We start from the raw sequence: 144179 nt of genomic DNA, 5'->3' as shown, positions 1-144179 counted from the left end.
ATAAAATTGTGGCTTTGTCTCAACTTGCTGAAACTTAGGGCTTGTTTACACTGGCACTTTACAGCGTTGCAACTTTCTCGCTCAGGGGGTGAGCACAGCAAGTTTCAGCTCTGTAAAGCGCCAGTGTAGACAGTGCACCAGTGCTGGTAGAATGACATCCAAGCTATTTGCCTCCACTGTCCACAACTTTGGCATCATCCTTGTCCCTCTCTTTCCTTCTTCTCCCACATCTCCAAATCTTAGAATCACAAAAATATGGGACTGGAAGGCCCACAAGAGGTCTAGTCCAGCCCCCTGCACTGATCCACATGTAACCCACAAACCTCCTGGGTGTGGTGTTCTGTCCCATCTAGTGGCACCGAGACCACTTAGAGAGAGATTAATGAGTCTGCTACAGCCTTAGCTAAGGGCCATGTGGCTTTTAGCTCATGCAGTAGAGGTTCATGCATTAAGCTCCAGAGGTCCCAGGTTCAATCCCACCTGACAACAATCAGGGTCTGTCTGTGTTACACACTCATCACTACCTCTGCACCAATGCCCATGTATGCCACTACTGAAACAAAACCTCAGCTGAAATCCTCAGCCATGCCTTCCTGTCCTCTCAACTTGACCTATTCTCTATGCCCTCAGAGACCCAGCTTTGTAGGTTCCAGCAAGTGCAGAATGCTTTCGTCCTGCCCTCTCACATATACAGAGAAACATCACACCCTATCCCTGTTAACAAACAACTCCACTGGTTTCTCATTTGTTTCCTGTCCATTTCAATGTTGCTCTCCCTCCAACGCCCATGGACTTGCTTCACCATCTCGACCTCCCTAGCAGCCACCTTTTCTTCTGTCTTTTCAGCAGTTTCATTGCTGCTGACAAAAACCTCAACCTCTGGAGTTCCCATCATCATACTGGCGTCACAAGTGTTATGAATTATACCTGATAGGTCACGCACAGTTCGAGTCTAAGCTGAGGCACACAAACAAAGTCCACAACTGCAGAGTTCCCAAAGATATTAAGTTTATTATGCTCGAGCGTGGTGCCCCTCTGATAGTCAGAGGGGGACCCCGAATGCAGGTTATACAAAGATTATATACCTTTTAGCAAAGCATGTTGCCCTCATGCATCGGAAACCTTAGCCAATAGACAAACCTTTTTCCTATCTATCACCTATTCCTGTTAAGTGCATCCCCAGTGCTAAACTATTACTTCAGCTGCACACCATGGCCCTGAAGCAATGTATCAGTAACTTTTTTTATCAGGATGGGAGGCCCACATCATAAAGCCAGGAGGCAGGGAGTGAGGCAAAGAACAGAAACTGGGAGTCAAGAAAGGCTGGAGCGGGAGGGGGAGTGTCACAGGAATGCAGTATCTAAGGGCATGATGTGCTTGCTTTTAAACAATGGTGGGCCCCAAACCAAAAGGGAGTCACATATGCTAACTTTTCCTTAACACAAGTATTGTCAAATCTCACCTGAACACATTTATCTGTACTAAATTTCTCCGCAACTACCATCTTTGAGTTCTAACTCTATTCTTTAGCTCTGCAAACTCTTTGTATGAAAGAGCCCTGCACAAGAAAGCCCTGATCCTGCAATCAGAATCAGCACTGACCTGTGCATTCAGATGGAGCCCCACTGAAGTCAATAATATGGGTGCAAATCTAGCTGTAGCACTGAGGCCTTAATTTGTGTATATGTTATCTAGTGCTCTGTAACGCATCCTACTCAGTGGGTTACATACCTCGTCTGGACAAAGGCAGCTTTTCCTGCATCTGAGGCTCCTAACAAATCCTGGACAAGCCCCTGCCTCCCCCAGGTTTCTGTAGCATCCACCATCTTGACCAACATGCATAGGATTGAACAGGAGACCTCCAGAGCTAAAAGCATATGCTGCTTGAACTGAAGAGCCAAGGTTTCCCCAATGGGGACTGCAACAACTCATGTCCTTTGTGGCTTGGACACAAAGGGGGACATGTAACACACACTCACCTGTGGCTTAACACAGACAGATCTCCTGAAATCATTAGTCTGGGAACTAAGCTGGAATATTAAACTGTATTAAAGTTCTAGGATTTCTCTTCTGCCCTTTCTCCTTGCTAAGGAACGTAAGTCATTCATCAGAGGAGTCAGAAGTTTGACACACAAGAATAAGAGCACACCACTCCTGTCATTTTTTGCTCACGTTACCTGGGGGCTGTAAAGCATCTGCATGCTGAGAAGTCATTTAGCTTCCAAGTATATTACACCTAGTGGAGAAGATTAAATGTCATCTTTTAGACTACGTTTGACATTAAACACAATCACATGTGCCATTGCAGGTAAAAATGTACCTTCGATAAAATACTGTCCCCTAGTTCATCTACTCAGGCAGCAAGACTGGAGAATGCAGGGGAAAGCAACAACTGAGCTTCCTTTACAGAAATCTTCCCTACCCTGCTAACAAAGGCTCATGCGCTCAGGCCCATTGCCACTTTGGCACCATGGCAAAAAGAGGCTTTGTCACGCAGCTAGTTTGCAAACACTGTTCTTTGTGTTAAAATGCTACTGCTTTGTTTCACAGCATGCGTAGCATTAGATAATCTGTCACTCTTCGTGGGACCGGCATTTCCAAGTGAGGCCAGGATGGTCAGCAGCATCAGAGGGCGAAGAGTTAGAGAAATAACTCCCCAGCAATGCTTGGCTTTTGGCTTCTTAAAAATAGGGTCATCTTCCATAAAGAGACTGCCAAACAGTTCAGGCTGAGGTTTATCAAAGCTGCAGAAGGGATTTGGATGCCTAATTCCAGTAAAAAGAAATCTCAGCCTAACTGTGTATATTAGACATTACTCTTTATCTAACGCCCAACACTGATGAACTAAGATAATAACTGCAGATGGGCCTGAACCTACACCCACATCTGGACAAGGTGGTGCTCTGGGGAAATTCAGATCCAGGCTTTGCAGCTGGGCTTGCTATGGAGCTGCTGAACCAAAGATCTAGATCCACAAATTCACAAGCTCTGTGGCTTAGCCCCATCCATGAAAATAATAATAATAAAATCATTTAACCCAATGCCCAGGAAAAACGCACAGGGACTTTTGAAGTCCCTTGTGTGCAGTGGAGTTGTGGTGGGGAAAGGGGCCAGGGAAAGAAAATAGATTGTTCATCTGTGGTTTATGTTTAATTGTACTTATCACCTGACAAGTTTCAGAAGAGGGAGAAAGTCCTAGTACAATGCTGGGGCGAGGGAAGGAAAGACAAATTTCCCTGGCTTATGGAGGGGGATTTGGCCATGGCAGTAGGTGAAATCTCTGCCCCACTCCACTTACTGCAGGGGAGAGCGGAGCTGAAGGAAATCTCCAATCCCACCCCATCCCTTGTACCTGTGGCACTCAGTTGTGACGACATGACATCACAGCTGACTGGCCTAGACACGGTCCAAAGCAATACCTGTGAAGGACCTCGTGCAGAAACTCCTGCAGGCTTCCTTCCAAAACACGTGGGCTCTTGCCAGGGTGCTGAGCTTTCCACTACTGTGTGCTGCCCCCCAGCAGCCTCTTCTCTTATGGCTGCTCTGGAAGAAAGAACAAGAAGGCTCCCCCGCGGCTAAGTACAATGATAGCAGCCAGCCAGGCCCGAGTGCTTTCATCCATAGTGCCACATATCAGGGGCTGCACAGATTGCAGCCTCCAAGAAGTGGTAGCAAGAGTCGTGGCTCTACCATTCTCTGCACCGAGAAGAGGGCTGTGAAGGACCAACAGCACAGGAAGTCCTCCTTCACAGACACTCCCCCGCTGCGCTTCCCATACTCTCAGGGGTGCCAGAACTGGGGGGTCCAGGGAGCCATGGCTCCATCACTTTTTATCAGCCGTGAGGGAGAGCAACGGGTGGGAAGGGGACAGAGAGGAGTTTGCGGGGGACAAGGTCTTGGGTTGGAGGCTCGAGGAGAAGGGGTGGCATGATGGCGGGATCTCAGGAGGAAGGGGCAGTGGAGGGTGGGACCTGGGGGGGCATCACGGGGCAGGGTCACAGTTCAGGCACCAGTCCCCGTTCTCCCCGCCCCACACACACACACACACACACACACACACACACTTTTAGGGAGTTTCTGCCACTCCTGAGTATGGCTCTCAGTCACTGTTGCCCAGGGCAGGAACTTTCATCCACTCTGAAACAGGAGGCATCTTCGACTAAGCTCCCTGCTTTTATATAATAAGGCAATTATCACACTAGGGACACACGTGGCTGGTCAGTTAATGGTGCCTATGCCATCTTTGAGAACTTTAGTGACTTTGGCCACATCCCTGGAAGTCAGTGGCTCTGTTTACATGCTTAAAGTGCTTTACTGGACAGGGGCCTAAAATAAGAGCTCCTGCTTCTCCTACCAATATTTCTGAGGCACATTGAGCCCAACTCATTCCCCAGTATAACGCCACTGAAGCCAGCAGCCACCAGTGACGACACAGGCTCCCGCCCAGCAGAGTACTTAGGCAGAGGCCTAATGTTAAACAAGCCAGCCATCCCACTGAGTTCAGTGAGTATTCACCTGCTTAAAATTAGGCAGGTGCTTTAAGTGCTTTTCTGAATCCGGGCCTGGGTAAAGCTAAATTGGAGTTTAGTCTGTTCTTTTTAAACGTTGTAACAGGCATCCATGTAGCCTTGTGACATAAGAAGGTTGTGAGATATTGGTAGCCTAGTCATGTACGAAGGCTTTGTCTACACTATGTAACCCACACACCTCCTGGGTGTGGGGTTCTGTCTCAACTAGTGGCACCGAGACCACTTAGAGAGAGATTAATGAGTCTGCTTTACAGCCTTAGCTAACAGACAGTTGGTTTTTAGCTCATGCGATAGAGACTCAATGTCAGACTGTGGAACAGTGTCCCAAGGGAAAGGATTGGAGCTCCAGCACTTGGGGTATCTGAAACATGGCTTGACCAGTCACTAGGTAGGTGATGCACTATAGTGAACCTGCACTGGCAGGGGTCTGGACTGGATGGCCTAACAGGACTTTTCCATCCTCCATTTCAATGTGGCTCAGAGAGGAATGAGCATGTTTCTATTCCTGGTGAAGCAGGGCTGATGTACATGCCATGAAGGGCAAGCTGTCTGTGGAGCAGGCTCCTCCCATGCTGTATAGCAGTCACCATCCTTCTGCAGCAATCAGATACATAATAAATATAGGCACTGGGGAGAGTTGTGGGCAGCTAAGCAGACAAATCTAGAGAGCAGCTTCACTGTGTATCTGACGTTACCATTGCCAGATCTGCCTGTAGCAATGTAGTTTTGGGTGTCTGGGGCTGGTCAGGCAGCTGCAAATGCCAAAGGAGTTTGTGTCACCATGAGGCTTTCACACTTTTTCCCACTGTGGGGTCCAATATGGCTGTTTGAGGGCACACGTGACTGCTCAGGAGGAAGCATTTGGCAGGGTGGCAGCTGGAGCAGGTGAACCTGCCAGATCTTTTCTCCTTTTATGTCTTGATGAGCCTATGAAATGCTAACAAAATGCTGCACCTGCTGTTGAAGCTATTCAGTGTACTTTGGGAAAAGTGTTGAGCGCTTGTTTTGGGAGAGAGAGCCACACTGCCGAGATGGGGCTGCCCTTCCCTTCTGAGCGGGCAGACGGAGACGAGGGTGAGGAGGAAACCACGGCCGCCATCAGATCCTTCCTCTCAGGAGCTGTGCTGAGATCCTAAGTTGTCAGGCTAGATTCTCCATTACAGTGTGGCCACTTTACACCAGGGTCCTGACCTACCATGGCCACAGCTCCTTTCCCACCAGCCTCAGGTGTTACTGGAGTCACTGTATGTGGCTAAGATGGCCTTCGGGCTGCTTTGTGCAATAGCTGCTTTGTCACACATGGACAAGGAAGAGCCCCAATGGCCCGTGCCTTTGCCAAAAGGGTGTCATTGCCCACAATGGACCTCCCGTGATATAGCAGGAAACACCCTCCAGACTCCCTGTTAAACCCCATGTTTTGACCCGTCAATTAAAGTAACAGATCCTATTTCTGCGGGAAGAAAAGGAGTACTTGTGGCACCTTAGAAACTAACAAATTTATTTGAGCATAAGCTTTCGTGAGCTACAGCTCACTTCATCAGATGTATTCAGTGGAAAATACAATGGGGAGATTTTCTGCGGGACATGCAGAAACCACGTGAACGGCCTCAGCTGGGCTCTGCACAATAGCTATGCACAATATGCACAAAAGCTATGCACAATAGCTGCCAGCCCCCATCAGTGCTACTGGTACACAAATAAGAGAACACACAGATCCACCATGGGAATTTCAGCTTCGCTCGAACAGAAAGGACAGAAAGGAGGCCCTTGCCCTTAGCCAGGTGCAGGCCACAAGAGTAAGGAGATTATTCACTGCATTCCCTGGCTGCACCTCCGTCTGTATGATTAAAGGAATCTGCAGGAAAGACAGAGCTTTGCTTTTTAAGAGCTCATCTGCTCCCATTGCTTAGTCCCCCATTCATAGTCTTTCTGTCGGTATCATTTCAATAACAACAGTCCATAACCCTCCACCGTGGCAATTAGTACGGGGGTATCATTATTACTCAACATTTAAGAGGCAGTTACAAAATGAGTGATGAGCCCTCTATACCCCAAACCAGCCTAGTGCGAGAACTGCCTCAATGCACCCACTCATGCTGGCCCTGCTCCTTCTCCCACTTAATGGTGGGAGGTTTGCCATTGAATTCAGCAAGCTCAGGATTGAACTGAGACATATTAGCAGTCAGCGGTTTGAGCCATCTTGGGGGCTGGAATGGGAGCGAGTAACCTCACTGAAGTCACTGAACGCAAAAGACTTGAAAGATGCAGTCCTTTCCCTCTGTCTTGGCCAAGCCTTTCTCCCAGGCTTCCCTCTCCCCACTACACTCTAGTAAAGCAAATGACCGAGTCGGTTCATGAGAGGTAAAAGAGAGTTGTGGGTGCTAAGTATTGCTCAGGACAATGCTGAAAGGGAATGGGATTGAAGGACATCATCTTGCTGGACTACACATTGCCCTGGTTTCTGGCATATGAGTGTGACTTAGGGAACGGTTCACATAGCCCCTCCATTGTACCTCTACCGGGAGAGTAAAGGACTCAGTGACCTTTGGTCCCATGCTGGCTCAATACGCCTCCCTGGAGCGTTGCTATAGGCTCCAGGGGAAGGTGCCGAAGCAGCTGGGCTCATGATGCATCCGATGAAGTGAACTGTAGCTCACAAAAGCTTATGCTCAAATAAATGTGTTAGTCTCTAAGGTGCCACAAGTACTCCTTTTCTTTTAGTCTGTGAAAGAAGCTGATTGGAACATCTCCGAGCGTGATATTTACTTGTACTCAGTATCCTAATGTATTAGGCTTAGACTTGTGTGTTTTGTTTTATTTTGCTTGGTAACTTACTTTGTTCTGTCTGTTATTACTTGAACCACTTAAGCCTTACTTTTTATACTTAATAAAATCACTCTTGTTTATTAATTAATTTGTTTATTAATCAGAGTAAGTGATTAATACCTGGGGGAGCAAACAGCTGAGCATCTCTCTCTCTATCAGTGTTATAGAGGGTGGACAATTTATTATTTTACCTTGCATAAGCTTTATACAGAGTAAATCGGATTTATTGTGGATTTGGATCTCATTGGGAACTGGGTGTCTGGGTGCTGGAGATGGGTGACCTGCTGAGCAGGTTTTGGTTAAATTCTGCAGTTTTGGAAGCATGGACCATACCTCGGTTTGAGTTTGCAGCTGGCTAGCGTGTCTGGTTCAACAAGGCAGGGTTCTGGAGTCCCAAGCTGGCAGGGAAAACGGGCTCAGAGGAAAATTCAGCACATCAGGTGACAGTCCCAAGGGGGTCTCTGTGACCGAACCCGTCACAACAGACACATTCAGAAGCTGGAAGCATCAATCATTCAGCTCTGGATTTTAGCACAAAATTTGGCCCATGTGCTATTCCACCCAGCAAAACCCATCTCAGTCTGAAGCAGAGCAGTTCTGTTTGCCAATGGATCCCTTTACTTTCTCTGCATTTAGATTCAGGAGCAACAGACCAGTTGTGCTCACTGCAGATGGATAGCAGAGATGCCAGAGTTATGAATCAATCCGTATGAAGCAGCAGGTGGTAAAATAGGTTCCTATTCATGTACAGAGAAGAGGAAAGTCCTGCCAAGCTCGGATTCAGTTTGACAACAGGACAAGTTTTTTGGTTTTTTGTTTTACTTACATACCCCGATGACGGGGTCCTGGAGCCTGTTCTCTCTTCAAAGCAGCAAAGCTTCATTCTCATCAGGTCAAAAAAAAACAAACATACTCCAAAATATATTTCTCATCTCTTGGCTGTTTTAGTATGAGGAAAAAAAATGAACCTTCTGGCAGACTGACTTGGCAGGGAAATGCTTCACCCTGGGGAGTCAAAATTGAATGCGGAAGGCACTATTCAGACTCGCTGAGATTTTCTGCAACAGACTTTTTGTGCCATTGCAGGGAGTTGGACACCGACAGGTTTATATTATGGGTAAAAATTGTTACCGATTGCCACAAATGAATTTTTGGCATTGTAGCGGGGCGGTCACCCTGCTCCGATTAGGAAGGGGTTAAAAGCAGCCAAGGGAGGCTGGTTGGGTTGTCAGCCACAGGTGTGGTTGCACCAACTTAGGGCACAGCTGGCCCCGTTAAAAGGGCAGGCTGAGAGAGTGGGAGAAGAGATTCTTGCTCCAGCTGGGGAGCAGAGAGGACCAGGCTGCCTGGGAGAGCAAGCAGGGTACCTGAGACAGAGCTGAGGAGCTCTGGCTTGGTGAGTCCCCAGGCTGAGGCCTTGCTAAAGGCCAGGGATGGCACTAGGGCTGCAAGGAGGCAGCTGGGGCTAGAAAGGCAACAGATCCAACCCACTTGCCATGAGTGGCCATTTCAGACTGCAGTTTGCCCCTGAGAGAAGGGGATAGATGATGACTGGCAGTAGCCCCTGAGGCAAGGTGGGTATAGGGGATTGAGGTTCCCCTCGGAGGGGAGACCCAGAGTGTGGGGGCACTGCTGTGGGGCAGCATCCCAAGGTAAGGGGTACCGGGGTCCGGGAGGGACATGGGGCCAGAGGTGGTGGAGACAACAGGGCAGGTAACAGAGGGCAGGACACTGGCCCATAGAGGGCACTCCAGGGCTGAGAGAGCTAATTCCTGGATGGCCCAGCAGGAGGCACCGTTCCGGTGAGTGCCCCGCTTTGCTACATATGGTGGAGAATGTGGGCATAGATGGTCATCCCTGATACAAGGGGCAGGGACAAGACTGGGACTATTGCCAGAAAACTGAGGTACAGAGGAAGGGACGATGGATCCCGGTTACACTGGAGGTTTCTTTGCGGAGGCCCCTGGTGCTATCCCTGGTTGGGGCCGGGTGTCAGCACCCTGGCGGAAGGGGGCTGACGAACCGCAGGGGCAAAGGAGATCCCTGCTGCAAGGGATCTGGGAGACTCGAGAGGGGCTCTGGGAGGTGCAGTGGGCCCTCCAGGAACAGTTGGGGCAGCAGGCCCTGCCAAGACTGCTGAGGCGAGAGTTCAAGAAGTGCCGCTGGAGCCTGAAGAGGAGCCTGGTGCCAGGGCCAGGAGGCCAGCAACAGAGGGAAGGGTTTGTTACACCTGCGGAAGGCAAGGGCACGTATGGAGGACTTGTCTCTATTGGGATGGGAACTGAGGGAGGGGCAAGACTCTCGGAGAGCCCGCTGGGTGAGGAAACCCCGGGGGCAACGGACACGTTGGTCCTGTGGGCAACAAGGACACCCGCAGTGGGAGTGCCTAGGTGCGAGGCGAAGCCCTAAGGTAGTGAAGAGGTGGGGAGCCTGCTTTGGCTGCCATGAACAGCGCCATATTAAGAGGCACTGCCCCCTCAAGGGATGAGGGGTGAAGGAAGAGGTGCCTAAGGACCCGGGGGGGCCAAAGGCCATCAGTGTTGACGCCGCGGTGATGGTGGTAGACCTGCTGGGAAACCATGCCCCACGGGAGGTCACAGACAAAGGAACTGAGACAGAGAGGACCCAGCAAGAGGTTGGGACCCAGGCTGTGAGGGAGCAGGCTACAACGTGGACCCAGACCCTCAGATTAGAGGGTCTGGGAGATGCAACAGTTTTCAAGAAAACATTTCTAAGGTCTTTTGTTTAAATATGCAAGCTGAGGGCAGATCTACACTGCTGCTTGTCAATCTAACTTGCATTGCTCAGGGGTGTGAAAAAGACACTCCCTGAGCGACACAAGTTAGTGACCTAAGCACTGTCCATACCAGCGCTATGTCAGTGGGAGGCACTCTCCCTCCAGCATAGCTTCCCCCTCTCACAGAGTTGGAGTAAGTATGCTGACGGGGGAGCACTCTCCCGTCGGCACAGAGCGTCTTCACCAGACGCGCCACAGCTGCGCTTCTAATGCGGACCTGCCCGGAGACTCTGAACACTACTGGTTAGAGTGGGAGTCAACTTCTTTCCAGTCTCTCGCAGAGACTACACCCAGCTAGCGATTACTTTTCCTGACATCTCTCCCTGCATGAGCTGTCTGTTGCTAGCTGGACCCATAGTGGACTCTCCGGAGCAGCGATTTTCAACTCTGACTTAGAATACCAATACTTTTCACTTCTGCAGCACCTTTAGGGGGAGGCTCTCCAAGCATTTTGTGAGGATAGATTAAGCCCCTCAGCAGGCCTGTGAGGTAAGTGAAGATCTATTTGCTGCTGGATAAATGAAGAAACTAGGGCTTAAGTGACTTCCCTCTGACCATGCAGCGAGTCCCACCTTGACTTTATTCCTCCATAAGGCAGGAAAGAGAAGACAGGGGTCCTGGGTCTGAGCGCTTTGCTCTAATCACTAGACCATACTCCTTCCATCTCCAGACTCTAATGCTATAGAAATCACCCCATTTTGGTTTCCCTGTGTAACTGTAGGAAGGGGGCCGGTGCCCCAAGAAGGCAGCTGCCTAGACTGCATGGAGTTCACTCGGAGCAAGCACTGGGGCACAGAAACACAGGCAAGCCTGTTTAAAGAAAGCAGGAAGAAGCACAAGAGAGCTCAGTGCTCAGTGACAGGCTCAGGCAAGTCATCCTGCTCCGTGCCAGTGGAATGGCTCTGGGACATGACCCCTGCTCTTACCAGGTTAGCCCCACTGCCCCAATGCACCCTGGGAGAATTAGGGACATTTTCGTCTTTAAACACATCCCTGCAGCAAAAGTTTTCATACTTGTTTCAGCAACAGTGTTAGTCTTACAGTAGCAGGGAGAGGCCATATGCTGTATACACATCATGAGAGAGGAGCCCTGGCCCAAGAAGGTTATCATCTAAATTGCACAAGATGGGGGTGGGGGGTGAGGAAAATGAAGCACAGAGAGGTGAAGGGACAACCAAACTCACTCAGTAGCTTAGTAGCAGAGCCAGGAATAGAACCCAGCTCTTTTGAGTCCCAGTGCAGCATCCTACCCACTAGATCACATTGCCAGCCCTGGGGCAGGGTGTTACCCTCTGGCCTGCTCTAAACACAGAGTTGGACCAGGTCAAAGTAAAGACACCATTTTAAACTGCTTCAGTTAAATCAGTGCTGCTTTGAAAAGGGTCCACATACAATTACTTATAACCTGGTTTATAGGTGGTTAGCTTCCCTTGGGAAATTTACAGGGCCAAGCTAACCCAGTATCATCAGTCTAAACCCAAAGAGTGTGCGCCATCCAGGCATTTAACTCTGCTTCTAGCAGGGGTGTAATTTCCAACTTGAGGAGACATCCCCATGCCAGCTCTGAGCAAGCTAGCACAATAAAAATAGAGCATAGCCACAGCAACAAGAATCACAGATGGGGCTAGCCACCCTATCTATGTACCTATGGTCTCCATCTGGTAGGTACACGGGGCAACTACCTCTTCCCGTCATTCAAGATGACAACGCTACACTGTTTTTAATGCGCTAGCTCACTCAGAACTGGCATAGGAGCGTCTCCTCAAGCTGGGAACTACCTCTATCCCCCAGCTTGAAGTGCAACCAGACCCTTGCTGGTTAAATTAAGCCATCTGTGTAGATGGAGAAGGCCTGTTCCTCCTAGGGCTCTCTGAAGGAGTGCTACTGCTGGTAGCACACTTCCAAGCAGACAGCTGCCTCTGAAGAGAAAAGGGCTTTGACCAGGTGCCACTCAGTGGACCATTTCCAATTCTCCTTACACCAGACATACCCATACTGTCAAAACCTGAGAGCAGGGATGTGTCAGTCCTGACCTGACACCACTCTCCAGAGGAGAGTTGTTACATACCAGAACTCTCAAATCCTCACCAAAGGGGGCAGTTTCTCTCCACCTCTCCGAAATGTTTTAGTAGCAGATATAGCACTGAGACCCACTAGTATTAATGATGCATTATTTTTGCCAAATAGACAGCTGATCCGTTCCTAGCGCAGCATTAAGAACACCACATTGATTAAACGAATGAATAAATAAGGCACCAAATCACGCATCTCTCAGGCTAGTTTAGTCTACGTCTTCACTCACTGATTTGCAAAATGCAATATATGCCGGTGGGTTCCCAGTCATATATGTCCAAATTAGTGAGGTTCTACCATGCTACTCGAGAGGCTACCTACAGAACCCTTAGACCATATGCACTCTGTGATGGGTTGGATCACAGAAACCTCCTTGGGAACTGCCAACTGATGTGCCAAGACTACTTCTGCCCCTGCTTTCTCTGCCCTCCCAGCTTGGGACTTCAGTACTTTGCCTGGTTTGAGCCAGACCCGATAGTCTGCTGCAAACCCAGACCCAGGTCTGAACCATATCCCCTAACAGCTGTAGGCTTAAACTGAAAGCAGCTTAAGAAATGTTCCTTTCCTTGACACTCAGATTCCCAACTCCCAATGGGGTCCAAACCCAAAAAACTCATAAATTGTTCACCCTCTATAAGACTGATAGAGAGATATGCACAACTGCCCCCCCAGGTATTAATACATACTCTGGATTAATAAGTAAAAAGTGATTTTATTAAATACAGAAAGTAGGATTTAAGTGGTTCCAAGTAGTAACAGACAGAACAAAGTGAATTACCATGCAAAATAAAATAGAACATTCAAGTCTATGTCTAAGAAAACTGACTACAGATAAAACCTCACCCTCAGAGGAATTCCAGTAAGCTTCCTTTTACAGACTAGTCTCCTTCTAGTCTGGGTCCAGCAATCACTCACACCCCCTGTAGTTACTATCCTTTGTTCCAGTTTCTTTCAGGTATCCTTAGGGGTGGAGAGGCTCTCTCTTTAGCCAGCTGAAGACCAAAATGGAGGGGTCTCCCATGGGCTTAAATAGACTCTCTCTTGTGGGTGGAGACCCCCTCCTCTCTCCTATGAAAAGTCCAGCTCCAAGATGGACTTTTGGAGTCACATGGGCAAGTCACATGTCCATGCAAGACTCAGTTTTTACAGGCAGCAGCCATTGGTTACATGCTACCTTGAATGTCCTCAGGTAGACTTCTTATGTGGATTGGAGCCTTCCAAGATTCATTGTCCTTTAACGGTTTCTTGACTGGGCACTTAATTTGCACATTCCTTTCTCAATAAGCCGACCAAATGCTTTACTAACGCTACTTAGAAAACAAACAAGTACACAGCCAATATTCATAACTTCAAATATAACAATGATATATGTATACAAATAGGATGAATAGATTCAGTAAATCATAACCTTTACATAGATGTGTTACATGGCATATGTAGCATAAAACATATTCCAGTTATGTCATATATACATTCATAAGCATATTTCTATAAAGCCTTATGGTGTGCCCTATCACAAAAAGAAAAGAAGTACTTGTGGCACCTTAGAGACTAACAAATTTGATTTTGTGATTATGCAAGGCACTGAATTTAGCCGTATAGAGTGGATATTATTTTTTTTAAATTTGTTAGTCTCTAAGGTGCCACAAGTACTCCTTTTCTTTTTGCGAATACAGACTAACATGGCTGCTACTCTGAAACCTGCCCTATCACAGACTCCCAGTTTGTATATCCAGCATCTGGTCTGATCCCTCCACCTCTCCCATGTGTGCTTGTGAGCAACAACAAATGAGGGTCATGCGGGAACACTTGGCCTTGTATAACTATACAATGTAAGATGCCGTGAGTTATTCTTAACCATCAATCAGCCAAGGATCACACACATCATTTGCTAAAAGACTTAATTTAATTGCTAGGCTTCTACTACTCTCGGGATTAAGAGACAAAGCTCTGGCTTTAGCACCCTTATGTGTGCTGGCAATGCCAGGACAGGGGGACGTTGCAGATAGAGATTTCAGATAGAACTCTGGCTAGCATTTGTCCTTCGGGGACTTCCAGGGAGCGCACACCAGAGCCATGATGCCACAGTCCTTGCAGAGGTGTGTGGATACGTGTACTGTTTCTTTAAATCCTCCCTCACAAGGTAATTGGTGTTGGCCAGCTGAAAACCTTGGCCTTTTCTTTCACAGCAGAAGTCACTTTTTCTCAAAGCGACTGGCACTGCTAGCGTCCATCATTCTATGGGAAGATACTGGGGGTGTCCTTTCCACCTGCTCTCCAGAGAAATGATGTGATATTTAGAGGAATCTGACTCCAAGGAACATTAGAGAGACTAGGCCAAACTCAGCTCTGTTATAGCCTGGAACACCAGTGCTTCTTCCTGCTAGCTGCTACACTCTCCCACTAGCATGTTAGTTATACCAACTTATACTACCATGCACATCAGCTTTGCCTGGGGATATTTGCCACTCAGACATCAGCAGAGCTGAAACTAAAAAGGCAGCAGGCAGGTGCATGCGCAGAGAGAAAGGGAGAGGGGTGGGCTCTCACTCATTTGGCCTGGTTGCTCTCGTGCCCACCCAAAGGACCCATAGGCAGTTCTACTCACCACCACTGCAGCACCCCCTGGCATCACAACACAGCATTGCAAGGACTCCTCCACTCTAGCAGCCCCTATCGTTGGCCAATCTGGTTCTTCCACCATCCTCTTCCGGGTGTTTCTGGCCAAGTCACACTTAGAGTTCAGTCCCCTTCCACGATAACAAAGTCCAATTTGAACAACAAAACCAAACCTCCTGCTAGCTAAGTTTCTACCCCTCATGAGGCTGACAGGTTTCCCACAGCCTCCCCTCCCTGGGGCTCAGAGGTTTTCTCTTAGGAACCCCGCTGTTTCTTATAGGCCTTCCCACAGGAGCCTATGCTGTGGCTCCTATCCCAGTTTCCTCTTGACTGTGCTCTCTTAAGTGTTTAATGAAGCCCAGGTGTTCACCATACCAACACCTGACCCCTACATTCTGCCCTTTCTGGCTGGGCTGCAGCTAATTACAGCACAGATGGGGCTGATTGAACAGGGCTGAGATAGTCACAGGTGAGGCCACCCTGTTACACAACACTGCTACTGAACATCAGTGGGAGAGCAGGCCAGCTTTTTTTTTTTAAAGATACATTCAGCGGTTACTATTTGCGGGGTGCTTTCTCCCAGCTGAGAGTGGTCAGTTTACTCAGGTGAACAGATGCCTTTTAACATTGCTGTTCTGCTTTCGTAAAATAAATGCTAACAGAAAGGAATTCCTTCGGACAAGGATTTATTACTGTTCAGCAGTCCTCGCTGGGAAGGGGGAGCAAACATGTTGCATCTGGGGTCTGCTATACATTGTGTTCTCTCATTTCTCGAGTCCCTTGCTACAGCACACTATATATACAGTCTAGAAAACAACAAATTCATAGATTCCAAGGCCAGAGGGGGCCATTGTGATCATCTAGTCAGACCTCCAGTCTAACACAGGCCATAGAACTTCCCCAAACTAATTCCTAGAGCAGATTTTTTAGGGAAACATCCAATCTTGATTTAAAAATTGTCAGTTTGGAGAATCCATCACAACCCCCAGTAAATTGTTCCAATGATTAATTCCCCTCACTGTTGAAAATATACACCTTATTTCCAGTCTGAATTTGTCCAGCTTCAATGTCCAACCATTGGGTCATGTTAGACCTTTCTCTGCTAGACTGAAGAGCCCATGATTACATATTTGTTCTCCATCTTAACAGGAATATGAACAGGAGTGTCCTATGTAAGATCATCGTCATCATGTTCCTCTTATGCTTCTGGCATTTAGGGCAGTGATGAAGGTAATTGTTTTGCTCTAATGAGGCCTCACCTGGAGTAGTGTGTCCAAATCTGGGCACCACTCTCTAGGAAAGATATGGACAAATTGGAGAGAGTCCTGAGGAAAGCAACAAAAGTGGTAAAAGGTTTAGAAAACCTGACTTATAAGGAAAAGTTGAAAAAGCTGAGCAAGGGACCTGATCATCTTCAAATATGTGAAGAGGTGTTATGAAGAGGGCTGTGAGCCGTGTCCACTGAAGGTAGGACAAGTAGTAACAGGCTTAATCTTCAGCAAGGGAGATTTAGATTAGATACGAAGAAAAACAATAAGGATAGTTAAGTATTGGGAAAGGTTACCCAGGGAGGTTGTGGAATTACTGTCTCAGTAGGTTTTTAAGAACAGGTTGGACAAACACCTGTTTGGTTTTGGTGGTCTAGGTTTACTTGGCCTTCCAGATTAAGGCAGGACTGGATGACCTCCTGATGTCCCTTCCAGCTCTACATTTCTGACTCTATGATTTAAGGAGCAGATCCTGATCCCACCAAAGTTCTACTGATTTCAGAACAAAATCAGGCTGGGTGTAATTAGAATTTCACACAACTGTGCTTGCATAGGCATTCATAGAGCACTTGTATTGTGTACCCAGGGCCAGATTTTCAAAAAAGCTCAGCGGTCAGATCTAGGCACCTAAATAAGGGCCAGATATTCAAAAACTGCTCAGCACCTAGTGGCTCCCACATGACACTTTGAGCCAGAGTTGCAAAAGAACTTAGCACCCCACCCCCTTGCACCTAATGTGAGGAGCTGCTTTGAAAATCTGGTCCATATTGCTATAGTGCAAATGCTACCGAAAATTAGCTAAACTACATACTGAATCTGGTTAATTGATTTCATGATATAGATTTTGCATGTATAATAGTGGTTGTGTTAGCTCTCTCTTGATTTAGTTCAGAATATTTATTTATATGAATAAAGTCACATTTTTGCAACTGCTTTTTTTAAAACACATTACCAATTTATTCTCTACATAAAAGCCTCCTTAAAATTAAAGTGTAGTGGAGCTTGGTTAATATGTTAGGCTCCTTTTTCATATCCCAATTTAACTTTCCATGCTCCTACATTCAAGTGAAAAATATTTGAATAGTTAATGTCCTCAGAGATTGTAGTTTATCCTTTGAGTCCTTTTGACTGCAATATCTGGTCGGGTTCATTTTGCTGGAAAGAGTCCCAGGCTGGCCAGGAACGCTCCCTTGATCTTTGCAGCTCAGCCTCTCTTTCTAATTGTATAATGTGGATGTCAGATTATTGAAACCATTTTAGAATTACTTCACAAACTTTGTAAAAAGAAAAGGAGGACTTCTGTCACCTTAGAGACTGACAAATTTATTTGAGCATAAGCTTTCGTGAGCTACAGCTCACTTCATCGGATGCATTCCGTGGAACATACAGTGGGGAGATTTATATACATAGAGAACATGAAACAATGGGTGTTACCTTACACACTATAAGGAGAGTGATCACTTAAGGTGAGCTATTACTAGCAGGAGAGTGGAGGGGGGGAATAAACATGGGGAAATAGTTTTACTTTGTGTAATAACCCATCCACTCCCAGTCTCTATTCAAGCCTAAGTTAATTGTATCCAGTTTGCAAATTAATTCCAATTCAGCAGTCTCTCATTGGAGTCTTTTTTTGAAGTTTTTTTGTTGAAGAATTGCAACTTTTAGGTCTGTAATCGAGTGACCAGAGATATTGAAGTGTTCTCAGACTGGTTTTTGAATGTTATAATTCTTGACGTCTGATTTGTGTCCATTCATTCTTTTATGTAGAAACTGTCCAGCTTGGCCAATGTACATGGCAGAGGGGCATTGCTGGCACATGATGGCATATATCACATTGGTAGATGGGCAGGTGAATGAGCCTCTGATAGTGTGGCTGATGTGATTAGGCCCTATGATGGTGTCCCCTGAATAGATATGTGGACACAGTTGGCAACGGGCTTTGTTGCAAGGATAGGTTCCTGGGTTAGTGGTTCTGTTGTGTGGTTGCTGGTGAGTATTTGCTTCAGATTGGGGGGCTGTCTGTAAGCAAGGACTGGCCTATCTCCCAAGATCTGTGAGAGTGGTGGGTCGTCCTTCAGGATAGGTTGTAGATCCTTGATGATGCATTGGAGAGGTTTTATTTGGGGGCTGAAGGTGATGGCTAGTGGCGTTCTGTTATTTTCTTTATTGGGCCTGTCCTGTAGTAGGTGACTTCTGGGTACTCTTCTGGCTCTGTCAATCTGTGTGGATGTAGAAGCCCTCTACACCAACATTCCACACAAAGATAGACTACAAGCCATTAGGAAAGTATCATTTGGACCCATGGAAAAGAAGCCGTTGAGGAATTCCACCATGATTTCAACAATTTCCATCCCACCATCAACCTCAGCTTGGACCAGTCCACACAAGAGATCCACTTCCTGGACACTACAGTCACATAAATACCACACTATACCGGAAACCTACTGACTGCTGTTCCTACCTACATGCCTCCAGCTTTCATCCAGACCACACCACACGATCCATTGTCTACAGCCAAGTTCTACGATACAACCACATTTGCTTCAACCCCTCAGACAGAGACAAACACCTACAAGATCTCTATCAAGCGTTCTTACAACTACAATACCCACCTGCTGAAGTGAAAGAACAGATTGATAGAGCCAGAAGAGTACCCAGAAGTCACTTACTACAGGACAGGCCCAACAAAGAAAATAACAGAACGCCACTAGTCATCACCTTCAGTCCCCAACTAAAACCTCTCCAACGCATCAAGGATCTACAACCTATCCTGAAGGACGACCCATCACTCTCACAGATCTTGGGAGACAGGCTCACCTTGATTATCACTACAGAAGGTCCCCCCACGCCCCTCCCCAGCTTTCCTGCTGGTAATAGCTCACCTTAAGTGATCACTCTCATTACAGTTTGTATGGTAACACCATTGTTTCATGTTCTCTATGTATATAAATCTCCCCACTGTATTTTCAACTGAATGCATTCGATGAAGTGAGCTGTAGCTCACGAAAGCTTATGCTCAAATAAATTTGTCAGTCTCTAAGGTGCCACAAGTACTCCTTTTCTTTTTGCAAATACAGACTAGCACAGCTGCTACTTCACAAACTTTGTTTGCAAAACAAACAGCAATTCATTCACAGTAACACCTCCAGCAGAAACTGCATACTCTCGGGTGCATGCATGCAGCTTTCAAGTAAGACAATCAGAGCAACAAGTGCACACCTAGGGTAAGTTTACATGGCAGTTGGAAGGTGTGACTTCCAGCTCAAGTAGAGACACGTGCTAGCTCTGCTCAAGTTAGCACCTACAAATAAGGGTGCGGGCGTGGTGGCATGGGTGGCACTGGTTAATGGCTCAAGTACATACCCAGAGTATCAAGTGGGACTGTACACGAGCTGCTAACTTGAGCCATCTCAGCCACAATACTATTTTTAGGTACTAGCAAGAGCAGAGCTAGCACAGATATGTCTAGCCAAGCTAGAAATCGCATCTCCCAGCTACTGTGTTGACCTGCCCTTGAGGTACATCGGGAGTGTGATTAAAAACCTGCAGCACCAAGCCTCAGAGCCCAGGTAAGCCAACTCAAGTTTGTGGGGCTCAGGCTGCAGAACTAGTGTAGACATTCGAGCTCAGGCTGGACCCCAAACTGAGACTCTCCTCCCATGCAGGGTCTCAGAACCCAGGCTCCAGGCTGAACCCAAACATTTACACTGCAATTTTCTAGCCCTGCAGCCCCAGTCCGAGTCAGCTGAACCAGGCCAGCCACGGGTACTTTATCGCAGTATAGATGTACCCCTAGTGTCATAACTTGGCCACAAATACTAAGAGCTGGATTCCCTGGTCTGCTAAGGCCCTCATTACACAGCACAATGAGGCTTTAAGCCAGCCCAGAGCTTCCCAGAGGAGAATTCCATCTGTTGTGTCATGACCAAGTTCTGCCACACCCAATACTTCCCTGGTATAGGAGTCATTATGCCAGGAACACAATTCAGATTAAATCTAATTTAGACTGGGGTCATGTGGCCTTGGATCAGGGAGCCACAATCAGCTCCCTGAGGACACCACTGCTGACCACATCCAAGTGCAAGTCTGGCATAGTGGAAAATTGGGGCCTTAATTAGGATGCAAGCCTGCCATTGGCTCCATGTGAGCAAAGCCTGCATGGGTGGAGACTTCACCAATGTAGAGCCAGCTACAGGATCATGGCCTTAGACAGTAAATCTTTGAAAATTGTGCTGTATTTTAGCTATTTACCATTTCATATTCTGTGTCCTGCCCTGTTAGATTTCTAGAAGTCTGCTGTCTGTCAGAGAGGGGTCCCATTGTGTGTTTGGTCCAGTTGCAGCCGGTTGCCAAGTGGACAGCCACACTGTGCTCTCTCCTTTTTATCCCCATTTTTTCTAGTACAAAAATTCATTCATATGGAAAGATAATAGGAAGAATCCATGTCAAATGTTCAGCAATCTCTTTCCCCCTTACATCTTCATTATTTGTAAAACGTGCAAAAGCGGGGAGAGTACTTCGTGGAATAGAAAGCTGAAGTCACTGTCCTGAAGAGTTTGCAATCTAATGATAAATGTAACATTAGGGAGAGCCTGGGGTGAGGAGTTGCAACACTACAATCTTGTCATAAAGCAATACAATGAGACTGGCCAGCATTGAAGGAAAACTGACGCACATTGCCCGGCAATATGCTTAGACAGCAAGTGAGAGCCCACTTGTACCTAGTGAATCATTTAACTTCTGTAATATCATTATTATTTCTGGTTGGGCAGCTCCAGAGGGTACGTCTACACTGCGGCTGGGAGCAAGCCTCCCAAGATCTAGGGGGTCAGGTGGGTGAGAGAGCAAGAGCTACCTCCCAAACCGCAATGTCCACACCACTAGTTTTATCACGCTAGCTCGAGCCTCGCTAGCGTGAGTCTGTCTACCAATCTGGGAAGTTCGCTCCAGCTGCAGTGTAGATATACCCATGGAGGCCCCAATCAGGGTCCCATTGTGCTCGCCAGGGTACATGCACATGGTAAAAAGACAGGCCTTGCCCCAAAGAACTCACACCTAAGTATACAACAGGAGACAGCAGGTGAGTACAACAAAGAGACAGCAGAGAGAACAAAATAGCAGTGAGGTAATGATGGGAGGCATAATGAGCCATGGTAACCACTCACCAAGCTAGGAACTCCTCAAATTAGTCTGTACACTCCATTTGCCAGGCTGCTAGACTCTGTTCTAAGTAGGCCCTTGAATTGCATGATCAAGGTGGCCGGATCTAGAAAGCCCCCAATGATTTAGTACCCGGCCTACTTAAGAAACTGCCTCTGTCCCCAAGAGATACCACAGAAGAGGTCAGTGAGACATTTGTTCTACAGGCCCCTGGTTCAAAAGAGATCCTGGATCCCAGCAGAGTGTTCTCCATGAAGGGCCCTTGATACCTTTGGTCATAAATAGCCTGAACCTACTGAGCTTCCTGGCAACCTGCAAAGCTTATCTGTCTTCCTGGGCTGGAGAATGGATGGAGGAGCACCAATGGGCAGGTATGTGGGGATAAGATGCGGGGGCTGCAAGCTCTTGATTTTCACTTGTGGTTGGTTTCTTGCTGGGTATGAATGAGTGAGGAGAAGCTAGTTTTATTCATTTTTGGGTGATTTTGTTTTTAATATATGTAAAAAGCTCACAGGTCTTCCCACCACTTTCCTTTGTACCTACATAATAAAGTAAATAAATTGCCAGGGAATTATGAGGCTCTTGATCCCCCTGGTGGACCACAAACTGCACAGGTATGGAAACTGGTTGTTATTTATATCAGATTAAGCACAGGGATGCACATGTACTTGTTCATTTCAACAGGGGAAAAAATAAAAACATCATAAGGCACCCTTCAAATTACTGTAAAACAGTGAGAAATGGTCAGTTCTTTACATTTTAAGATGACCCTAATGCCACTTATTTTTAAAAGTTTGTGATAAAGGGTTCTGTCATTCCAAAAAGATCTTGCTGATGCAATTTTTTTGTTTTAATGTTGCTGTTTTAAACAGTTTGGGAAAAGATCAAAATCACATTCATTCCCACAACACTTTACAAACACAATGATCATTTCATACACCCCGGAGATGAACCATGGCAGCTGTTTAATGGGGCACAGCAGCACTGCATAACCATTTAAAAGTCAGGACAGGAAGATGAATACTGTATCCATTTGGAAACCGCAGAGGAAATATATGTAAGCGGAAAGCAATTAGCTGATATAGAAGCTGGCCAGGGCACTGGGGTTAAAATCCCTATTCGTGCTGAAAGTGCCATGGAACTTTGAAGGCAATGTTTTTAGAAAGAGAAGCCAAGGTTGGTGTACAAACACATATGTGCAATTGGACTTCTACATTTGTATATATATAGTACTGCCATTTCCCACACAAAACAGGTGACTGTGCATGCAGATAGCTGGTTAGGTGTCTCTAAGCTATTTGTTCCTGTAATCACTTGATTTGACAATGTAGCCGGAAAAATTGAACATACAAATATAGGTATGGACTTGCCTGTGAATGTTCACATATGGATCTTGGGCCACTATATAAAATAAAATTGGGCCTAGTGACCAGGTATTTAACTTTATGTCTCATCGGAAAGATAACACTGTGCTGGGGCATCAATTCAATACTGCCTCCAAAGGAAGGGTGTGATCTACTGAGTCCCCACTGTTTCTTGCTCTGTATTTAGAGCACTGTAGGGAGATTCAGAGTTGGGTGGGGGGAGAGCTCCCTCTGAAGTTTAGCAAAAAAGGAAAAAGGAAAAAAAAATTCTCTGTACAATTTCAGGTTTTCATCAAAACAAAAACAATGAAAACAGAAAATGTTTCTGTTTTCTACAACTGAAACCAAAAAAATATTGGCGGGTTGGGGAAATTTTTTGTTGAAATGGACAACCCCAGGAAAATGTCCGGTTTGGTGGTGGTGGGGCGGGGACGGATATTTTATGTAAAACAAAATATTTAGGATGAAAAACTTCAACCAGATGTAATTGTTAGTGAAACATTGCAGAGGGCGAATGTAGGTGCCATATGGTGAATTTTAGCCATTATGATTTAAGATCCTAAGCAGCCTTGTCCATTTTTGCATGTTCTCAAGATGCATGTGCAACACATGGGATGTACCCACACACTAGGGTAGTGTACATGCAAAGGTGTACATATACTCCAGCCTTTGACCTATGCATGCAATGGGCAGATTGCATACACAATAGTGTACACTTGTTTGAAAAATATGGTCGACATTTTTCACTTTCAAATTGTTTCCATTCCTCTGTATCATTTGCACAAAATAAATGCTTCCTCTAATCAGTATCTGTGCACCAGTGCATTACTTGATAACAGGTCTATTTTCTTTATAAAATATTCGTAGAACCTATTTCTGGATCTCCTGGATTGTTTGCATTTAACTCCTGGAAAACTGCAGAAATATCACGCTTCAGTCCCAGACAGAATCTTGCACAGGCCCCTAAAACATGCAAACAAATCAGAAAAGAAAAGAAAAGCTTGGGTCTTAAAAATATGATTCAAATATTAATAAAAAAGCCAAAGTGACAACCATAAATCAAGGATGCGAGTCAATTAAAGGTAGATATGATGGACAGCTTTTATTTTCTGATATTTTAATTTAACAAAGTGCTACATTCCATTGGTACAATATGAGCAGTAGTTCTTGTTTGGAATAGAAAACCACAGGAAAGCACAAGGGTCTATTGTTAGCGCTTTATGGAAGCCATGCAGTCCAAAAAAAAAAAAAATGTAATAGAAGGTGAACATCCAGCATGATAGATGTTTTAAAATCAGCAGCTGTACAGTAAAGGTACTTCTGTCATGACAAGAACTGCACATCAAGCAGGCCTGTTCCTCCCATTTGAACCAAAACTTTAAACAGTGAAACTCTTTTGTGATGCCTATAATAAATTGTGGCTTGTGCTAGCATGAAATTCCTAACCAGGCTTCCGCTGAGTAACAGAAGCAAGCTACCTGCCTTGTGCCAAGCAAAGGGATCATTGCACTGTGGTTACGACTGGGCCGACAGTTTCATGATACACCCCTATTTTCAGAGGCTGATAGTCCACTGTTGCAATGTAGGGCCAGAAACAAGTACGGTTTTAAAAAGCAGTTTAAAAAAAAAAGAAGTGGTTTATTTTAAGACATAAGTACAAATAAAATCAAGAAAGCCTTAAGAGACGGGAGGTTTCAGCTCTTATATTAGGGTGACCATATGTCCTGATATTCAGGGCTTTGTCTTATAGAGGTGCCTAGTACCCTATACCCCCATGTCCTGATTTTTCACACTTGCTGTCTGGGCACCCTATTCCCACAGGACACGACTCCCACCCTGTCTGCATCCCGATTATTTCAAATGGATTTGTCCAGCTACTGGTAAAACCCAGGTTGCTGTCTGGGAAGCAATTTTAAAGTCCTCTGAAGTCTTTCCGCTGTCTGCCTTTGGAACAGATCCTGGATGGACATGCAGTTAAACGGTGCGTGCATACCGAAGGCCAGCTCCAACTCTGATTGACTTCAACGGGCATTGGATCAGGCCCAGCCTCCTTTCCAAAGACATTCCAAAATGATTTTTCACTGGCAGCCTAATAATGGGCCTGGCCGTAGTCTCTACTTGTCTGTGCAGAGGGGGAGCTGGATCGGAAGATCCAGGTCGCAGCTCAATTTTGTGGCATGCTCCTCATCAGAGGAGAGACTCTCCAAGCAGCTGTCTATACCAGTGCTGCTAGAATCTGCATTATGTTGCGCCACATGCCTGCAGCCCTCCCGAGGGAATGGTTTTGCCCAGACAGTGCATGCCTGGCTAATGACAGCCCCATTCCTGAGGGAGTCATGATGTCAAGGGGCCCAGAACAAAAGCATAGAGGGACCAGCCCTTTCTGTGGATGTCCCTGTATCTGCTGGACCAGGGCTTTCCCTTCAAACGCTATGGAAGGCTATGCCACTTGCCTCCTCTCCAGCACCCTGCGGGGGAGGAGGAGATTAGCTGGAAACTCTGAGCCTCATTCAAAGCCCACTGATGTCAATGGGTGTCTTTCCATCGACTTCATCGGTCTTTGGATCAGGGCCTCTTGAGCGTCACCTGACAGTTTCATAGGCCCTCTGCTGCTTCCCATAGGCGGATGCACCCTGGCCCCCAGAGGGACCACAATGGCTGACATTTAACATGACCAGGAAGTGTAGCGCATCTCAGCGAGCTTGGCATTTCCTGCTACGGCAGCTCACATCTCACTATAACAGGGCCACTGGAACAATTTGTATAGTGGGGGCACCGAGAGCCATGGAACCAAACTGCAAACCCTGCATATAATGGAAACCACTTCAAGCCAGGGGGTGCTGCAGCACCTCCCGCACCCCTACTTCCTGCACCTAAGTGCTATTTAACCATTGGGAAGTTTGCATTTACCTGTCAGACCCTACTTCAGACACAGCTGTTACAGCCCTGTGGTTAGCACACGTGCCTGGTACAGGCAGAGTGAATAAAATCCCTGATATTACTGAGCTGTTCTTGGCTGTCAAACACACCAGGACAGACAAGAAGAGAGAAATGCAGCTGTTTCCTTTAAATGCAGCTTCATCATTTCCACAGGCAGCCTTCCTTTTAATTTCTTATGAACTTAATGACAGTGGGGAAAAAGGAGAAATGGTTGAGCGTACAAAGTTAGCATTTCCCAAACTACGGCTTTATTAGCCCAACGAAAGGCCGGAATGGCTGGCTAGCAACTTTTCCAATCCAGCAAGCTGACATCCCCATCTGAGGGGCCCTGGTCTCCTTTCAGTGCTGCCACAGCAGCGTTATTTACATTCCTAGCACTGGGTTCCCCCTCAACCCCATGCTTCCTCTTTTCCTGCTCAGTCAACACACGCTACAAATCTACTGCACAGAGCCCCACACTGCTGTTACCCCTTGTGAACAGTCACTAGCCGGAGCACAATGCAGAGGCTGTCCTTGCAGAAAGCCCTGCTGATTCCCAGCCGTTTGGGTCTCACTGAGCCATCCCGAGTCCTTTGACTCTCATCTCCCCCAGCAGCTCACCTTCCCGCTACCAGCTCAGATCTGTCTTCCGGGGCATCGCCGCTGGCAAAGAGCCCAGTGAGACCAGTTACTAACCTTGCTGCTCCAAAGTCAGTTACACCCACTCCTACAGAACGGTTCATGCCCTTAGCCCATATCTTCTTCTTTTGCCTCTCTCTTTAAGATGGAAGAACAATTTCCACAAATATCCAACAGTTGCCTGTATAGTCTCTTGCTCCCAGCCTGCTAAAAGCTGATTCTGGCTGAGACAACGTTAATTAAGCTGAGCCGGGATGCAAGTCACTCTGCTGAAGGCTTCGCTTCCACCATCAGACCTGGCCACAAGCCCGGCCAGGTCCTCAAAGAGTTCAAAGCAAAAGATCTCCCCATTACCAGAGGCCTCAGCTGGAGCAGGTAGTTAGCCAGCAAAGCTCCTCATTTTGTAAACTGGCAACATCCCAAAACCATCTCTCCTCCTCCAAGCAACTTGAGAGAGAGAGAAGGATAGAGCGGGCATTCATTCCAAGAGGAAATGCTTCTCCTAGCTAGGACTGAGCCCTAGCTCTGAGGGAAAGAGGCTTTAACCAACTGTTATAAGAACAAACAACCCTGCCACTGGATTTAAGCTGCATTTAAATAATTGCTATATGTTTCCCGGGTGGATTTAGGGAGGATCCTTGAGATCCAGACCTCATGGACAGAGACACCTCAGAGCACCAGTGAGAGGCAGAGTAGCAAGTGGCAACAGAACAAACATCCCTAGCCTGATTCTTGCTTGCATATTTATACCTGCCTCTGGAAACTTCCACTACATGCATCTGATGAAGTGGGTATTCACCCACGGAAGCCTATGCTCCAATACATCTGTTAGTCTATAAGGTGCCACAGGACTCTTTGCCACTTTTACAGAACGAACAGGTGATTGCTGCCAAGGGATCTGGGACTGCCTAGCAAGGCAGGAAGACCAAAGATCCGGGGGTGGAAGACAAAAGTCTATCTGGAGGTATTGGGAGGGAAAGTCTGTCCCAGAGAGGTGCTTGAAGGAAGACACTCTCCAGGCGGACCCCAACATTTTGTTGGAACTGGCTCTGCTTAGCCTTAGTCCACCTCCATTTTCCACGTGTTCGTTGAGAAATCCCTGACTCACCATGCAGAGTTGTCAGATTGGAAGACTCATCAGTAGGTGCATTTCAAATCCTGCTGGTCCTTTCTTTCATTCTCAAGGGAAACCACCGTAACATGGGAAAGAGATACTGCAAAGAACCTCGGTTTCGGTGAGCAAACTTGTTATTACACATCACATTTGTGCAGGACACTCTGCAGACCACTGGCCCTTCATTTCCAGAGGAAGAGCTATTACTATCCCAGAGAAGTAATCCAGTTTTTCTGGTTCGCACTGTATCCATGGTTGATGTGTGAGCTGTTTTCTGCAGTCAGCAGCCAGTCAGATTTTCAAAGCATAAGCCTCAGCTTTGCACGCACAATCATGTGCCCGTGCAGTGTTTGATCACTATCACCTGTGCATGCCAATGATAGAATTTACACACTCAAATGATACTGGCCCCCACAGGGTGGAGGGTATGGGCAGGGTGATAGGGCAGAAGTGGGGCCTCCCTGTATCTCTGGCTTCTGTACCATCCTCGCAAGCCATTGGTGTAACTTACAGGGCTTTGCTATGTCGCATCTTGGCAATTAGCCAGTCCTTTTCACCTTTACAAAGAATTCAATCATACCCTGTCTATTCTTCAAATGCATCTCTCGTACTTCTTTCAAAGGTTTAGAGGGATCGATCTAGATAAACGAGCAGCCTCCTGACCTTACTTGACTCATCTTGTCTCCTCGACTCATAGCAGCTTTAATCAAGGTTCCCTGGAATAGGGGCAATTTCCAGCTTGGGAATAAGGATTTTTGCATCAGTTTAATATGGCTGCAGAATGAAGCAGCCATCTCACTGCACGCCAGAGCAGAGGAAATAAGGGGCCTTTTTTTAAAAAATAACCACAAAACATGGCACATATTCTGGGCTGAAACAACCAACCAACCAACCAGCTCAGCGGCAATGCCCCTTCTTTCCTGTCCAGTTCCAGAAACATGTTTTCCTAATTCCCTGTGTAATTTTGAGATCAACTGTACATGTTGATGCTGCTCACGCTTGCTAATGAAATGACCAGTAAGGCCACTTTCCCCCAGCCTGAGCCACCTGCGTACTACAGCTTTGATTGTCTTTCCACCGATGGCCACACACACCCCATCCTAAAACCTTTTTAAGCTATGGCTGCCTTCACTCTAGCCTCAGCTGCCTTCTAGCCTGTGCCCACATGTTCCCAGTCTGACCCCATTCCACCCACAACCACACATGCTGCAGTCCTGAGAGCCTTTTCTGTTTGGCCACATGTATCCCAGCCTTGACTTCCCTCCCCACTGATGCGGCCTTTGCTATCTATAACCATACGTACCCCAGCCATGATTGCCTACCCATCTACAGCCACATGCATGGCAGCCTTGTGCTGGCACGACTTCTAAACCTGATCTGAATCTTGTCCAAAAAAATCAGCCACAGGTGAGGTCCTCTTCAGCACTCAAGAGGAGGAGAGCTCCTTTTGGATGAGCTGTCAGCCTTCATTTGCCATCCCTCCTGCATCCCACACACTACCTGCTTTCCTGATCAATCAGATGGCAGGACATAGCCACAGCATTATGCAGCTTCCATGATGCAGAGAGCCACAGGTGTCCGTGACGCTTATAACAGTTAGTTACCAATTGTGAAAAGAGACAGACACTCCATTATTATTTCTCTAGTACTGCTAAGAGGGCAGAGCTCTGCATGACAGGTGAACCACACCAAACAAATAATCAGACAAGCCCCTTAAGATGCAAACTCCCGAGCCTGCTTTTTCCAGTTTCTTTTGCTTGCTTGATATTCCAACGGCACACTGAATAAAAGCTAAGAGATTCATGCAAAGAGCATCTTAGCATTTGTCAATGTGCGTGTGGTGGCATTTGCTGTGCTGTTATAATGCTGGTGAAAACTACACTGAATATTTAGGCTGGGAATCATGTTTTGTTGCCATTTCCATATGTTTTCCCTAAACATGGAACACAGTTAAAAGGAGGATTTTTTAAAAGGACAAGGGAAATTGGGGCAAGGAACGTACAAATGAGCCTATTATTATGTCCATAATTGGACTGTATTTGGGCATCTCCCTATTGACAAGGGAAGTGGTTCAAGTGTGTACTTTGTTAATTAAGCAGAACAGCTAATTGTAGCACTGACAAACTCTAGCTCCGGTAATATAACATTTACAGTTAACTAATTGGACAGAAGTCATTCTCGGTGAAGGTTTCCATCCTGAAATTAGGTGACAGCAATAATTATGATTAGTTACCATCAGCTGGAACAAAAATATTACACTGTGATCAACACAAAGTCACCATCCATTAGTATCAGCTCCAGCTGTAACAATACCTATTCTGCATTTCAATGAGGTGCACTGTGTGAATGTGTAATCTCACTACTGTATAAAAACAAACATCATTGCGCATTACATTTAGAATACAACATGCCTGTTTTGCCAGGATGTAAAAACCACTACACAGTGGCACGTGGTGGCTGATAGCAGTGATGCAGCACAAATGCCTTCCTTTTGCTCCCTCCTCTCCCCTTGCCCCCGAAAAAGTCACTGGATATCACAACAGCTCTGCAGTCAGGTTCAAAATTCATCTTCAGAGCTATCAGCTAAGAGCATTACTCGATCTTGCATGCTGTTAAATTCCCTCTGCTAAGGAAAAGAAAACCATAAATTTAATTACATGGGCAAAACCTTTCAATTCCTTCACCCACCCCTCCCCCACTATAATTAATATAATCTAGAGCAGTGGTCCATTTCAACCCAAACACACAAAGATGCTCCACAATTAGCTTGTATCTACTTTATGAACCACAAACGGGAACAGGAGAGTGGTCAGGAGAGCAGATCTGGGTTTTCTTTACATTTGCTTTACCTTTCTTTTATGCCTTTTGGAGCCGTTTCTCCTTCGGCGATTCATGATCTTAATGCTGTAGAGCGCTCCCAGGATAAACAGGGCTCCAGCTATTCCAACCCCCACAGGAACCAGCATCCCAGACATGTATCCCGCCTACATGAAAAGGAGACAATCACAGCAATACTAAAGAGGCAAGCAATTCAAAGTGGTCCTTTCTCCACTGGCGTAAGACTGCAGTGTATTTCTATGCTTTATTTTACAGTATGTTCCCAAACACAACCAAACACCCTTGAAAAAAGTGGGAAGGGCTCAGAACTATTTATAACACCACCTTGCTCTTATATCGTGCTTTTCATCAGTAGCTCTCCAAAAACTTTATAGGAGAGGTATCATTATCCCTTTTAAAATGCATGGAGACGCAACAATATAAATTGTCTAGCCTTCAGGTATACACATTTATCAGCCTCAGTTTTTGCATATGAACATAGGAGCTGACAGACTAGATCAGACCCGAGATCTTCTCCACTTCCTGACTCTAATAGTAACCAGAGCCAGCTGCTTCAGAGGAGGGTGTAAGAATGCTGCAGAAGGCAGAGATGAGATAATCTTCCCCCCACATCAGTTTTTAATGAAAGCAAGACAATTTGCTATATAGCCTAAGATGAGTCTCTTTGCACAATACCTGGCCTATTGAGGTATTTGTACTGCGCTCAACACTGTGGGATCTGAAAATTAGGGACAGACTAAATGAGTTTCAGACAACATCAACCCCCTCATGTTTTAAATCCCTGCCTGAGCCAAACTTCTAAACCAGGGGTGGCCAACCTGAGCCTGAGAAAGAGCCAGAATTTACCAATGTACATTGCCAAAGAGCCACAGTAATATGTCAGCAGCCCCCCATTAGCTCCCCTGCCCTACTCCCAGTGCCTCCCGCCCACCAGCAGCTCCGCCAATCAGTGCCTCCCCCTCCCTCCCCACACCACCTGATCAGCTGTTTCGTGGGGTGCAGGAGGTTTGGGGGCGGGGGAGGAGCAAGGGCACTGCAGGCTTAGGGGAGGGGGTGGGAAGGGGTGGAGTGGGGACAGGCCTGTGGGAGAGCCAGTGGTTGAGCCGTGAGCACCCTCCGCACATTGGAAAATTGGTGCCTGTAGCTCCAGCCCCGGAGTTGGTGCCTATACAAGGAGCCGCATATTAACTTCTGAAGAGCCGCATGGGGCTCCGGAGCCGCAGGTTGGCCACCCCTGGTGTAAAGGGTCAAGTTCCATTAAAAACTCTGGGTTGAAGCCACCACTGTCATATGTGGCTGCAACTCCACTGACATCACTGGAGTTACCTATGTACGTCAGGGTGAATTTGTCCCTTTGTCTTTTTAAGGCAGGCTGTGGTTTCGAGTTGGAATGACTCTTCGCTCACTCCCAGCCTGTAACCAGCTGTGCCCCAAAGGTTGCACAGGGACAATGAATAACAAAGGATTTGACAACAGTTACCACCGTTCCATACTCTTAAGAAAGGAAATAAATGAGGCACTGGATTGCAAATGCTGTGGGCCGGTGGCCCAGTGTCACTGTTAACAGGGGACCATGGGGGAGAGAAAAAAGCCTGTGTTGTATACCTATAACTAATTGTGTGTCTAGACGGGCACGTCAACAGACCCATTGCATGTTGAACACCACACCTCTGACATGAGGTGTGCCTAAATCAGAGCACAGCAATAAAGGAGCCTGGGCTTATGTGAGTTCAGGGTAGGGAACAATTGGCCAGGAGCTTCAGTTCTCTTATGGAATCATGGCCACTTCTTTGCATTCCCTGGTGCGTGGTTAATTGTGCGCTGCTGTGTGCTTAAAATGCATTCTTTGAAACTCAGCCAGGGCTAATGTCACCCTCCACCCAAAGGCCTTCTGTCCCACTTAGTTGGGGACTGGTCCTACTTTGAGTAGGGGGTTGGACTAGATGACCTCCTGAGGTCCCTTCCAACCCTGATAGTCTATGATTCTATACGCTAGGATGGGTCTGTGCCTGTGTGTGCGCACATGCGTGTGCATGAGAAATAGCTGTTGTACAAGGATGTCGGGGGATTTGAGTACACACGTGTGTGTGTAGTGGCTGTCATTGTGCAAACATATGGCTGCAGAGAACAATGGTCATTCTCCATTTTGGAAGGCGGGGTTCTGGACTGCAGAGAACAGGACACATTGGCTTGCTGCAGGCTCTCATTGCTGGGTTAATACCTATATAGAAATAATTAGGCTGTTAAATACAAGCTCTCCAATCTGCAATAAGGAGAACACCACGTAGATGGGGCCACACTGGCATTGGCAGGGAGTCTCTGCACTGCGTACGAAAGCTGGGCAAACAATGGATATTTCAGTTTGCTGGAATTTCGGGGGGCGGGGGGGGATTGTTTCAGGTCAACCCAGAATTGAAACTTATTAAAATTTAGGGCAAATCAAAAGGTCAGGAAAAAATGCTTCAACTAGAGTGATTTCAAGGCTCCCTGCCCTGTTTTAAAAATAAAATCAAAGATAATTTTGAAAGAAAATGTTGCTTTAGATCAAAAGTGTCAAAACAAAACTTATGATTTTTCCCCCCAACTGAAATAAGTCACCGAAATCAACACAAATTTGCTAAATATTCTGCTCAACCTGAATCGGCTTTTTCTACCAGTACAATGTTTTGGCTGAAAAATTTTGCCCAGACCCCAGAGAAGGACTCTGTACTAGCTTCAGACAGGCCAATGAGGCGGGAGGTGCTGTGGACATGATAACAAGGCAGCTACAGGACCTATGTTTAAACTGATCCAGTGGTCCAAGATTTCCTACTCAGAGGGATGCTATTCCAGCCCAGCAGCTGAAACAGTGGTTGGAGAGGAGTTCTACAGCAGTCTCAGACTGTGCCCACAGATTGGGGAAAGATGGTGAATGCCCAGCTCCATCCCATTCCCGCTTGGTTCCATGCACAAAGCCAAATTACTTAGCTTGTTTTTAAGGAGGGGTGAATTTTCTACTGCATTATTTAAGTGGGCAGTACGGTAAAACTAAGGGAATGCTGTTATCACAGCTGAGAAGCAACATGTAACTCAGCCAAGAAAAAAACACTCACTGTGAGAAATGCAGCTAGGATAACCTGATTTAAATTCACTATTGATTCTAAGCAAGTCTGCATGCCTGGAAGTTTATAATCTGGGAAATGGCCAGTAACAAAAAAAATGAATATTTTGGAAATAACTGCTAGATTTACAAAAATGCTTTTTAAAAAATGTGTGTTGTTTTACATTTTACTGTTTTAAATGAAAATTAACCCACATTTTTAGTGCTCCTATGATTTGGGTGCACCCAAAATTTGCATGTACAAACAGCTCTGGCATTGCACACACAGCTTAGTCAGTCAGGTCCTTACCCTTCCATATATGCACATACAAATGCAAGTGTAAGTGTCCAAAATGGTTTTGACACATGCAGATGGATACATGCACAATTCAGAGGCCTGCTGAAAATGGGGGGCCTTTTAGTTTTAGTCCTCATTCATTTGCAATCATACACATTCAGCTGAGGGAATCTCAGGCTAGAACAGAGGTGGGCAAATTACAGCCCGGGGGCCGCATCCAGCCCTCCAGACGTTTTAATCCAGCCCTCGAGTTTCCCCCGGGGAGTGGGGCCAGGGCTTGTCCCACTCCAGTGTTCCACCTGGGGAGTGGGGTCAGGCGCTTGCCCCACTCTGTGCTGCTCCCAGAAGCAGCAGCATGTTCCCTCTCCAGCTCCTACAAGGGGCAGTCAGGGGGCTCCGCATACTGCCCTTGCCCAAGCACCGCCCCCGCAGCTCCCACTGACCAGGAACCATGGCCAATGGGAGCTGCAGGGTGGCGCCGGCGGACAAGGCAGCGCACAGAGCTGCCTGGCTGTGGGTCCGCATAGGAGCCGGAGGGGGGGACATGCCTCTGCTTCTGGGAGCTGCTTGAGGTAAGCGCTGCCCAGAGCCTGCACCCCTGACCCCCTCCCGCACCCCAACCCCTTGCCCCAGCCCTGATCCCCCTCCCACTAGCTGAACACCCTCAGTCCAGAGCCCCCTCCCACATCCTGACTCCTCATTTCTGGCCCCACCCCAGAGCCCACGCCCCCAGCCAGAGCCCTCACCCCATCCCTCGGGCCAAAACGTTTGCCCATCCCTGAGCTAGAAGAATCTGACACATGCTTCTTAACCATAAATGCTTTTCTTCCATAAACCACTACATGGAAAAATGCTATTTGGCACGCATTGCCTTTGGATTTTAATCTGGAGAATGAAAATACATACTTTCCCGAGAAAGAAGTTGTTAGTGAGAGCTGATTTATACACTGTCCACATCATAAACCCCTCTTAATATCATGGCTCTCTTAGAGCTGTTACAGAACTGTAGCCGTGTTGATCCCAGGACATTAGAGACAAAGTGCATGAGGGTCCAACAAAAGATATTACCTCACCCTCCTTGTCTATCTGGTACAGGAATGGCTCTTCCCATAGTAACAGCTTTATCCCTGTATCCCAAGGCCTGAGGAATGTGTTTGCTGTTTGTTTGCATTCACTGTGTGTTTAATGGCACATTACCGCATGCTGCAAGTGCATTCTTTGAAAATGTAGCCTCCCTCCAAAGGAAAGTTACTGCAAAAGGAGGTTAGGAAGAATACAGTTGAATGGCTAAATTTCAGAGAGTTAATTAAGGTGCCTTAATTGTGTGACCTAATTAATACACTATGGGCATTTCTATTCCTGGAATTTTGCTGTGAGTACAGACCACGAGGGGAGCTTGAAATGCTTGCTGTTAGCATTAGCCCAGGCATGGTTTCCAATCCAGAAAGCTGTGTTTGTTCTGTGTCCGAATCTTGATTCTCTAGCCAGCCATGACCCTAGCAAATCTGTGCTCCTTTCTAGAGCTTCCTCATGCAATTGTGTCAGGGTCCTGTATCCAAATGCCTGCAGTATGGGCTAAATCCTGGCCCTACTATCTCACACCCTAGCCCGTGGAGTGCTGCATGTATACTCAGTGGGAAACCCCACTTCAGGGGCAGCTGTGTAGCCACTCCTCTGCACCCAGCCCTGTGGGGGGAACCTGACTGCTCCCATGAAGGTGATATTTGGCAGGTTCTGCCCATGAGTAGGGCCTGCCTGACTCCACAGGGCTTGGAAGGGTCAACAACATAGGACTTTAAAGAGGCCACACGGGCATCACTCTACATGCTGGCTGCAAGTGGAATAGAGCTAACTGGGGCAAAGAACCCCCCTCATGACATTTGGAAGAGGGGGAAGACACTCCCATGATCCCTAACCCCCCCCCAAAACTGAAGAGGAAAGGGGACATTAGTTTAGTGACCCCTTATCTGCCCATCCCCAGTGGCATTTCCACAGCCCCTGAATGGAGCCCAAAGATAGGATTGCATGGATGGCTCATTTACATGCACTCCCTGCCTCCCAAAGCAGTTCCACGCAGCGTTCTCGCAGAACCACGGCACACTCCCTTTGGCACAGGACCTGAGCCGTCAGAGGTCAGATGGGCTGGTGGAGAATTGGGACAGGAGGCAGTAAGGGGTTCAAGTGGCCAGAATTTTGCCGTATACTAGTCCAAGTGCAATCCTGCGCAGAGAAGAGAAACTATTAAGCCTAAATCTTACTAGGAGTCTCAATAGGAAAAAAGGATACAAGAGGTTGAGTGAGTGGTTTTATTTAGCATTTTATGTTGGGGTGTTTATTTTTTTGAACTGGAACAAAGTGTTACTAGAAAAGGTAACAGATTTTTTAGATAAAGGAAATGCAGTGGATCTAATTTACCTAGATTTCAGTAAGGCATTTGATACCGTGCCACATGGGGAATTATTAGTTAAATTGGAGAAGATGGGGATCAATATGATCATCAAAAGGTGGATAAGGAATTGGTTAAAGGGGAGACTGCAATGGGTCCTACTGAAAGGCGAACTGTCAGGTTGGAGGGAGGTTACCAGTGGAGTTCCTCAGGGATCGGTTTTGGGACCAATCTTATTTAATCTTTTTATTACTGACCTTGGCACAAAAAGTGGGAGTGTGCTAATAAAGTTTGCAGACGATACAAAGCTGGGAGGTATTGCCAATTCGGAGAAGGATCGGGATATTATAAAGGAGGATCTGTATGACCTTGTAAACTGGAGTAATAGTAATGGATGAAATAAAGTAAAGGATGAAATTTAATAGTGAGAAGTGTAAGGTTATGCATTTAGGGATTAATAACAAGAATTTTAGTTATAAATTGGGGATGCATCAATTAGAATTAACGGAAGAGGAGAAGGACCTTGGAGTATTGGTTGATCATAGGATGACTATGAGCTGCCAATGTGATATGGCTGTGAAAAAAGCTAATGCGGTTTTGGGATGCATCAGGAGAGGCATTTCCAGTAGGGATAAGGAGGTTTTAGTACCGTTATACAAAGCACTGGTGAGACCTCACCTGGAATACTGTGTGCAGTTCTGGTCTCCCATGTTTAAAAAGGATGAATTCAAGCTGGAGCAGGTACAGAGAAGGGCTACTAGGATGATCCGAGGAATGGAAAACTTGTCTTATGAAAGGAGACTCAAGGAGCTTGGCTTGTTTAGCCTAACTAAAAGAAGGTTGAGGGGAGATATGATTGCGCTCTATAAATATATCAGAGGGATAAATACCGGAGAGGGAGAGGAATTATTTCAGCTCAGCACCAATGTGGACACAAGAACAAATGAGTATAAACTGGCCACCAGGAAGTTTAGACTTGAAATCAGACGAAGGTTTTTAACCATCAGAGGAGTGAAGTTTTGGAATAGCCTTCCAAGGGAAGCAGTGGGGGCAAAAGATCTATCTGGTTTTAAGATTCTACTTGATAAGTTTATGGAGGAGATGGTATGATGGGATAATGGGATTTTGGTAAGTAATTGATCTTTAAATATTCAGGATAAATAGGCCAAATCCCCTGAGATGGGATATTAGATGGATGGGATCTGAATTACCCAGGAAAGAATTTTCTGTAGTATGTGGCTGGTGAATCTTGCCCATATGCTCAGGGTTTAGCTGATTGCCATATTTGGGGTCGGGAAGGAATTTTCCTCCAGGGCAGATTGGAGAGGCCCTGGAGGTTTTTCACCTTCCGCTGTAGCATGGGGCATGGTTGACTTGAGGGAGGCTTCTCTGCTCCTTGAAGTCTTTAAACCATGATTTAAGGACTTCAATAGCTCAGACATGGGTGAGGTTTTTCATAGGAGTGGGTGGGTGAGATTCTGTGGCCTGCGCTGTGCAGGAGGTCGGACTAGATGATCAGAATGGTCCCTTCTGACCTTAGTATCTATGAATCTATGAATCTAGATAATGAAAAGTAGCATGAAAAAAAAATCAGCCCCCAGTATAATTCCCATCCCCTGGGATGTCTGTGAATCTGAGGCAAATCCTTCCATAATGTGGACGCTAACAGATTTCTTTTTTTTACACTGGAACAACGGCAGTAAAGCCTGGGTTGGGACACAGCAATGAAATATGGCACCAGCCTGCAACAGGCTCAATCGATATTAAAAAGAACAGAGCAATTCCAATTTGAAATTGCAAAGCGCACAGGCATCTGCAACAGGGAAAGGAAAAAGCTGGAGAGCGAAGGAGGGAAATGCCAGGAGGAGCAAAATGAAAGATATACACTCAGTGAGAAGAAAAATGACACCAAGTCAGTGCAATGTAATGGGGTAGCTTTGGCATTAGCAGGCAACACATTTGAGTGCATGCTACTCAGGACACTCAATCTTGGTCTTTGTTTTACTCATGAAGATGGTTTTCTCCCTCCCCCCCATCTTGACACACTCGCATCGCTCTCTTGAGTCCTAGGCTAAGATGCTTTGCTAAAAGCCCCCACACTGGACCTCCTCTCTAGTACAAGCAGACAAGCACCTCAGCACAGGAGAGTAGAAACTCACCTTAATCCCCTCACACGCCATTCCAGGAAAACTGTTATCCTGATCCCTTCTCCCCCACTATAGTGATGGGCTCGGGTTCTGGTAGGTGTTGCTGGGTGGGGGTGAGTGGAACTGCTGGGATCAGTGTTATTTTCCCCTTCTGATCATTGGTCCACGCTCTGAGAGCTTTTGTTCTGGTCTTGCCAAAAGGGGTTCTAAGCCCTAGTGAGTCATAAAATGTGTTTCAAAGCACAGGGGCCACCTGATTTATTCTTCTTTGGTTTTCATTTCTTTGTTGTCAGTGAAATAACATTGCAGTAGCTTCCCAACATTACAAAATTTGTATTTCTCCCTGGACAATGTCTGAGAAGCTGTTTGAGTCCCACCGTGCGATTCGTGCAACAGGTCCTCCTTGAGTCCACCGATAACTCCCCAGGGAAGTGAACAAAACACTGGGTTTCATTGGTGCTTTCATTGCCCCCACAACCTCCTCTTGGCTTTTCTGGGCAGTTGCAGCTCTTCTTGAACATAGAGCCAGCAGCAGCCACATGGCATGCGCACTCTCTCTCTCTCTCTCTCACACACGCATGCACACTCGCTCTCTCATGCTCTCTTGCACGCATGTATGCACGCTCTCTCTCGTATGCATGCTCTCTCTTGCACACTCTCGCACACATGCATGCTCTCTGGCACGCTCTCACACATGCGCCTGCTCTCTTGGTCTCTCTCATGCATGCTTTCTCTCTAAAAAAGAAAAGGAGGACTTGTGGCACCTTAGAGACTAACAAATTTATTTGAGCATAAGCTTTCGTGAGCTACAGCTCACTTCATTGCACTCTCTCACACATGCGCCCTCGCATCCTCTCTCTCTCACATGCACTCTCTTGCTCACACGCACTCGCCCTCTCATCTCTCTCTCGCATGCATGAGCTCTCTCTCACTCGCACACGCGCATGCTCTCTTGCGTGCACACCCACTCTCTCTCTCACACGCGTGCATGCTCTCTCTCTCACACCCTCTCTCTCTCATGCGCATGCACTCTCTCGCTCTCTCACACACACTTTCTCGCGCGCTCTGAGGTGGGTGGGTTCCAGAACTCTGCCTGCAGCCCAGGCCCGAACGTCTACACTGCAATGAAACAGCCCCACAGCCTGAGCCCCATGAGCTTGAGTCAGCTGGCACTGGCCAGCCGCGGGTGTCTAATTACAGTGTATACACAGTAAAGATGAACCCTTACCCTGTGCTGGGAGAGGGATTCACAGCTGAGGTCAGGCCTGAAAGGAGAGGGGAGGAAGGCAGGGCAGCAATCAGAAAGACAGGGGTTTAGAACAGGCACAAGTGGTATTAAGGAAGGGTGCTGCACTAGGACAGGGGAACATACACTTTCATATATTCTGTCCTAGAACAGTCACACTCCCCCTTTGCTTTAGAAGTGCATGTTTGTGGGGGTACGTCATCTCAGTCTTAGGTAGAGCAAACAGCACTAGGGCACAGGCACACTCCCTGCTTGAGAGCGTGCCACTCCCACAGAGCAGACCTCCGGAGATCCCGTCCTAGGCCTCCAGGTAGACAAGAAGGAAAGAGGGAGAAAAAAAAAAAAGGTCAGTCTTTCCAGCAGCCAGAAATGGAAAGAGAAATGCTCCCTCCCTCTCACCAACCAGGAGATGGAAGGAGAAAAACGAGAAGCTATCCAGCCTGATCACAGAACTTCTCCAAAATAACTTCACCAGTCTAGACTTCTTTTTTCCAAAAGTCCAAATTTAATTGTCTTTAAAATCAATCAAGGGAAATAAAGAGTTTCCTACCTTATCTTTTAGCTTTTCCATCCAGCTTCTCACTAAAAAATAAGGAAGAGAAAAATATATGAATTGCAGTCATAATTTGTATCTAATTAATATAACATAAGTAACGATGCTGTTACAAATAGCCACAGTAAACTTGACAGATGGGTAAGTTTTCATTTTTCATTAAGTTTCATATTTTCTCAGTTATTAAGTAGACAGAATGCAGCAAATCAGCCAGAAAAGAAACGTTAACAAATTCCGCTTGATGGGAGATGATCTGGCATCATTTTGCATGATCCGGGCATCACTGGACTCAAGAAGGAAAAAGAAAAGAAGATGAAGATGAATGTTCCACGTTTGGTTCCCTCATCCCAGCAGTTCCCAGCATGTGTATAGAGTTTGCAAGGGAGAAAAATCTGGTGGTGAGTGGTCGATTGTAGATTATCCAGGCAATGTGTCTGTCTGCTTCTGTTGAACTCTCCCATTCAGAAGGATTCTTTTCTCTGTAAAAGGATATGTTTATCTTGGAGACTGAAAACTGCTTTTCCCATTGGGTTCACAGATAGCTCTTATGCATAGGGCTGCATTCTGGCTTGTCCAGAGTGGGTGAACTAGGATGGGAGAGCATTTCAAGGGTCTTCTTACTCCAGCTATGTGTGATCAAGGCAGGATGTTGACCTAGCATCCCCTGAGTATTGTGGTCAGAGGGAAGCCAGGTCTGAGTCCCCACTACCCACCTGCTGGCCTCTGATGCTGGAAGAGACATACGCTACATCTTTCACCAGCTGGTTTCAGGAGCACTGTTCAGCATGTTCCCTCAAGCAGTCCCTGAGGCAGTCTGCTGGCATCTGCCCTGGAGAAATTTGCTCAGCCCCTACAACTCTGCACATATCCACAAAGGAGAAAGGGCACAATTTGTCCTTTAGATTGAAGAGTCTGCAGAGCAGGAAGTGTGTCTTACTCTGTAAGATTTTGCAAAGTGTTGTGTATGTTTCCAGTGCTACACAAGTCATTATTAATTATTATTATTATTATTAAAAAGTAATAATAAATAACCAAGAGAGTCATTCAAAAACAGAGGCAAGTCAAAGTCACAGTTCTGGCCACCCGTGGCAAACAAAAGTGGCCCTGCCTTCTGACAATACAGGGGAATCCATGTTTGAAAAGCACACATTGAAAACAGTCTCTCTGAAAGGTCTGTTATGCCTGTTCACTAGTTTTATCCTGCCTTTAAGATGCTCATATCAACTCGTCTCTACTCCAGGTCCTTGTTACAAAAAAAGAAATCCCCTCCTATCTAGAGACTGCAGAGAAACTCATCAATACTGCAGAACTGCTGTAGAAGGAATGTGTGAGATGCATGATGAGTGCTCAGCACCAGTCCTCTGGCTACTGAATTGCTTCTGTGACTGACTTAATTCAAGACACCATAGAGAAGTTTCTTCAGTTTTCTACTGGACTGAAATTGTGCTCCTGGCATGTTAACTGGCAACAAATGGAGGTTGCTGTGCCCTCTTGTGACAAGAAACCTGCAAAGCAGATATGGATGCAGCCACTAGTGACATGAGTTAGATACTTGCCTTCGGCTGAAATAGCAGAGCTACTGATTTCATACCCTAGTGCCCTCAGTTCAAGTCTCAGCCCCAGGAAGGTTGGATTCACCAAAGACCCACCTATCAGTCTAACAGGAAGCTATTTTCTGAGCCAGCTGCTCACATTTGCAAGTGCAAGTCATCTGTACATGCACGAACTAGATAATTCCGTTTCTACCCAATTACAGGAAGGTCATGCAGGGTTATGTGGGACTATCTGGTGCACACAGCTCTTAAAATGTGGCCCCTTAGGGAAGGGGCCTGCTCCAGTCTCCTTCCCTCTCCCACAATGTTTCCCCCTGTTGTATCCACTAGTTCAATTCTACTGATCACAGAAATGATGGGAGCATGAGTGGAGACCAGCTACTGGTGCATTCAGCACCGTATTTCTTACCATTGCTCGGAGTAAGCCTAGAAGACATGGCGGTTAAAGCACCTGTGGCTACCGGTGAACATTCTACACTAGACAGTCTAGTCTTGCTACCACTGAAGGCGCTGAACTAGCAGCCATGGGAATACTGTGTGCTGGTGAGAGGACTCAAAAGACTTTGCAGACTTATACTGCTGTGTGGCTAAGGGACATCCAAGGAGCTCTCCAAGGTGCTGCATCAGCACTGGTCTGTTTGATGACTCCTAGACGAGCTGTCCCCTTGCAGGTTCATTGCTATGGTGGCTGGATTTGTGACTTTCCTATGGAATGGAGTACATGCAGTCCCACATGGAGCAATACACCAGTCTGGGGCTTCATTAGGTCAGTCATGGGATTTTATTGGAACTGGGAGTATCCTCCCAAGGGATATGTGGTTTAGTTACAAATGCATTGCAGGTTCATGCTATCACCAGCTGAGCGTTTCAGAGTTAAGATAACTCATGTCATATCAAAGAATTAAACTGTGCTTCATGTCATGCACTATGGACTTAAACATCAAGATAATCTCAAAGAACCAAAAATGATTAACAGTGGGAACACCATTTATTAATTCTACTGGTAATGCTAGATTCAGCCATAGGGCATTGAAGACAAAATGCTTAGCCTTTGGGACATCTACCATCGTTTTATATGGATGTCTCTCTCATAGGTAAGAGGCAGTGGACTAGTGAAAACCAGTTCTTTTATCAATGTACAGTGATTATGTTTTAAACAATAGTCAAGGATCCACTTTTCACTGTGGAAGAGATTAGATCTGTTCATAATTTTGGATGGATGAGTGTTCTTTCAGATAATACTTTCCCCAAGATACATTAGATCCCAAATGTAATCTGACACATTTCCATTATGGAGAGATACCTGATTTATAAAGGATACCTCCCTACAGGGCATCACTTCAAAGATTTCACTTTGCAGTATTAGAGTCTGCCTGTTAGCATATTAAAAGAGCACCACTGAAAGCCCTTTTACCAGACAGTCTAAGAAGGCTTAGTGCATCAGAATGTTATGGGTTATATGCCTTGCATTAATAAAGAAAACAGAAGTAACAAAATGGAGGTTAACAATGGACAAAGCATGAAATTCACAAGTGGCCTTGTAAATAACCTGCAGGTAGTAGATCAAGAAATATTAAGGGTCATGTGTGATAACTTTGCAGCTGCAGCCTTGTTTACTAACATTTACTAGCATAGGCATTGATGCTTAGTCAGTTATTAAGTTCTGTTTTCTTTCATTGTTTGTGTGAGGTCTACATGGGTGGGTGAGAGGGTATAGCAATGGGGGGCAGGAGTGAATGAGCTTTAAATATGTCAGATAAAAAATAGGGATAGACAAACTGGGTTGGAAGAAATAAGATCCAGGCCAAGCCCCCCATGATTACAAACCTAAAGTAAGCCACTTTTAAAGGTTTGGATCAATTTGGATAGTGCCTCTTTAATAATCAATAATATCTTATGTTAACATAGCACCTTCCATACCTAAACAAATACAGTGTACAAAGTCTCTCACACACACTTTGAAATGCAGCCATGGAAGAAATGTGGCAATCAACAAGTACATAGTCACACTGTTGTTTAGATCAGGAAGAGGCATATACAGTATCTAACTGAACTGTTCTAACTTATGCCAGTGGGCTGGAGCAGAAGCAGATACACTCTGTGACTTACACACACACACCCCACACACACAGATGCCTTCTTCTCCGGCCCCTTTCATGGGTCTTCAACAGCATTTAAGAAGTGCTGGCTTTGAATTGGATTCCCTTTTGAATATTAAATTAAGCAAGGGAAACACGAAGAGAAAAATATAGCTCTATACTCCCCGCATTGTGCTACTCTATGTAAAACTAAAGTGTAACTTTCACTTGCATGTCAGGGAGAAATACTACTCTACTGCCTCAAGTGCCCCGCCCTAGCCCTGAGAGTGTTAAAACCAGCCTAGGGAGGCTGAGCAGCAGGCAGCCAAAGGAATGGCTGCAGGGGAAACAGCCAGCTAGGGTGGTGGCTGCACCAACCAATCAGGGCCCATTCAGCCCATATAAAAGGAAGCTGCAGACCAGAGGGAGTTAATTTCCTGCAGGGAGCCCTAGGGAGAAGACTGGCTTCCTAGAGGGCTACAGAGAGACCAGCACCTGGGGAAGGACAGGTGCTATCAAGGACCAGGGGAGCTCGGGAGCTAGCTCCTGACGGGCTACCAGGTCTTACAGGCTTGAGGCCCTGGGAAGAGAGCAAAGGGGCTGGAGGCAGGAGCAGAAGAAACTGAGGCTGCAGGTAAGTGGCCTAGGGAATAGAAACAGTGAGCAGGAAGGAAGATGCAGCAGGAAGCTACTGGCCATGGCCCAGAGTAGTGGGCAGGAGTGGCCCGGCTGTGGACTGCCAAGCCGCTGTGAGGAGTGACCCCGTGACACCTCATTATATTTCAGTGAGGAGAAAATGAAAGAGAAAGCAGGTGACATCTGACAGATGCCATTGCATGGGAAAATTCTATTTAGAAAACAAAAATATTGGAAAAAAATATGGCAAATCTTCAAGTGAATTCTGCTAAAAGTTGCATACAGTAATAAAAGAACCAAGCTTCTTAATTAACTAAGCTATTATTTTTTCATTGCAGTTTCCTATGCTAGATGCAGTAAGAGTCTGATGAATTCTCAAACTTGTATTGGAATGGCTGTAGGTCCAAACTAAAATTCAATGCACATTTTGAAGATTTAGCTGGAAGTCATAGATATATACACATAAATATAGCTTGTTAGAGCTTTAATTATACTAAATTTGCCTTAATTCAAGTTAAGCACAAAACCCATTTGTTATCTGTTTTTCACAATAATTACATTGCAGTAGGAATCTCATGAATAGAATGACCTACTTCCCTGTAAAAGAACAACAATTCAGCATCTCTAAAGCAGCAATTAATGTAAGAATATTTGTAACAATTCTTATATAGGAGGCTGATACCTCCACTGGGGAGAGGATCATGTAACATTCTAATCCCTACTTTCAAAGAATATTACCACTTGCTTCAGTCTCTCACTCTTAAAATAATACGAGGATGTCTTCTAGGACACACGTACGTTGAGACATGGACCACTATTTGCCTTATGCACTGACGATGTGTTACTAAAATAGGTCCCCGTTCAGCAATGTATTTAAGTATGTGCTCAAGTTACTAATAAATAATAAAGTGGCCCAGCAAAAGGCCTCTACAGGTCCATGTAGATAAGCTGACTTCAGACTCTGGAGACCATGAAGTCCACCAGGTGCACAGAGTTTTTGAACTGAACAGCATGTGGCGATGCCCTAGGACAGTTTATTTGCTATTACATTAATAACACTTGTTATCCTTGCCCTTTCACTGACTGGGATTTTCAAAATAATTTCCTAGCTCATTAATTTGTGGATTATAGTGAATTACAAAGTATTGATTTTATCATGAGCCAATACATAAAACTAATTTTAGCACTAAAGGGGAAAATGACAGAACTGTTGTGATTAAAAAAAGCATTTACTGTCCAATTATTTTGAATATACAAATACGGTAAGTAAGACTGATAACTGGATAAACTGTTCTTACCGCAGGTGCAGTTTCTTTAGCTACCATTGATTAAATATGTGAATATAGCCTCTATTATATGTAATTATTCATAAAATATTAGTATTCTGTCCTGATCTTGAATGGGGAACCTTAAAGATAATATCTTCACGTGAAAATGAAATCTACCTTGAGAACTCTAGTGACTGTCATTTAAATCTTTTAGAGATTAGCAAATAATTTCTGACAATTTATTAAACTAGTTTTGTCTTATTCCTGCTTCCAAAATGTCTGAACAGATTGCAACATTTCGATGGATTGCATTTACAAATTTCTGCACTGAATAATTCTTTGTCTTTAGATTGCTCAAACGAGCATACTAGAACTAAACATGCAAGTGAGGGATTATCAGAAGCTCACAGTGTTATCTAAACTCAATGGGGAGTCTGAACCATTGACTTCAGCAGGAGTAGAGTTGGCCAGCACTGAGATTTGTTGAAAATTCCAGGCATAATCTATAAATTTCACTGTAATTTATATAATGTATTTCATGCAACTGTCATTTAAATAACATATGTAACTTATGTGTAACTAAGGTAACTACCCAAGAAAGCATGGATTTTGACTTGCACGCATGACTGCAATAGTCACAGTTTGAGCAGTGTGGGTTAGTAATATATGGCAAGCCATCCCAACAGGGAACAGAACTGAGAGTTCAAGCTAATCATTCACATCCCACCAGTATTCGTTCTAGTAAAGCCAGGGCACTTGAAAATATGCAGAAAGTGAAATTTCCCCATGTTCAAGGCCTAGACACCACTAAAATTCCACTTTCAAGGCCTATTTTGAAGGTATAAGTGGAACATGGCAACATATTAGTCTTATGCTGGCCTGCTGCATGGATGAACTTGATCCAATAAGCACATGAAGTGTCACGAACAACATTGAATCAAAATTTGTTTGCACATTCAAACAAATATTTGCAGATGCTTTTGTCCACTGCTTACAAGGTGCACATAGATGGTCGTCCAGTGGTTAGGGCATAAGCCTAGGACTTGGGAGACCTGGGTTGGATCTCCTGTTCCATGACAGCCTTCCTTTGTGACCTTGGGCAAGTCATTTAATGTCTCTGTGCCTTGGTTTCCCATCTGTACAACGGGAATAATAGCAATACTTCACTTCGCAGGGATGCTGCATGGGTAAATACATTATGAATTGTGAAGTGCTCAGATACTACAGAGATGTGGGCCAGACAAGTACTACAGATTGAAAGCCTTGTTCTGTTGATTCTAATAAAAATGTAACAAGCTTTGGGAAAGATAAGAACCTTGATAAATCCACTGAAACAGACTTAGCTCTGATAAAGACGTCATTGATCTAAAGTCACACATATTTTGATTGCCTCTCTTTATAGACAGGAGAGATTAGATATGATTTACAACACAGAAGAGAAAAGGAGCTTTGAAAGCTACCTCTGATTTAGTTTTTGAAGAGACTCTCTGGCAACGTACATCTCACATGAATTATTCAATGGAAGCTGCCAATACTGAAAGCTCTGTACAAAAAGAATAAATGTTTGAACGACTGACAACATTTGCAGATAGTCTGAACTACAGCTCAATCACCTTTCTTCCTAAGTCAGAGTACATACTGCAGCTGGTACCCTACACCATTCGTTAGTGCTAATGATTAAGGACTACTGACATGATCCTGCTCTACCAATCAGGGTCAATTTTAAATTCTGTTATGTGTCCAAAGACAGGCAATGAATTCTATACCAGCAAACTGAGGCAGTACCGTCCATTCTTCCTTTCTAGAATGGATGCTTTAAAGGTAATGGACCATATTCAGAAGTGACGTGTTTGGGTGGTCGACGTTAGCTCCTCTTACACACTCCCTTGGTCATAATTACACTGGCTCAACTCCTGTGTCTAAGTAGGTGTAAACCTAGGAGCCAGAAGAAAGTCTAAGTTCCAGTTCCATGCTGTGCAAGGACCTCAGCCTAACTCTCTGAATGGGTAAGCAATGCACACAAGCTCTGGAAAACGGGTACTTCACATTTGTCAATGGCTATTACCAACTGTGGAGAATGACTGTCTGAAAAGTCTCATCCAGCCTCATTCTGCCAGAAAAGATGATGACTGCAATATACGGCCTGGAGGGTAGGGTTAAAGTGGGGTAAAGTAAGGCTCAGACAAAGGCCTGAAGGATCCTTCCAAGGAAAACAAAAAATAACCTAAGCACATTAATTATAATTTTCTCCCCTGAATCGTCATATGTGGCCCTTAATCATCTTTCTCACTGTTCCCAATACTTTCCACATCCAAATGAACTCAGAGTCACTGACCTAGTTTCGTGAACCCTCCTCTGTGTCATCCCAAAGCTGAGCAGCAGTACATTGAATACACCCCAGACCTCCAGTATTAACTCCATCCACAGTGAACTGTCAAATCACTTTGCCAAAGGCTTTTTCTGGCTTCCCTCGCTACTCTCTTCAGAATTCTGGAAAGTAACTCCTCTGGGCTTCCTGCTTTGTCCACTTTTAATAATTGTAATAACTGTAATTACCTAATTATCCACTCCAACGCAATGAGAAAAAGACTAATGTTTCTGTTCACTTCCCCTTCCTCCTCTCCCTTCCCCAACTAAGAAAATGCATTTCCCATCCTAGGATTCAGAGTATCAGCCGTGTTAGTCTGTATTCGCAAAAAAGAAAAGGAGGACTTGTGGCACCTTAGAGACTAACAAATTTATTTGAGCATAAGCTTTTGTGAGCTACAGCTCACTTCATTGGATGCATTCGGTGGAAAATACCGTGGGGAGATTTATATACACACACAGAGAACATGAAACAATGGGTTTTATCATACACACTGTATGGAGAGCGATCACTTAAGATGAGCTATTTCCAGCAGGAAGGAGGGGGGGAAAGGAGGAAAACCTTTTGTGGTGATAATCAAAGTGGGCCATTTCCCGCAGTTAACAAGAACGTCTGAGGAACAGTAGGGGGTGGGGTGGGAGGGAGAAATAACATGGGGAAATAGTTTTACTTTATGTAATGACCCATCCACTCCCAGTCTCTATTCAAGCCTAAGTTAATTGTATCCAGTTTGCAAATTAATTCCAATTCAGCAGTCTTTCATTGGAGTCAGTTTTTGAAGTTTTTTTGTTGAAGGATAGCCACTATCAGGTCTGTAATCGAGTGACCAGAGAGATTGAAGTGTTCTTCAACTGGTTTTTGAATGTTATAATTCTTGACGTCTGATTTGTGTCCATTCATTCTTTTATGTAGAAACTGTCCAGCTTGACCAATGTACATGACAGAGGGGCATTGCTGGCACATGATGGCATATATCACATTGGTAGATGTGCAGGTGAATGAGCCTCTGATAGTGTGGCTGATGTGATTAGGCCCTATGATGGTGTCCCCTGAATAGATATGTGGACACAGTTGGCAACGGGCTTTGTTGCAAGAATAGGTTCCTGGGTTAGTGGTTCTGTTGTGTGGTGTGTGGTTGCTGGTGAGTATTTGCTTCAGGTTGGGGGGCTGTCTGTAAACAAGGACTGGCCTATCTCCCAAGATCTGTGAGAGTGATGGGTCATCCTTCAGCATAGGTTATAGATCCCTGATGATGCGTTGGAGAGGTTTTAGTTGAGGGCTGATGGTGATGGCTAGTGGCGTTCTGTTATTTTCTTTGTTGGGCCTGTCCTGTAGTAGGTGACTTCTGGGTACTCTTCTGGCTCTGTCAATCTGTTTCTACACTTCAGCAGGTGGGTACTGTAGTTGTAAGAATGCTTGATAGAGATCTTGTAGGTGTTTGTCTCTGTCTGAGGGGTTGGAGCAAAAGCGGTTGTATCGTAGAGCTTGGCTGTAGACAATGGATCATGTGGTGTGGTCTGGATAAAAGCTGGAGGCATGTAGGTAGGAACAGCGGTCAGTAGGTTTCCGATATAGGGTGGTGTTTATGTGACCATCACTTATTAGCACCGTTGTGTCCAGGAAGTGGATCTCTTGTGTGGACTGGTCCAGGCTGAGGTTGATGGTGGGATGGAAATTGTTGAAATCATGGTGGAATTCCTCAAGGGCTTCTTTTCCATGGGTCCAGATGATGAAGATGTCATCAATGTAGCGCAAGTAGAGTAGGGGCATTAGGGGACGAGAGCTAAGGAAGCGTTGTTCTAAGTCAGCCATAAAAATGTTGACATCCTGTGGGGCCATGCGGATACCCATCGCAGTGCTGCTGATTTGAAGGTATACATTGTCCCCAAATGTGAAATAGTTATGGGTGAGGACAAAGTCACAAAGTTCAGCCACCAGGTTAGCCGTGACAGTATCGGGGATACTGTTCCTGACGGCTTGTAGTCCATCTTTGTGTGGAATGTTGGTGTAGAGGCTTCTACATCCATAGTGGCTAGGATGGTGTTACCTTTTGGTGAAGATTAATAAATAATTGATTCCGGCTCTCACAGCAACAGAAGTCTTCTCCATCATTCACGAGCCCCGATGCTTTACATAGCATTGAAACCAAAGTGACAATGTGCTTGTTCTATCATTTTTAATTTTTTACATTTGCCATCTCCAAATAACTGTATTTTTACAGCCATAGGACAGACAAGTTATACCCCTGATTATTATACATGGTCACGATTTCAAAACCAACACCTGAAATTCTGCTCACAAGCTTTTCATTGACAATTAAATGTGCATGCAACTCCCACACATCAATAACACTGAGCCACAATCTTAAAGGCCAGTGTTGAAAGTCTAGCACCAAAACTCCAGGTATATACCCCAAAGCCATCATAGCAGATAGTGTCAAAACCAAGAGTTCTGAAAGATTCAACACAGCTCATAGGTAAAGGTCATTTAGGGTCCAACCCTGCAGCCCTTACTCAAACCCAACACTGAAATGAATAAGATTTCTGCCTGGGATAGGATGGCAGGACTGAGTCCTCTGTGGGTTCAAATACACAAACCCCCTTTTTCTTCCTGAAGTAGATGAAACAAGATGGAAGAGACATCACTTCAGGGACTGAAATACGATCAGCTCATTCATTTTCCCAGCTGAATATCAATAGTCAGAGGCATCCAAAGATTTTTAAAGTTTAAAAACACCCAGGTTCTGATGAATTAGGGCATCAGGCAAAAAAACCTAAAAATGGAGCTCAGGCAGAAAGCACAGAGGCTGAAGTCTTAAGATCCTGATAATACAAAATGTTGTTAGCTGTGCATGGTGACAGCTCTGAGTCACGTCCAGTCGTTTCACATTCAGGCATGACACACTTTACTTCCCTACTCACTCACTGACCAGTGGACTCAGAGCTCCTACATTCTGCAGGCTGTCCCTGCCACTAGCTACTCCTGCAATCCTGTGGAATTTCTTAACCCTGCCCCCCTGACTTGGGGTAAAGCTCTGCAGTGCATAGGAGGTACTGAAGTGTTAGGGTTTGAAGAGGACCCCTCCAGGAACTCTCCAGGTAACTTTTAAGCCTCACAGCACTCCTCTGGCAGACCTCAGAAACTCTGCAGGAACATACTGACTTCCTAAGCTCTGTCTGATACTGGGCTGGCATCTCTCCCCCTGAGATAGCGATGGTATCATGAGGTCTGGCTGAACCAGGCTTTAGTCATGAGGTTTGTTTCTATAGTTCAATTTTGTGCCCACTGATACTGTGCCCCCATTTAAAAAGTTCCCAGAAGACTTTGGCTGGGGAAATCTACCAAGCTGCCAGGCTTCCAGACAGAAGCTGAAAAGATATTTGTTTGGAATTAGAAAATGCTTGTACAGGGCTGCAAACAGTGCTACGCTTTCCTCAAGGGTGAAATTGCTAAATGTATTCTGGGATAATCATCTGCTTCAAAGAAAGCACTTGGCTGCCCAAAAATGGGGGAGTGAAAGGTTAGCGTGCAAAGCAGTAAATCTTCTCCAGGAGTAAGGCGAGATACACCTACAAGGCCATTCTAGCATTGCCAATACTTCTGAATTGTCCTGGAGTCTCCAGGAATTAAAGATTCATCTTTAATTAAAGGCTGCTATGCAAGGAAGCCTCCAGGAATATATCCAGCCAAAACTGGCAACCCTAGCCCATTCACACCTTTGGCCTCTCTGCCAAGACTGTCAACTAAAGAGCCAACTAGCACTAATTATGATGGGGGGGCGGATTCTTAAATGTAGACACCCATCTGATCAGAGCTGGACTGAACCATGACTCATTTAATAAAGGCAACCATCAAAAAGCTATGAGATAATGACTCTGGGATTTTACAATGTAGCCTAGATGTGAAAGGCCTCACACCCCTTTGCCAGTCCCTTGTACCATGAAAACTGGCCCAAAGGAATTAAAGTAATTCTTCATTTGCAGCTCCCTCTAGGCAGACTTTCGAGGCAGGTTGCTCTCTAGTTGCATCACTCAAACAGACCATTATCAGCTTTACTTTGCAGTATGGTTCATCCTAGGAAAAGGATGGACAATGCAAAGCTTGGCATTGGACAAGAGCTATGTAATCTTCTTAATGCTAATGAGCATAAACACAATGACTTTGAGGACAGACACGTGAAGGATGGTCTTAAGGAACTGGAATAGGACTCAGACAGCCTGACTCTGCCACAGATTTCCTATTTGATCTTGGATGAGTCACTTACTCTCTGTGTGCCTCAGTTCTCTATCTGTAAAACAGGAATAATAATACTTCCTTTGACGCTTTATGGAAGGGTGCAGAATACCTTTCACTGCAGCGTGTAGCTACATGTGTAGTGTCTTATTCTACATGCCGCTATAAGTGTAGACGTCACCAGAGTGTGTATACAGCACCTAGCAAATGTCCCCTATCTTGGGCTGGAACCTCTATGCACTACAGTAATACGTAAAGATATATATATATATTTTTACCCAGAGTACTTGCAGCTTGCAATTAATCAGTTATACCAATAGTCACATCTATAGTTTTTTACATGAAATATGCATGAAGAAGTGCACACTGGTTACTGTTCTCAGAATTCAGTAAACTGCTTGTTAACTATATTCTTTTAGGAGATCAGAATATTTTGTTCTAACCGTTGCCATTAACTGCAATTCACATCAACATGAATTTGGATGGGAAACAAATGAAGCTGCAACTCTGAAGACCACTTAATTTGTTTTTATTATTAATTATTTGCATTACCATAGCACCTAGGAGCCTGGGTTGTGGTCCAGGATCACCTTGTGCTAGGCACTGTACAGACACAGAATAAAAAGATAGACTGTAAGCTCTTTGGAGCAGGGACTAAGGATAAGACAAGAGACAACAGATGGAGTCAGACAGATGGGGGAGCACAAGGAAACCAAGAGAATATTGGCCAGCACCGGTCTAAGCAAACCAAAGTGTAAAATGTTTAGATATACTGGTCATTCAAAATGATTTCCCCTCTTCTAACCAGAATGAGAGAGCCTGCCCCCATTAAGTTTATAATTCACAATTTACTACAGCTGAGACATCATATCCCCAAAGCAGTTACAAGTGTAAAAGTGCCTTTGTCTGCAGTTAGAAAACTGGTTATTATTGTTCTTTAATGCATCTCTTAAATCTCTATTACACACACAAAACTGTGTAATTTACTAGAGTTGTTTCTTCCACACCCACCCACCCATCCTCCGCTTCTATACACAGAGCCATACACAAATCTCAAAGTATATTATTTGTTCCCAACAAAAGAGGAATATTTAAAGGCTGAAAATCAAAAAGATTACTTTAAACTAATCCAGAGACACAAAAGGATCTGTCCTATTACATTACAGATATCAACTCTTTCTCGGACGCAAATGACTTGTTTTTATGAGCCTACAGAGGACAATTTTACAAAAATGCTCCTCTCTTCATCTGCTCAGCTCTGACAAGTTAATGACAAGATGCTGTGTCAAATCAATTTCCTTCAGAAAATGAAAATGTACTTAATCATACAAATAAACAAGAGAGAAAATGGTATTTTGTTAGGAGGCAGCATGTTTTAAGAAATCCGCACAGAAAAATATTTTCACTGGATGATAATTAGAAGTTTATTTCCCTCCATACCCAATTAAACCAGAGCTGAACGGTTGGATGAACAGACAAATGTCAAATTGATGGTTATCGTTTAAGTTTTAGACAAATGTCTGCAGTGTGAGCTTCTAATTAACCAAACTAATATTTACAGACATCTGAACAATACCATTTTTATTAATTGTTAGAGAGCCAAACTTTCCTCTGGCCACACAGCTAGAACTCTCATCCAAGTCTTCATTTCCCATCAAGAGTACTAGAAACTCTCCAGAGACAGAGTGTGGTCTAATGGTTAGGGTGGGCTATCCAAAGACCAGTGTCTATTCCCTACTATGCCACAAAAAGAAAAGGAGTACTTGTGGCACCTTAGAGACTAACAAATTTATTAGAGCATAAGCTTTCGTGAGCTACAGTTAGTAGTGAGTGAGCTGTAGCTCACGAAAGCTTATGCTCTAATAAATTTGTTAGTCTCTAAGGTGCCACAAATACTCCTTTTCTTTTTGCGAATACAGACTAACACGGCTGCTACTCTGAAACCTACTATGCCACAGACTTCCTGAGTGACCTGGGCAAGTCACTCAGCCTGTTTCTGCCTCACTTCCCTGTCTGTCAAATAGGGCTCACAACACTGCCTTGCCTCATGGGGGCCTTCGGAGGGAAAAGACAGTGAGGTGTTCTGATACTGAGGTGATGGGGACCATAAATTATCTAAGGCTTGTCACAGAATCATAGAATATTAGGGCTGGAAAAGACCTCAGGAGACTAGGAGGAAAAGACTAGGAGGCCATCTAGTCCTATCCCCTGCTCAAAGCAGGACCAACCCCAACTAAATCATCCCAGCCAGGGCTTTATCAAGCTGGGCCTTAAAAACCCATTCCAGTGCTTCACCACCTTTCTAGTGAAATAGTTTTTCATAATATCCAACCTAGACCTCCCCCACTGCAACTTGAGACCATTACTCCTTGTTCTGTCATCAGCTGAGAACAGCTGAGCTCCATCCTCTTTGGAACCCCCCCCCCTTCAGGTAGTTGAAGGCTGTTATCAAATCCCCCCTCACTATTCTCTTCTGCAGACTAAACAACCCCAGTTCCCTCAGCCTCTCCTCGTAAATCATGTGCCTCAGTCCCCTTATTTTCATTGCCCTCCGCTGGACTCTCTCCAATTTGTCCACATTCCTTCTGTAGTGGGGGGACCAAAATTGGACACAATAGTCCAGGTTTGGCCTCACCAGTGCCAAATAGAGGGGAATAATCACTTCCCTTGATCTGCTGGCAATGCTCCTACTAATAAAGCTCAGTATGCCGTTGGCCTTCTTGGCAACAAGGACGCACTGCTGACTCATATCCAGCTTCTCGTCCACTGTAATCCCCAGGTCCTTTTCTGCAGAACTGATGCTTAGCCAGTCGGTCCCCAGCTTGTAGCAGTGCATGGGATTCTTCCGTCTTAAGTGCAGGACTCTGGGAAGGAAGAATACCCCGCTGCAGCTGTGCCACTGTGGCGCTTTAGTGAAGCTCTTTACTACACTGATTGGAGTGCTTCCCCCATCAGTGCAGTGACTCCACCTCCCTGTAAAGCGGTCGCTACTCGGTGGGAGAAGCTCTCCTGTTGACACAGCGCTGTCTACACCGGGGGTCAGGTGGGGATAACGACGTAGCTCAGGATTATGGATTTTTCACACCCCTGAGCTATGTAGTTATACCCCTGCAAGACTGTAGTGTAGACCTGGCGTAAGATCAAGAAGCTACAGAATCTATTTAAGTCCTGCTCTTTCCTCCTCCAGTTCATACCTCAAGCAGCAGCTAAAACCACCTTCCTAGCCTATTATCTGACCACATCAGTCCTCCTGCTGGCACTGCCTTCTCCATGAGATTAAGGTCAAGTTTCTCATCACCTTCAGGACTCTACAAAACTGTGCCCCACCCAACTTATCTACATGTATTCTCATGACATGGCCCAGTGCCCACTCCACATCAGGGGCGTAGCCACAGGTGGGCTTGGGTGGCATCTTGGCCCACCCAAATCTGAGCAGGGGTGTAGTGCTGGCACAGTGGCCCGGAGCATCACTCAGGGACCTGAAATCCAAGACAGAGCTATGCGCCCACCCTTGAGAAAGCTACACTCCGTTCTGCCTTGCCATTTTCTGAGCCGCCCCATGTGCATGCCCAGCTCAGCAGGTGAAGCCCGTGTCTGGGGGTACCAGGGCTAGGAACAGGGCATGGCATCAGGGGAGAAGCTGAGCTAGCAGGTGCTCGGGGGCTGCCCATTGGCCACCAGCATCTCTGCACGGCTCATCTCCTACACAGCCGGTGGCAACGGTGAGGCTGGTCTCTTTGCAGCGCTCCCGGGGGGGATGCACTTTGCTGGGCAACTCAGTACAGAATCCGGGCCAAGCTGCGTGCACAGGCAAGCCCCTGTTTGTGACCCTGCAGTGCAGCCGGAGACAACCTTGCACAGGAGCCGTACGGCCTGCAGGAGACACGTGCCCGCAGCTGAAGGGCAGCAGCCCATACCCCGCAATGAGGCAACAGCTCCCTCTCTTCTGCCGCTGCAGAGTCATGGTGAAGCTGAAGGGATCAGCGCTCCCCGCCCCGGCTAGGCTGCACAGCCAGACGGCATGGCCAGTGGATGGCACAGTCTGTCATTGCCCATCCACCCAAAAGTTGGGGCCCATTCAAATTTCCATTCCGAGCTACACTACTGCTCCACATATGATGTCAAGCTAGTCACCCCATCTGTCTGCTTCTTCTACAACCTCTTTGAGCTTCTCTTCCCCGCCCCCCACAACCTGTGTGCATGGAAAAGCCTTCATGAGCTGATTGAGAAAGATGATGCCCTTTCCTCTTTTCAATTCCTCCTGCAGACTTGCTGCTTTTATGATGCTAAGAGAAACCTGCCAACTAGGTTCATTCCTACCACCACCTCCTTGTTTTGTTTGGAGATGAAGACATTAAAATAGAGTTAAAGTTGAATATTCATCAGCATTCTTAAGATGTAAGAATAAAAGAGAGTACAGGAATATTGTCATTATCCCCTAAAATAAGCATTACAAAGCCAAGAAATAAAGATTTGAGCCAAAAGAAATCTAAACATGCAAAGGTACGGAACCATACAATTAGGGCACTTAACTCTGACCTGTAGGGTCACCATCCAATAACTATATGTTTAGGATAAAGGCATTTTGGGGTTTGTAGTCCCAGATTAGGTTACTGATTTTTAAAACAAACAGATATCCCCCCCCACATAAACACACACATCAGAAAGTACCTATTTTCTGTATGTTTTGTGATCCAGCTCAACTTTTGTTGTACATCAAGCACACATCATTCCATACGATGGGCACTAGGTATTAATATGCTGGCATAATTAAAGTTTACTGTGGCACACCATGTACCAAAGCAATAGGTACACCGAGAAACTAAATGCAAAGCTACCTTACTGAAATGTGAACACCTACTAGAGCATACACACTGAAAAAGATTCTCAGCTGATATAAATTGGGCCAGCTCCTAGAGTTCTGCTGATTTATATCAGCTGAGAATCTGGTCTGTTATAGCAAATTATTTTTATTGCACAGTGAAAATATTCACAGTCCCACTGTACATTTAGTACATAACAGATATTACATTGCTGAACATTCCCTATGTTAATATTGCAAATATAAATATCTACTAAAATACACACTTAGAGCCAGTAAAAGAACCCATGAGTCCTGACTTCTGACACTGACTTGCTATGTAAACACCAGGAAGTCACAAACTCTCTTCTGTAGCTGAGATTCCTAATCGTAGGTTTCAGAGTAGCAGCCGTGTTAGTCTATATTCGCAAAAAGAAAAGGAGTACTTGTGGCACCTTGGAGACTAACAAATTTATTTGAGCATAAGCTTTTGTGAGCTACAGCTCACTTCATCGGATACATTTGGTGGAAAATACAGAGGGGAGATTGATATACACACACAGAGAACATGAAACAATGGGTTTATCATACACACTGTAAGGAGAGTGATCACTTATCTTAGAGTGAGAGCGATGGCTTATCTTAAGTGATCACTCTCCTTACAGTGTGTATGATAAACCCATTGTTTCATGTTCTCTGTGTGTGTATATCAATCTCCCCTCTGTTTTTTCCACCAAATGCATCCGATGAAGTGAGCTGTAGCTCACAAAAGCTTATGCTCTAATAAATTTGTTAGTCTCTAAGGTGCCACAAGTACTCCTTTTCTTATTCCTAATTGTATAATCATTACTCAACCCACAGAGTATTTTCATCTGCAAAGCACTTTGCGATCGTCAAACGAAGGGTTCCCGTGCAAAGCATATAGAAAGAACTTGTGATGTTGAATAAAACAGTAGCTCTCAACCTTTCCAGACTACTGTACGCCTTTCAGGAGTCTAATTTATTTTGTGTACCCCCAAGTTTCACAACAAACTAGTTGCTTACAAAATCAGACATAAAAATACAAAAGCGTCACAGCACACTATTACTGAAAAATTGCTTATTTTCTCATTTTTACCATATAGTTATAAATCAATTTGAATATAAATATTGTACTTACATTTCAGTGTATAGTATATAGAGCAGTATAAACAAGTCATTGTCTGTATGAAATTTTAGTTTGTACTGACTTCGATGGAGCTTTTTATGTAGCCTGTTGTAAAACTAGGCAAATATCTAGATGAGTTGATGTATCCCCTAGAAGACTTCGGCATACCTTCAGGAGTACGTGTACCCCTGGTTGAGAACTACTGGTATAAAAGGTGAATTGCAGGGCATTCAAAACTAGTGTTGATACAAACCTGATTCCACACCACACTATTGGTATGGCTGTATTTTTCAAAGGAATCTAAGGAAGTTAGACTGAAATTCAAGGGGAGTTAGGGATCTATTAGAGATTTTTTTTCTATCCCTCCACCTGTAAAGTCAGTCTTAGTACCATGAGTCCTACATAACCAGGGAAAAGAACAAGAGACTTTTAAAAGTTTTAATACCCTAAAGTACAGAAGCTCTGCTTCTGTAAACAATCCATAAACAAACCATGACTATACAATCTAATATCTGAGAACTTCCAGAGCTGGAAGCAAGCAACTTGTGTCCCACCAAGAAATCCTAAAGGTCTCCAATCCAGTGATATCAAGCTCCTGTTTCTAGCCCTCATGGATTGTGACATGTTGGACCTTAAACCTCACATTGGTTCAGCAGTGAATGTTGTCCATTCTCCACTTCAGGTTACTGTGATTTGGACAAGAGGGTATAAAGAAGGAGAGGGAATTTCACATTTGGGGGAAAAGAAAACATTTTTGTGGTATGTGTTTGAGGGTTTTTTTTTTTAATGGCACTGTCTGAAGCTGCTCAGGGGTTTGTAATTTTAGCATAAGTTCTGGGACAGATGGATTAGTGAACAGAGTGATAGTCAAAAAGTACATGATAAATTCAATTAATCACACGGCTCTCCAATTTGTTACTTGACTATTACAACTATATTATGCACACAAAGCTGTGTTAAAAGAACATTCAAGTTGCAAAGTCAAGTCTGACTCATAAAATGCCCCCTTGTGCATATGCATTATGATAGTCTTTAATTCATAGATTATAAAGCCAGAAGAGACTAAAGTCATCTAGTCCAACCTCCTGTATAACAGAACATAGGATTTTCCTGAATTAATTCATAGAAGAATCATAGAAGATTAGGGTTGGAAGAGACCTCAGAAGGTCATCTAGTCCAACCCTGTGCTCAAAGCAAGACCAACACCAACTAAATTATCCCAGCCAGGACTTTGTCAAGCCGGGCCTTAAAAACCTCTAAGGATAGAGGTTCCACCACCTCTCAAGGTAACCCATTCCAGTGCTTCACCATCCTCCTAGTGAAACAGTGTTTCCTAATATCCAACCTAGACCTCCCCCACTGCAACTTGAGACCATTGCTCCTTAGAATCATAGAATATCAGGGTTGGAAGGGACCCCAGAAGGTCATCTAGTCCAACCCCCTGCTCAAAGCAGGACCAAGTCCCAGTTAAATCATCCCAGCTAGGGCTTTGTCAAGCCTGACCTTAAAAACCTCTAAGGAAGGAGATTCTACCACCTCCCTAGGTAACGCATTCCAGTGTTTCACCACCCTCTTAGTGAAAAAGTTTTTCCTAATATCCAATCTAAACCTCCCCCATTGCAACTTGAGACCATTACTCCTCGTTCTGTCATCTGCTACCATTGAGAACAGTTTTCTCATCTGCCACCACTGAGAATAGCCGAGCTCCATCCTCTTTGGAACCCCCCTTCAGGTAGTTGAAGGCTGCTATCAAATCCCCCCTCATTCTTCTCTTCTGCAGACTAAACAACCCCAGTTTCCTCAGCCTCTCCTCATAAGTCATGTGCCCCAGCCCCCTAATCATTTTCATTGCCCTCCACTGGACTCTCTCCAATTTGTCCATATCCTTTCTGTAGTGGGGGGCCCAAAACTGGATGCAATACTCCAGATGTGGCCTCACCAGTGCCAAATAGATGGGAATAATCACTTCCCTCAATCTGCTGGCAGTGCTCCTACTAATGCTGCCCAATATGCCATTAACTTTCTTGGCAACAAGGGCACACGGCTGACTCATATCCAGCTTCTCATCCACTGTAATCATCAGGTCCTTTTCTGCAGAACTGCTGCTTAGCCAGTCGGTCCCCAGCCTGTAGAGGTGCATGGGATTCTTCCGTCCTAAGTGCAGGACTCTGCACTTGTCCTTGTTGAACCTCATCAGATTTCTTTTGGCCCAATCCTCCAATTTGTCTAGGTCACTCTGGACCCTATCCCTACCCTCCAGCGTATCAACCTCTCCCTCTAGCTTAGTGTCACCTGAGAACTTGCTAAGGGTGTAATCCATCCCATCATCCAGATAATTAATAAAGTTGTTGAACAAAACTGGCCCCAAGACCAACCCCTGGGGCCCTCCGCTTGATACCGGCTGCCAACTAGACATCGAGCCGTTGATCACTACCCACTGAGTCCGACAATCTAGCCAGCTTTCTATCCACTTTATAGTCCATTCATCCAATCCATAATTTTTAAACTCCTGTTTGAACTAGAGCAGATCTTTTAATTCCTGTTTGAATTCTTGTTTGAACTTGAGCAGATCTTTTAGAAAAATATCCAATCTTGATTTCAAAACAGTCATTGAGGGAGAACCCACCATAGCCCTTGGTAAATTGTTGCAGTGGTGAACAACACACTGTTAAAAGTGTGCATCTTATTTCTAGTCTGATTTGTCTGCCTTCAACTTCTAGCTATTAGACCTTGTTATACTTTGTCTGCTAGACTGAAGAGCTCTCTATTATCAAATTTTTGTTCCCCTAACACATTGCAATCAAGCAATCCTTTCACCTTCTGTTAGACTCGAGGAGCTTAACCTACTGAGTGTCACTATCCAGCAAGTTTTCCAACCCTTTGATCATTCTTGTGGCTCTTCTCTGAACACTTTAAAACTTACCAACATCTTTGAATTGTAGAATTACATGATCACATGCTTCTCCTCCACACACAGGACCCCTGCATAGGGGCACTAGAGCTTCTCAGTGAAACAGCTGCAAGTGTTTTGTTTTGTTTTTTAAATATGACAAAATGCATTTTCCCTCCTCACATTCTCGGAAACAGCTGAACTGTTTTGTCTGAAACTGTCCCCAGAAAAGACTCCGCTTGAGACAACATTGAGCATGGAAAATTTCAGCCTCGTGGCAAAGTTATAAGGCACTGAAAACAGGGTCTTATAATGGGAAGTGACAGGCAACCTCAGTAACAGTCAGCTCCACCTATATTAGTGCATGTGCTCGTGTGTGCATTGCATTATAGGAGGAGGTATTCTAGTTAAGGTTGAGATAACCTTACTATTTTAACAGGCGATTTTTTCCAAGTGCTCTAATGTAGGCCCAGATCCTCAGCTGGTATACCCTGCCTCATCTATACCAGCCGAGCACTTGACCCTTACTCAGTTCTTTGTGGGAAGAGACCAGGTCTTCTTTTGTGTTTGTACCATGTCTAAGTCATTTGGGGAGCTACTGGAAACAAATTAAAGTAATTTGGCACTTAGCAACTAACTGTGGTATTTAGACATGTCACATAGTCTATCGCTGTTCCCCTGTGAACCTTTATGCTGAGAATATTCATAATAAGAATAAATCCTAGTGTATTATAGAAAACCTTTGTACTTCTATAATCCAATCCTGCAGTCCTTACTGAAGCCAAACTCCAACTGACATCACTACAAGTTTTGCCTTAGTAAAGGCTGCAGGATTGGGCCCTTTATTTTTCTAGACAAAAAGAGCATGCAACTGATACCAGTTTTTGAACCATCTTTAAATGCCCATTTTCCCAACCAGATTGTTTCCTACTCCATAACCCAGCACAGTCTCTCTTAATCTGGGAAAGGCAAACACATTTTTGCAAGTTAAAACTAACATCAAATAGCCGCTTTGAGGGAGTGGAAAAGCGAGAGCAGCAGCAGTTGGAGTGTACCTGATGCATTTTCCCTCCACTCAGACAGCATCTCATTTCTGCTGCAGGATAGCCACAAAGCAATGGCTACTCTTATTAACTAAATGAATATCTGCAAAATCTCCAGCTGAGACCATGTGATCCTATCCTCCACAGACAGAAGAGGTGATTTCTCTATGCACATGGTTTGGAGTCTCTATATAGCAGCAGAGCAGCTCACAGCAGGAGTTTGCCTGGGACTGGTAAGTATCCGAGTGTGTGTGTTTGCTTGCTGAGGAAGTATCCGAGCGTGTGTTTGCTGGGAGGGCAGGGAGAGAGCCTGAGTGAGTGTCTGATTGGCTGCTAGCCTGCAGGGGGCGGGCATTAGGGTGTCTGTGTGTTTGCGTCAGGGAAGCCTGGCTGTTTGAAAATAGCCAGAGCCTCGCGAACCAGCTGAGCAGCGGGGACAGCAGAGCAGCTCACAGCAGGAGTTTGCCTGGGAGTTCGCCTGGAGTGAGCCCAGTGAGGCTTACATCTTGCCAACGTCTCTGAGGAAGCTCATAGTAGGTAGGTGATATGGAAGGGGGGGGTTCAGCTATTGTGACCTGCACTGGATGTGCCATGTTTGTCTTTCTTCCACAGGACAGAAGCGACTTTGTCTGTACAAAGTGCAAGCTGGTCTCCATATTGGAAGAGAAGATTGAAGGTCTGGAGCAACAGGTAACGACCCTGCGTTGTATACGAGAGACTGAGGATTTTCTGGACCAAACTCAGGATAGCCTTCTAGGGGCACAAAGCTCTAAAGATATAGAGCAGGTTGCACAGAGGAGCCAAGAGGCCAGTGAAGAAGCTTGGCAACATGTGACCTCCAGAAGAGGTAAGCGGAATGTCCGGGTTCCAGTAACACAGACACAGGTAACTAACCGCTTTCATGTTCTCTCCACAGGTACCATTGCGGAGAGTGGACCAGATGATATGTCTGGGGGGAGAAAGCAGAAGGAGACCCCGCTGGTTGGGAGGCATGAGATGCGATGTCCTGAGGTTGGGGGTTCCACGACCACCACTCCCAAGAGGAGAAGGCGGGTGGTGGTGGTCGGGGACTCTCTCCTCCGGGGGACTGAGTCATCTATCTGCCGCCCTGACCGGGAAAACCGAGAAGTCTGCTGCTTGCCAGGGGCTAAGATTCGTGATGTGACGGAGAGACTGCCGAGACTCATCAAGCCCTCGGATCGCTACCCCTTCCTGCTTCTCCACGTGGGCACCAATGATACTGCCAAGAATGACCTTGAGCGGATCACTGCGGACTACGTGGCTCTGGGAAGAAGGATAAAGGAGTTGGAGGCGCAAGTGGTGTTCTCGTCCATCCTCCCCGTGGAATGAAAAGGCCTGGGTAGGGACCGTCGAATCGTGGAGGTCAACGAATGGCTACGCAGATGGTGTCGGAGAGAAGGCTTTGGATTCTTTGACCATGGGATGGTGTTCCATGAAGGAGGAGTGCTGGGCAGAGACGGGCTCCATCTTACGAAGAGAGGGAAGAACATCTTTGCCAGCAGGCTGGCTAACCTAGTGAGGAGGGCTTTAAACTAGGTTCACCGGGGGAAGGAGACCAAAGCCCTGAGGTAAGTGGGAAAGCGGGATACCGGGAGGAAGCACAGGCAGGAATGTCTGAGAGGGGAGGGCTCCTGCCTCATACTGGGAATGAGGGGCGATCAACAGGTTATCTCAAGTGCTTATATACAAATGCACAAAGCCTTGGAAACAAGCAGGGAGAACTGGAGGTCCAGGTGATGTCAAGGAATTATGACGTGATTGGAATAACAGAGACTTGGTGGGATAACTCACATGACTGGAGTACAGTCATGGATGGTTATAAACTGTTCAGGAAGGACAGGCAGGGCAGAAAAGGTGGGGGAGTAGCACTGTATGTAAGGGAGCAGTATGACTGCTCAGAGCTCCGGTACGAAACTGTGGAAAAACCTGAGTGTCTCTGGATTAAGTTTAGAAGTGTGTGCAACAAGAGTGATGTCATGGTGGGAGTCTGCTATAGACCACCGGACCAGGGGGATGAGGTGGATGAGGCTTTCTTCCGGCAACTCACGGAAGCTACTAGATCGCATGCCCTGATTCTCATGGGTGACTTTAATTTTCCTGATATCTGCTGGGAGAGCAATACAGCGGTGCATAGACAATCCAGGAAGTTTTTGGAAAGCGTAGGGGACAATTTCCTGGTGCAAGTGCTAGGGGAGCCAACTAGGGGGAGCGCTTTTCTTGACCTGCTGCTCACAAACCGGGTAGAATTAGTGGGGGAAGCAAAAGTGGATGGGAATCTGGGAGGCAGTGACCATGAGTTGGTTGAGTTCAGGATCCTGACGCAGGGAAGAAAGGTAAGCAGCAGGATACGGACCCTGGACTTCAGGAAAGCAGACTTTGACTCCCTCAGGGAACAGATGGCCAGGATCCCCTGGGGGACTAACATGAAAGGGAAGGGAGTCCAGGAGAGCTGGCTGTATTTCAAGGAATCCCTGTTGAGGTTACAGGGACAAACCATCCCGATGAGTCGAAAGAATAGTAAATATGGCAGGCGACCAGCTTGGCTTAATGGTGAAATCCTAGCGGATCTTAAACATAAAAAAGAAGCTTACAAGAAGTGGAAGGTTGGACATATGACCAGGGAAGAGTATAAAAATATTGCTCGGGCATGTAGGAAAGATATCAGGAGGGCCAAATCGCACCTGGAGCTGCAGCTAGCAAGAGATGTCAAGAGTAACAAGAAGGGTTTCTTCAGGTATGTTGGCAACAAGAAGAAAGCCAAGGAAAGTGTGGGCCCCTTACTGAATGAGGGAGGCAAGCTAGTGACAGAGGATGTGGAAAAAGCTAATGTACTCAATGCTTTTTTTGCTTCTGTTTTCACTAACAAGGTCAGCTCCCAGACTGCTGTGCTGGGCAACACAAAATGGGGAAGAGATGGCCAGCCCTCTGTAGAGATAGAGGTGGTTAGGGACTATTTAGAAAAGCTGGACGTGCACAAGTCCATGGGGCCGGACGAATTGCATCCGAGAGTGCTGAAGGAATTGGCGGCTGTGATTGCAGAGCCCTTGGCCATTATCTTTGAAAACTCGTGGCGAACGGGGGAAGTCCCGGATGACTGGAAAAAGGCTAATGTAGTGCCCATCTTTAAAAAAGGGAAGAAGGAGGATCCTGGGAACTACAGGCCGGTCAGCCTCACCTCAGTCCCTGGAAAAATCATGGAGCAGGTCCTCAAAGAATCAATCCTGAAGCACTTAGAGGAGAGGAAAGTGATCAGGAACAGTCAGCATGGATTCACCAAGGGAAGGTCATGCCTGACTAATCTAATCGCCTTTTATGATGAGATTACTGGTTCTGTGGATGAAGGGAAAGCAGTGGATGTATTGTTTCTTGACTTTAGCAAAGCTTTTGACACGGTCTCCCACAGCATTCTTGTCAGCAAGTTAAGGAAGTATGGGCTGGATGAATGCACTATAAGGTGGGTAGAAAGCTGGCTAGATTGTCGGGCTCAACGGGTAGTGATCAATGGCTCCATGTCTAGTTGGCAGCCGGTGTCAAGTGGAGTGCCCCAGGGGTCGGTCCTGGGGCCCGTTTTGTTCAATATCTTCATAAATGATCTGGAGGATGGTGTGGATTGCACTCTCAGCAAATTTGCGGATGATACTAAACTGGGAGGAGTGGTAGATACGCTGGAGGGGAGGGATAGGATACAGAAGGACCTAGACAAATTGGAGGATTGGGCCAAAAGAAATCTAATGAGGTTCAATAAGGATAAGTGCAGGGTCCTGCACTTAGGATGGAAGAATCCAATGCACCGCTACAGACTAGGGACCGAATGGCTCGGCAGCAGTTCTGCGGAAAAGGACCTAGGGGTGACAGTGGACGAGAAGCTGGATATGAGTCAGCAGTGTGCCCTTGTTGCCAAGAAGGCCAATGGCATTTTGGGATGTATAAGTAGGGGCATAGCGAGCAGATCGAGGGACGTGATCGTTCCCCTCTATTCGACACTGGTGAGGCCTCATCTGGAGTACTGTGTCCAGTTTTGGGCCCCACACTACAGGAAGGATGTGGATAAATTGGAAAGAGTACAACGAAGGGCAACAAAAATGATTAGGGGTCTAGAGCACATGACTTATGAGGAGAGGCTGAGGGAGCTGGGATTGTTTAGTCTGCAGAAGAGAAGAATGAGGGGGGATTTGATAGCTGCTTTCAACTACCTGAAAGGGGGTTTCAAAGAGGATGGCTCTAGACTGTTCTCAATGGTAGCAGATGACAGAACGAGGAGTAATGGTCTCAAGTTGCAATGGGGGAGGTTTAGATTGGATATTAGGAAAAACTTTTTCACTAAGAGGGTGGTGAAACACTGGAATGCGTTACCTAGGGAGGTGGTAGAATCTCCTTCCTTAGAGGTTTTTAAGGTCAGGCTTGACAAAGCCCTGGCTGGGATGATTTAACTGGGACTTGGTCCTGCTTTGAGCAGGGGGTTGGACTAGATGACCTTCTGGGGTCCCTTCCAACCCTGATATTCTATGATTCTATGATTCTATGATTCTATAGCTCCTCTACACACTCATTTCAGCTTTTTCTACATGCAATCTGCATAAGCTTCCAGCTACTTCTGAAAGTCAACACCCTTATGTGCACTAAAGGATCCATAGCCAAACTTCAAAATTCCTTCCTATAATTCAGTTTACATTATAATTAATCAGACTCTGAAAATGTTCTCAGGATTTTTTCCTTACATAAAGAAGAATTGCATTTGTCAAAATTATTTCTTCCTGGGGACACTGCATAATATGTATTTGCCTCCAGAAAGCCATGTTGAAATAAAAAAGGTGCACTTAATGATGGCTTGTAACTGTGATGCTTTCCATGCAGTTCTTTTCATGTAATTTCCTATTCGAGATGCAGCTTCTGCAGCCTTTATTTTAGGTGGGAAGACCAAGTAGCAGTTGTGAAATGCCATAAAGATCAATAAAGTCCTAAATGCTTGAAAATAAAGATGAAGGAGGTTGATTTTTACAGAGAGAGGGCGAGAGAGAGAGAGACTGAACTGTTTTCAGCAAACATTTCTTCTAGTAATTAAACCCCAAAGCCCTAAGCATTGATTAGGAAATAAAGTCTGATTATCCCAGAGACTCATTTCCATGCAAACACTTATGAGCATCAGCAAACCAAACTTGGTCTGGAATTAGCTGCACATGAAAATGTGCTTGATTGGTTGTTTGAAAAGTGTGAATTGGGAGTGCTTTGTTCCAGGTGAGCCCTGAGTGGGCCTGACTGTTATAAAAAGCCAGTCAGCTGCAAACCAGCTGAGCAGCAAACAGCGGAGAAGCTAACAGAGGGAGTGTGCCTGGGGAGAGCCCACTGAGGCTTACATCTTGCCGGCTTCTCTGAGTAGTTACTACAACTCCTGAGAAAGCTCGTAGAAGGAAGGTAATATGGTTGGGGAGCATTCAGCTGTTGTGACCTGCACTGGATGTGCCACGTTTGTCTTTCTTCCACAGGACAGAAGCGACTTTGTCTGTACAAAGTGCAAGCTGGTCTCCATATTGGAAGAGAAGGTTCAAGGTCTAGAGAAACAAGTATCGACCCTGTGTTGCATAAGAGAAACTGAAGATTTCCTGGACAGACATCAGGATATGCTTCTACAGACACAACGTTCTGAAGATTCAGAGCAGACTGAACTGCGGGGACAGGAGGACGGTGAAGAAATTTGGCAGCATGTGACCTCCAGAAGAAGAAAGGGGAGCGTCCATGTACCAGCAACGCAGATACAAGTAAGTAACCGTTTTCATGTTCTCTCCACAGGTACTAATGCAGAGAGTGGACCAGATGATAGATCTGAGGGAAGGGAATAGAAGGAGACTCTGCTGATTGGAAGGCATGAGATGCACTGTCCTAGGGATGGGGGATCCATGACCACCGCTCCCAAGAGGAGGAGGCGGGTGGTGGTGGTTGGGGACTCTCTCCTTAGGGGGACTGAGTCATCTATCTGCCGCCCCGACCAGGAAAACTGAGAAGTCTGCTGCTTGCCAGGAGCTAGGATTCACGATGTGATGGAGAGACTGCCGAGACTCATCAAGCCCTCAGATCGCTACTTTCTGTTTCTCCACGTGGGCACCAATGTTACTGCCAAGAATGACCTTGAGCGGATCACTGCGGACTACGTGGCTCTGGGAAGAAGGATAAAGGAGTTTGAGGCGCAAGTGGTCTTCTCGTCCCTCCTCCCCATAGAAGGAAAAGGCCTGGGTAGAGACCGTCAAATCGTGGAAGTCAACGAATGGCTATGCAGGTGGTGTCGGAGAGAAGGCTTTGGATTCTTTGACCATGGATGGTGTTCCAAGAAGGAGGAGTGCTAGGCAGAGACGGGCTCCACCTAAAGAAGAGAGGGAAGAGCATCTTCGCAAGCAGGCTGGCTAACCTAGTGAGGAGGGCTTTAAAGTAGGTTCACCAGGGGAAGGAGACCAAAGCCCTGAGGTAAGTGGGGACATGGGATACCGGGAGAAAGCACGATCAGCAGCACGCGAGAGGGGAGGGCTCCTGCCTCATACTCAGAAAGAGGGACGATCAGCGAGTTATCTCAAGTGCCTATACACAAATGCAAGAAGCCTGGGAAACAAGCAGGGAGAACTGGAAGTCCTGGCACAGTCAAGGAATTATGATGTGATTGGAACAAAAGACTTGGTGGGATAACTCACATGACTGGAGTACTGTCATGGATGGATATAAACTGTTCAGGAAGGACAGGCAGGGCAGAAAAAGTAGGGGAGTTGCATTGTATGTAAGGGAGCAGTATGACTGCTCGGAGCTCAAGTATGGAACTGCAGAAATATCTGAGAGTCTCTGGATTAAGTTTAGAAGTGTGAGCAACAAGGGTGATGTCGTAGTGGGAGTCTGCTATAGACCACCAGACCAGGGGGATGAGGTGGATGAGGCTTTCTTCCGGCAACTCACGGAAGTTACTAGATCGCAGGCCCTGGTTCTCGTGGGAGACTTCAATCACCCTGATATCTGCTGGGAGAGCAATATGACGATGCACAGACAATCCAGGAAGTTTTTGGAAAGTGTAGGGGACAATTTCCTGGTGCAAGTGCTGGAGGAACCAACTAGGGGCAGAGCTCTTCTTGACCAGCTGCTCACAAACTGGGAAGAATTAGTAGGGGAAGCAAAAGTGGATGGGAACCTGGGAGGCAGTGACCATGAGATGGTCGAGTTCAGGATCCTCACACAGGAAAGAAAGGAGAGCAGCAGAAAACGGACCCTGGACTTCAGAAAAGCAGACTTTGACTCCCTCAGGGAACTGATGGGCAGGATCCCCTGGAAGAATAACATGAGGGGGAAAGGAGTCCAGTAGAGCTGGCTGTATTTTAAAGAATCCTTGTTGAGGTTTCAGGGACAAACCATCCCAATGTGTAGAAAGAATAGTAAATATGGCAGGCGACCAGCTTGGCTTAACAGTGAAATCCTTGCTGATCTTAAACACACAAAAAAAAGCTTACAAGAAGTGGAAGATTGGACAAATGACCAGGGAAGAGTATAAAAATATTGCTTGGGCATGCAGGAGTGAAATCAGAAAGGCCAAATCACACCTGGAGTTGCAGCTAGCAAGAGATGTTAAGAGTAACAAGAAGGGTTTCTTCAGGTATGTTAGCAACAAGAAGAAAGTCAAGGAAAATGTGGGTCCCTTACTGAATGAGGGAGACAACCTAGTGACAGAGGATGTGGAAAAAGCTAATGTACTTAATGCTTTTTTTGCCTCTGTCTTCACGAACAAGGTCAGCTCCCAGACTACTGCACTGAGCAGCACAGCATGGGGAGGAGGCAACCAGCCCTCTGTGGAGAAAGAAGTGCTTCGGGACTATTTAGAAAAGCTGGATGAGCGCAAGTCACTGGGGCCAGATGCGCTGCATCCAAGAGTGCTAAAGGAGTTGACAGATGTGATTGCAGAGCCATTGGCCATTATCTTTGAAAACTCATGGCGATCGGGGGAGGTCCCGGACGACTAGAAAAAGGCTAATGTAGTGGCCATCTTTTAAAAAAAAAAAAAGGAAGGAGGAGGATCCTGGGAACTACAGGCCAGTCAGCCTCACCTTAGTCCCTGGAAAAATCATGGAGCAGGTCCTCAAGGAATCAATTCTGAAGCACTTAGAGGTGAGGAAAGTGATCAGGAACAGTCAGCATGGATTCACCACGGGCAAGTCATGTCTGACTAATCTAATTGCCTTCTATGATGAGATAACTGGCTTTGTGGATGAGGGGAAAGCAGTGGATGTGTTGTTCCTTGACTTTAGCAAAGCTTTTGACATGGTCTCCCACAGTATTCTTGCCAGCAAGTTAAAGAAGTATGGGCTGGATGAATGGACTAGAAGGTGGATAGAAAGTTGGCTAGATTGTCGGGCTCAACGGGTAGTGATCAATGCTCCATGTCTAGTTGGCAGCCGGTATCAAGTGGAGTGCCCCAAGGGTCGGTCCTCAGGCTGGTTTTGTTCAATATCTTCATAAATGATCTGGAGGATGGTGTGGATTGCATCCTCAGCAAGTTTGCAGATGACACTAAACTAGGAGGAGAGGTAGATACGCTAGAGGGCAGGAATAGGATACAGAGGAACCTAGACAAATTAGAGGATTGGGCCAAAAGAAATCTGAGGTTCAACAAGAACAAGTGCAGAGTCCTGCACTTAGGATGGAAGAATCCCATGCACCGCTACAGACTAGGGATGGAATGGGTAGGCAGCAGTTCTTCAGAAAAGGACCTAGGGGTTACAGTGGACGAGAAGCTGGATATGAGTCAACAGTGTGCCCTTGTTGCCAAGAAGGCCAATGGCATTTTGGGATGTATAAGTAGGGGCATTGCCAGCAGATTGAAGGACGTGATCGTTCCCCTCTATTGGACATTGGTGAGACCTCATCTGGAGTACTGTGTCCAGTTTTGGGCCCCACACTACAAGAAGAATGTGGAAAAATTGGAAAGAGTCCAGCAGAGGACAACAAAAATGATTAGGGGACTGGAACACATGACTTATGAGGAGAGGCTGAGGGAACTGAGATTGTTTAGTCTGCAGAAGAGAAGAATGAGGGGGGATTTGATAGCTGCTTTCAACTACCTGAAAGGGGCTTTCAAAGAGGATGGATCTAGACTGTTCTCAGTGGTAGCAGATGACAGAATGAGGAGCAATGGTCTCAAGTTGCAGTGGGGGGGTTTTAGGTTGGATACTAGGAAAAACTTTTTCACTAGGAGGGTGGTGAAACACTGGAATGCATTAGCTAGGGAGGTGGTGGAATCTCCTTCCTTAGAAGTTTTTAAGGTCAGACTTGACAAAGCCCTGGCTGGGATGATTTAGTTGGGGATTGGTCCTGCTTTGAGCAGGGGGTTGGACTAGATGACCTCCTGAGGTCCCTTCCAACCCTGATATTCTATTTGTAAGTATGATTCTATTTGTTCATACTTGCTAACCAAACACGGGCCTGCATTACTTGTGCACCCAAAACTGCACATTGATTTCACTGCAGAGAAAAAGAGAAATGGTCTTTGGGTTAAAGTAATGGACTGGGACTTAGGAGATATAGGGTTAATTCCCAGCTCTGCCACAGACTAGGGGATTTGCCTATGGACACAATCTCTCTGCACCTCATTTCCCCATCCGTAAAATGGGGATGATAGTATTTAAATAGACAAAGGGTGAGAGAAGTTAGAAGCTTTTCAGGTAAGGTGCTGTCCCTTCTTCTGTGATTCCACAGCACTTAGCACGATAGTCGGTGCATCTAGATGCCACTGTAATTCAAATATTAAATGACTCCCATTTAAATCCTGATTATTAATCTGAAAACTTTTAGTAGATTTTTACACTGAAACAATATTCAGACAATGTCAGTGCCTATATTATTTATGAAAATACAGCTTATTCTGCTCTCAGCGGTACATGGGAAGTTTCCATTATTACACAGAGGAGATATCCACATATCATCTATTTTCAGACACACAAAATGTTCAGACAAACCTTTGCCTAGCAATTGGCGTAAAACTGTCAAATATCAGACAACAGAAAGAGGAATGGCTGCTATACAGTTCCTTGATCTAAACAGTTGCTACTCAGAAATTCAGCAAAAGACACGTCATGGCACTGCCCAACAAAGAAACGGGCTGGGGCCCAATCTTGCTCCCATCGAAGTCAATGGGAGTAATAATTAAACATCCATACATGGACCAAATGCAGACTTCTTATAAGTGGATGATATTCCACTGACTTCAATCAAGTTGCATTCACTTCTACAAGGTCTGAATATTTGGCCAAGGATCAGACATGCTGTTCTGACATGAGAAGATCTAGTAGTCTCCATTGATATTTACAGTAAAAAAACAAAACACACACAGACAAAAGGTTCTGTATGTCCAGAGTAACAGTCAAGCTTTGGGGAGAGCAGGGAAAGATGTTTGATTCCCCATGTCAGACCCCTCTTGCCTGAATCCCACATGTACGGCAGAAGATAGGTCTATAAAGACAAATACTTTTCCTTCCAATTCACACAGGGCCCAATCCAATGCCCAATAAAGTCAATGGAAATTCTTCCACTGATTTCATGAGGCTCTGGCTCAAACCTATGTCTGTACATTTCTCCACTTACAGTAAAACACACAGATTAATGGTCCCTCAAGCTGAGCCTCTTTACCCAGGGATGGGAGAAGGGCAAAAAAATCATTGAAGTCCACTACAGGCTTCACCAGGCAGATTAATTCACCAGGGGAGCGATGAGTGCTTCTTCCAATGTCTATCGAAGTCAATGGAAAGACTCCCATTGACATCAGTAGAGATCAGAACAGATTCCATCGATATGGACACTCTAGAACAGAGGTGGGCAAACTGCGGCCCGCGGGACTATCCTGCCTGGCCCCTGAGCTCCTGGCCCAGGAGGCTTGCCCTTGGTCCCTCCCCCTCTGTCCTCCCTCCCCCATAGCCACGCTGCTGCATGGGCAGCACTCTGGGCAGCGGGACTGTGTGTTCAGGCAGGGCAGCATGGCAGTGTGTCTGGCTCCAGCCGGGCGGCACAGCTGCCAGACATGCTGCTCCGAGTGGTATGGTAAGGGGGCTGGGGCCGGGCCGGGGGGTTGGATAAGGGGCAGAGGTTCCCAGGGGGTAATAAGGGGACAGGGAGCAGGGGGCGGTTGGATGGGGCAGAGGTTCTGGGGGGGGGATCAGAGGACGGGGAACAGGGTGGGTTGCATAGGGCATGGGAGTCCCGGAGGGGCCTGTCAGGGGGCAGGGGTGTGGATAGGGGTTGGGGCAGTCAGGGGACAGGGAGAAGGGGGGGTTGGATAGGGGGTGGGGTCCCGGGGGCAGTTAGGGGTGGGGGGTCCAGGAGCAGGCGGTCAGGGGACAAGGAGCAGGTGGGGGTTGGATGGGTGGGGAGTTCTGAGGGGGGCAGTCAGGGGGTGGATGGGGGCTGGGGCCAGGCTGTTTGGGGAGGCACAGCCTTCCCTACCCAGCCCTCCATACAGTTTTGGAACCCCGATGTGGCCCTCAGGCCAAAAGTTTGCCCACCCCTGCTCTAGAAAGGCCAAAGACACACGTGTGAAGTGGACAGCAAAAATAGATCACTCTGAGGCTACCAGGGCCTTACTCTTGATAAGCACAAGATACAGATTTTGATTATGTAACATTTGGATTGACTCTTCGAATGTATTTATCAGGTAAGTCCCCTAATGCCACCAGGAGATAGGTATACAAATGTCCATCTAACTTCTAGTTATCCTGCTTAGGAACTCACAGTTCAACCCCCCGCCCTCAAATAGCAGAATAGGAATAGGGGTCGCAAAGTCTGATGCCTTGCTTGGGGACTTGCAAATTATAAAGCTGGCCCACTAGCAAACAATCCACACAACATAAAGCAGGACGAGGTTTCAAGTCAGCCCAATGTTGTGGCAAAAGCCTTCATGTTCACCTTCACCTCAAACCGACATTACTTTGATGTGGATGGGCGTTCCCAACAAAGGAACATTTTTAGGAATAACCCAAAACAAAAGATCTTTGAGCCAGCACTGTGATGTCGAATCATTCCATGCACAGAGCACTTTCCAGATGGAGGAGCATATATTCTACTCCATTCGTAAATCTACTTTACTTCCCCGCCCTACTGGAGGGAGAAACAGGACCAGGTGAACACCAGCTCTGTAAACTGGCCCAGAGGGCACAAACTGACTCAGATCTGGTGTAAGCCAGAGTACAGCTTCACTGAGGTCCACGGGAGCTCAGCACCTTCTGAAAACCAGGCCACAGTTGTCTCCTGCCAGACACCCAAAAACTGAGGCACGCAAAATTACAGTTCATTTGCTAAACCGTGCCTCAGTTTCCCCACCTGACAATTGTGAAAATACTTATCTATATCACAGGGGCACTGGGAGGATAGAGACAGTTTCAAAACCACCTAAGGAAATTATGCTCCCTACTCCCAGTGAGAGTTCCCAACTCCCTGAAACACCTTTAACGAGAGCCAGCCTAACCTAGTGTTCATACAGCACTTTAAGTGAACAGATTCCAAACCTGGACCCCAAATTGTTTATCCTAGAGAGGGGACTGTAGTGGTGGATTTACCCCCAGCTATCCAAACAGTCCATCTCTCTTGCCCAAGTGCAGGTGATCCATGGGCCTAAAGATCTCAACACACCTTTATTCCAGAAAGGTACCACTTTGGCTCTTTATATGCCATTGAAAGCCTCTCTCTGATAGAAAACAAAAGCAACACAGATGCTATCCCACAATAACTACAGGATATTTAAAGTCATCAGCTCTTTAGGTCCATCATTCTCTTGGTCATTGTTGACAATAGGCACTAGACCAGAAAAATCCAACACCAGCTGAGGTGTTGAAAATGGCATCTTCCTCACTCCTCAGAGGTGCATGGAGCGGATAATAATTAGGGAAAGGAAAGACTGATTTGTTTACCATTTCTTCTTGAAGGCCTAATGGGCAACTCATTCTTTTAGAAAATTACAAGACATAATGTTTCTCTGAACAACCATCTTTTTGGAATGGGGGAAAGAAGAGATGAAAAGACGAGAAATTTATCACCTCACAGCTCATCTGTTTGATGAGCAACAAAGCTCCTAATTCAAATCACAAACCCCACAAGAAAACCAAATTAAGGATTGTTTTGAGCACTACTAGGAAGCAGTTCATTATTTGTAAGTCTCCTTTTATGCCTAGGAGGTGCGGAATATCTTTCCAGACTTGTTGAAGTTCCTAACCCAGCACTCACATTGGCAAACCACATGGGTCCTAAATCTCTTTTCTGGACCCAGAGAATCCAATAATATTGATCCCTCACCTCCTGCCACCGAGATGAAATCTCTAGCAACTCAGCACGTGAGCCATATGGATTGACGAACTTCACTGAAGGATAACAGTGAAACTAATGAAACTTTATCCCTTTGACTGCAAAGTCACACACTAAGAAAACAACAAATTATTTAAACTGCCCCTTCTCCCGTCGGGAAAGCAAATCACATTCCTGCATAGCTTCAGGCACCCCAGAATAGACCAAGCCGGAGAACAGACACTGCAGGGTTTGAGACATTAACCAGTAGTATGACATCACCATAATTCTTTAGTGTTGCTCTCCAGGAATATAGCTGCAGCAAAATATATATAGTGCACGTTCGACAATCAAACAGCACCTGTTGATTGCAATTCTTGACCATGATAAGCTTTGCTGGACATACGAAAGCTCAGAGCTGTATCACTGCTGCAGAGGTTTCAGAGTAGCAGCTGTGTTAGTCTGTATTCGCAAAAAGAAAAAGGAGTACTTGTGGCACCTTAGAGACTAACAAATTTATTTGAGCATAAGCTTTCGTGAGCTACAGCTCACTTCATCGGATGCATTCAGTGGAAAATACAGTGGGGAGATGATTTATATACACAGAGAACATGAAACAATGGGTGTTATCATATACACTGTAAGGAGAGTGATCACTTAAGATGAGCTATTACCAGCGGGGGGGGGAGGGGAGGAGAAGAAAACCTTTTGTAGTGATAATCAAGGTGGGCCATTTCCAGCAGTTGACAAGAATGTCTGAGGAACAGTGGGTGGGGGGGGAAATAACATGGGGAAATATTTTTATTTTGTGTAATGACCCATCCACTCCCAGTCTCTATTCAAGCCTAAGTTAATTGTATCCAGTTTGCAAATTAATTCCAATTCAGCAGTCTCTCGTTGGAGTCTGTTTTGGAAGTTTTTGAAGTGGAAGGGGTAGGAATCAGCAGGAAGGGACACTGCTTTGTATTAAAGGAAGAGTAGACCAGTTTCTGTCCCATGTGCTAGCACATAAATTAGAGGTATTGAGTATTTAGTCCATTCCTGCCGATGCAGGAGTGAGCCGTACAATACATTCAAACAAACGACTTATACACACATTGGATGGGAACAAAGTCTCAGTGCCTGGCCTAAAAGTGCCTTTTTTGCAAGCAAAATGCATCATACTTCTGATCTACACTGAAATATCTGCTGAGGCAGCTGTGGTGTTTGCTCCTTCCGGCTTCACAGTTTAAATATTGGGCCAGTACCAATGCAACTTGCGGAGAATCCAGCTCAGTCCTTTCCTGTCCAGGGTTAGGAATACCAGAGATGTCATTTGCTACCCTTGTAGGGTGTTTGTTCTGCATCAGCATCCTCTTCTGAAGGTCCATCCCCAGTGCAGTGTGCTCGGGAGGACCAGGCACAGGGGATGAGGTGGGGACAGAGGCACTGCTGCTGGAAGGCTGGAGCAGTGCTCCCATGGGCTTGATCCAAAGCCCGTTCAAGTCAATGGCAGACTTTCCACTAAGGGGCAGAGCTTTGGATTACAGCTTTAGGCAGGAGCCTTGCTTGGTGATGGTGGGGAAGTACATGTTGAAAGAGGAGAAATCACTGACTTCTCATACAGACCTGTGGCTAGAGAAACGGCCCTCCAGTGCCAAGGTGGCCCAATATTTAAACACTGAAGCTGGAAGAGGCAGACACAAAAGCTGCCTCAGCAGGTATTGCAGCATTGGTGGGGGGACCCAGTACTGTGCAAAGGTGACCCCCCCCATTGAGCAGCACTCAGGCCCATGTGGGGCCACCTCTCTCCTCCAGGGAGGAGCCAAAGATAATAAGCATCCTTGGCAGGCTCTGCAGTAGACAGCGATGGACACTGGTAAGGTCATCAGAGTGTTTCCTGCTCTTGTGACTCTTACTAGATCGCTGGACAGTCTGAGCACAATGGGGGCCCCATTTTCAGTCGGTCCCCAAATGCGACTGTAATAGTTAATAGCATTATTATTATTAATATAAAATTGCTTGGTTCATCTCCAGGCTAAGCTGGCCACGGGGAGGTTCCCCTCTGCAGTCAAGTCCATGCAGAGTTAACAGGTTTCAGAGTAGCAGCCGTGTTAGTCTGTATTCGCAAAAAGAAAAGGAGTACTTGTGGCACCTTAGAGACTAACAAATTTATTAGAGCATAAGCTTTCATGAGCTACAGCTCACTTCATCGGATGCATTTGGTGGAAAAAGCAGAGGAGAGATTTATATACACACACACACAGAGAACATGAAACAGACTCCTAACAGGCAGGTTAGGCTGTGGTCTGATTTCAAAGCTAGATTAAGTGGACCGAAGGAAAGATCACCCAACACAGGTCAGAATGGGCTAGCCATATTAAATCCAGCCACGAATGAGAGACAGGCACCAGGAATCACACTCCTGGTCTGCGTCGCTTGTGCCCTACAACATGTGCAGCCAGAGGTGCCAACTCTGTAGGTGCTCTGGGGCTGGAGCAACCATGGGAGAAAATAGTGGGTGCTCGGCACCCATCAGCCCCAGCTGTTCAGAGGTCCTGCAAATAATTGATTGGTGGCTGGGGGAAAAGCTTGGGGGAAGGCAGAGAGCAGCGAGCAGGCAGGGGCCTTGGGGTGGAGCACCACCGGGGAAAAGAAAAACTCCACGCCTGTGTGTGCAGCCACTCACATCAGGGCAAAGTGAGCCCTAAATGCAACCAGATCATAACAGTCACAGTTTACACCCACTTTGCACTGGCATAGGTGACGGTGCCAGGCAACCATTAATCAGGCCCCTTCTGTCTGGGGACTTCACTTCTGTGGACCAATTAATTTTGACAGTTTCAAAGCATGAGGCGGTGCCAGACAATGAAAAGGGAGGACACTGTATATAGATGTCTTCATACAAGTACAATGGGAAAGAACTGTCTGTCTCTTCTATTGTTCTCATGAATTCACCTTTGAAGCTCCTGCCAAACAGTTTGGAGGGGTAGCAGTGTTAGTTTGTATCCACAAAAACAATGAGGAGGCCAATGGCCTGACAAGTGGAGAACCAGTGTTCAAAAGGCCAATTCAATCAGGGTGGATGTGGTCCACACTCCCAATAATTGATGGGGAGGTGTCGATACCAAGAGAGGGAAAATTGCTTTTGTAGTGAGCCAGCCACTGCCAGTCCCTTTTCAAACCTAATTTAATGGTGTTAAATTTGCAAATGAATTGTAGCTTTGCAGTTTCTCTTTGAAGTCTGGAATCCTTCTCTCTAAAGTTTGTATCCTGGACACTACAGTACAAATAAGTGATGGTCACATAAACGCCACTCTATTCCGGAAACCTACTGACCGCTATACTTACCTACATGCCTCTAGCTTCCATCCAGGACACATCACACCCCATCTATTGTCTACAGCCAAGCCCTAAGATACAAATGAATTTGCTCCAATCCCTCAGACAGAGACAAACACCTACAAGATCTTTATCAAGCATTCTTACAACTACAATACCCACCTGGGGAAGTGATGAAACAGATTGACAGAGAGAGACAGGTACTCAGAAGTCATCTACTACAGGACAGGCCCAACAATGAAAATAACAGAACACCATTGGCCATCACATACAGCCCCCAGCTAAAACCTCTCCAGCACATCATCCATGATCTACAAACTATCCTGGAAAACAATCCCCCACTCTCACAGGCCTTTGGAGGCAGGCCAGTCCTCACTTACAGACAGCCCCCCAACCTGAAGCAAATACTCACCAGCAACTACAAACCACACCACAGAAACACTAACCCAGGAACCAAGCCCTGTAAAAAACACCATTGCTTACTCTGTTCCCATATCTACTCTAGCGACACCATTAGAGTACTCAACCACATCAGCCACACCGTCAGGGGCTCGTTCACCTGCACATCTACCAATGTGATATATGCCATCCTGTGCCAGCAATGCCCTCTGCCATGTACATGGGCCAAACCAGACAGTCTCTACGTAAAAGGATAAATGGACACAAATCAGACATCAGGAATGGTAACCTACAAAAGCCAGTAGAAGAACACTTTCATCTCCCTGGACATTCAATAACAATAACATCTCCTTCTTTAGAAGTTTTTAAGGTCAGGCTTGACAAAGCCCTGGCTGGGATGATTTAGTTGGGGATTGGTCCTGCTTTGAGCAGCGTGTTGGACTAGATGACCTCCTGAGGTCCCTTCCAACCCTGATATTCTATGATTCTATGATTTAAAAGTAGCCATCCTTCAACAAAAAAACTTCAAAAACAGATTTCAAAGAGAAACTGCAGAGCTACAATTCATTTGCAAATTTAACACCATTAATTTGGGCTTGAATTGGGACTGGGAGTGGCCGGCTCACTACAAAAGCAATTTCCCCTCTCTTGGTATTGACACCTCCCCATCAATTATTGGGAGTGGACCACACCCACCCTGATTGAAATGATCTTGTCAACACTGGTTCTCCACTTGTAAGGTAACTCCCTTCTCTGTGTCAGTCTATTTATGCCTGCATCTGTAATTTTCACTCCATGCATCTGAAGTAGGTTTTTTACCCCTGAAAGCTTATGCCCAAATAAATCTGTACGTCTTTAAGGTGGCATCGGACTCCTCGTTGTTTTTCCAATCAGTTTAGAGACCACTGAATAATACAGCAGGCTCTTCTACAGCACCTCCCTCTGCAGATCATTTAACTGACAATGAACTAAGCCCCACAATATTCCATGAAGCAGGGACTTATTGTCATCCCCATTTTTCAGATGGTGAAACAGACACAGAGAGGTTAAGCCACTAGCCCAAGGTCACAAAATGAGACTGTGTCAGAGCTGGGCATACACCCAGGTCTCCCGACTCCCAGTCCAGAAGTTTGTCTGCCAAACCATGCATCCATTGCACCAATATACCATTTGCAAAATGGAGGCAGTTTTGCCTTTGCTTCAGTTTGTTTTCCTAAACTCTGTGTTCATATCCTGTTTGTGAATCCAATACTAGAATTCTAATTGTAAGGAAGTATTTTTCTTGCCAAAATGGGATGGCTGACAGGACTTTCAGTTCTGTTGTTTAAGACAAGGAGCTTATGGATACCTAGGTTTTTATTTTGACAGCTGAAGTGGACCTAAGTATTAGTTTCAGGACCTGCTCAAATACTCCAAGCCATGGAAATTGCACCTTGTCTATCTTCTTCGATTCCCTCTTCACTGAAACACCCTGACCCCAGAATCAGGAAAGCTGGAGTTGTCAATAATAGCATGGGCAGTATTTCCGTTTATTGCCCATGCTAAACTGATGTCTGTCTGTCATTTAGTGCTGGTGCCTTGGCTGCTTTCAGACCTTGTCAATCCCATCACATTTCACAGACAGACTGGCGCAGTGAGAATACTGGGGGGGGGAGGGGAGGGGAACCAGAGGGGGGGGGAAATAAAAATTAGAACTTGCAGGTTTCTTAAATTTCAAACACCTTCTGTGCAAGTTCCCAACCCCTGTTTAGCACATGCCTTCCAAAATGCTTGGGATGTTCATTTTGCCAAACCATAATCTATTTAGAGAAAGAAACACTCTGATTTTACAGAGCTCTCACTTATTGCAGGTTTTATGTAATCTCCCTACAAAAGTAGGATCAGCTGTACCCACCCAGATGCTGGATGACATCATGCACCTTATATGCTGGATGCCTCTGCCCAGAATCCAGGGAAGCAAATGTACAGCTGTGCTTTATAACATAGGTAATTCTCAGATCAAATACCTCTTCCGTTCATCAGTCAAATGGTGCGTGCAAGTACATTGCATTCAGAATCTCCGTGAAAAAGGGGACACCACTCATCTTGCACTGCCTCAGTTTGAAACAGACGGAAGCCATGGGCCCATCTCCAGGAACTGTCAATAGTGATTGGGGATTCTCTTCTCTTCACAGGTTTTTAAGAGCAGCTGAACTATAGCACGACTTATTCCATCCAGACCTAACCAACTCCCATTAAATACATGGAAGCCTCCCATTAACTGGCCGTAAGAGATTAACCGAGAACCATCCACCCCTGTAATGCATCTGGGAGCTGGGTTCTTGGATTTTCATGGACCGTGGATGGCCTTCTCTTCTTCCCACGGGCCATTTCAAATTGGGCAGGCTAACACTGGCTGCATTTGTAATTCACCTAAAAGGTTACATGTTTGTGTTGGGACTGTGTATTAGAGAGGCAATGTGGCATAGCAGATAGAACACTGGAGTGGAGCCCTGGACTCTATTCCTGGTTCTGCCATTAGCCTGATGAATGACCTTGGGCAAGTCACTTCACTGCTCCATGCCTCAGTTGCCCTAACAGTCAAACAGGAATCATGATACTGACCTCCTTTGTAAGGAATTTTGAGATCCATGGATGAAGGCTCGACATAAGACCTAGGTATTATTTCTAGTCTTTCACAGAGCTGTGTGACAGTGCTAATTATTCAGCTTTTATATTTATAGAAAGCCAGTGCTTTACAAACACTGGAAAATGCTAATGTGTTGTTTTCCATAACCGCAGTAATTAGAACTAGAACTGTTCATTAGCATTCACATTCAAATGACAAATAATGAACCAGAGTTAAGTGTATACAATTAAACTAAAAAACAACATCAACTCATCATCCCTTTCAGGACTCCATACTTCACACTAGTTACTGTGAACCGGTGCTCATTACTTAAAACTTAGAACCTCCATTATTTTTCAGCACTGTAGAAACATTAATGGGCCTCACAACAGTCCTGTAAAATAAGGAATCAACGTTATCCCCATGTTACAGATTAGGAAACAGACAAAAAGGGACTAGTTGATTTCCACATGGGCAAATGGTGGTAATCAGGGTCGGAGCCAGGTTTAGAAAGTTTGAGGTGGGATTTTCAAAAGTTTTCAGCCTTGGCCTAACTCTGCTCCCCCTAAATCTATGGGTGCTGACTTCAAGGGGAACAGAGTTAGGCCAATGCTGAGTCTTTAGCAAGTCTCACCCAGAATCCCAGCCAAACAGTCCAAGTTTACTCTTCCAGTCCACGCTCCTTATTAATTGAATGAACAAGCTTTTCCATAAAAGTTGAGCCATTTCACCATGCAAGTTCCAAACCAGTAGTTATTTCTGTGTTTATGATCTAGGTAACTAATGACAAGCAAAACCAAACAAGCCCACTGAGACTCTAGCACACAGAAAAGGAAGCAGACTTGACAGCTGAAATTTTCCTATAAGCATCTAAGGACAGTTGTCCTCTCGATAAGCAGACACGAAGAAGCCCAGATGCGCTCAGTATGATATGATTGAATGGACGGTTGGTCCATTTTTACCTTGTACCGGTAGAAGTGTCTTGTCTCAAACACTCGCATTGACGCTACAGTCTCAGAGGGAAATTCAGAGAATTAGAGGATTGATTTAACAACTGGCCAGCTGGTGCAGCTGTAAATCGACACCTCCTGGGTGTGGTGTTCTGTCCATCTGCTGACACTGAGATCACTTAGAGAGAGATTAATGAGTCTGCTCTACGCTTAGCTAAGGGCCCATATGGCTTTTAGCTCATGCAGTAGAGCAGGGGTGGGCAAACTTTTTGGCCTGAGGGCCACAGCGGGTTTTGGAAATTGTATGGCAGGCTGGTTAAGGGAGGCTGTGTCTCTTCAAACAGCCAGGCGTGGCCCAGCCCCAGCTTCCTATCCGACTGAACCCGCTTCTCGCCCCCTGATGGGCCCCCCGGGACTCCTACCCTATCCACCACCTCCTGCTCCCTGTCCCCTAACTATCCCCAGAGCCCCCACCCCGACTGCCACCTGCCGCCCCATCCAACCCCCCCTTTCATTCCTGACTTTTCCCCCGGGACCCCTGCCCCATCCAACCCCCCTGTTCCCCGCTCTCTAACCGCCCCGACCCTATCAACACCCCCGACCTCTGACCACCGCCCCTGAACTCCCCTACCCTCTATCCAACCCCCCCCCTCCCCCGCTTACTGCGCAGCACAGAGCACCGGTGGCTGGTGGTGTTATAGCCACACCGCCCAGAGCACCGGGTCAGGCCATGGCTCTGCAACTGCGCTGCCCAGCCATCCAGAGCATTGTGCTGGTGGCACAGTGCTCTGAGGCTGCGGGGGAGGTAGAACAGTCGGAGAGGGGGCAGCCTCCCGAGCCAGGAGCTCAGGGAGGGTCCCACGGGCCAGATGTGGCCCGCGGGCCATAGTTTGCCCATCTCTGCAGTAGAGGCTCATGCACTAAACTTCAGAGGTCCCAAGTTCAATCCCACCCACCAACGACCAGGGGTCTCTCGGTGTTACACAGCTTCAACGCAAGTGTCAGAGTGCAAAGGGGACTGGGGCGTTGGTCTGTTTTACTAAAACATAGGGCCAAATTCAGCCTGGGGTAGGCAGGCGTAACTGCCGTTGGGGGACCTACACAATGAATGGACATTTACCCCTGTGCAGAGCCAGCATAAGACCGAAGCATGACCTGGAGTCTCTCCAAGAAGGGTGAATTTCACCCTCACTGCCGTACAACATATCCCAAGGACTGACAGGGTGAACCCAGAATGAAACGTTGGCCAGAACTCAGACTTCCTGTGCTTTTGTGACTAACTTAAATCCTTATTAGAACAGGTTTTGTAGGGTGACCTTTTCAGTGGCCATACATGAATGGCATCTGTTGCAGCAACACATGGGAGACCCTGAGGACAAACAGATACGTTCTAAAACTCTCTGAAGTTCAGCCCAGCAAACCCCATGCAATTCTCTCTCTCCAGTTGTGTGTGTCACTCACATGCTGGCATTCCAGGGGTTAATTTACAGAGGGATTATAGCTTTTATCTACATTTTACTTTTATTTCACAAAAGGCACAGAACATGCTGCTCCTGCTCAAGTGAGACAACTAGAGTAATGTCTGTGTGATTTCAATCAAAGGGCTGTTGCAGATGCCCCAGAGTGGTAGCGACATCTCATGCCAGATTGTGCTAACACATATATTCATGGGGTTCCCTAAGCACCAAAAGGCAGGAAGGGAAGAATGAAGCTTTAGGAAGTGCTGAGGGGAAAAGTCATTCAGCTTGTGACCCAACATGTTAGCAATGCAGCTTCGACCTATAGCATTCTTGTGAAGAATGCAGCTAACAGCATTATTTCTGGTCCAGATTAATGATAAAACAATAGTGGTTACAATCCTGAGCTGCTTGATTTATAGCTTTAAATACTCCAGTTATTAGGAGAGGCATTTTAAAAGAGAAACTACATCTGTTCCTGCATGCAACAACTTCCCTCCCTTCTCCATTATTACACAAGCAAGTTCTGCAAAGGGAAACTCTGAACAGGAGATAGGAATTTTCTGCACCGTTTATGGATGGGGGGGGGGAAGTGGTAGACCTCGTATTTCTTGACTTTAGTAAAGCTTTTGATATTATCTCACATGACCTTCTCATAAACAAACTAGGGCAATACAACCTAGATGGAGCTACTACAACATGGGTGCACAATTGGTTGGAAAACCGTTCCCAGAGAGTATTTAACAGTGGATCACTGTCATGCTGGAAGGGCATAACGAGTGGGGTCCTGCAGGGATCAGATCTGGGTCCAGTTCTGTTCAATATTTTCATCAATGATTTAGATAACGGCCTAGAGAGTACACTTATAAAGTTTGAGGACGGTACCAAGCTGGGAGGGGTTGCAAGTGCCTTGGAGGATAGGATTAAAATTAGGGCTGTCCAGCAATTAAAAAAAATTAATTGTGATTAATCGTGCTGTTAAATAATAATAGAATACCATTGATTTAAATATTTTTGGATGTTTTCCACATTTTCAAATATATTGATTGTAATTACAACACAGAATACAAAGTGTACAGTGCTCACTATATATTATTTTTATTACAAGTATTTGCACTATAAAAAAGAAACTTCAATTCACCTCACTGAAGTACTATAGAGCAATCTCTTTATAATGAAAGTTGAACTTAACTGCACTTAACAATAAAACCATGTAAAACTTCAGGGCCTACAAGTCCACTCTTGTTCAGCCAATCGCTCAGACAAACAAACATTCAGTGTTGGGGGAGGACAGGGGAGCGGGGAAGTAAGCAATGACTTGTGCAGGAGGAGGGTCTGGAGGATGGGGGGGGGTGACAATGGGGAGGAGCAAGCAATAACTTGTGCAGGAGGAGGGTGAGGGAGGTGTCTTGCTGCCGCTGCTTCTGGAAGGGTGGTTTCTGGTACTGGGCTCGCCTCCTTTTACTGAGCTAGTGGGCTCCCTTCAGCTGAGTGAGCCCTTGTTTGCAAGGGAGGGTGGATTTTACCTCAGGGACTCATCATACTGCAGGGGAGAAGAAATCTGCTGCTGGCAAGCAGTGCTGGCTTCAGAGCTGACCCCTGGGCGGCAATGAGCTTGGGGAGAGGGGGAGGAATCAGCCTCATCTGGAGTATGGCCTGAAGCTCGGGGTGGGAAGGGGGAGCTCAGCCCCGGCTGCTGGCAGCTCAGGGGTGGGGATCAGCCCCCAAGCTTGGTGGTGGGGGTCAGCCCCAATCCCAGGTGACACGGGGCTCAGCCCTAGCTGCAGGCAGCACGGGGGAAGGGATCAGCTCCAAATGTGGGCAGCACAGGGTGTGGGGGGTCAGCCCCAGCCCGGGAGGCATGGGGAGGGAGCTTTGGCGAGCCCTGCAGACGGGAGGGATGTATGGGGGGTGTAGCTCCAGCGAGCCAATGGCCAACCTATTTTTACTTTAAAAACGCTGGGATGAGAACCCAGCCTCCTCTCTTCCCATCCTTTGGTAGCGGCTTGCGTTACTGCACCTGACCAGACAAGTTCTCTAGAGCAGCTCATGCTCTGGTCTGCGATTAACAGGCATCTAAAATATGAACACATTAATTGTGCTGTGCGTTCATCGCACACGTTAATGGCAATTAATGGACAGCCCTAATTAAAATTCAAAATGATCTGAACAAACTGGAGAAATGGTCTGAAGTAAATAGAATGACATTCAATAAGAACAAATGCAAAGCACTTCACTTAGGACGGAACAATCAGTTGCAAACATACACAATGGGAAATGACTGCCTAGGAAGGAGTACTGCAGAAAGGGATCTGGGGGTCATAGCGGATCACAAGCTAAATATGAGTCAACGGTGTAACGCTGTTGCAAAAAAAGAAAACATCATTCTGGGATGTATTAGCAGGAGTGTTGCAAGAAAGACACATGAAGTAATTCTTCTGCTGTACTCCATGCTGATTAGGCTTCAACTGGAGTACTGGGTCCGGTTCTGGGCACCTCACTTCAGAAAAGACGTGGACAAATTGGAGAAAGTCCAGAGAAGAGTGACAAAAATGATTAAAGGTCTAGAAACATGAACCATGAGGGAAGATTAAACAAACCCAATTTTTTCAGTCTAGAGAAGAGAAGACTGAGAGGGGACATGATAACAGTTTTTAAACACAGAAAAGGTTGTTGCAAGGAGGAGGGAGAAGAATTGTTCTCCTTAAACTCTGATGATAGGACAAGAAGCAATGGGCTTAAACTGCAGCAAGGGAGGTTTAGGTTGGACATTAGGAAAAAATTCTTAACTGTCAGGATGGTTAAGCACTGGAATAAATTGCCTAGGGAGGTTGTGGAATCTCCATCATTGGAGATTTTTAAGAGCAGGTTCGACAAACACCTGTCAGGGATAGTCTAGATCAGGGGTGGGCAAACTACAGCCCGTGGACCACATCCACTTAATCTGGGCCCCAGCTCCCGCCGGGGAGCATGTTCAGGGGCTTGCCCCACTCCGCGCAGCTCCCAGGAAGCAGCCGGCATGATCTGCAGATGGGGCAGCGCACAGAGCCTCCTGGCTGCACCTCACAACTGGAGCCCCCCTGCCCCCCAATCCCCTGCCACAGCCCTGATCCCCCTCCTGCCCTCCAAACCCCTCAATCCTAGCCCAGAGCCCCCTTTTGTATCCCAAACCCCTCTTCCCCAGCCTCACCCCAGGGCCCTCACCCCCCCCTGCATCCCAACCTGGAGTCCCCCTCCCACACCCTGAACTCATTTCTGGCCCCACCCCAGAGCCTGCACCCCCCAGCAGGAGCCCTCACCCCCTCCAGCACCCCTACCCCCAATTTCATGAGCATTCGTGGCCCGCCATACAATTTCCATACCCAGATGTGGCCCTCAGGCCAAAAAGTTGGCCCACCCCTGGTCTAGATTATACTTAGTCCTGCCATTAGTGCAGGGGACTGGATCAGATCACCTGTGGAGGTCCCTTCCAGTTCTATGGTCTACGCACTTGTTTGAAAGATGCAATCAAATAATTTGTTCAGTCTCCTGAGGGGAACTCCAAACAAAACAAGCCATCTAGCCCTGCCATTTAACTCTTCGAGTACCACTGCTGCAGCTGTTCAAGATGCAGGAAGAAACTTTTGCACTGTCATTCACAACAGCAATTCCTCTGTTAAGAAGAATCTGTGGGGCAGTGGGGGGGGGGGGGGTTAAAGCTAAATACAGATTAAATGAATCTTAAACTGTATTCAGACTGAAAGGGCATTATAGTGATTTGAACTGATCAAGGGCCACTCTCAAATTGGGATGGCGATTAGATGCTGCTCTGGTATAGTGCTTTAGAATACAAGGGTTTCTGAATGGGTTCCTGACTTCACAAAAGTCTGTGCAAAACAGCAACAAACTAACTAACATGCAGAAACGTTTCCAAAATATATTAACAAGCTTAGCTTTAAGGTTTGATCTGTCTTCAGATCACCATCTTCATTGCAGTGATCAGTGTAGACAGCACCTGCACCCCCAGGCAGTGAGTGCTTAACTATCTTAGCACTAAGTTGTCCTCTTGTTTGGCTGTTACGTTGTATTTGATCAGGAGTCTGGTAGAAGTTTTAGTCCTGCCTGTGTGCTGGAATTGTCAATTGCAGTGTCCCAATAAATCCATGGATTTAAGCAAGTATTATACTATTGTTTGTTCAGTGCTGACAGTGTGTTTGGTATGCCTCAGAAAGCGCCCAAGCCAGTACCACTGAAGGAAGGGAAAGACTCTCACTGAAAGTAACATGAAGACAGACCCTGATATGAAGAGCTTTCAGTACAGACAGGATTCACTGACAAGCCCAAAGCAAGGAATAATTGGCAAGATTTTTTAGGTTTATATTATTAAACTACCATTGTTGGCTCATTTCTTGCGGGTGTCACAGAAGCAGCAAGTCTTTAGGGCAGGGGTGGGCAAACTTTTTGGCCCGAAGGCCACATCCGGGTTGTGAAACTTTATGGAGGACCAGGTAAGGAAGGCTGTGCTTCTCCAAACAGCCTGGACCCCGCCCCCATTCGCCCTTCCCACTTCCCACCCCCTGACTGCCCCCCTCAGAATCACCAACCCATCCAACCCCCCCTGCTCCTTGGCCCCTGACCACCCCCTCCTGGGCTCCCTGTCCCTAACTGCCCCCCCGGACCCCACCCCCTATCCAATCCCCACTGCTCACTGTCCCCTGACTGCCCCAACCCCTATCCACACCCCTGCCCCTAACTTCCCCCCAGGACCCCACCCCCATCCAACCCCCCTGCTCTCTGTCCCCTGACTGCCCCCCAGGACCTCCTTCCCCTTATCCAACCCCCACTCCCCATCCCCTGCCCCCTTACCATGCTGCTCAGAGCAGCAGGAGCTCACAGCCACGCCGCCACCCTGCCCGACAGAAGCGATGGGCCAGAGCACCAGTGGCGCAGCGCACTGAGGCTGGGGGGGGGGGGGGGAACAGCGGGGGAGGAGCCAGGGGCAAGTCTCCCTGGCCGGGAGCTCAGGGACCAGGCAGGACGGTCCCGCAGGCCGGATGTGACTCACCGGCCATAGTTTGCCCACTTTTGCTTTAGGGGAACTTGAATGCACGGAAAGAGACACCTTTCACGACTTTAAAACTTTGTAGGTTTTAGCACTAAATGAAGATTGCTCTGAGAAACCGAATAATATGAGGAAGTGACATTCTTTGGGGGATTTCCCATTTTAATAAAAGCTCAGTGATGACTGGCTGGTTGAGAAATGGCTGGGGTGTAACGCAAAATAATCTCCACTGCACAGAAAGGAGCTGGACCAGCAGCAGAACCTAGCATGGGGAAGGTTTAGTTTATCCCCAAAATCCAGAAGCAAGACAGCAATCCATTCAAAACTCCACTCTACCTACCCCACACCACAGAGCTTAAGACTACAGCAGCTGAGAGTCAGCCCAGTTCTATGAAGAGCCCTGACTGGATTTTTAAACTGCCCTGCCCTAGGGTGAATCACCCAGTCTGGGCACATCTGCACTCATCACCAGTACTGGGGTGTAAACATGGAAGTGAATCTGGCTTCCCATGTGGAAGGCATATAGGATGTGATGCTACCATCGAGAGGAGGAGATGTAACAAAGGTCAAGACAGACAAGATGCTGCAGCAGCGAGTGCTATGAAATATTTAAACACTTAGTCCAGTAGTTTATAACACACTGAGTGCAGATAAATCTGAAAGTTCTGCCCAAAGCAAGCAGGCAGGAGGCCAGCGCAGTGCCACTTAATCAGACTGCAAGCCAGGTAGGCTGATTATGTTCCTGCAGGATTTTGTGAGCGTGCTTCTAATAATCAGCAAATGAGTTTGAATCTCAAAATCAATTTTAATAGCAATTCCCAACAGCAGGATCCAATAATAAACAAACAGATGAGTTCAGGAGTCACAAGTTTCTCTCTCCTGTTTCAAGAGAATCACATGCCCTGGTTCAGGGAAGCACTTAGTTAGGAGCTTAACTTTAGGAATATGCTTAAATCACACTGACTTCACCTGAGACACAGCACTTCCCTAAAATTACACACATACTTAAATGTTGTCCTGCAAAGAGCTGCTTCCCTGAATGGGATACTGATGGTGTCTAGTAAGTTAAGTCTCTAGAAATGCCATGTGCATACTACCTGGAAGTGCATCACCTGTTGCCAAAAATCCATGTGCCTGAAGGAGTTTCATTTTCACTTTCACTTCACATGCTGCACCTCATGGCTTTGGTGGAGTCTTTGTTCTCTATGCAACATCAAGAATGTGTGGAAACCTCAGGAACACCATTGGGTTCCAAATAACTATTTACGAACTATATGCAAACATACATGCCTAGGTCCCTAGACACTGCTGCTCTGGCAGAGTTTTGCTGACTTTTGCAACAGAAGGGCTCCCAAACTGTTTAAAGGGGACAACTGTTTAACTGTTTACACAATTCCTATACACTACAGTTTCCTATTACTGTTGCTGTTGAAAAGCTTTTGAGACTTTTACAGAAAGATTGTGGAATTTAGTGCTGTCAACCTTGAGCTCAGACTAGGGCTGTCAAACAAATAAAAAATTAATTGTGATTAATCGCAGTGTTAAATAATAGAATACCATTTCTTTAAATATTTTTGGATGTTTTCTACTTTTTCAAATATATTGATTTAAATTACAAGACAGAATACAAAGTGTACAATGCTCACTTTATATTTTTTATTACAAGTATTTGCACTGTAAAAAAACAAAATCGTATTTTTCAATTCACTAAATACAAGTACTGTAGTGCAATCTCTATCATAAAAGTTGAACTTACAAATGTAGAATTATGTACAAAAAAACTGCATTCAAAAATAAAACAATGTAAAATTTTAGAACCCGCAAGTCCACTCAGTCCTACTTCTTATTCAGCCAATCACTCAGACAAACAAGTTTGTTTACATTTGCAGGTGACACTGCTGCCTGCTTCTTGTTTATGTCACCTGAAAGTGAGAACAGGCATTCTCATGGCACTGTTGTAGCCGTCGCAAGATATTTACGTGCCAGATGCACTAAAGATTCATGTGTCCCTTCTTGCTTCAACCACCATTCCAGGGAAATGCGTCCATGCTGATACGTGTTTTGCTCAATAAAAATCCAAAGCAGTGCCAACCGACGCATGTTCATTTTCATTATCTGAGTCAGATGCCACAATCAGAAGGTTTTCTTTTCGGGCGGTTTGGATTCTGTAGTTTCCGCATCAGAGTGTTGCTCTTTTAAGACTTCTGATTTATTTAGCGTGTGCATAGTCGTCTAACCAAACGATGGCATCTTCAGTGGCGTGATGCAGTTCTTCTAGCCCACCGCTGAACCTAGTCAGCAGGCACTCATCGACAAAGTGCATCATTGTCTGTGTTGCACCGCAGCTGTACAAAGAGCTGTCATGAAGGCCCCAGCGATTCTGGTTGGTTGCACAGAGACCTTGCCCAGTCTGGAACCTATTCAACAGGGACCATTGATGATGAGGCAGGTCAAAACCAAGCAGGCAGATTGTGGGGTCAGCAATGAGAGATTGGTTGGGGATTATTACAGATATCCATTCCTCTCGCCAGAGTGTTTCCGCCCTCACATCCTGGTGTGGCTGATGAGACCATAACGGGCGACGTGATGGCAAATGTGCAGCTGGTAGTTTAAAAAGGTCATTTTGTGCAGCGGCAGCATGCTCCACACCTAGTCCCTGTCAGATTTTGGAAGATTCTGAATCCTTGGGTCAAGAGCTGTAGCTATCTTTAGAAACCTCACATTGGTACCTTTGTGTTTTGTCAAATCTGCAGTGAAAGTGTTCTTAAAATAAACAACATGTGCCGAGTCATCATCCGAGACAGCTATAACATGAAATATATGGCAGAATGCGGGTAAAATAGAGCAGCAGACGGACAATTCTCCCCAAAGGAGTTCAGTCACAAATTTAATTAACGCATTATTTTGTTAATGAATGTCATCAGCATGGAAGCATGTCCTCTGGAATGGTGGCCAAAGCATGAAGGGGCACACGAATGTTTAGCATATCTGGCACACATGGGTGGCTCTACCAATTTTGCCTCCCCAAGCAGTTGCCGCCAAATTGCTGCTGCGCCCAGAAGAGTGGCGGAGCTGCCGCCGAATTGCTGCCAGGGGACATGGACTGCCGCCCCATTCTGAATGCCGCGCCAAGCACCTGATTGGAAAGTTGGTGCCTGGAGCCAGCCCTGCTGGCACATAAATACCTTGCAATGCCAGCTACAAAAGTGCCATGCAAATTCCTGTTTTCACTCTCTGGTGACGTTATAAATAAGATTATATTTACAGCATTATCTCCTGTAAATGTAAACAAACTTGTTTGTCTTAGCGATTGGCTGAACAAGAAGTAGGACTGAGTAGACTTGTAGGCTCTGAAGTTTTAAATTGTTTTGTTTTTGAGTGCAATTATGTAACAAAAAAATCTACGTTTATAAGTTGCACTTTCATGACAAAGATTGCACTACAGTACTTGTATGAGGTGAATTGAAAAATACTATTTCTTTTATTATTTTTACAGTGCAAATATTTATAATCAAAAATGATATACACTTTGATTTCAATTACAACACAGAATACAATATATATGAAAATGGACAAAAACATCCAAATTATTTAATAAATTTCAATTGGTATTCTATTGTTTAGCAGTGCGATTAAAACTGCAATTAATTGCGATTAATTTAGTTAATCACGTGAGTTAACTGCGATTAATCAACAGCCCTAGCTCAGACCCGTGCTGGCTACCATACAGTTGCTGAGAGCAAGTTTCTTTCTAGCAAAGTTTCCATGACTAGTCTGGACAGCAATTGTTATTTGTCTGTGAACTAAGAGTCCGTTGACATAAGGATTTCAGGGGTGTGTTATTAACTATTTATATTACAGTAGTACCCAGAAGCCCCACTTGAGACTGTGTCCTAAATTCTGAACAGAGTCACTGCCCCAAGGAATGTAAACAGACATGGCACACACAGGAAGCATTATCATCCTTATTTTACAGGTGGGAACCGTGGCACAGAGATTAAGTGACTTGTCCAAGGTCAGACAGGAAATAAGTGGCAGAGCCAGGAACTGAAGTCAGCTCTTACAAGTCGAAAGGCAGTGCTTCCTCTCCCAAGGGATTGGCCACTGTGAACAACTTAAACCACTTCTCTTCCTCAAGAGAGCACACCGTCCCTGAGTTACCATCCAAACTCACCTCCTTTTTGCAGCCTGACTATTGGCAACACAAAAACAAACACCACCACATCAAACTCAACCTCCTGGAGTTTGACTGTTCCTAGGGATTTCCTCCACGACCTGCTATGGCCCACAGAGACACACCCGTCACCTTTGTTCTCTGGCTTGAACTAATGAGATCTGCCTGCCAGCCAGCATGAGGCAGCAGTAATAATTATCCTAACTGTTAATGGCGTGTTTTAGCCCCTGAGCTTAGGGTGGCTCAACAGAAGCGTCCCATAGCTCTGTACAGTGCCCACCAGCCAGTGACAGTCCAGTTTGATGTAAGCACGCTATTGCCTGTCTACAGGATGGAGTAGCCTATAGCAGTCTGGCTAGCACAGTGCTCAGAACAGCCTGCCCGTCCCGATTATGGAAGCCATGCTAGAAACCCCGTTAGCAATTACTGTACATTTAAACAGTGCGAAATTGAGAAGCAAATGGGAAATAAATTAGAGCTTTAGATGACTGAGAAACTAGGGGGGGATTCCTTTGTGTGATTCCTGGTCCCCTGCTGCTCAGCACCTTAGCTACGTTATGTATTCCTCTGTCACACAGCAGCAATGTGAAGTCAAGGAGATTCTCTCCCTGGCTGCGTTACCTAATATACTAGGTGCCACTGACATCCAGCAGAACAACTTTCACAAGCAGTTCCCCTCAGTGGGACTTAGAAGCCAAACCACTGGATCGGGATGCTCCTTTGTTCAGCATTTCCACCAGCAGAAGCAGTTATGGCTAAAGCGAATGAGAGAAAGGATGAAATACCATTATTTCCATTCAACAGAGAGAGAAACTGAGGCAGGGAGAAGTGACATGACTTGACCAAGATCGCACAGCAAGCCAGTGGCAGAGCCAGGAATAGAACTGACTCAGAACAGTGACTTCTCTGGTGCACCACAGTGTCTTATGTATAACTAATCATCTCTGAGCCCTGGCCTGAGAAACACAGAGGATCATGACTTTTAAATCACTCCTATGTGACCTCGGGCAAGTCACGTAGCCTCGCTGTAAAAATGGACATACTAGGGCTGCTCTGCCTCACAGGTGTGTTGTGAGGATAAATACAGTAAAGACTGTAATGTGCTTTGAGATCTACTGATGAAAGGCACTGTATAAGAGCAGGTATTATTATTATAATCCTCAGTGCCAAAAGCCCCTTTGCAATGCATATACCTGCAATAAGTGTTCTCAGGATAATACTAAATTAGTATATTTTAACTGATACTGCAAGATGCTTGTAAGCAGATTAAAAACGTACCCACTGCTTTAATTCTTGACCTTTAAAATTCACTGGCCCATATGCTTTTATTGGTGTTTGTTTTCAGAGCCCACATACTTGGGACTGATCATCAGCCAAAGAATGAACTAGCTCAGTATTACTTATTAATTCTTATTATGTTCTTGCACAACACATTTACACATTTCCTGCGGAAGATGAGCCAAATAGGTGAATCCGAGTTTGGTTTTTAAAGAGCTGGTATTGCAGTTGCAGTTTTTCTGGCCTATGCGTAAAACCTTCCCTAGCCGTTCCAGCTGACAGCAGCACCACCTACTGTTGAGAACAAAAAGGGATCACCACAGTTCCCCAGGAACTGAATTCAGTCTGCAAGCCATTCCTGTCTCCAGGAGATGTTACTACATTTTATGCCAATCAAGAGTTAAATTCTTAGCTGGTGTAAACTAATACAGCTCCAAATGGAGCCATGGCAATTTACACCGGCTGAGGATCTGGCCTCAGAACTGCATGTTCCTCCTCCTTTCAGATGTAAAAGCCTCTTCTTTTTACTTAAAACGAAGTTACTGTATAGGAAAGGGATATGATCTAGTAATAACACCACCACTGCCCACAATCAGCACAGGTAAATTTCCCACAGCACAGTCCATCAACACAAAACTTGGGCCAACTCTGCAAAACAGTTGTTTCAGGACAGATGTGTTTAAAGAGCTCCACAGCAGCCCAATGGGACAGAACAGCACATCTCACATCTGGTAGGGGGAGAAAAATCACACACCACTGTCCAGAGAAAAGTTCAAGCTGTATCTACCCTACCAGCCTACATCGGCAAAACTTGTGTCGCTCAGGGGGGTGAATATTCCATAGTTACAGCAACGTAAGCACTATTGTGCAGAGCGCTATGTCAACAGGAGAGCTTCTCCGCCAACACAACTTATGCTGCTCACGGGGGTGGGGGGTTTTTATGCCGACGGGAGAGCTCTTTCCCGTCAGCATAGAGCGTCTTCAGCACACCTGCTGCAGCAGCACTGTAACTGTAGACAAGCCCAAAAAATCAGAGAAGGACGCCACCTGGTTGATATTCCCCATGGAAGTCAGACCACGAGTCATTATCATGAACCTCAGCCGTATGGTAAGCACAGGACACGGCTTAATGTCCTGATTCTTGAGAAGTTATACTCAATGCACTGGTTTGTTGGCTGCTCCAGTGAAAGGCAGCAAGAGTCTAATCCAAACCCCTTTGAAGCCAATAGAAGGACTCCTGTTGGCTTTGGATCAGGCCACAAGTGCTTTAAAAGAAGAGCCAACTCACTGGCCAAACCTTAAACATCAACATATGCAAACAAGTCACAAATACACCACAGAGGCAACATTCACTTTGATCACATAAAAATCAGGGTTAAGATTCCATCAGAGATGTTAACACCATTCCAAGGGCTCTCATCACATGGTCACACAATATGTTTGATGCAAAATGGTACATTTGTTGTACGAATGGTTGCAATATGCAATGCAATCCAATCTAATGTATTGGTTGCTGAACAGCACAATTACTGTGTGTGCATGTTACAAACTTTGGGAACCCACACAAAGGAGATTGAGTAGCTGCACAGCTTAATTTGTGGATGAATCAAGGGCAGCGATGATATATGGACCTTTTCACCTGAGCTCACTGATTCGATTCCTGCTCAGTCTGGCAATGACAGTTGTCAGCAGCTGGTGGAGTCACTCAAATTTCCAAGTGTACAGGTGCCCATATAAACAAACATCACAGTTGGTACTAGTTGGCAGTATCAGCAGAGAGGGCAAGAATTTAATGGCCATGGAGACTGAAGTACACTCACTACTCAGGAAAGTGTCACTAAAGTGGGGTTCAGATGTGCTGGGTGGAGCAGTTTAGGGAAACTTCCATTGATTCTCCATGTACACTTCACCTGATTGGTGGCGAAAATATTTCCCTTTCAAGGACTGTTTCTCTCCTTTCAATAGGGGTAAATTAACTGCATCTATATGAGCTCAAAACTATATTATCTCATATTCTCATCGACTATGCAAGGTCAGCCCTGACTAATACTTGGATGAGTCAGCTCCAGGTCAACGTAGGTCCAACCAAGTGGTGTTGGTGGTTCAGTAGCGGTGGTCAGGAATTCTTGTCTCAGTTCATTAGACCGCAATGCACCTCAGCATTTTTTAAAAAAAATTGAGGAATACCATATCCAACTGAAACTGCAGGGGAATTTGAGGTAGACTCAATGTAATTATATAATTGGAATTTAGCCAAGGAACTGCAGCTAAGCTAACCCTAGGATAGCATTGTTAACCCCAGCACTTGCAAGAAGAAGTGTGTTTTTCTTAAAAACTGCAAGATGATCAGTCCTCACCTTTACAACTCCAGAATTATTTTATTAGTTATTACATGAAATGACACCACCTCCAACAGCCGAGCGCTGCTTAGCATCATACTGGAGCTTTGGTCCTGTACTGAGTTGGAAGGAAGAGTAAAAGAGGCAGTGTGTTCTAGCTGTTAGAGCAGGGTATGTCTACACAACAGTCTCAGGGTATGGTTGCAGCTCGTGTAGACATACCCCAACTAGCTTTAATCGAGCTAACATGGCAACTGGTACAGCGAACCTACAGCAGTACGTGTTTCAGTGCAGCCTATCTGCCTGAGTAATTTTCCAGGAGGGTTTGTGCAGTCCATGCTGAAGTCTGTGCTGGTGAGTCTTCACATGCTAGCTAGATGAAAGCTAGCTCAGGTATGTCTACAAGAGCAGCAATCACACCCTATGATTGCAGTGTAGCTATACGATTGGAGCAGGAGACCCGAGTTCCATTCCTTCCGGTTTGCTGTGTGACTTGGGCAAGTTACTTAAGCTCTCGGGGCCTATAAAATGGAGATAATAATCAAGGTCATGTTCACTGGGAAGTTATCTCCAGTTGGAAGACAAGCCCCAACAGGATCAGATTACCTCACACTTCAGAAGATAATATCCACGTGAAAGAGGCAGTAAGGATAGAATCTCTTAGCTACTCCAGTCAAGTGAAAGGAAAGGACCGTGAGCTCTTAGAGCAGAGCAGAGCCCAGTACCTGCGACCGTGTTAAAAAAATTCTAAAAAAGCTTCATCAAGATGCGTGTTTACCTACCCAGAAAGGGAAAGTTGAATTGTGCAGACACTTCAGCTAGAAAGTTTGTTTTATATTCAAGACCAAGGAGAGAAAAAGCAAAACAAACAGAACTGGAAAAAACTTGGTCGAGTTGTGGGACTCACTTTAGATTACTCAAGCTTCCAGCACAGATGACACTGCCAATAAATTAAAAGAAATAATGCTTTATTGAAACCCTTTCTTATTTTCCCAGGTTTGAATGAGGTGATGATTAGAGCTCTTCAAAAACAAAGAAAAGAAAAAAAAGAGACCTGGGGCAATATTCATCCTATCGATCCCTCTCACTGAGTAATGCCGATTCCAACATCTCTGCGAATAACATTTGCTTGAGATTTGAAGGAATGATTTTGTTATTGGCAACCCAAACACGCTTATTTCCAATAGATGTTCCTGTCTAGCCCTCACAGAGGGTATGATTTGTATGTTTATCAAAAAGGAGTCTTTCCAGAAGAACTTTAATCTCCAGTCCTAGACGCTTTTATTTGGACACACAGTACGGGGGAAGGTACGTTTAAGTCAATTCTGGCTCTTCCTTTCTGAGCTGGATACTATTCCTTTATCTTCTCAGCAGGTAGGAATCTTTTAAAGCAGAAGTTCTCAATAAAGCACAATAATGGGGCATGGTACTAGCCACAAGTGACCTCTCTCCACCCATTCTTCCCTTAGTCAACGTGCAATCAGAACCAACACTTTGCGGTTCAAGATTAGCATCAGAAGTGAATTCCCCCTTATAAGGAATCAGTTCAAGGCTGATGCACACTTACATGCTACTCTTCTGGAGGGCTTACATGGGATGTAAATGGTACCCAGGCAGGCCTTCTGCCCAAGACTGTCTCATCCCCTGAGAATAAGTGCTGTCCTCTGATATAACAGCTCTTGCGTCTATACAGAAGGCCACAAACCTTAAGGATCAAAGAAAAAGTTTAGGAGCCAGGAGGATCTTGGATTCTAATCCTGGGTGAATCACTGAATAACTGGGACCTGGGAAAAGTTACTGGAGCTTCTGGAAACTCCAAGGAGACCAGTTGTAGAAGCAAGACGTCACTGAATGCTAAATGTTACTTCTAAGCGAAGCTGAGCTGTCTGGGGTGAACAAATTACAGGACAGAGGAAGGGGACAGGAATATTGCCTGTACTAGGAGACACAAGAAAAGATCTTTAAATTGCAGATTTAAAAAAAAACACCATTATTATTTATATTGCAGTAGCGTCTACAAACAGAACAGAGATCTTACAATCTAAGTATAATCCAAGAGACAGCAGGTGGATATAGACAGATGGACAACACAAGGAAGCTGTCTCAGAAGGTACAGAGACAGGCAGGGTTAGAGCAGAGTCAAGGCCCCAACCCCCCAAAGCTAGTCAGCAGCGCTCGGCTGGTATAATGTGCCCAGATCATGGTCTGGCAGCTGCCGAGTGCGCTCCCAACGACACTGCACTTAGGCAGGCCATTCGGCCAGTTTTAAAACATACAGTCCTGCTTTGTTCTGGTTAGTCCCCATCCAGTACTGTTTTAAAAACCAATCTGGTATCAGGCACAGAGCACCCATTTCGAAGAGCACACTGCTCTGCCCTGACCTAGGGCAGGACAGGTGTGTAACCCGCATAATCGAGGGCATGCTCTTCAAAATGGCATCCTCCATGAGGCATGATCTTGCAAGGTGACGCCGCCGGAAGCAGGCCCACGCCATTCCTAGAAACCCCAAAATACTAGACATTTTTGGTAATGCGTCAGTGGACCCTTCAACTGCACCTGCCTCCTACACATCCCTGTGACAGCAGCTGCTAGTCCACACACCTTCACCACCAGCAGGGATAGAGACCCAACAACTCAAATACAAGGGCTCTTATTGGCTCATGCAAGATCCATCTAAACCATCTGAGACTTTTGTGCCTCCCCCACCTATGCCTGAGTAGCTCGTGTCAGAAACCATGAAGGGGATGAACAGACCTAATGGCCAGAGCCAGGAGTCCAGAATGGTGTTAGAACAAGACCAGAACAAGAGCAAGGCTGGAGCAGGACTAGGAACAGGGCTGGAGCAAGCTGACACTTGTAGATTCTCTTATCGCTACCTGGATGGGGAGAATTCTAAGCCATGAAGCAACACTGCACAGTACTAAGCTGCCATTTCTCCAGGGAGGCTTATATACCTCCCCTGTGAGCCACCAGACCAGCTCCTGGCTTCTGGATTGGCCAGAGCCTAGCACAGGAATGACTCATCAATGCAAGTGGTTTAATCAGACTCTTGTTGGGGGGGTGAGTCATTATTTTACACCTGGAGAGAGACTACAAATGCCTATATCAAATTGATCAAGGGGGAGAGAGGGAGATAAGGATTGTAGCAAGCAGGTGGCTCCATTGATTTGCCTGGCTTTACCCTCCTATTCATTACCAGCTCCCAGGCAGGGGAACAGCATACAAAAGGAGCTCATCTTTGAGCTCATCCTGATTTCCTTGCAGTCCAGCAGGGAGTAATCCAGGCTAGACTAGTTTTTAAACTGCAGGAGGTTTGCAAGCTGGGTAGTTGGTATCAGCAGGCTGGCTAGCTTTGCCCCACAGTCTGTAACAAACTCCTGCAGGTGGCATGACTCTCCTCAGCCCTGCTTACACAAAACTTTATACATGGAAACCACCCATACTACCTATGGCCTGATCTTCAGGTAGTCTGTGCTTCACCCTGTTCTACTGCTAAGGCTGTCGTTTGTCAGGAGGGCTGGCTAGCTTAGGGATTCAGAGCCTGTGATTCCAACCATCTCTTCACTGCAGGGGTACTTAGGAACAGAACTTGGAATAACAGCAGCCTTTGGGAAGGGCTTAGCCCCTCCTAGCTTTACACTGTATCACTGGGCCTTGCTAATCTGCGTCCTTCTGTAACTGATTTGAAACTGCTCTCCGTCAATAAGATTTGAGCCGGACCCTCTTGTACACATTGTACTGGACATTGATAACGGGCTCTCCCCTTCGTCCCATTGAACTGGCAAAGGAATTCTCAGCTGCTTCTAAAACTCAAGGCTGAAATGGAGGGAAAAAAAGCTGCAGAGGGAAGTCCCTAATAACTTGGTTGCTGGTGTTAGTGGCTGACCCTAGTTTAGTATCAAGTCAGACAAAAATCCCTTTTTTTGTTGTTGTTGCCGTTGATGGGAAGAATGAAGGCCTAGACAAATGTGGCTTTTTGTATGAGCCAATATTTGTAAAAAGAAAAGGAGTACTTGTGGCACCTTAGAGACTAACAAATTTATTTGAGCATAAGCTTTCGTGAGCTACAGCTCACTGTAAGAGTTAAAGCTGGATAGTAAATTGATCTAGCCAAACTTACTGTGACTTAGCTTTAACTGGCCACATAAACCTTTTGGAACAGCTGCTATTTCAAAGTAACATTTTAAAATGTTGCAATATTGCTGTTTATCAATATATTCAGCCAACAATGTCGGACCAAAATCAGCTCAAATGTCTTATTACACGTGTGTGAAAAAGACCCTTGCTGTTTTCCCCTTACCTTGATAGGTTTATAAAGATACATTTATTATCCCAAGCAGAAGCTTGATTTCATCTATTTCTCATAGCAGTTTTTTCTGAATTAACCCCTTTGAGTGCTGTTTAGCACAACCTAATTCCCATATTTTCTGGGAGTTCCCAAGGCTGCCCCACCTTTTTGCTGCTCTATGCTAGAGCCTGGGAGAAGCTGCTGGATACTACCCATACTTCCTTTTCCTTGATCTTTGCCTCCAACTTTATTTCTATTATGGAATCAATAATCAAGGTGTTTCCTACAGAACCATCTGGATCTTATTAACTCTTGTAACTGACTAACACCAGATGGCCTGTGTAGATTCAGATTTCTCTTTTCCACCTCACTAGGGAACGATGAGACTATCAAATTTTTACTTTTAATATAATGGGCTTAATTCACGACTACACTTCTCCAGTATTACACTGATGTAACTTCTGCAGAGTGTAAAAACAGAGCAGCCCCTTGGACCCATTGTGCCTAGGCCTAAGTGTGAATTGTATTTCTTTCTGAAGGCCCAATCATGCAAACACTAAGGGCTTGTCTACACTTGAACGTTGTTTCTGAGTAATGAAGGGTGTGAATTTAAAATGCAATCAGTATTTCTGAATGACTCCACCTGTGGAAACTCGTATTCCAGAATAGGAGTGTCCAGACATGGAGCTGATCAGGAACAACTCATTGTGTAGACAAGTCCTTACGTAATGCTTACTACTCTTTGTAGTAACACTGAGCACTACGCTGGATAGTGTTTGCAAAACAGGGTCATAAGCCTTTTTATTGCACCAGTCGTTAAAAGGAAATATGACTAGAGAAAGTAGAAGTTGCCTTTGGGAAAAACAAAACAAAACCCCCAGACAATTTGACCACAGGCTTATTGTGATTCTAGATATTTTCAGGTAGGAGTTACTCAGAAGTTACAATGGCAGTTGCCATTACAAGAAGGCAGATAGCATTGTTAATGTTTAGATGTATTTGGAGGCCGTTCAACAAGAGAAACCTGATTAAGTGTTTGTCTTCTTTTAGAATCTAAGACTTTCAACTAGACACAGCTGGAACAGGCTCTGGAAAACAGACTAAGAAAACAAAGCGATGGTCCAAATGTACATTTTTCATTTGTTATGAGGAACATAGCTGTTGATATCAACAAACATTTTAAGTGCTTCATTTGTGCTCTGAAGAGCAGGAAGAGGAACTGGTGAGGAGCTGTATAAATTCTCTGGAGAAAATAACCCAAATAATCTATATTCCAGGGATCATTCAGCCTACTTTAGTCAGGGGCCACTCACCAGAGCGGCGCCACCTGCTGGTGGTCTCAGGCACTAGCTCTTTCAGCCAGCACATCCTCTTCTGGTGGTGCCTCTGCTGCCACCTTTTCCGCCCGCCGACCCATCTCAGCCCAGGAACCGCAGTGTCCTTTTCATGATTCCACCCTCCAGCCATGCCACCACCCATGTTTTCCCCCTTCTGGGGGGGTGGGGAAGGAAGTATCTCCTAATGCTATAGTCCAGCCACTTCCCCAGTGGCCACACTACTTTGGATCCCAGCCCAGGACCCTTCTGCTGCTTCTCCTTAACTTCTCTGCCAATACTGCTTCAATTCCAGGGGCCATTGCCCTGCAGCCCCAGCACCTTTTTTGCCCTTTTTTCAGGGCCTCCAGCCTGCAAGTCCCAGCAGCCAGCCAGGAGCTCCTCCTTGCTCCACCAGTCCCTGCCAGCAACTGCTCTGTCCAAGGTGCTAACTTCCTGCAGCCTGCTAGGAACGCAGTCCTTTCCCCTTGGACTCCCTGCAGGAACTGAGTGTCTCTGGCCTAGCAGCTCCTTTTATGTAAGCCTGCTGGGCCCTGATTGGCTGCTCCCTGCACAGCTTCATAGACTGCTTTTAACCCCTATCTTTCTGGTGTGGGGTGAATACCCTTGAACACAAACTTATGTTACATGGTAAATACTATAACAGAACTCTTGTAAACATACATATACTCTAATACATATGACAGAACTCCTGTAAATGGCTACAACACACTGACGCATCTGGCGATGATTGGCAGCTCAAGAGGCAAAGCTTTGCAGAGATAATTATCCAGGGTGCAAACCTGCCAGTTGTCGAGCACTCTGGCCCTGAACCAGGTTAACCACATGCTTAACTGGAAGCATGTGAGTAATCCCATTGGTGGCACTGAACTGGTCAAACCAGCACAAAGGATCTGGTCCATTATCATTTTTTCCCTAGACACCATAAAAATAATGCAAGAACAAATGAAAAGCTTTCTGAAGCTCTCCCAATGCAATCTTTCTCTCCCAAATATTCCCATTTATTCCTCTAAATCCAATTCTTTAAAATTAATCAGAAAGGAGTTAAGGAATCAGAATTATTTACTTCACACATTGCTCCTGCCCATTTTAATAGGCTAGTAAGACCCATGCAACAGATTTTACACGTGAAATATTAAACAGTTTTTCCAAGCAAGATTTAGTCAGCCCGGGCGATGTCAGATCAGACAAACTCAATCTGCCCTCAGCAGGGAAAGAGCAGCCTGGCAGTTGAGGATCTCAAAAAAATGCATCAGAGAAAACTACCACCACCAGAGCAGGTTGGAAACAGATTTACAGGGGAAAGAGCTGCCAAATGCAAGGAATTTAACCCCTGGAAGAAGTGCAAGTTATAATCACAAAATACATGATAGAGGCTGAGGATAAAAGGACTCGAGAATGGTTTGCTTGAAGGACCCATCAGAATGGCCAGATGTTTAATGGTCACACGCAAGGGTGTTCTGTCTAGACTGGACCCCATCAAAGACACTGGAAAGATTCCCACTGATTTTGATGGGAGTTGGTTTGGGCCCCTCAATATGCAGAACACGACACTGGTACAATTGCTACTTTGCTTAGCCAAGTTTGGTGATCTCTCTCTTTCGTAAACCTTCCATGGCCCACACCTCAGGTCCACTGCTCACCTCAGATGGCTGCTAGCCCCCATTTCAATTCCTAACACATTCAGCTGCGGCATGCATGGATGGAAAATTCACATCATGTCAATAATAAGGCAGACAACTAAAGCTGTGACCAAAGAAGTTCGGAGAAGAGGCTGACGCTGTCCTTGAAGCTTTCTATGTTGCCTTATGCAACAGAGATCGCCAAACAGCTGGTGACTTCGCATACAGTGCATGCTGCAATGGTTAGGCCCAGGAGACTGATCTAGGGCACGGCCTTCCTAGACTGGTGGTTTTCCCAGGTGGGGATACCTGGTCTGCTCATGCAATCCAGGGCTAGAGATACGCTGGGCTGAATAGACTGAATATAATTTCATGTAGGCCTTGCTTTGCAACCTTCACCAGTGCTGCCTCACGTATCATGAACTCATTGCCTCCAAGGCTGACCCACATACTGGAATAGATAGCTCTCCTATGAAATGCCAGGAAACTGGCACTGAAAAAAATGCAGCAGCAGAGAGCAGCTGTAGCAAAATGCTTGACTAACCGCTACTCCTCCCTGTCCTAGTAGGCCTCACTCTGCTGCACCTCTCCTCCAGCAGAGGGCGCCCAGCTAGTGTGTCAGCAGAGTAACACGGAGCGAGGCTTTGGAAACACAGGGCTAGAATGGGTGCACCGAGTGGGTTCTCCGTTAAATGGGATGTTATTTGACTGGGGACACAGAGCCAGATTCTGATCCCGGTTACACAGGAGTCCATCTGGAGTACTTGCATTGACTACAGTGACGCTAGTCTGGATTTAGTGAATAAGTGAAAAGCCCAGGAGGTTTCTGAGCAAAAAAAATGCAAAACAAGGAACATTCCCCCTTAAAGAAAGAAGAGAAGAGTTGCTCTTACCAAGGCCCTGGTTTTGCTGTTCCCATTCAATGGTGTCTGGAACTTGGTAAGATACCCCAGCCAGCTGTGCTGCGGAGTCTCCTATGCCAACTATGGGCTCCTGGGAAGTTTCACCAGGAAGAGTGAAACCTGGCAGCTCCGTGTCACCCTCCATGCTTTCCTCCATTGAGTCTGTATCTCTGTCTTCCTCCTCTTCCTCTTCTTCATCCTCCTCCTCCCCCTCTGGACAAACAGAAACCAAGACAAAAACAACAGTGAGAAAGACCCTTCAAAGCTGAAGATTTATACGTCTGTGTCATCAGACTCCACTAACTGGTTTTATTTCCAGAACAGGTTTTATTTCCTTCATTCAGAAAGACAGACTGATTATTTGAACCAGGTTGTATCAGGTTTATAGGGTATGTGACACCGAGGAATGGGTTAATTTGGAAAAGCTATCAGCTTTCTGAAGTTGCTAAGTAATTATGTTCTGTCTTCAAGTTATTCTCAACCAATGAGATGTGTTTTAAGGACGTCTTGTGTCAGTGGTGGAGTATGTCGTCATTCCGTATCCTGAGTGTGTGTATTTGTGTGTGTGCCTGGTGTGTGTGTATGGGTGTGTACGTGCGCCCAACAAACGTGTGCTTGTCTTGACAATTTTTCAATTAAAGTGAGAAATGTTTTCCTAGTTTCCAAGCTTTAAAGCAGCAACAATTTGCTTCTTTTTTTTAAAAAAAAAGAAAAGGAGTACTTGTGGCACCTTAGAGACTAACAAATTTATTTGAGCATAAGCTTTCGTGAGCTATAGCTCACTTCATCGGATGCATTTTCACAGCACCCAAACACATGCCAAGTTATTTCCCAGCACAATTAGACACAGTCCCAGCTCAAAAGAGCTTACAGCCAGAAGCCTCGAACCTGTGATCGGATCTGCTAAGGCAGATGCATGGGCCCACGAGGAGTCCCATTGATTTGTGCTGGCACATCTGTTTGCAGTGAGGATCACAGCAGGGATCGGATGGGGCAAAGAAGGACAAGGGTTACAGCAGTGTCACATGGTTACTTAGTTTAGGCAAATGTACTTCTAGGTGGCTCCACTTAAAAAAAAAAAAAAATTTTTGAGTCACTATTGCAAAAATAGTGGGCCACATCCTCAGCTGGTGTAAACTGGCATAGCTCCATCAGTTACACTCATTTACACAGCTGACAATTTGACCCACTGTGTCTTCAGAAAGTCTTTGAAAGAATCCAGTAGAATTAAGGTAGCATGTGACCCTCTTTTCACCTGGTTACTAGAGTGCTGGACATCTGAAAAGGCAATAAGCTGATAAATATCGATCAGAAATATTTTTGCAAGCCAGCCTACACAAACATAATATCGCTGTAGTTTATCATTTACGTAAAGCTCACTTTGATCTGTTAAAAACTGCTCTACAGACGTAATCAGAGCAGAAGACACTGTCACCGTGCGGCTGGGGATATATTCCAGTCAGTGGGCCTCAGCCTGTGTTAAAAACAAATATTCTAGGAAAAATCCACGTTTGGATACTTCTAATAGGTGAGTCATTTGGGCTCAGAGCTGGGTCCCACATATACTACTGCCTTGGCAGCTAGCTGGAGCAGCTCAGCTTAGATAAGGCAAAGTATAAGAGTGGAAAACTCAAATACTTATCACGACATTGAGAGCTGTGCCTTATTTAACATGGCTCTGCTTTACCCTGCTACAGAATGTGGTTACACTTTAACAGGTCTGGGTCCAGGTTTGAACTAGTAAACAAGCTGGAATAACTTTTGGAAAGGACGTTTCTTTGTCGGGAGGACACTCAAGTTTTGAATTCATTGTTTTTTGAGTTCCTCCCTCTACTTAATATTTCAGAGATGAGAATGGCATTAGCATTTACAAGCCTTCGGCGTGCCGTGCTGCATTAGTATCAAAGATTGGTGCATGACACAAGTGTTTATATCATCAGGGATTTGCTTTAAAAGGCTACATTGCTTTTCAGATCTTCAGATGAGACAATTTCACTTTGATGAGTTTTATTCAGTTCCACAATTTTATGCAAGTGATACGCTATTTGGATTTAGCATAAAGGTCATTTCTAAGAACACTTATGTCATGCAGAGTAATGAATAGAACTTCTGGGGTACCATCAGCCCCTTAGATTCTCATTACCTTTGAAAGGAGAAAGGCAGGAGCATTTCATCCCCCAGTGGCTTTGTCCTTCTGCTTTTCCTATCCTTTCAAATCAACATCAAGAACTTTCACTGCCATTTTGAATGAGCTCACAGTAAAATAGTCATCTATGAACAGGGCTGGAGTTTATCCCTGGTGGGTCACGAGGATAATGCTTGCAGGAGAGTTGCAAAGACAAATTAATGTAGGTATTTTGCAGTACCGGGTTTACCATGGCACCAGTGGCTCTGTGGCGCTGGGCCCATACTCAGAAGGAGCCCCAGAGTCCAGACCATGGCCCCACCTTCCCACCCTGCTCTGCCTGCATTATGCCCCAAGGTCCCACCCACTGCTCATTCCTTTTCACCCCCATCCCTCCTGCCTGACTCCTGGGCATGGAGCCAGTGGCACGGCTGGACTGAACGGGCTCCTAGGGGTCATGTCCCAGGGTCTGGGTCTGCCCCACTCCCCAACGCGGCTCTGGCTGGGTGGTCTCTGCTGCTCGCCACCTGTGGGGCCCCACCTGCCTCCTCAGGATGAGCTGCCTCAGACCTGTGATGGCAGTCTCTGGGCAAGGGGGAACTAGGCAGGGGGGCGGTGTGGCGTGGGCCCGCTCCCAAGGGGAAGGGGCACACTGGCGCAGGGCTGGGTGGGCCAGTTGTGTCTGGCAGCTGCAATTTATAAACCGTGTCCTCATGCTGGGCTTTGCAGAGCGGGGCTACTCCTGCCACATCATCCCCTACCTCATTGCCCCCAGCCAGCCCCACGCTCTGGAGACTGCCCCCCCACCATGCCTCATTGCCCCCATGGAGGGCCACAAATATGTTTGGCACCAGACCCACAAAAAGTTAATCCAGCCCTGTTTTTTCTCTCCTGGGAGAAACGCTGCCAGAAAGGAAGGTAGTAGCTTTGGATTTCTAAGCTTTAATAGTAGACAGAAGGAGGGCAAAACACACCAGCAGAAACTAGAATATTAGCAGAGTTCCCCCCAGTTCTGAAGGAGGGTGGGGAGAGCTGGGCAGCAGGTGAGGAAATATGGACTCAAGGTCAAATCTGAAAGATTTAGGGTCAAAATTTTTCACAGTAACTACTGATTTTTGGGAGCCCAGCCTGAGGTGCCTTTTAAAGGGCAGGTAACAGCACTTCTGAAAATCAAGCCCCTGCAAAGCATCTGAAGCTGGGCACCCAAAAATCAAAGCGGTCGGAATCACTAGCCACATCTGAAAAGAGCGGTTACAAAGAGAGATGTGGTCCCTAAACTGCGATGTCCATTTCGTGATCATGCCACAAAGATCAAGGGGATTCAAGCCTTCGGGCATAATCTCTGGTAAAAATCCCTATTGGACGGATGGCTCCTGAACGCTGCACCCCCTTTTTCTCTACCCTTTACCGCAAGTTCACAGTCTGAAAAAGGCCTTTAAAATCTCCCTATCCTGTCGCCAGCTGTCCACCGTTCAGCAAACCGTAAGAGTAGTGAAGAGCGCCACCTGCCAGTCACTGGGAGAAAGTGCTGCCTCCAAACAACAGCACCTTTCACAAATGCCGGGAAGGGCAAAAGAGGAAACTGACAGAGACAGACAATCCACATGTCAGACCTGATGCTCCCACAGACCAGCATTCAGGGGCAAATGTTGCGCAGCAGAACCTCAGAATACTCCAGTGAGTGAACCCCACCGTGACAATGTTTCCCTGCGCTCATGTACCTCACTGGGCACCCCAGAGCTCTGACCAGCACCAGAGGTAAAAGAAAAGAAACAAAAGTGGTTACAGATGCCTAGGATGGAAGCCACAATGACCAACAGATTAAGGGAGTGTGCCAGAGCTGCCCGTATGGCAGCAGTTCATGATTAATTTGACTGGGCACTGGCCTATGGAAAAGTAGTGAATTTTGGCCCCAAATCTTTTCCAGATTCTGCCTGCAACATAGAAGAGCTAGGCGTGGCAGCACGGATGGCCCAGTGGTTAGGACACTCATTTAGCCCTTGAAGGACATGGGTTCAATTCCCTGCTCTACCAGAGACTTCTTGTGTGACCTTGGGCAAGTCACTTAGCCTCTCTGTGCCTCAGTTCCCCATCTGTACTGGGGAATACTAGCACTGCTCTGCCTCACAGGGGGTATGAGGATAAATACATTAGAGATTATGAGCTGCCCAGATATTCTGGTGATGGGGATCATATATAGTCTCTTTCTTGCTAAGAGAGATGCCCAGAGAGGGGGACTACCTTTTTGTTTATATATACCCTTAGCTGCTATATCTTTATGTAAACACTAGTTTACAAAGTTAGTGCTATGTTTTTAGACTCCCTGTCTCTGGATCAAATACTGCTTCTCAGTTCATTAGTTTGTTGTTATTTGCATTGTGGTGGCACCTACGTGCCCCAATCAAGGATTACTACCCCATTTTGCTGGGCACTACATATGTCAAACAGACAGTCTCTGTCCCAAGGAGCTTGCAATGGAGTATGCATTCCCAGCCTCCACTGAAATAAAGAGAAGCAATGCATATGTAGCTGAGGACAGAATCTGAAATGAATGAAAAAATGAAAACCCTGCCCTTCGGTGATGTCAAAGGAAGTTTTGCCTTTCAGGAGGCCCCTGGCTCAGGGAAGAAGAGCAGGATTTGATCTATAAAATGTTATTTTTAGAAGGCTTTAAAACAGGCAGGAAAAAAACCTCTTAGGAACTTAATTGGCTGCTGAGAATTCCTAGCTGGAACAGAGATACAGAATAGCTTATGAGTAGCTGGAGTGCTGAGAGCAGGAGGTGTGATACACCGCAGCTCATGTCCCCATGGATTTTTATTCCCTTAAGCACCTGACAGCTTTTAGAACTTGTCGGAAGCTGAGATTAGAATCAGTGTTGGAAGAATGTCTGGACATGGAGAGCTTTAGATAAGTGTCAAAAGACTTATCTGAGCACCTAAGATCCCCAGCTATATTACCAATCACTAGAAATTGTAATTATAACAGCAGTGTGTAGCACAGAAAAAAAGTGTGAGCACTTCTCTCCTTCCGAAAGAGTTCTCTGTGGCGCACGCAAAGGGCGCAGCTCTCACTCATCAGTGGAGCGGCCAGAGTCATATAGATAACAAATCCCAGTTGCATTTGTGTCAGAGGAAGTGTTGTGGGTGCAGTGCTCGGAAGCAGACAGGTAGGTCACAGAGGAAAGAGGCAGTTTTGTTCTATGGAACAGCTGGTGCTGTGGTCAGAGAGCACGTGGGACCAGCTTTCCCATCACCAGTGGAGAATGGCCTTGCCCAGCTCCTAGGACTGGCTTAACATTCCCTCAAGTTTCTTACTTTGGCATCATCCACTTTCCTTATTATTCCCATGGATTTTAGGTCATTACAAAAATCAGGCAGATTCCAGACAGAAGCAAACCTGAATTGTTATTAATTATTAGTAGTAGTTGTAATGACAGCATTTCTTAGAAGTCCTAGTCAAAGGACCAAGAACCCACTGTGCTAGGCACTGTGTCAGGTTTCCCACCTCCCCACTGTGACCATGTTGAAAAAGACAGAAATGAGATAGAAGGCACTGAAAAAAGGATCCTTGGTACACCTTCTGTAGCCAATCCTTGCCCCACATCCATCCCCAGAGGAGGAGGCGGGTGAAGAGCGAGTGACTGAGGGCTAGAGGGAACCTCAAATGGTGCTGCCAGGATGGGGTTATCCTTGAGGGTACCATATAAATGAGGGGTCACCTCTCATCTGTTTGCCTTATCACCTTGGAGAGGATACTAAGGTTGAGGTTTCAGAGTAGCAGCTATGTTAGTCTGTATTCGCAAAAAGAAAAGGAGTACTTGTGGCACCTTAGAGACTAACAAATTTGAGCATAAGCTTTCGTGAGCTACAGCTCACTTCATCAGATGCATTTGGTGGAAAAATCCACCAAAGGTGGATTGAGGTTGAGGGCATCTTCTGCAGCTAGAGATCTTCTGACTGTGTGGGATGCAGCAGCAGTCATGGGGAGAATTCCTAGTGAGAAACGGGTACCTGACAGACAAGGGATAGTAACAACGATAGGTCCGTCAATGGCTATTAGTCAGGATGGGCAGGAATGGTGTCGCTAGCCTCTGTTTGCCAGAAGCTGGGAATGAGTGAAAGGGGAAGGACCACTTAATGGATCCTTGTTGTAACTTCATTGACGCCAGTCAGGTTACATCAGGATAAATTTGGCCCTTATTTTTATTTCAAGAAAACCTTGATGGGAGAAGATTTCAGTATTCAGAACTTTGCCATTACAATTCACTAACATTCTCGTTATCCAGAAGTTTTAAGAAACAGCCGTTTGTCAGATTTATAGCAGAGGAGAAATGTCTTGTTCTACCCTGAGCAGTAAGGTTCTTTTATTAGAAGAAGAAAAATTCATTTGCCCAAATCAGGAATTTAAATTAATATAATTTTAAAAAAAGAATTATAGGGCAGCACCCAAGTTGCTACCTGTGACACAGGTATCTCAGAATGGCACCCTATAACCCCATATTCATCATTCATATATGGCAGTGATATTTCATACAAAGCATGTCATGTAAGGTATATGAAAGGTCATGATCTGCTGAAACTGTCCAACTATGTATATTATTAGTGTTTATAAAGTTACTGGAAAACTGGAGGGTGTAGCTTCATGACACGATGTCCAACACCCAACGGTCCGAGGTGACCTCAACCAGGCCAAATGGAAGGGACGGAGATGGTTGAGGAAAACGTGGGGCAGATCCTTGGAGGTGACTGGTGCATCGCTCTCAAGAGCGCCCTCAAAACGAGTGCTTCTGGCCCCTGCGGTGTTTCGCCAGGCCAGGTTGCACTGGTGAGTGGGAGGATGAAAGCCAGCAATGGCTAAAACCCAGTGTCCCTTCTCCTTGCAGGTCCCTGCCGAGGCTGCCGCTGCCTTGGCGGTGGGGGTGGTCAGCATGGCTGCCGTGCAGATTGAGGCATATGCATCCGCAATGAGCAGAGGGTGGCCCGAGTGTACCTTAGGTAGCCTTGTGTCTGTCTGGTTGGAGAACAGCCAAACCCTGTCAAATGGGAGGTCCTGAATAGAGGCCTGCATCTCCTGGGACAGGCCGGTGGTCTGGAGCCAGGAACTACACCTCATGACCACCACCAAGGCTACCACCCTGGCAGCCGAATTAGCCACTTCGCAGGCCATCTGCAGGGAGCACCGAGCTGCCGCAGTACCTTCCTCCCCCAGAGCCCCGAACTCTTGAGCCGCCACCTGGGACATGGAGTCCTTAAACTTAAGGAGGGAGTCCTACAAGTTAAAATTATAGTGCCTCAAAAAGGCCTGGTGGTTTGCCACCCTGAACTGGAGACTGGCTGTGGAATAAATCTTGCCTCCAAAAAGGTCCAGCCTCATTTTTGGGGGTGGAACTGGCTGGCCCCTGCTTGTCCTTTTTGCTGGCCGCCGATATGACCAACGAAATACTTCTTTTCTGCCCTCTTGGAATTGGGCAGGATGGAGGACAGGGCTTGCCAGATGGTCTTGGCAATACTCAGGACCCCTTTGTGTACCAGGAGTGCGTCACAAGCGGGGGTGGATGCAGAAAGCACACTGAATAGCGTATCCGATTGCGCCTCCATTTCCTCCGCCTTGAGGTCCAAGTTGGTGGCCACCCGGAGAAGCAGTGCTTGATGATCTCTGAAGTCATCTGGTGGACTAGCCCAGGGGGGCCCCACCACTGCCTTGTCCAGAGAGGACGAGGATGACTGGACTACAGGGGGAGGGCCCAGGGCATCTTCCCCTGCAGGGGAAGGGGGTCTCGGGGTGGGCACCTGCTCCTCCACTGCAGTGCCCACCGGTGCCTCCTAAACCAAGCCCAGTGCCATTAGTGCCGCCGGTGCTGACAGGTTTATCCGATGCGGCAACCAAGGACTGGTAGGACTGGGACATCAGCATAACAGGTACGCCCCAGGTATTCCAAAAGGGCCATTGTGTCGGCCACTGGCCTTGGTGCCAGGTTGGCATCACCACAGTGGATGCACCATCCGGAGCCAAGTCACGCTGCTGTCTAGGCGAGGGACTGAACCCTCCCCTCTGTCCCACCGTGCTGGAGAAGTCCTCTTCCTCCAGAAACCAGGGTGGGGCAGTTGAGGCCCGGATCTGGTGGCTAACCATCGCTGCGGGTGACTGGTTCCTGGAATATCCAACCGGTGCCAGGAGTAGGGGAGCGGCACTGAGCTGGGGAGCATCACCAAGGCCTTAGTGACAGTGACCATTGGCGCAAAGACGACCAGTGCCAACTGTGAGATGATTGGCTTCTCTCTCTAGGCGAGCCCTGGCGTGAGGGCGGAGACCAGGAATGTAGCACCGGTGACCTGTAGCGGCGAATCAGCAACCTGGGCTGACGAGGAGACCAATGGAGGGGCGACACAGGGCTCTGTCTTGGCTCCAGAGACCAGTGGCATTCGCTCGCCTTCTGGGAGGCCCGGTGACCAGGAATGCAGCACCGGTGACCTGTAGCGGCTTGCCCTTGTGGGGAGTTTTAGCTGGATGGCGGGAGCACTCGTTGCTCTCTGGGCACTGGGAGCTGAGAGGGTGTTGATTGTGTCATCAGCCTGGGTCCCCTACCTATCTCCGGAGTTGGTGGTGGGTCCCTTAGGGGTGGTACTCCTCGTGTTGGATTAGAAGTAATAATTCATACATTAATTATTTTCAGGAAAATATGGTCCAGTACAGACCCCGGATTTGGCTTGTATTATTAGAAAGAAATGTGTCTCAGCCTGTTCTCTTAGCCTGCTGAGTTTGTTAGTTTTCAAGGTCTGTGCTAATTGTAGAAAACCATTCAGAGACAAAGAGTTTGTCCTAGAAGTGATAAGATAACAACGTTACAAATGTTTTTCTGAAATCAAGAACAAGATTTGTTGTTCCTCCACTTTTATATTCCTATCTTGCTTGTTTTCTTTTCATGTGTAATCAATGGCATGGATAGATTCATTGGAGTCTGTCATGCCTCAATGATTTAAGAATAGTTATGTTAAGTGAAATAGGGTGTGATTGTAAATGTATGTTTAAATGTTTGAATAAGTAATAAAAGGTTGAAGCGCCAGCCTAATAATTAATAACTACCCAGGAACATCCAGCCAAAGAATGCGCAGGATGAAGAAAACCTGATGACCCCATAGGGCAATCCACCGCAAACTACCCCAAAAACGGAGGGGCCAAAAACTGAACAAGATAACAAGCCATCACTGCTGTGCCATCTGTATGACGGACTATCATTTCAAATATAAGAACTGTGATTGATTATCGCTTCAAACGTAAAAACAGCATAACAAAGCAAACCCTATGGATTTGAATGAGAAGGAAAGACAATCTAAAAACTGAGAACTTTGAGTTTGATTCTGCAACCACCCTCCAGGAGCATCAGATGCACATCTGACAAGACTTGGCTCCATCCTTGTGTCCAGGCCACCTGGCCAGTGACTTGGCATGAGCCACCTCCAGGCTGGTAACTATAACAACCTTGCAGAACTCTGTGTGTATGAGTGAATGAATGTGTGAGAGAATGGAATGTTATAGATATAACTGGTTTCAGAGTAGCAGCCGTGTTAGTCTGTATTCGCAAAAAGAAAAGGCGTACCCGTGGCACCTTAGAGACTAACAAATTTATTAGAGCATAAGCTTTCGTGAGCTACAGCTCACTTCATCGGATGCATTTGGTGGAAAAAGCAGAGGAGAGATTTATATACACACACACACACACACACACACACACACACACAGAGAACATGAAACAATGGGTTTATCATACACACTGTAAGGAGAGTGATCACTTAAGATAAGCCATCACCAGCAGCGGGGGGGGGGGGGGGGGGGGTCACCTGTAGTAGGTGACTTCTGGGTACTCTTCTGGCTCTGTCAATCTGTTTCTTCACTTCAGCAGGTGGGTATTGTAGTTGTAGGAATGCATGATAGAGATCTTGTAGGTGTTTGTCTCTGTCTGAGGGGTTGGAGCAAATGCGGTTATATCGTAGCGCTTGGCTGTAGACCTACTACAGGACAGGCCCAACAAAGAAAATAACAGAACGCCACTAGCCATCACCTTCAGTCCCCAACTAAAACCTCTCCAACGCATCATCAAGGATCTACAACCTATCCTGAAGGACGAGCCATCGCTCTCTCAGATCTTGGGAGACAGACCAGTCCTTGCTTACAGACAGTCCCCCAATCTGAAGCAAATACTCACCAGCAACCACACACCACACAACAGAACCACTAACCCAGGAACCTATCCTTGCAACAAAGCCCGTTGCCAACTCTGTCCACATATCTATTCAGGGGATACCATCATAGGGCCTAATCACATCAGCCACACTATCAGAGGCTCGTTCACCTGCGCATCTACCAATGTGATATATGCCATCATGTGCCAGCAATGCCCCTCTGCCATGTACATTGGCCAAACTGGACAGTCTCTACGTAAAAGAATGAATGGACACAAATCAGACATCAAGAATTATAACATTCAAAAACCAGTTGGAGAACACTTCAATCTCTCTGGTCACTCGATCACAGACCTAAGAGTGGCTATACTTCAACAAAAAAGCTTCAAAACCAGACTCCAACGAGAGACTGCTGAATTGGAATTAATTTGCAAACTGGATACAATTAACTTAGGCTTGAATAGAGACTGGGAATGGATGAGTCATTACACAAAGTAAAACTATTTCCCCATGGTATTTCTCCCTCCCACCCCCACCCCCACTGTTCCTCTGATATTCTTGTTAACTGCTGGAATTAGCCTACCTTGCTTGTCACCATGAAAGGTTTTCCTCCTTTCTCCCCCCCCCCCCCCCGCTGCTGGTGATGGCTTATCTTAAGTGATCACTCTCCTTACAGTGTGTATGATAAACCCATTGTTTCATGTTCTCTGTGTGTGTGTGTGTGTGTGTGTATATATATAAATCTCTCCTCTGCTTTTTCCACCAAATGCATCCGATGAAGTGAGCTGTAGCTCACGAAAGCTTATGCTCTAATAAATTTGTTAGTCTCTAAGGTGCCACGGGTACTCCTTTTCTTTTTATAGATATAACTGATTGCTTACTTTAATTCTTTCTGTATTCACGATAAATATGGCATATTGCCTTATCCCATAAATAAGAGCCTGTTGGTTTTCATTTTCTAAGTATAACACCCGGGGCAGAGCCCCCTTGCAGCTCCGGTGTGGGCAGGCGGCTCGAGCAGGGTCCTTTGTCCAATGCCCCTTGATCCGGCTTGCTCAGAGCCAGGTCCCTCTTCTTGGGCACCAACGAAGGGGACCAGTGCCGGGAAGAACCCAGTGCCGGATGTGCACTACACACCGAAATTGAAGCGCTGGGAGAAGAGCAGCCTCCATGAGGAGGGCCCTCAAGAGAATGTCACGTTCTTTCTGTATCCTGGGATGAAAGTTTTTACAGATGCGACATTTCTCTTTTATATGGGATTCCTCCAGGCACTTCAAGCAGCTGCCATGCAGGTCACTAACAGGCATAGGCCCGTTGCCATCTGAGCAGGGCTTAAACCCCGCTACACTGATGGGAGAGCGCTCTCTGGTTGACCCCGGCACTCCAGCTCTCTCATGTACCATCAAGGTGCTAACAGAGCATTCAAGACAGACAAGGCCATTGTGAAGAAGCTAAATGAATTTTGTCATTTGGATTTTGCCCATTTTTTCTGACTTCTCAAAACCTGGATGGAGCTAGTTCACCACACTGGGCCAAACTCCCTTCCTATTTACACCTCTGTGACCTCACTTAAATTTTTAATGAGATTGCAAGGCTGTAAGGGAGCAGATTTTAGCCCATTATAGCCAGGGCTCAGCAATTTCACTGCAAGTCTCTGCTTTTCATTAATGTATACGCTCCTCTCTCTCAAATTAAATGGTCTTTTGGGGAGAAATTTCTCCTGCTTAATCACAGCTCAGAGACAAATTTTTTTTGGAAAAATGTGTAGAAGACTGAGCCAGTTGAATGACCAGAGTGATCATGCCGGGAGAGGCAGGAGCTCCTGCTATCCTGGGTTTCTAACTTGGTTTGGTTGTTAACTCAAACTCTTGAAAGCTAATAGGTCCTCAACCCACTGTGATATATGCCTGTGTGTTCCATCTGTATGTGTATTACTGAAATGTCACTTTAAAAATACCTTATTCTCTTCAATCCAATACAGTGTAAAAAGACTTCCAAAAAAAAAAAAAAAAAAAAAGAAAGTTTCAGCTTGCCGACAGACAAAAATGTAGTGGAGTTTGTAGCTCACTCAGCAAAAAGAAAATTTAGAAAAAAAAACATTGTTCAGCTGTGTGCTCGATAGTGCACAGTCCCATACCTGACACTGGCATTTTCTTTTCAGAGCAAGGAAACTAAACAGAAGCCATTAATTCACTGCTAGGGCTCTGATTTTGCATAAACATCAAGATATTCAACGTTATGCTTCCCATACTGGCTATAACTCAGTGAAGTTGCATATACAGGGTCCCAGTGAAGTTAGGGACAAAACTCTCATTAATTCCAATGGGTGCAAGTTCAGGCCCATACCATATACTAGATTTCAGAGTAGCAGCCGTGTTAGTCTGTATTCGCAAAAAGAAAAGGAGTACTGGTGGCACCTTAGAGACTAACAAATTTATTAGATGAAATCCTACTCCCCTTATTAACACGGCTAGTCCTAGTGACATCAGTGGGATTCCTGGTGTGGGCGAGCAAAGCAGGATCTGACCCACAGCAAAGCAAAACATGCCTTACTTGCTGTGAGAATCGGGATGAAATCCAGCCCCCTTGGAAGTCAATGGACATTTTACCACTGACTCTAAGGAAGCCAGGGATTACATCTCATAGGTGAAAAGAAAAGGAGTACTTGTGGCACCTTAGAGACTAACAAATTTATTAGAGCATAAGCTTTCGTGAGCTACAGAGCTGTAGCTCACGAAAGCTTATGCTCTAATAAATTTGTTAGTCTCTAAGGTGCCACAAGTACTCCTTTTCTTTTTGCGAATACAGACTAACACGGCTGCTACTCTGAAACACCTCATAGGTGGAAATTTCCTGACTCCTATGCTTGTGAACTCACAGCCATACCACAGCTTTTGGTATCTCACAGAATTATTTAATGTGCCACTTAACCATTGCACTAGGCACCTGCACCACATTTACGAAAATACAAGCTGGTCCAATGTCTACAGTTAAAACCCAACTGACTCTCCCTCCAGCCCAGCAGAGTCCTGAGAAATGAGATAATGGCATGCCGGAGGTCAACAAATTCATTCGTTGCCTTGAAAACAGGGCTGAGTTTTAAAAAGGCCATTAACATCCCTGACACTGTCACGCTGTGCTATGATTCATAGCACTTCAGCCTCTCCCCTCCATCGCCATCTGTATGCAGTTTATTTTTAAACTGCCTGTTTTTTATATTAACGTGCTGCTTGTCTGTAGTTTGGTCTCCTCCACTGGACACAGGGCAAAGCCCAGCCTCTGCTTCTGTCGCTCAATTCTGCAAAGTGCTAAGCATCCTCAACTCCCATTGACTTCAATGACACTGTAAGGTGCGCAGCCACTAACTAGCATGCTCAGCATGTTGCAGGATGGAGCCCCAGATGACCTTGCATGAGGCAGCCTACTGACTGGAGGATGGCTGGGGGGTCCTTTTCCTTTAACTTTTTTTTTTCTTGCAGAGAAAAGGGTGTATCTGTAGTTGGAATGAATGCATTTCAGGACCTTAGTACCTCATTCAGTTATAACAGACAGGTCTCGGGTTGTTTAAAGGGAACAGGCGGGAGCCCAATAGAAAGGGTTTCTCTTACAGCAGAAAACAGGCTCATTTATCCCTGTACAGACAGAGTGAAGGATCCAAGTGCAGTTAAACACCCTCCCACAGGACAAAAATGCTACAACTTCAAGAGACCCCCAACTTTTAAAGAGTCTGGAAATGAGTCATTCCAGATCCACTTTGAACCTTCATCCCCTAACCACACCCTGCCTATTCTAAACCCACTCACTTTCCCCTAAATACTCCACCCCTTAACCTTCCCCCAAACCCCTGTTCTTTTTCCTAAGTTCCACTCCCCCCCCCACTCTACACTTTGTATTGCCAAAAGAACAGGCCAGATTCCCTTGGAGGTAAACAGGAGATGGGAGGTGGGATGGTAGTAGGGAAAACAAAAACACGCTTGAAAACTGGGGGTTGGGAAGAAGGTCAAGGGAAGGGATGGATCATGATAGCGTAGAACATGGGAAGGAAGAGGGCTGAAGGAGACGAAAGGAAGGAGATGTGGGAGACTGGAGTGAAGGAGAACAGCCTGGAGAGGGGAATGGTACAAGCCTCCTGAATGGTGTCAGTCCTGTCTTTAAAGTAAAGAGGCAAGATCCTGGATCAAGAATGAGAGACAGGGAGGGAGGTTCCAGGAGAGGTCCGGGGACTTAATCAGAGCTGAAGGGACAAAGATGGCACAGTCACAATGTTTCATCTGGAAGAGCTCAGCACAGCAAGAGCAGAGATAGCAAAGGGGAGGTTAGATACAGGCCTGGGATTACGTGAGGCATTCCAAACAGTGGGAGAGGGGAGCCAAGGGAGTGAGGGTAGAGGAAAGGCAGAGATCAAGGAATCAAAAAGGGAGGATGGAGAGCAGCAGAGGGGTGGGAGTGGCTGGTAGAATGGATGCCATGGAAGGGGGTGAGGGTGAGCAGTTGTGGAGGCGATCATAAGGGGTGGGCTCAGAAGAAGGGCAGCAGTCCATTTGTGCCAGGGCTGAGCCCCAGCATCTCTAGGCTCGGCAGTTCATAACCCTGGCACCTCTGGGCTTGCCGCACCAGTTATGAAAGTAAAAAAATTGCTTGAGCCCCTTTCATTGCAAATTAAGCACTGAAGGACAGCACTCGCTCTTCAAGATTTAACTAGTTTCTCGTTGCACCGAAATGGATCTTTTAAAATGCCGCCCTCTCCCTGAACTGCGAGGCACCCAGCGCTCAAGATGGTCTCTTTCCCCTTACACTGTTCAGGAGTGTTAACAGCATCTTTGTGGAAGACACTGGGTTTCAATATGGGGGGGGGGGGTGTCTCAAATTGCTTGAATATAGCTTTAAATACATTTTCATGGTCATTGTGTTCGTGCGAGACAGAGGCACCAGAATGAGCCTTTGTACCATTGGTTATCATTACCAATAACAAGTGCTACTGGGATTTAGTGGAATGTTCCTCCACCTCAAGTTTCTTCAGCATACAGTTCTATCCAAATCAATAATTATGCTCAGAGGCATGATGCACAGTGTTTATTGTTCATTGTGTCCCTGTGAAAGGGGGACATATTTTCCTGTTTCTCCTTATTTGCACCGGTAAGAAATGTACATAGATCTGTCTCCCAGTCAAAATTACAAAAGTGAAGAAAAATCAAGTAGCACATCCTAACCCAGGTGCACCATCTCACACCAAACCAGCCTGCATGCTAGCCTTCAGAGCATGTGTACCTTCCGACTCCAACCGGTCCAATCCATAGGTGACAGCTGCGCTAATCCACCTCACAGATGGAACGACAGTTCTCCTTACAGAAGATGCCATCAAAGCTGGAGTTGCCAGGGTCGCAGTTCTGCTGGTCAGCTCCTCCACTTGCATTCTCATTCCAGCGAGGGTCTCGGAGGGTTCGGGAAGAGCAGTGACTGCTTCCTCATCTGAGACAGTGACCAGGTCTGTTAAGACGACTGAAAACAGGAAGCATAAATACCCACCACGATAATTATTGCAGACCAACCCTGCTGCATTAGTACCAGTAATTATTGAAGAATTCATTCTTAAAGGGAGGCTTAACTTTAAACAAAAAGGAATTATTAAATTCCGTTATCATTTATGCACAAAGCTCTCTCTGTACGATGGTGCAATGAATGAAACCAGTATTCCCCAAGGGACAGCTCTCTGAGTGTGGCAGATCTCCTGTAACAAGCCTTCCGTTAGTTTTACTTTATGTTGCTTCTGGGGATGCCAGTCACTACACTGAGACAAGATCAGAGCACTTCAGAAGCACAAATCAAGTTACGAACCAGGAGACAGATCTAAATGTTTATTGCCCAGATAAAATATTAGGGATGATGAACTTATAATTAAACTCTAGCATCAAATTAATTACAGTGGAACTCTTAGAAAGAAATTTTTTTTTTAAGAAAGGAGACTTTTTTCCAACCGAACAACCTCACTCTGACCCAAACGGCAGTTTTCACACTGTAGAACACCAAAGCAAAAGGAGACTCCCAGGCTAGATTTGCCATTGGTGGTGTTTCATTTTAAGTGGTTTCTATTGTATTTATGCCTTGGCTGGATTTTTAGTTAGTTTTGCAGTACTAGCTTGGTCTGAAGGGGAACCTAGACCATGCTCTTTGCAAGGGTGACGGAGTTTCTGATGCAGTGGGTGTGCACTCCCTGGCTGATGCCAGGAGGAATTCTGGTTAAGGTAGCAAGAAGTCCTCCTGCAGCTCTATACCACCCCCCAGAGCATGCTTCTGCGGGAGCCAGAATCAAGCCCTAAAGGCTTTAGAAGGTCTACCAGGAAACCAAGCAGATACAGTAAAGAAAATCCCATCAAATGCCTGCCAAAGAAAGATCTTTCATTAATTCCCCACAACAAAAGGCTAGTAATTAGTCTCACATCCCTTTGGCTCAGTCCCAAGGAAGGGGAGACTGTAGTCGTATTGTCCAAGGAAGAGCTCCCAGCTGCGCTAGGGCAGGTGAGAGGCACATCCCTGCTCACTCTCCATCCTTCCCCAGTCATTAGTTTGTGGGTGAGATTGTCAGGAGCGGAGTCCTTGCTCTTCCCCCTGCACCCAGAGCCACTACTGAGGCAGCACTAACACAGAAGACATGGGCAGTTCTTACAACCCTCTGGGCCCCTGTGTGGCTGCATTAGGGGTAGAAATAATCTGACACATCTGACTCCCATGAACTCCAACTCAGCTGCCTTTGATTTCCTTGCCCATAACGCTGCCAAGAGGCCTGCATCCCCTGACACATATAAGAGGAGTGGTGGCTAGAGAAGCAAGGACACAAACCACTTAGGGACTGGAAGACTAAAGCCAATGCCTCTGAAATGAACTGGCAACCAGGGAGGAGCACAAGGATAGGGTGCTCCCTGAACTCTCACTCACCAAAGCCAGCAGCCACCTTCTGCTCTAGCTGAAGTTTCTGATGTCATTCTGCCCCCTCCCAAATCACCATATTTAAACCTAGCTGTGGCTAAAGCATGTTATAGGATGGTTGATTCTTGCTTGTGAGAAGAAAAATCAGTTATGTTAGAGAACCAGGTTTTAGTCTAGGTATCTACCAAGGTTAAAACCTGGTTCTCCAATATGATTTCAAACAGGTTTTTTTCCCCAGTCACAGTGGCAAGACAAAAATATGTTACAACATAGTTTGGCCATAGCCAGGTTACACAAACATTGCGATTTTTGTAGGGTAGCCAGGACCCCAGAACAGAACCAATCCATGGAGAGGAGGAGAATACACCACAAATAGTCAAGCAGGGCAAGCTTGTTTTGCAATGAAAATAGTGAACTGATAATGTGCAGCAGGAGGCATCTGAATTAAAGTTGTTTCTGGCACAGGAACAACAAAACCAGTAAGATTATTTATCTTAAAGAAAAAAGTAAAGCTTGTAGAAAAATGAGAGCAGAAAACCCTACCTTCGGCATCTAGGGTTTTTGCAACAGACAAATGGGTGGCAGTAAAGGAGACAGTGGCTGAGTGTTCTGACTTTTTCGACAGCTGGGCTACATTAGAAACAGTCGGTTTCAGGGTTGCCCCCTTGCTTTCTTCCTCTGTCACGCTTGTGTCACTTGTGGTCTCGTGTACAGCACAATATGCTGGTGTCATGACTGGCAAGGTGGCATCAGTTTCTTGACTGGCTGTCATCGTCTCTTGAGTAACACCTATGGCAGTAACGTTTTTCAGCTTTGATTTTGAAAATTATCACTGACTTCTTGTATGTTAATTGTCTATCCAAAAAAGTTAAGAAATTTAAAGCAAAAAGGAAGAGGTAAAGGAAATACTGAATGGGAGCAACTAACGGGGTTTTTTTCCCCCCTATCCTATAAGGGTCCAATTCTGCAACCCTTACTCCACATGGAGGGCCCTTCAGATAAATGCATCTAATAACTAAATAAGGCCATGAGCCTGCAATGAGCTATGTGAGGCACTCAGAGCCGGACTGGAACCTAAAGCGCTCTTCAGTGTGAATGAGGTTGGCAGAATCAGGCCCTAAGTGATTAGTAAAAAAAAATCAATAATCAGCTTTCAAAAATGTATAACCCCCCCAGTTCTGGAAGAAGTACCTTCAAAAAACACATCACCACAGGTATTATTTTTACACATTACTAACTATTATTTGAGATAATCCACAGAGCAATAAACAAAAGGATCCAGTTTAGTGCAATAATTCACAGTGACTGTACAACATAATGAAGTCTACGATTTTGTCATGGAGGTCGCAGAACTCACAGAATTCTTGACTTCTAGAGACCTCCGTGACTTCAGCCCACAGTGGCTCAGACCTCCCCAGGGGCCCCACTGCCAGCAGCAGCTGGGAATTGCAGGGCAGGCAGCTGGGACCCAGGAGCTCCAAGCTGTCAGAGGCAGCGCAGGTACACTGCAGCTCCCGGCCACTGTGGGCAATGGGGATACCCTACAGCTCCCGAGCAGCAGGTGGTGAGGCCACCAGGAGCCCTGAGCTGCTGCCAGTGGCGGGTCCCCTACAGATCCCGGCTGCTGCAGGTGGCAAGGGCACCCTGGAGTGCTGAGCTGCAGCGGGGGGGACCCTGCAGCTCCTGGCAACCACCGCTAGCTGGACCCCCTCACAGTTCCAAGCTGCTGTGGGCATGGGGGGGCACCCCGCTGCTCCCAGCTGCTACAGGTAGCAGGGGCCCCTGGATCTCCTAGCCACGGGCAGCAGGGGACCCTGAAGCTCCGAGCCCCCACAGGTGGTAGGGGCCTTCTGAGCTCAGAGCCAGGGCCCCTGCAGCTGGTGTGCGTGCAGGTGGGGCCTCCACAGCTCCCCATTTTGTCACACATTTTTAGAAACAGTCATGGTCAGGTCACAGGCTCCTGGGAATTTTTCTTTATTGCCCGTGACCTGTTGGTGACTTTTACTAAAAATATGCAAGACAAAATCTTAGCCTTAAATGTAATGGATTAACAAACTCTATAAAAGCAGAACAAAAACAAAAAAATTGTCTTTGTTTTGTTTTCCAGGCACAGAGTAGGGTGTAGAGGTTTTTTGCACCTCTTGAGGTAGGAAGGACTCAGCACAATGTGGTTCTACCTCATGACTAGGGTTCCTAGGCACTACGGTAATACTAAGAAATAAAATAATAATAACAACAAATAATAGCAGCAGCATCCACTGTTCATTGCATGAAAAAGCACTGTTGCACTGTCTCATGGAAGAAATCTGTTTTCTTTCTCATTTTCAGTTTTGTATGGTTTAAAATACTCTTCCACGTCAGTGGCACATTGGTTGTTCTGTCTAGTTCCTCTTGAATATAAATACTACAGCTGTGAGGAACTGCTGTGCACAGAGCCAGGGAAGGCATAGACTACCTCTGTGCATACCTTGCCCATACAGTTTTCCCAATGTGACTCAATTCTAACCTATAACCAGAGCCTGGAGCTCTCTGCAAGCTCACAAACTGCCAATGAATCTGAGCCAGATCACAGAATTCTGAGCTGTCTGCAACTTCTTGAGCAGCAGCAATTGCTCCAGGACGAAGAGGCTGAAGGTCAACAACTCTTCCATTCCCACATCATCTAAGACAACATCAGTGGCTCCAGGCCCTCCGTTACCTGCTCTTGCTGTTCCAATGGAAACATTGGACTGAGCATTCAGATTCTCCAAAGTCACAGGCTACAGCTAAAACTCACTACAGGAACAGATGTACCTGCTTGAAGATGGTTCACTGTGTTCACACCCCCAGCACTTGAGTTTAAGTTTACAGCCATCCCACAATTTAAAGACAGGTACTACCCTGGAAACCAACTGGAGTTGCACTTGCTTACACCAGGTCTGAATTTGGCCCATAGACTGAATGGTCCCAGTAGGAGCTCTGAAGTTCCTACCTTATGGAACAGTGAATGCAGGAATACGCGCACACACACACACACAAAAGGAATAGTGTCAACTTGAATTTTTTACTAACACCCCCCCCTGCCAAATTTTTGATAGTATATAAATGGTGTCCTCTGCACAGAAATTTTTAAAAGTCTCTTTAAAACAAACAGTTTCTTTTTTCTTTCTCCTCTCCCCGTGATGGTTATATAGAGAGCAAGTTCATCAGACACTCGGGCTCAGCCTTAACCCCCATGTGTCTATCTGCTTCAGCTTTGCTGCTTCTGTTACTGGTAAACATTTTCTCCCCAGGGCATGAGGTAGAGCAAACATATCAGCTCAGTGCATGACAGTGATCTCACCTCAGTGTGGGAGGTTTGAACTGATCATCAACAAAAAAGTGAAATTGGTTAAACATTATGAAAAACTTCCTAACTGTCAGGGTGGTTCAGCACTGGAATAAATTGCCTAGGGAGGTTGTGGAATCTCTGTCATTGGAGATTTTTAAGAGCAGGTCAGACACACCTGTCAGGAATGGTTTAGATAATGCTTAGCCCTGCCATGACTGCAGGGGATTGGACTAGATGACCTCCCTTTCAGTTCTACAATTCTATGCTTATACACGAGGTGCTGTCAAAAACTCAAAATGCACAGAAAAAGTATATTTAGTCATTTCATTCATTTCTAGCAATCTTAGCTGTTACTCATAGCTATAGCAGGCACAAAAATGTATAACAGCAGCCCTTTAAACATTTATACTGCAGATGCAGGATAGCCTCTAGCTATAAATCAAAGCCATCTTTATTCACCTTAGTTCTTCGATTTTAAGGAGACATATGAATAACAAAGGTGCTTCTCCCAATACTCAGGTTGGAAGGCAAGCGTAGGTTTTTATTTCGATGTGGGTAGGCAAGTTACCTTTTAATGAATTTCCCAGGGTAAGGAAGATATTTGATTTTGTGTCTGTCATAGTAACAGCCTCTGGCCATGACAAGGAGACACTTTTCCTATCATCCATTGTGACTGGTTCTGTATTTTCCTTTGTGTTTAAAGCAGTCACTTCAGCTTCTGCCAAGGGACGTGTGAGATAAACAGAAGTTTGGCCAGCGGAAACTGTTGGCATCATCTCCCCCTGCATTGACACCTGTGCTGGCCCAGAGTACACGTTTTTTTCTAGTTTCATGGTTGTTGCACGTGCAGAAGCTGTAAAAGGCATGCCTCTTTTCACATCTTCATCATCCTCTCCTCCTGTTGCCCAAGGAGGTTCCGCTACCACATTGTTCTGTTTTTTCTCCTCATGCTTTGAGCCTCTTACCTGATTTATAGTTCCTAATTTTGTATCATCCCAATCATCACTCAGTACAGAGACAGCTGGAGCACCTGTGACAGCATTAGCTGCCACTCCTAAGCTTCCTTGCCTGCTGTCTGTTTTTGTTTCCAAATGTAGGGAGGCATCAGTGGATACAAATGTCTGTTTCGCAGTGAGGACAGAGGCACGGGCATCTGTCAACTGCAAAGGGCTCCCTACATTTGGCCCCAGTGTTCCAGGCTCAGAATCAGCTGTTTGATGAGCCAAAAGTAAAGGGCTTGTGGGGTAGTCACTCACCACTTCTAAGTTTGGGGTTCTGCGATGCAGAGTGGGCAATTCTTCATTACTAAGATGGGGTGTAGCTGAAAGCTCAGAACTACCATCTGCCTTCTTCCCTTCTTCTATAGCATCCATCCTAAAAAAGTGATTATCCAGGTCACTAATAAAACTATGTCCTGCCTCTGTGCTACCCCCTACTGTCGTCTTGAACACAGTACTACTGAGCACATCAGCCTCAATGTCCGGATTGAGAGTAGTCAGTGCTGTAGTTAGCATGGCCTTCAATAGCCCATTTTCACTCGATTCTTTGCTTGGTCTAGTGGGACTGAACTCACTTTCATCTGCCACAACCATTGACACTGTAGGGGGATAAACATCGAGGCTCTTACTGCCTATGAAAAGATTATCACTAAGACTTGCGTGTTGCATTTCTCCTTTAGCAGTGAAGATCTTGTTTAATGAAGTCCCAGATGGCTCTGATGACACTCCAGATGGCTCTTCTGAGACAGCAACACTGGTTGATTGCTCAGAAGGGCCTAAGTTATTTTCCAAGTTTTGCATTCTCATCCTTTTGTCTTCTAGCCCATTCCCTGCCAATGCAGTTTGTTGGACCTGTACTGTGTCTTTCTCCGGTTTCTGAAAGGTTAGACATTGCAGGCTGGTGGAGCTGAGCAAGATGCTGCATGTGACCATGCAAATGTGAAATCCTATTGATCTGCTCATATCGGAAGAAAGATGTGCACAGAAGTGTGCAGAGTTGATCCTTTCAGAAAATGAGTCCTAGGAAAAGAAAACACAATATACAAATGAGTCACTTTTACATGCTTCAAATTAACATATTAAATTAAGATAAATGCAGGTAAGTGGGTCACCTTGACAATGGGACAGGTTAATAGTCTCTAAGGTAATTTGTGGTGAGGATGCCAGTCAGGAACAGACACTACTTTTTTTCCATCCCTGCTATAAAAACGGCCTATTTCACTCATTCCTGCTGCATTCTGGGTTTCATTTTATTCCTGTGTGCTCTAGTACCTAGAGACATATACTCCAGAGTTCTCAGCAGTTTTGACACTGACACACTCAGCATACAATATATACCTATCTTGCAGGGTATGATGAAGATTAACCAATTGGGCTCTGATCCAGCAAAGGACGCAAGTATGTGTGTAATATTAAGCATGTCGGTAACCCCACGTACTTCAGTGGAACTGTTCCCATGCTTAAAATTAGGCACATACTTACGTGCTTTGCTTGATCAGGCCTTAATGTATTACAACCACTTTGAAGATATAAAATGCTACCTCAGTGCTAAGTATCATTGTTCTCCCAGAAACAGGATACAGTGGTGAAATATACTCTGGATATTTGGTTACAAAATTTCCTGCAGACTATCAGGCCACATGTCTATGTATGTATACACATGCCCACCATGCTGTGTGATAGAAGAGTAATCCCAATATGACCTATTGAAATATAGATATTTTATATATACACAATAGGCAGAGCAGGTAGTTCCGCCTATTTTGAAGGTTGCCAGACACTTCCCTTTATCAGACCTGTATTCAGTCACTTATAACTTTGCCAAACTTTAACCATTTGGGCTGACATTTGACATGCCAGGTGTCTGCCTCAAGATGAATGTTTTGGGAAAATTTCAGCCAAAATGGTTCTGCTGTTTCTGACAATGATGGAAAAATGCATTGTTTTCCCCATGTTAAAAACATTCTGTTGGCTTTTTCTTTGAGAAACTCTAGCACTCTAAGGCTTTGGATCAGGAACGTGAAATAGAGCAGGAATTGGCCTCTGTGTCAGGGATGTGCCTTTTGCTGGCCCCGTAAAAATCCACCCTAATTTGGCCAAGCTATAAGCCTTTGAAAAAAAAATTGCAATTTGTATAAGCTCAGTAGAGTCTCCTCATATTTTAGCTGTTAAAAATCTCTAAAGACTCGGTCCTCACTGAGCACGCTAGCCTCTCTCAGCTCCTACAGTTGACCAGACTGTACATGGTGGGACATCCCCATAGACTGAGTAAGCATGATCCCTCCAACTTGGGGCTACAGGGGCAAAACCAGGGCCAGCTCTAGGTTTTTTACCACCCCAAGCAAAAAATTTGCTGCCCCAAGCTCCGAGACCGCAACTGCCCAAGCCAAAAAAGGATGGCCAGAATGCTGCCCCTGGAATTGTGCCGCCCCAAGCACGTGCTTGCTTTGCTGGTGCCTAGAGCTGGTCCTGGACAAAGCTGAACTTCCCCTGTAAAGGGTGATCCAGGCAGGGTTGCTGGAAAAAATTTTATAGTGGGGATGCTGATGATGGAAACCAGGTATTTTGTGTCTGTTAATACCACTTCAAGCCAGGGGGTGAGGCAGCAACCCCAACATCCTTTGTTCCTGCACCACTGGCTCCAGGCCAGGATGGGGCCAGGGACTGGAACAGACAGTAGGGAACCTCTCTCTCCTGAGTTCTCAATGAGCCTCTGCTGGCATCCAGGGAACACAGAAGAGAAAGGTGCCTGATTCAAATGCAAAGGGGACAAGAGGCAGCCTCAGAGTAAGGAGAAGAGTAGATTGGGAAAAGGAGTCTGGTGATACTTGGACTGGAAGTGGGCAGGGAGAGAAAGTGGAACTGGCGGGGCAAGGAGTCTGCAAGTAGGAGATGGGTGGAGGGGAGGCTGTGACTGGATAAGCAAGAAGGCTGGGGTCCTGTGGAAAAAATACTATATAGTCATGTAATTATCATCATGCATACATCCAAGGGGGCTGCATGAAGATTGCACAGACAGCCCTAGCTCTTGCATTTCCTAACTTTTGAGTGATTGACTTTACAACCTTAATAATGTTCTTAACATAGTATTTTGTGGTTTTATATATTAAAAACACAGACACACTTGTACATGTGTATATCAAATGGCTAGGGCAGTTGGTGGCGGTGCTGAGATAGCTGATTATTATACTAGATTGGACTGTTACCTTATGTTCCCTCCTCTCTCCGTTGTTGCATCCATCTATCGTGTATCATCACTTGTTAAGCTCTTAGGGGCATGGACTATATTTTTGTTTAGTATTTTTGTGTACAGTATAATAGAGCCATGACTAGGGTTGATAGATGCTACCACAAGACAAATATGTAACATTACTCATACTCCACCAAAGGGAAAAGTAAAAAAAACTAGTTAAAAACTAGTTAAGGATTCTTAAGTGCACAGACCACTAACACAACCATTAAAAAGCCAGGAAATTACTAGTTAAATTCTCAGTCTATCTTTGCAATATAGAACCATGATCGCCTTCTTCACTTTACATCACCTACATCCACCACCATAAAACACACGCCTCTCCCTTCCTCCCACCCACACTCCTATAAGGACGTTTAAAACAATCAAGGAAACTGAAATGATTCTAAGGTCTAAAACATTCCTTGAAAGCCAGTGCTGACAACTATACAAGAGTAACCTTACAGATCTTACAGTATTCTGAAGCATGCATTTTTAATTTTAGAAAGGATACCACAATCCCCAGTATTGCCAACCCCCAACATCCAAAAATCATGAGATTGCCTTACAATTCATGAGAGCGTTTTTAATAACACATTTGGAGATCTTTTTATTTGCCTTCTGGTTTTTTAAGCCTCTATGGTGCACTCACATCACATTTTCAAGCTTTTCTTTGCACACATGAGGGCTAGAAACTTTTTTATTTTAATTACACAACTTTGTTGAGGTTCTTACATATTCACATGACTCAGGAGCTAGTGCTTTAAGTGAAACATCAAATATCATGAGGCCTGTAATAAAAAAAAAAAAATCACAAGAATTGACAACCCTGCTGAATCCTCACTTCTCTTTTCCCATCCTCCACCTTTCCTCACTGTCTGGATGGCAAAACACCTTCCCTGTTCAAAATCTGAGGCCTGAGAATGTTGTAATCTAATCGCTAATCTAGCAATCTAATCCCTTAGTGTTTTCCAATGACTAAAAGATGCACCAAAGTATATTGTGTAAATTAAAAAATCAATAATGCCTAATGGCAGGTGTCTGCCTTTCTGCATGAATACAGGTTATTTTCACCTCATTCGCCCCATGGCTTGCCAGTTAAGATTACTTGGAGATCGTGGAACAGTCCTTTCAAAAGATTTTTAAAAGGAAATTTGTCTCAAAATGCAGCATTTGTAAATAAACACATAAATAAGATATAGAAATATTTCTACGGACTATAAAAAAGGTCAATGGAAATAATTTGGGGGGGGGGGGGAAAAAATCAAACAAACCTTCCCTTAGAGTGCTTGAAACTCAATTTTTGTAGCTTTGCATTAATGCAAGAGAACCCGGAGATGAAATTGACTAGAAACCAATTGCAAAGGCATTTTCAGTGTGCTCCCTGCAAGAAATTCAGAAAGCGAATATACTACAATAGCAAAAAGTAAATTAGATTTGTAAATTGTTTTTCAAATTTAACCCTCTCAACCTACGTCTACACTATGAGCAAGGGATGGGATTCCCTGCTCATGGACACACACTCATGCTAGCTCTCATCAAGTTAGTGCGAGTATAAATAGCACCGGTAGCCATGGCGAAGGCACAGCTTGAGCTGTACTGAGTACCAACCCGTGGAGAGCATGTACTCAGCATAGCTCAGCTACGCCTCTCCTGCTGCTACCCATGCTACCACAGCTACCCTGCTATTTGTACTCACGCTAGCTTGCACAAATATGTTTCTACAAGCAGGAGAATCACACCCCTAGCTCGCAGTGTAGACATAGCCTAATGCACTCTTTGTAAAACAGGTAAGGGAAGGTGTGGGGTAGGTTTAATATACATCTTTTAATCTGTGTCCCTCAAATTAATTATATTATTTTTACAGAAACTTTTAAAATTCTTAATTTATTTACTTAAGAACATAAGAACGGCCATACTAGGTCAGACCAATTATCCATCTAGCCCAGTATCCTGTCTTCCGACAGTGGCCAATGCCCGTGCTTCAGAGGGAATGAACAGAACCCGCAATCATTGAGTGGATCCATCCCCTGTAGTCCACTCCCAGTAAGTGGGAGTATTAAAGTGAAGTGGGGTTTTTTTTTCTGTTCCCCCTTTCCACTACCAGCACTAATAGCACGTAACTGGTTGATATGCAGTGCTTGTTTAGTATTATCATAATTTGCATTACAAAAGTACATAGAGTTCCCAACTGAGATCAGAGGCTTGTTGTGCTAGATACAGTACATACACAGTGAGAGACAGTGCCCCTCACCTGAAAAAGCTTACAATCTCAACAGACAAGGCAGACAAAGGGTAGAAGACATTATCATCACCACTTTACAAATGGGAACAGACACTCAGAGAGTCTGACGTGCCCAAGTCACACATGAAGTCTGTGACAGCCAGGAATTTAACTTAGATCTCTTGACTTGAACAGGGCTCTGTTGCAGGCATAGTAGCACAGAGCTCATTGCAGGATGGGGGCCTAAGAATTTATTAATGATAGCAAGGACCCATTTCAAAGAAGATTAAGCAAAGCTTAAGGCCTGACTTAGCTTAAAAAAAAAAAAAAAGGCTGGATTGGATTTTGCATCTAAGAAGCATTACAAGTATCCCTGTGGCTATCCTCTTAAATAAAATAATGTAATGTATTAAATAAATTAACAGTGGAAAGCTTAAAGCAAAGCCAATTCAGGTTTTAACTAGTAATCAACTGCAAAGCAGTTCATTGTTTGTGCTGCACTGTGCCATGGACCTATTTGCACATATCCATTCTCTTTTCTGGCTGTTATAGGGTCTATCTATCCTACAAACATGTTGAGTCAGGGGACCCATGCACAACTTCGTTAAAGTTTGCATTGTTGATTAGGACCTAACCACATCCCCATAACTGGACTAAAGTAAAGGCTTTTTGTTCACAGGGTAGAAGAACAGACTACAAGAATTTTTCCAAGTCCCACAAACACTTTGAATGTCCTCAAGTCTTGCCAAAAATATCCCCTTTAGGCTGACACCTTCCAGGAGAAAGGAATTTAGAGGAGGAATCAAAATCAGGCTCCTTGTGGAAAGCTAGTTACAGCCTCGACTATGGAGTCACTGCTGTCGTTTCATCATACAGGAATCAGGGGGTTAAAACAGTCCCAGCAACTTCTCCAGGATTGCTGAGCAACAGTTAGTCTGGAGGGAAAACCCAGCTCTTCTCTTTGAAGAGGCACTGGTGGACCATCATAACAGAGAAATCACTCTTGGAGGCAGTGGGGCAGTGTAAAATGAAAGGTTTATATCAGTTGGGCTGGAAGAAAAAGGGAAGGAAGCAGGAAGGGGCTGATCATAGCAAGGGAAGTGAGCTGACGGAGATTTGTGCTCTAGTGATCTGGGAGTACAACTAGAAGCCAGGAACTCCAGAGTTCTGCTCCTGAAACTGACTTTATCTCTAGCCTTGGGTGAGTCACTAAACTGGAAAGTGTAAGCCATGTCAGGAGCTCTCGTGTAAACAGGCCACCAGCTGCGGCACTGTTTTAAGAACAGTGTTGATTAGGCTTTCTCTGAGGCAGGCTACAGCACCAGTCCTGTGGTGTGAAGGCAATTATCACAGCTGACTAAAATGGATTTTTTTTTCCTCATAAGTGAATCTCAATACGTGAAGAGTCAATTTTTTTGTTTAAGAGTGATGGCAGGTTCTGAGTTACCATTGTGAGGAAGTTCTTATTTTATATTGAAATTCAGCTTTGAGAAAGTCCCTTCCCTCTAATACAACAGTTACTTTCACACAGCAGGGCTGGGGATGGCAGGTGGGGAGTGAAGATCACAGATGACTTCCCCATTCAGGAAAGTCACCCACTGCCTAGCCAAAGAGCTGGTGGATGTGTGCAATAAACAGCAAATAGCTGTCAGAGAATCACAGAAGCTAATGACAGAAAAGACCTATTAGGGGATCAAAGCTTATCCCCTGCTATTATGTAATTGTTCCCTACAATATATTTTATAGCACTTTGTCCAGTCCAATTTTAAATATCTCAACTGATGCAGTTTCCACAGAAAACTGTCCTTTCTGCTATTTTCTGGCCTTTGGTAAGTTCTGACCATATTTTCCAATTGCAAACATTCTGACAGGGGATGAGCATCAAGCTTTTAGACACCTGAATAAACACAATTGCCCTGATGGTCCATCTTCCATGTCGCAAGATTACGCTTGTGCTCTGAAGTTACTGAAGGGACTGCATGTGTCATGTAGAAAAAGCACAAGAGGATTAACAAGTCATCAGCTTCAGACAAATCACTGGATGTCCTTTGTGGTACACAGCTCTCCACATCTCTGAGTGCAAGCTTGATTATACCAGCTTTGCCCAGTTGAATGGTCAACAGGGTGATTCATCTGCTGACTGGTAAAAAGAATATGAGAAAAACTCTGGAACTCCTCAATATAAATACGAAAATATGTGCAAAACACACAGTAGAGTCATTGCCAGCAATCAAATTCCATAACACTGGAGTGCTAATGCACATTGCCCCCAAGGCTTTACCCACTATGATGGACACAAAAGACAAGGGATTATACATATCAGTGGTCTGACATTACAGAATTCTAACTCTTGCCATATTTTTTATGGACAAATGCCTGTATTTCTCCTCATGCTAAATTATTGCCAATTCAGTTTTCCAATACAGCACACTCTGAACACCTTTCATTCCCAGTTAGTTCAGATAAACAAACCTCAACCAGCTAGAACTATCTGGCCTGCTCTCACAGCTGACAGCTTCCAGCCAGATTCCAAGGAATAAAACAGATGTGAAAAAAGGAGCCAATAACAAACGTGCCCATCAGATTCAGCAAGAGGGTGGAACAAGACTATCATTCTGCCACTCATATGCAATCTACTGCTTCCCTATGGATAAATTCACTATGGCATCAAACATGATTCATTGAGAAGCCAAAATGTCTTTAGTTTTCCAAGAAACAAACTCCTTTATTTACCACTTCTATGCAGGCATCTGCCCTAAAAAGGACGAAAGACCAAGCAAAACAGAACCTCCATATCCGTCATCTATCTGCACTACAATGGTCCAGGCCAGAGACATCTCAACCCTCCCTTCTCATATTTCCTAGGGTCATTTGCGGTTTTTAAATGTATATTTTATTGCAGTTTTTGTCTTTTTAAAAGAAATGGAAAAATAAAAGGAAAACAGCACAGTATGTCTCATATGGTATCATTCTCAAACAGTAATATTATCTTGTTTTGTCAGTGACTACATATGATGTTTAGATATTTATCTATACAAATCCTTAGTTATCTCTGTATATCTATATACAGATAGATGGACAAATATGCAGGGCAACTTCCACACCTCTTCTTGAAGCTTCATTCTAACAGCTATGTGCTCTCTGCTTCAGGGATACTCTCTTTCTTCATTTCAGAGTCATCATTCTGATCACTCTGCTTTTCGGAGTCTTTCCAAGGGTGCTGGAACTAGAGGTGCTGCTGCATCCCCTGGCTTGAAGTAGTAATAAACACCAAATGCTTGGCTACCATAGTATCTATCAACAGCACCCCCGCTATAAAAATTGTTCCAGCACCCCTGAGTCTCTCCAGCACACACACCTCCCTATGCATGCAGGTCCTGGTTTACTCTCCTAACATGATCCCTGTCAACTGATGAGCTCTCTCACGCGGATGCTAGACCTGTTCTCTTTAAGCCAAGTTCCTTCATATATTGGCTCTTAACAGCTCTGTCCAAACTGTCACTGATATCTAGGTGCTACATACACAAATTAAAAAGCATACCACCTCATCTGACACATGCAACCATGCAGGGCACCCCATGCTACTACTCATACAGAGGCCAGTCCCACCATTGCTTGACTGCATGACTGATAATGAGCAGGATAACCTAAGTTTGACCATGCTAATAAAAAGCTCAACATCTCCATTTGCTTTCTACACCTTTCATGTTGATGCTCACACCATACTACAATTGAACTGATGAGTTTCCTCTATGTTCATTTTCTTTCAAGTGATCAGAGGAGGGAGGAGAAGGTATGGGGAAAGCATGAGCAGAGACGTGTTAAATTACAGCTGAGATAGAGGGTGGGCAGGCTGGCTGGAGACAGCTAGCAAAATATCAGTTGTTGTTTTGGACTTGCTACCACCTTGTTTCATGCTGAGGAAATCTATCAATCATAAAAACTTACCTGCCACGTAAAACAAATCTGCTTCCTTGGTACTTTTTTATTGTTTTCCTTACTAATGAGCAGTAAAAACTGGAACTTTTATCCGACAACCATCCTGGACCATTATAAATTCAGATAAAATTAGAATCTAGATCCAACCCACCTCTGGTTTTACAAAAACAAAGTACGTTTCTCAACTCATCTCTGCAAATTACAGAAGCCGTTTGTGTTGAAACAAAGGGTTTCCTCCTCACAGTCTATATTCTTATCTTACTTGACCCTGTGGTGGTCTTAGAGACAAATCTGCCTCAGGAAACAGTACCTGGTATCGGTGCATGGCAGAATAGGATTGTATATTATTAATATTTAGCACTTATATAGAATTTTACATTTTCAATGTACTGTACAAGAACTAGCTCATTTTCAGAACTTGCTGTAAATTAGGTGAATATTATTATATCTATTAAACTGTTAGGGAAACTGCAAAACACAGAGGTTACATACCATCCCCAAGGACATACAGTGAGTCAGTCACCAGAACTAATACTTTCCATCCTTTTTAAAAATGCTTTTGCAGCAGTAATCCGTGCTCTTCATGGTTTTGTACCCAAACAGCCAAGTTGCAGAATCTACCCCATAATAATGCTTTGGTGATCCCATAGTTATTTCCAGAGCAACAGACTGTGATGTTATAAACACAGGATTGTGATTTCACTCCTGCTAAAGGAGAAACTGGGCTCTGAGGGGAAAGCATTTTTAGAAACACAAACACCTCTGGCAACACAACAATGAGGGGAACAAAGGAAAAGACCAGCCGTGTCCATTTCTTTTCCCAGCATTCTCTCTCCCCCACGTCTGCTGCTGTGCAAAATCCCGCCCGCAAAGGGAGCATAAAATGTAACTGAGATGACAATGCAGGGTAATCCAACAGCTGTGTTCACGGTGAGTGACAGGCCTAGCATGCGGTGACAGCCGACAATCTGCACTGAGGACAGCAGCTCCAAGGTGGGCAAGAAGGATGCAAAAATAAAAACTATCCTGACAGTCTCCAAGTGCCAACTCCTTCCCCTCCCCTCCCCGCTAATCCCTGGCACTGGGCTCATTACAAGCCCTAGACATTCAGTCAGCATCTACACACAATAACAGGCTAAGGAGGAAGCAGGGAGGTTCCCCACTCCCCACACCCCTAGCCAGGTCTCTGATTAGTGGCCATTCCGAACAATAGCCTTGTTTCCCTGGGCAGTGGCAGAGGGAAGGGGGCACCAGCCGCCAGCCTAGTGTAGCCACGCCAGAGCATCCTCGTCTACAAGTCAAAGGATCAGAGAGCTCTGCCTGAAGCCCATTCCACGGGCAGTTTCAGGGGCCAGGGGATCAAAGAGGAGAAAGGGGCGACAGCAAAGCGCTGGCTGGTGCTGGGAACTCGCTGTGCCCGTGAGAAGCGGGGAGGGGAGGCGGAAGAGAGGAGCCCCCCCCCCCGCACACACCCACCCCCACAAAAGGAGGCCAGAGGCAGCAGCCTGCATGGAACACAAAGGAGGCTCCGCAGCGCTCCGCCGCCGCCGGGCATCGCACGGCCGCCCGGGCCCGCTTCCTTGCGCCGGATCACGGCATCTGGGCTCTAGGGAGCCTGTCAACCATCGCCCCCCGGGGCAGAGCTCCCACCGCGCCCCCAGCCCCTGCGATTCCCAGCCCCGCTGCAGCGGGCTGCCCCCTGCCCGCCTCTCACCTGAGCCCCGCGCGTCCCTTCGGCCGCGCCCCGCGCCAGCGCTCAGCATCCCGCCGCCGGCGGCGGGGAGGAGAAGCGGGGGGGGGGAGCCCGGCGCTATTTATTATTCATGAGGCGTCCGTCCCCGCTCCAGGATTGGGCAGGAGGCAGAGGCCGGGCACGCCCCTGCACGGCGGTGCCCAGCGGAGCCGCCTGCTGGCGGCCCTCCCCTTCCCGGGAGGCGGCGGCGGCGGCCCCCGCCGGTGCCTGGTCCCCCGGCTCCCGCTGCGCAGGGCGGCCATGGCCTGGCTGAAGCGGCAGCACCAGCCGCCGGGGCCCCCCAACACGTGCCAACTCGCCGGCGGTTCCGGGGCTGCGCGCGCTGGGGAGTCGCTCGGGGGCGCGGGTTAGGGGCGGGCTGGCCCCTGCTGCACGGAGGGGTCGCTGGTGTAACCGCGGGTGCGGGGACAATTCAGGGAGATCTCCTCCCCCGGACACGCTGCACAGAGTCTGAAGAAGGGAGCTTTTGGGAACCAGCTGGGTGGATTGCCTCCTTGCACCCCACTCCTCTTACCCTCGGCCTGTTGCCGGATAAAGAGGAAGTCCATTATTTTTTGTCAAGGTCCAAATTTCTTAGTCAAGGTATAGTCCAGGTTCAGACTCCAGAGCAAATAGCAACAATAATAAGTAAATAAAAAGATTTCAGGGTCTGTTCAAAAGTGTCTGGCTGTCTAGATTTGGCCTCCTGAAGTAGGTTCCAGGATAGGAAGAGGAGCTTTCCTGTCACAAGAGGTTTCAGAGTAGCAGCCGTGTTAGTCTGTATTCGCAAAAAGAAAAGGAGGACTGGCGGCACCTTAGAGACTAACAAATTTATTAGAGCATAAGCTTTCGTGAGCTACAGCTCACTTCATCGGATGCATTTGGTGGAAAAAACAGAGGAGAGATTTATATACACACACAGAGAACATGAAACAATGGGTTTATCATACACACTGTAAGGAGAGTGATCACTTAAGATAAGCCATCACCAGCAGCAGGGGGGGGAAAGGAGGAAAACCTTTCATGGTGACAAGCAAGGTAGGCTATTTCCAGCAGTTAACAAGAATATCAGAGGAACAGTGGGGGGTGGGGTGGGAGGGAGAAATACCATGGGGAAATAGTTTTACTTTGTGTAATGACTCATCCATTCCCAGTCTCTATTCAAGCCTAAGTTAATTGTATCCAGTTTGCAAATTAATTCCAATTCAGCAGTCTCTCGTTGGAGTCTGTTTTTGAAGCTTTTTTGTTGAAGTATAGCCACTCTTAGGTCTGTGATCGAGTGACCAGAGAGATTGAAGTGTTCTCCAACTGGTTTTTGAATGTTATAATTCTTGACGTCTGATTTGTGTCCATTCATTCTTTTACGTAGAGACTGTCCAGTTTGGCCAATGTACATGACAGAGGGGCATTGCTGGCACATGATGGCATATATCACATTGGTAGATGCGCAGGTGAACGAGCCTCTGATAGTGTGGCTGATGTGATTAGGCCCTATGATGGTATCCCCTGAATAGATATGTGGACAGAGTTGGCAACGGGCTTTGTTGCAAGGATAGGTTCCTGGGTTAGTGGTTCTGTTGTGTGGTGTGTGGTTGCTGGTGAGTATTTGCTTCAGATTGGGGGGCTGTCTGTAAGCAAGGACTGGTCTATCTCCCAAGATCTGAGAGAGCGATGGCTCGTCCTTCAGGATAGGTTGTAGATCCTTGATGATGCGTTGGAGAGGTTTTAGTTGGGGGCTGAAGGTGATGGCTAGTGGCGTTCTGTTGTTTTCTTTGTTGGGCCTGTCCTGTAGTAGGTGACTTCTGGGTACTCTTCTGGCTCTGTCAATCTGTTTCTTCAGCAGGTGGGTATTGTAGTTGTACGATGCATGATAGAGATCTTGTAGGTGTTTGTCTCTGTCTGAGGGGTTGGAGCAAATGCGGTTATATCGTAGCGCTTGGCTGTAGACAATGGATCGAGTGGTATGATCTGGATGAAAGCTAGAGGCATGTAGGTAGGAATAGCGGTCAGTAGGTTTCCGATATAGGGTGGTGTTTATGTGACCATCGCTTATTAGCACCATAGTGTCCAGGAAGTGGATCTCTTGTGTGGACTGGTCCAGGCTGAGGTTGATGGTGGGATGGAAATTGTTGAAATCATGGTGGAATTCCTCAAGAGCTTCTTTTCCATGGGTCCAGATGATGAAGATGTCATCAATGTAGCGCAAGTAGAGTAGGGGCATTAGGGGACGAGAGCTGAGGAAGTACCCAGAAGTCACCTACTACAGGACAGGCCCAACAAAGAAAACAACAGAACGCTGTGGGGAGGGAGCGGGGACTGTTACCCCCAGCCAGGGAAAGGAGGGGAAGTTGTGCTTCCTGCCAGTTTCCCCCCAGCCCTTCTGTTAACCCCTGCTTCTACTTTTGTGACATCAGTGGGCTTTAGATCAGAACATTGCTAAAAAGAAATACCTTAAGTATATAATTCACTGACAGTCGGTTTCTCTCAGTCACAGTGTCCTGTTTCCTTAAACTTTCATTGGCACTCAAGTCATTGTTAAAAGGAAAAGTATTTTTGAATGTACTGCCGGCAAGTTAATGTCACATAATAGTTTTGTGGCCTCAGCAATTGGCAATGGCGGTCAAAGTGATGGTGGTGGTTTGAGGCAGCAGCCAAAGAACTATCCTGAGGGGCTAAGGAAACACTTTTCATAAAGAGAACTACTCTTGTGTGCAAGCCTTGGAATATGATAGCTTTTGTTAGAATGAAACAGTGCAGTGAAATTGTGGGCAATAAAAATGAAATGTAATTTGTCTTACAGTGTAAACATTCTGGGCCCAAACCACAAAAAGTGAATCCAACATGAAATTGGTCTTGCCCAGAAGTAAACTACAATTTAAAAAATCTATTCTCTTTAATATAGCAATGCTAGTTGTAATCTGCGCAGACACTACATTTCGAATTATTCCCATACATATTTCAATGGTAAACATCCAATTAGTCCCTTCCCGGTCATAAAATAAATAGTCATCCCTCTGAGCCCACACATGGTATGTTTTCCAGTTTTGTCATATTCTTGTTTTTACACCTTCTTAATCCCAGTATACAGGACAACTGAGTCACTTCACCATTTTCCTCACAAAAATGTTCATGTGGTTAGCCAGGACCAGCTTGAAGCAGGACAGCTGATTGCTTGATGCCCCTTTGTAACTCCCAGAACTCTTGGAATGATTTTCCAATCCACTCCCATTTCAGGGAGAAAATACCCAAGGCCCAATTCTCATTTCTAGCCACAGAGCTAGAGGAAAAAGCCCAGTAGAACTTCCACTGTTTGGGATTCCCCAAGTGGTAAGACTGTCCTACCTCATATTATATGAATCTAGCTCTGCTTCATTTGGATATCCCCAAAGGAACCTGTGCTCTGCTCAGAACCCTCCTAAGAGGTTCTCTTTCTTGATGTAAAAATGCAAAGAGAGACCAGGATCAAAACATTAATTTACCCTAATTTAAATTCATACAATCACATGACAAAAGACAAAGTCTTGGCCTTGTAGCCTATTGGTGCACTTTGCCCAGCCATGGGACTTCTTTTTAGTCTTGGAGTCACATACATTCAGCCATCGGGCACTGGGAGTGGTGAACAGACAGGCTATATTAGCCCAGTGAGATACTTGGAGTGGCTCAGTATCCAATAATAGCAAATTTGTCAGGCTTTCATAGGGGTCCCAACCAGTCTTCCTTGGCATAGCGAGGATGATGACTCAGATTTGAGGCTCAGAGATGGGATGTGAAGTACCCTACCAAAAAGTTTGCATTTTTTTTTTAAAGGTAGGTGGGAGCCCTGGGTGCTCAGCAGCTCCAAAAGTTGTGCCACTTTTATTTACGTCTGTGGATTGAGGTGTGTGACTTTTTAGGTACTCGGTTTTGAAATATTTGGGATAAGTTTTCAAGCACTCTATGTGGGTTCAATAGTACCACTCCATTTAACATTAATAAGAGTCATACAGCTAAACCCCAAGGCTTCCCTAAGAATGTCAATTAAGATTAACTTGCTTTGGCACGATGTGTCATTTTCCTTTTAACATTGTATTATTAGTCTTTTGAAGCTTGGTATGTAGGACAGGGGTAAGATATCCAAGTGCTACAGGAAATTGACAGATAGTTCATATTCAGCTGAGTTTGGTTTGTTTTTTTCAGCATTTTATTCCCGGAAAAGTATAAATGAGTACTGTGTTTTGGTATTCATTGCATTGATTTTATGCCTTTTAATAGATGTATGAAAGGAAATGACTATCTTACAGAGCTTAGAGCGAGGACCTGGGAGTCAAGACTCCTGGGCTCTGTTCCTGGGTCTGCAACTGACATGTGTGACCTTGGGCAAGCCAATTAAAGTGTAGTTCTCTTCTGGAAAGTGACTATGTAAAAATGGCACCTTCTTACTCAGCAGATCTGTTCTGAGTGTGTATTCCAAGTCATAGCTGCTGATTTTAGTGACAAAAATAGGTTTTTACTGCTTTCTTACTCCTTTGAGCATTGCAGAGCCAACTGAACTGAGACGGTGTGAGCTGGAGTCTATTTCTTCTTGGGACTAATTATTAAATTGCAATCACCAGTGGAGTTGCACAGGCATAACGTAGCTTGGACACCCTTTTAATTATTGTTAGGGATGATGAAAGAAAGAATTCAAATAGATTCTCCTGACTGGGCTTGATATCAGGTTAAGTTTACAGGACTGGCATTTAGACAAAACCCCCACATCTATTTACTTGTAAAATGAGCACATTTGAAATAGACTATGAATTCCATGGTACACTTTTCAGTGTGGAGCCACACTTTAAACTCTCTCTTCCAATCTGTAAAATGGGGACAGTACTCTCTCGTAGAGAACCAATTTAAAGTCCATGGTATTTAATAGCAATGACAGCTATTTAATGAGAAGTATAATTCCACTTAATGGAGATGCTTCCAGGTAATTTAAAGATGAATTGCAAAGCAAAAATCCAAACTGAGTTGTGCTGAGACTTCTGTGCTGAATATCCCCAGTAACTAATCTGTCAGTCATTTAACACAGAAATAAACGTTAACTATTTAAATGTCGCCTTTACCCTCTGTGAGTTCTTGTTGGTATTTCCTTACTTACTTAAGATATCTGAGCTTATTACATCACAGATAGCAGAAGCCTCATTGAACATATTATATGAGGTGTCAGATAATGAATTTTTATTCAGTAGAGTATTTTATTTCATTTTAACTATTTTAACTATTTTCAGAATTTTCTTTAAGTGACCTATTTTCTTTATTGGAACAGCTTTTTAATCTGTGCATAGGCCGACAACTGGAGAAAATTTGTTCCACTTTAAATAGTTTTACTATATTATTGTGCTTATTTCATACACTAAAACTCACCATTAGCTACCACTGTAGGAAGCTATAGGTAGAGCCCCAGGTACTCTGCAGCAAACTGAACCTAAATTCTGCAGTACCTTCAGACAGATTAAAGAACTGACATTTCCAATTAACTATGAAAACGAATAACGGTCTGTATAGTGGCCCCATTTTTAATTGAATTCAGTTTATTTGAGGATCTCTCCCCACTGTCAGTTTTTACTAACTTGCAGATTTTGGTCTTGATAAGACAGAAGAACAGGAATGTGACACTTTATCTTTTACACTTCTTTCCCCCCAGCTTGACTATCTAATGTTAGACAAATTTTCTAAAGGAATTGTGTCACAGCACCAGAAATACTAATTCATGAATAGTTAATAGACTTTATGATTCATAGAGTTAATTCTTAATCTACTTGAAAATGTAAGATTTTGTTTTTATTTTTGGCATTGTCACAAGCAATGTACTGTGCCTATAGTTGTTTGCAGAGGATTTATTTTGTATCTTATTTGCAGAGCATACCTGTGTATCTATTAAATAGCTTTTTAATTTTAAAATAACATACATTTGCTGTATTTTCTTTCAAGAAGTTATTAGGCTTTCTGTCTCAGGGCATATGTGTAGAAAACAGCTTCTATACAGACGGCAACCTCACAAGATGTAAACTCGGCAACCAGTTATTTCCAAAAAGAAAAGGAGTACTTGTGGCACCTTAGAGACTAACAAATTTATTAGAGCATAAGCTTTCGTGAGCTACAGCTCACTTCATCGGATGCATTTGGTGGAAAAAACAGAGGAGAGATTTATATACACACACACGCACAGAGAACATGAAACAATGGGTTTATCATACACACTGTAAGGAGAGTGATCACTTAAGATAAGCCATCACCAACAGCAGGGGGGGGAAGGAGGAAAACCTTTCATGGTGACAAGCAGGTAGGCTAATTCCAGCAGTTAACAAGAATATCAGAGGAACAGTGGGGGGTGGGGTGGGAGGGAGAAATACCATGGGGAAATAGTTTTACTTTGTGTAATGACTCATCCATTCCCAGTCTCTATTCAAGCCTAAGTTAATTGTATCCAGTTTGCAAATTAATTCCAATTCAGCAGTCTCTCCTTGGAGTCTGTTTTTGAAGCTTTTTTGTTGAAGTATAGCCACTCTTAGGTCTGTGATCGAGTGACCAGAGAGATTGAAGTGTTCTCCAACTGGTTTTTGAATGTTATAATTCTTGACGTCTGATTTGTGTCCATTCA

General features: G+C 45.5%; 1 protein-coding gene and 1 long non-coding RNA gene across 6 annotated transcripts; both read right to left on the bottom strand.

The window, feature by feature from the left end:
* Positions 1-23719: 23719 nt before the first annotated feature.
* On the bottom strand, positions 23720-137749 carry ARMH4 (armadillo like helical domain containing 4). Of its 5 annotated transcripts, none has more exons than XM_038407084.2 (8): positions 137540-137749; positions 126004-127453; positions 122669-122914; positions 120470-120700; positions 104885-105106; positions 39853-39884; positions 30158-30292; positions 23720-29934 (listed from the first exon to the last, which is right to left on the bottom strand). In XM_038407084.2, the coding sequence occupies exons 2-8, from the start codon at positions 127394-127396 to the stop codon at positions 29866-29868; spliced, it is 2328 nt and encodes a 775-aa protein (XP_038263012.1). In that variant the 5' UTR covers positions 127397-127453; positions 137540-137749; the 3' UTR covers positions 23720-29865. The 5 variants fall into 5 exon arrangements, 4 of the variants coding, with proteins under 4 accessions (XP_038263012.1, XP_043372523.1, XP_038263013.1 ...); XM_043516588.1 differs by having other exon boundaries at positions 23720-29931; positions 137540-137617; XM_038407085.2 differs by having other exon boundaries at positions 120470-120670; positions 137540-137617.
* On the bottom strand, positions 117366-118343 carry LOC122460642. The gene is made up of 3 exons (XR_006282084.1): positions 118037-118343; positions 117632-117840; positions 117366-117553 (listed from the first exon to the last, which is right to left on the bottom strand). It is a non-coding gene; the product is annotated as an uncharacterized LOC122460642 (long non-coding RNA).
* Positions 137750-144179: the final 6430 nt, after the last annotated feature.

The sequence above is a fragment of the Dermochelys coriacea genome, chromosome 6, assembly GCF_009764565.3.
Source record: "Dermochelys coriacea isolate rDerCor1 chromosome 6, rDerCor1.pri.v4, whole genome shotgun sequence".
NCBI classification, from domain to species: domain Eukaryota; kingdom Metazoa; phylum Chordata; order Testudines; family Dermochelyidae; genus Dermochelys; species Dermochelys coriacea.
The sequence above is the reverse complement of the archived record's forward strand: the minus strand, read 5'-3'. Positions and strand labels throughout refer to the sequence as shown.

Excerpts from the sequence above, each read along its gene's own strand:
- ARMH4 (XM_038407084.2), bottom strand. The coding sequence starts at position 127,396 with ATGAGCAGATCAATAGGATTTCACATTTGCATGGTCACATGCAGCATC. Across the intron at positions 120,701-122,668 it reads AAAAACCCTAGATGCCGAAG|TCGTCTTAACAGACCTGGTC; the intron begins GTAGGGTTTTCT and ends TCCTGTTTTCAG. Across the intron at positions 29,935-30,157 it reads CCAAAAGGCATAAAAGAAAG|CAGAGGGAATTTAACAGCAT; the intron begins GTAAAGCAAATG and ends TCTTTTCCTTAG.